Genomic DNA, 121,896 nt, shown 5'->3' with positions numbered 1-121,896 from the left:
GTTTATTTAGGAAGGAAATAGATATTCAGGGAAGGAAAACATCCTCTATTTATTCCGTAGTCAATGCTTAAGGGAGGACTGTGAGAGAAACCAGGTCCTGCAGTGCTTTCTAAAAGCAGGCAAAATTTCTCCTGTGGGAACCAAAAGATACACAGCAATCTCTCCTGTAAGTGCCTCCAGTTTCTTGGACTGGTGGCTTTCAACTTCTCTGATTAGAGATCTTCACATGATTTTCTCCCTTTGAAGATGCAGGCCCCATACAGTGAATTTAAACTGGTCTGCAAAAGGCTTGCTCTCCTTAATTACCTTTCAAAACAGGGGATCTGCAACCCACAGGTCAAAGGGCACTTTGCTGAAGAGAGTTCAGATTTAGTCTCTTCAAAACCAAGTGCAAGGGATCAGGCATCTGAACGTGATATTGCCTGAGGCTCTGCCTTGGATTATGCTCCCAGAGAATATTTTTTAATTTGAAGCTCTTCTTTGGGACAGACTAAAAAACAAGCAGTTTAGTGTCAAGGGGACAGGCAGAGGGGAAAAAAAATCTTTTTGATTAACCATGACAGACTGGTCTATAACCCCCCAGGGACTTGTCAGCAACCTCATCATCGCTGCCATGCCAGTTCTCACGCACTCAGAGCAGTAGCTGGCTGTTCCCTCAGATTCTGGACATGGTGTCTTCTTAGGCCATTTGCAACCCTCACAAAGTTCCCTGACGCACACGTCTCAGGACAGTGACGCTCCCCAGCTTTGGAGTCAGGGTAGGAGCCTCATGGAGGTTATTGGAGTTCCTCACTGCTGCATTTCCTGGGGGCTGTGAGGAGTTTCTGTTTCAGCTCATGCCCTGGAGAGCTGGAGCAGCCGTAGCGCAGCACGGAGCATTGTCAGCAGAGACTGAAATGGGCTGTGCTTGGCAAGCACAGTGGAAAGGAAAAAGAGGGTGACCTGGGAGCATTGCTGTTCTCACTTCATTTTTCCATTGCATCTGCTGCTTTTTTTTTTTTTCCTTTTTTTTTTTTCTATCTATCAAGCCCAAAGAGAGAAGCAGAACAGAAACAAAATATAAATTGGTTCTTTCACTGTAAGTGCTACAGGAGGGGAGTACTGTTGAAGAGATGAAAGCAAGAAGGTTTGGGTTATAGTCTCCATCCTTCCACTCACCTCCTTTTCTGTCTTTCATCCCTCCCTGTTTCACTTTCTCTCTAGCATCCCAGCACTGCTGTCACTGAGGGTGCTGAGCTGAGTGCTTTGACAGGGTACCAAGGAATTATATCACTCGCAGGCTAGCCCTGAAGAGACATTTTTGGAAGCACCTCAGCTCTCCCCACAGTGTATCATCAACAGATACAGTGGCTCAAATATGACAGCAGTTGAAGGCAACAGGAATTTTATTGTTATCTGAGCTGCTGGGAGCAGCTTCTGGCTGCTCAGAGGAGCCGAGTGTCTTGGTGAAGCATCCACAAGCCAATTGTTCAAAGCTCAAACCATATGGAAGGTGCCCATCTCCTGCAGCACCACTTCCAAACTGCCTCTAGCAGAAGCTAAATGTCATTGGCATCTGCCTCCCCTAGAGGAACCAAGCCATTGCCAACTGGTCCAACGTAGCCGCTCTTCTGGCTGGCTCAGCTGACTGTCCAAGGAGCGAGTGATCCAGACAGGTCCTGGCCTGCAAAGGAAGATGCATGGGGAAAGGTTGCTCTGACACTGTCTGAACTGTGCCCTACCTCCCCGAGGTCTACGTATGCAGCATTAGGCTCAGGGACACTATGTGTCCATCAGGCAACCTGCTTTACCCTTCCCTATTGGCATGACTCCCACACCACCTGCCTCCATCCATCCCCATGCAGCAGGAGAGCCAGAGGACAGAGGTTATCCATGCTCCATACCAACAGTCCAGCAACTTCAACTGCCCATTTCCATGACAGTGTCACGGTCTGCAGAGAAAGGTTTACAGAGGGCATGATGCCAGGAAAGTCCCTGGAGAAGGTCTACGTATAGAAGATGCCCTTCTGAGCCTGAATCTCACCCATGGGACCCATGATGACTGATCTGCCCTAGAACTGGACACAGGGAAAAGCTATTTATTTTTATGCATTCGACTGGCAACTTCCATCCTGGAAATGGGCACAAGGCAGACCCCTGAACTTGTCTCCCCCTTCACTGTCTGAGCTGCAGGGGCTGAGGCAATTGCAGCCCTCACAAGCCTCAGAGCAGTCGTGGTCTTGCTTGCAAGAAAAGTCTTGAAGCTGAAGGACCCTTTACTCAGACCTGGAAATAGAAAAACCGACATTTCTTCACTCCATAACATGGCTCTGAGAACCACAGTTACTATGAACTGCCTTGAAACCAGATTGCAGCCAAAAGCAGGCTCCAAAAGTTAGGACACTGTTCCTAATGCCAGGGAGGAGGCTGTGTATACACTCTGCTTCTGCGTGTAACCTCAGGTGAGTTGCTGCCTCGGTTGCCCGCACCTCAAGCCTGGTAACAGTAAACTTTCCTGATCTTGCTTTATCTCTCCAAGAACATGAATTTCTCTGCAAGCCTAGCACATACAGCACATTTAGCTGACCAAACAGATGCTCTGGAGCTGAGGCCTGGGCCCTTTAAATGCTGCTCCTTTATTTCAAATGGCTCTTGTAATCCTCCTGTAACCTGAGCATACGAAATTGGTGCTGGCACTGGAAAGCAGTTATGCAATATCCAGGAGGTAAAACACTTTTGGCAAGGGGGTGTGAAAGGAGATACAAGTGGGAGGCTGCAATTGCTGGGGTGAACACCATGTCCCATGAGAAGCCCAGAAGAGAGGAGATGAACCAGTCATAGAATCAAAGAATGGCTTGGGTTAGAAGGGACCCTAAAGATCATCTAGTTCTAACCTCCACTCCAGTGACTTTCTCCTTCCTCTCTGTTTTTCTCCCAAACCATCTCTGCCATGAAGCAGGTACAGATCTGGACAACAAGGTGAAGACACTGCTGGAAAAAGAGACAAGCCAGACTTGTCCAAATTTGAAAAGCCAGTAGAGGACACCTGTGCAGATGCTGTTCACTTGTGTGTTTCAAGCATCACCTTTTTGTGTCCAGAGCTGTCAAGTCAGCCACATGTTCACTGAACTGTATCATGTCTTCCCTCTTCCAATGCTACCCTGGAGTGTGCAAATGCAGGAAGCTCCCCAGGCAGAGTTGGGAAGGTGCAGGGCACCCCTGCAGGATGCACCCTGCCACCCCTTGCCCTGGCAAGTGTGCCATGCCATGCCATGCCACAAAATCAGCTCTTGCACCAGCCAGAGCCCCACAACTCCCCAGGGCAGGGTTGGGCTGAGGCAGGCCAGCTCTGGCACGTGTGAGCAGCACACGTTTCTATGCACTGGCATGTGCAGCACTGTGTGATGGGACTGTACGGGCTTGAGACGTCCTGTCTCCTCACAAGGGAAGTCTGAGGCTGGTCCCACCCCTGCTGCTGGGGTAGCTGCACCAACCTGTAAAGGCAGGATTTTGCCCACAGCATGATTTTCTTCAGCCATGCAAATTAATTTGCTGGTAACCAAGAAGTGTGATCTAACCAGTGCTCTGCACTACCTATTCGTGTTGGAGCTGCTGGCATTCCTGTCCTCCTTTTCTTCCTGCTGAAAGCCCTCGAGTTGCTGAGTTGCCAAGTTGCCAGCTCCATGTAAGTGCCCTCCCACCCTCAGCTGGAGAGACCTGCCTTCCAATGCTGACAGTTTGGCTTTGAATGAACATCCATGAGTTGCTTGCTGCTTTCTCCTGCATGAGCCATGCAAAATACTTGGATCTTGGCTGCAGAAGGCCCCGCATGCTGCTTCTTCCTAGCCCTTCCACAGAGGCTGCCTTGCTTTCCCTTGCCTGGTTAAGCACATTCCTTCCTTTCTCCCCTCTTTGCTCTGCCCTCCAGCAATTTCCAAAGCATTTTTGTGGCATCCAAGACCCAAAGACAAATTCATGAGCTGTGGAGATGTGGTTTCTGTCATGTGCTCTTAGCTTCAATTCCTGGCTAGTGCAGGGGGCAGTGGGTCCACAGGCATGAGGGTACTCACCATATGCTCCTTTCCCAAGGGTCAAGGTTGTGCTTACTGTTTCACATCTGGCTCATTCTAAGTAAACTTAAATTGCTCACCATGAGCTGATTGGGAAAATTCTGTCTGTGCATTCTCTCCCAGGTTCCTGACTCTCAATAATTATGTGGCTTGGAAAAAATTATTATTAACCATAAGCCTGGGAACTGCTTTTATTGTTCAGCTTTATGGGAATCCATACAACTCCCATGAAAGGGGATTATTTACCTAGGCCCTGAGAAAAAGTGGAGGAGACTGCGTGCTCCTTCTGGCTATTGTATTGCCAAATCCCACAGCAATGCATCCGGAGAGCTGCTTCCTCTAGCTGTCATTAATCCTTGTAGGCTTGACTACCTCAGCACTCGGCATCCTTTGGGTCACTGGCTGCTGGGAAGCCGGACCATTGTTTCAGGGCTTTTGTCCCAGACAGGGGGTTTGCTGGAGCTGAGGAACCAGGCTTTTCAGGTGTCGCGCCATCACAAAGTGACTGGCTTGCAGCCCGACAATTGCTCCGGCCTTTCCTAGCTCTGCTGCTGGGAAGCCAGCTGGATTTGGACCCATTTCCATGAGGCTGAGGACTGGCCCTAGAATGTTGCAGTATGAGCCATGTTCACACTGCATGAGGGAGCTTCACTGCATGCCTGCTCACCACAGGCCCCATGGATGGGATGGAACACCCGGGGCTCCCCACTCCCTCCTGGTCCCTAACTCCCAGTCTGATCTTCTAGTCCCTTCAGGGGAGAAGCAGGAAGACCCATTTTCAATTCAGTGGATGAATTGAAGGAGAGGAGATGTTCTCTTTCTCTAAGAGCTAAAAGAAAGCTTGCAGGGAAGGCTTTTTTGTAGGGATGATGCCCATGCCATGTATGTGCACAAATGTGCATGGAAGGAACCGGGGTATGCAGGGAAACCCAAACAGGGCCTTCATTCTTGCCATGAGCTTGAAGAGCCCTTTGTGGTTCTTTTTATGGTGAGAACCTTAGAGGAAGAAACAGAAGTCTGAGTGTTTTCCAAGCCAGGGTTCGAAGGGGGTTTTTAGCTCTGATAGGAAAATCTCTTTTCAAGTTTGCATCTGTTTCAGCACAAACTACACTTTAGAGACATCTCAGAAGGAAGCAAGTTGTGATTTCTTCCCTGCTGATGCTGGCAATGCACCAGCAAGCTTGGAAAGAGCTGCCTTTTCTTTCTCTAGGTGAGGCATATAGGTGGGAATATGTACATGTGGGCAAGCCCCCCATTCCTGTCCCTATAAGGGCTTCTGGAAGACCACAGACAAAGCAGCTGGCCCCTACTGCCTACCCAGCTCAGCCACCACACTGTGACTAGCAGCTCTCCTCCTGGGCTTGCAGGTGGAGCTCCCTTTTCCTGCTCTCTTCAGGGGTGCTGGGTGCCGCTACAGCTTTGCAAGTAGCAGCAATATTATTTTGATGCTGCAATTGCTACTTTTTGGTAACTCACTGCTTTGTGAGGTGCTAATGGATGAGGAGAGGGCTAAGAAAGCCACCTTTTACACCAGCTCAGCAGTGATGCCAGAAGTGCATCCCGGATCTGGAGAAGGTCTGTCTGATGGGCCCCATAAATGGACCTGTGATGCTGCCCCTTCCATTGCCACTCAGGCAAAGGACACAGGGAGAGCCTGTGAGTGTTCTCAACCCATACAGCATGGGGCTGCCTCAGAGACTCCTGAGCTGGTGCATCTCATGGTCCTGTGCACCATGCTGGTCTGGGGCTGGGGCACATCAGTGTGGCTCCATGCCTGGGGTCCCAGCCCACACCTTGAGTGCAGAGCTGCAGGGACCCAGCTGTGCAGCTGGCCTGGGCAGCTTCCATGCCTTGCAGGGATCACAAAGCACCATCATGGCCCAAAAGACCTGCCCAAGGTTCCCCTGAGAGTCTGTAGCAAAGCAAAGGTCCAAGCTCTGTCTGACTCAGCCAGTGCCTGGCGAATGCAGTCCCTGCAAAGTGGTACCAGCCTTCACAGCGCAGTGGGGAGGGGGGTGACGCTGGTCTCGGGCATCAGTCCCTCCATCTTCTCCCTGATTTTGTGCAGTGAGCAGAGTGCAGGGGAGCAGGACACCCTTCCTCTCCCACGTGCTCAGCGGATGCGGACTGTGGTGGCAGCCGGACAGAGCCGCTTTCTCCAGCACAGAGCCCCTATTGTCCAGCTGGGCTCTGGGGCCTCTCATCCCCACCAGGCAGGCACAGTCGGGACCTCTGTGGCCCAGCAGCACAGATGACAAGGTGAAGGGGAGGGAGGCAAGCCTCCGGAGTGGGCAGCCCACCTTTGGGTTTCCACGGTGCAGCAACACTTCTTTTTAGACTTTAGCACAAAAGACAGTATAAGGGAGGACAGTATGGTGATGGCTAAAAAAAGGAAAATCTGAATGAAGAAGAGGGGGAAAGGAGAGGAGATGATGTCAAGATGCGAAGGGCAAGACAGAGCCAGCGAGTCAGAGCTGGGCTGCGAACTGGAGAGGAAAAGCAGTGAGCCCTGTGGGAGCTGGGCTGTGGGAAGAGACAATGTGATGAAGGGGAAGGAGCCAGCTCCCACTCTGGGACATGCACAAGGCTGCAATTAGAGAGTGGAGACAGTGTGTCTGCCCAGCCTGGGAGGTCTCCTTCTGCCATGGACGCAGGGTCGTGCAGGGGCTGGTGCAGAAGCACACCGCCTGCTCTGTGCCCCTGTGCACAGCTCCTCTTCACCCCTGAGGGCAGCAAAAGCCCTGAGGACAGCCACTGACAATACCCGTGGAGATTTCCTCTGAGGTGTGGAAGGCTTTGCTCTCCAGTGCTGGGACAAGGTATCTGGGTTGCTTTGTGCTTGCCATTGTGGTGCACGGTCACGCCAGGGCCCCTTCCCTGGGTCAGCCCTTCTCCCCTGGCTGCCCTGGGCAGCCCCCTCCTGCCTTCTAAAATAGCTGCTCAAATACCAATGTCCTCATGGAAGCAGGTTAGTTGACTACCTGCCTCTTGCAGCTGGCAATGCACCATTTGATAGGCTTCTGCGATTTTCCTAGATGAAGGATGCTACAGACATATGGGACTCCAGAGCACAAGCACTGGTTTTAGTGTCCTCCTCTGCACTGCAATTATCCAGGCCCCAGTGGAAAATTCAAGTTTTTTGGAAACAAGGTCTCTGGGTTTGGTTTGGAAAGGCTCAGAAAATACCGTGCAAGGGTCACAAACTTTTAACACAAACTGTGTTTGGCTGTGGCTCTATAGGAGGAGGGAGATAGAGAAGGAATAAGAGCACAAGCCATTTTTGATACTGCAAAACTGGGCTGGGAAACTCTTTGTGCTTTGCTCACTGTAGACACAAATGCCCAAGCAAATAATCAAGTGCTCTAAAAAGAAAGTGAACAAGTCATGCAGCCAGAGAAACTGATTTCCAAATTTGCTTTTTACAGCTCATTTTCACCACTCAGCCAAGAGGCAGATGAAGCAGAGCTCCTGCAACCATCCGCTGGAGTGATAGCGAAAGGAAATACTTGAAAAAAGCCAGCAACTCATGGCAGGGACAGAAGAAAGAGGAGAGCCCTGGTGAGACCACAGTGGGTTTTTTTTAAAATATAAAATAATATACTTCAGACTCGCAGTGGTTTTTGCTTCCTGCTCAACAGTTTTAAACTGCTTTCCTCTTTTTCTGATCACTTTAAGATCTTTGCGCTGAGGTGAAATTAGTACAAGGCGCAGGAGGAGACCCGATGGCTTCCTTGCCATTCTCACCTGAGTGGGAGTGGCAGCAGCGTACTGACTGACCAGTAAGACACAGAGAAGTGTGGAAGATCACCACAGCGTATTTAGAGCTGTGCGGCAATAACAGCTAATTTGTTTTTGCCTAAAGAGCAGTTAGGGTAGGTTTTGTTTAATTTTAAATAAAGACATTTGGACTCCAAAGGTCATTTCCGTGAAATAACAATGCGCCTTTCAGAAAGGGGCACCGGCAGGGTCTCCGTTACTCCCAGTGCTCCCAGCCTGGTTTGAAAGCCCAGCTGCAGCTCAGCCATGTGAGCATCCCCAGGACTGCTCTCTACTCATTGCAGCAGCTGGCTGTCCTGGTACCCCCACCGTGGAAAGCGCAGGAGCTCAGGAAGGAGTTTCGCCTTCTCTGTTGGGGTGTTTGCAAGCACCCAGTGCCTATTTGACAGTAAAATGAGGATGATGCCCAGCTCCTCTCCCCCCTCACCTGTCAGCTGTACCCCTGTGCCTTCTGGAAGTGCTGGCAGAGGATGGTGTATCCCCAGCAGGCAACATACGGCAATACGTTTCCCCCATTCTCATCTGGTATGGCATGAGGATCAGATATTACCAAAAATTCTGATTTTAAAACAGTCTATTTGCAGTGGAGGAAGGTTTTCCATGTGCTGCTGGCTTTAAATGGCAGGTGAATGTGCCTCACTGACTTCAGTGAAATTGGTACCACGATCTGTATCCGTGCAAGTACATTGAAGCAAGGTGATGCAGGAAGCAGAGCCGGGCAAAAAAAGCAGGGATCTTGGTTCCCAGCTCCAGGTACATTGCATATTTATTTTCCTATATGCTTCCTAAATAGCTACTCTTTCACGCTTTCAGCAGGCAGAAAGTTATAGAGCTGTGAAAAAGAAAACTGGAGGCTCAGGCTATTCTCTGTCTTACAGACATGTATTTGCCACAAATTTACTCTCTGCTTCAGTGCAGCCCACAGCATCACTTTCTATCACTCAGACTTCAAGTATCAGGTCAGTTTGTTCTAGAAGTACATTATCTTTTATTCTGTGTGGGGAAAGAATCTTCAGAATGAAAAAGCCTTTGAGTTAAAAAAAGCTCCCCTCCTTAGCCAGCACTGCTGTTTGTCACCCTCTTGGAAATTTGTAAACTCTTTTCTCTGTATTTATCTAACCTTGCTATTTTTGGATTTGCCATAACTGTCTGCACCAATGAGGTGTGTACGGAGGAGGGAGCGTCTGTGCTGCTTGGCTGATATTTTTGGCCAATGTATTGGTCATACTGGGAGCTTAGGTACCGTGGGGAGATGCAGTCCCGATCCCCTCATCTCTCTGCCTCCTCTTCCTCCTCCAAAAGCATTGATGCCCTACCCACCCGCCCATAGCAGCTCAGCAGTCCCCAGCTGAGATGGCCAGTATAGATGCCTCTGTATGTGCCAAGGGCTGGATGAGAGGGGAGGAAGAGGCTGGGATGGATGGCACAACCAGCTGCAGTGGCAATGTCTGGACCTCTTCTCCCCACCCCAGCACTCTCATAGCTACAGGAAAACTCACTGTGGCACTGAAGGAGGTTTGAACATTTTCACCTTCCAGGGGCGTGGTGGGACTGTGATGTCCCATAGAAGGCGGCAGTTTACTGCCTCTGCGCTTCCCAAAGCTGCCCTGGCAACTCTCAGCCAGCCAGCTCCTGCATAGTAAAGAGCAGCATGGGACAAACGTGGCCACCATGAACAGAAAGGAAAGGACTTCATCAACCTACCATCCTTCACAAGGAGGTGTGGGTGGACACATATGTATACACATGTATGTATGTACCTTAATACCCTACAGCTTACAAGACACTCGTAATTTTAATTTTCTTGTCTTGCCAAGGGCCTTTCCAAACCAGCTACAGGCGTGGTTAAACCCATCTGCCCTATGCTGTGCCCAGAGGTGGGCTGTGTGGGGAGAAAGGAGCTGCACTGAGGGAATGTCTCCTCCATCTCTTCATTTATGACCAGGGTGCCTCAGCTTCACTCAGATTCCCCCTAAATCGTCAGCACACTAGATTGGGGGTGAATCCCGGTATGGGCAGTGATTCACTCCCATGCCCCCAGGCAGCAATACCACAGCGAAGAGAGGCCACTGCAGCTCTCCAGTGTTGACAACAGAGAGATCTCTCCTCCCCCAAAGTCCAGTTCAGAGCCATTGTGCATCTAATAATCATACAAAAAGATCTTCTCGATTTCTTGGAGGCTTGCGGGAACAATTTTTTTCAGCTCCAGAGTTTTGATTAGGGCTTGCCTTCCAGTAGCCAGGAGGTCACAGTGTCTGCACAGATCACAGCCTGAACATCTGCATCCTATTACACAGCATGGTAATTATTTTTCAACATTCCCCATGTCTTCTAGCAGTGATAGTGGTGATTAAAGCCTGGGGTGGATTCCTGAGTAGCATTTCTACTTCCTTTACTTTCGCATCCTGACCGTAAACAGGAGAAGAGGGCTTTCCTTGGGCACTAGGTCAGGAAGCCCATGTGCCTAACGGTGATACTGACGCACTGATGAAAGCCCGGAGATGTCAACTGGTACAAAGCAGCTGAACAAACCTGCCAAGGGGTGCCAACAATAGCAGGATGTCACTGCAGCTCACAGGGAGGATGTTTCCATTCACTGATTTGGCTCCTGTGCCAAAAGCTGTCCAGTGGTCCAAGGACTAAAACCATTGTCTCCAGGAAGTGACCAGGAGCAGACTCTGGTGGCTCAGAGAGTGTGACGGGGATTTGGTTTCCCATCCTCAATGCCAGATCAGCAAGAGGAGGAGGTGTGTGAGGCAGATTCTGGGCAGGGCACCTCTGGGCAGCCCCCTTCACACTTCTCACATGGTCTGGAGCCCCTCTTACAAGGGGGCTCCATTAACCTTCTTGTTGAAGACTGGGACTTTATCATTCTCCTTCCTGGGGGAGGGAGGGGAGATGGGTCAGGGAGACCAAAGAGCCCAGAGGAAAAGGATTAGTTGGGTCAAGTCTACAGCAAGAGGCTGGAGCTGCTGAGCAAGTATTCCAGCCAGGAGACAGTTTCAAAATTTCCTGACTGAGAAAGGATTTTACTTTCTCTCCTCATTATACACAGTGGCATTAATGAGCCCACATATCTGGGCTGTCGGGTTTGGACTTGTGCAGGTCAGCATTCAACATTCAAAAAACTTCCTTCACCATAATTTTTGCTGCAAGGTTTTGTAAGGCAGCCAAAGGCAGGAAACTGTCTATAAATGAGGGATATTGCTCTGGGTGGGTCCCAGTGCTGAAAGCAACTGCTGTCTACGATTTGTATCCAGCCAGATAGGAGGCAGGAGGCTGAACTCATCCTTCCCTTGGGAAAAGGGGCCATGGCACACACTAGTGCACACGCCCTGCACAGCAGCTCCTGCTGTTTCCTCTCACCACATCTCTGCAAGTCCTCCCGTCCTTGTCCCCCATTACCTGCCTAGTATTTCTCTGCTTGGCTACATCTGTCTGTCTCTTCCTCAGCACGTGTGGTGTCCTGTCCCCATGTGTGTGCCTGCAAGCGCGCTCACGTTTGCTGTCTCCCTTAGCCCCAGTGCGTGTCTTGCTCTTAATAATTGCTCAGGTTGCCTGGCGGCTACGTGCACATCTCCATCCCATCTGTATTTTTCTGCTCAGTTACGCTCGCGTGCCTCGCCCCACGTCTGCCTTCCAGTGCCTGCCTGCATCTCTGCTTGCAGTTGTATATCTCCTTCCACGGGCCCTTTTATCCGTGGTAAACAGGACAGGCACGTGCACCCAAGCCGCGTGCACCCAAGTTGGCTCGAATTGCACCGGCCAAGAGCCAAGACGAAAGGACAGGGAGGAGGGAGGAGGGGTGGAAGAAGTGAAGGGGAGCAAAAGGGCTGTTGGAAAAGGCCTAGGGGACAGCCCAGCTTCTTGTTGCCTTTGCAGTGCTCTCATGGAAAAGATCATCGGATAAGACTGCTCGTTAAGATAACGACCAAATGCCTGCAAGCCACCGAGCTGGACGTGAAGAGAAGCTCTCCTTCATCCTCCCAGACAAGAAAGGGCGAGGGTGTCCCAAGGCTACCGCCTCTTGGGCTCATGGGGGTCAAGGGGAGGGGCACAGATGTGCATCAGAGCTCAGGCAAAAGGGGAGGGCTGAAGGGGAGTGGAAAAGTCAGACGCATGGCAAAAATATTCCAATTTCAGAAAAATGCAGGGTGAGCAATTATGGCTGTTTAAAATAGGAGTAACATTACACCCCTCCCTCACAGAGAAAGGGCAGCCGATACTGCACGACAGAGCTTGTAAATACTTTCTCAGAACCTTGGTTACAAATTTGTCCCCTACACAGTGTTGCTGGCCACCACATCAGGAGCCAGATGAACTGCCATCCGCAGTGAGGGGCTTCCTTGCTGTGCCCACAAGTCCAGTGGGGAGGGGGGAGGATACTACACCAAAGGCATGTTGCAACTAAGCATCCAAAAGTGTTTGCAAAGGGCAGGGGAGCTGCCCAAAGGGCTGTGGCAGCTGTGGGCACCTTGTTGAGTGCAGAGGACCCTGATAGGCCAAATTAGAAGATGCAGAGAGGCCAGGTGAGAAACTCTGGGAGAGGAGGGACTGTCAAGGTTTCTGAAGATGGAGCTGGCACGGGGGATAGAGCAAGCTTCTGCATGGCCATGCCACACAAGTGGCCAGAGCCACTCTGGGGCACTGGCAATGCTGGCAGCATTCACATGTGCAGGGAGGCAAGGCAGCTGCTGTGCTGGCATGAGATGCAGGGGTGGGCAGAGAGGAAGAGGCACACAGGCAGGCACAGCCCACAAAACAAGATGAAAATGAGTCAGCTGTACCAGCTGATGACTAGGGGGGGTCCTGGAAGATGTCAATGTTTCTGCCTCACTTTCTGGAAAATACCCAACCTCGATGGAAAACTACTGCAGCAGAAGTCACCAGCACAGCCACAGTGGTGGCTGGCAGGAGGGCTGGTGAGACTGGCTGTGATTCTGCTTTGAATACCAGGCCAAAACCAACACAGCAGTGCTTGCTCTCCCAAATTTTAATACGACTGCTATAGAAGGGATGCCATTCAGATAGACCCAGGCAAACTTAAGAAGCGGGTTTAGAAATCCGAGTGCGAGGTGTTGCACGTGGACCACTGTCCTCATAAACTGTTAAGCTGATTTCGATGTCAGAGATGTCTGCTGGAAGATCAGGACAGCAGACTGTAAGGAACTGAGGAGACTCCTGAAACTTGCTTCGCCTGGCCAGACAGCAGACCACAGCAAGCAGGATCAGGGCTGCTGCAGCGATCCCAAACACCCACACATAAGGGATCGTGGCTTTCTCTGCACCATTGTGACTCTCAATCTCCTGCAGCAGATTAACCAGCTCCTGGTGCAGAAACATCTCATGCTCCAGCATCTGTTTGGCTGTGGCTCCATCGATCTGGTGCTGCTGCTTCAGGCCAGACTGGATGATGCTTCTGGCCAGCAGAGCTTGGATAAGAGTGGTTACTGCAGCCATGGCCTGGAGGAGGTGGGAGGAAAGGCGGCTCATCGGATCTGGATGGCAGAGAGGCACCTAGCACATCCCCAAAGCCTCTCTGGGTGTCTGCCATCACTGGGAGCCCTGAGCCCCCCTGCCACCAGACCCAAGGACAGTATTGTGTCCTGCCCTGAGGGGCTTGTCTCTCTCTCTGTGGGTCAGAAACCTTCCCGGCATCTGACCTTTCCTCCCTCTGTCCAGCCCAGCCTTCCCTCTGCACGTGCACTAGTCACCTGAGTCCAACTCTGGTGGGTCTGGGGCTGCCTGCTGATGCTCTTGGTGACAGCTCCCATTGTGACACATCCTCCATGATGTTACAGCCACCAGAGCTGCATCACTCAGCCAGTGTCCCAGGCTTTGTCGCCACCACCCAGCTCAGCGAGTCCTGGCCATTACAACAAGTGCAAACCCCACCTGCAGAAGTGAGCTCCCAGGGACTTGCTTGACAAAGAGACTCTCCCTTCAAAGCCATAACTTAAATGAAAATGGGAACTGCAGGTGGATGTCTCTGACCTAGGTAGAGAGGTGCAATGTCTTCTGGGCCAGGTGGTCTGACTCCAAGTAACCTTGCAAAGCCTTACCTTACAAGCCCTTGGGCAGAGACAACTCTCCTCCCTCTCATCCTCTTGGCTTCCTTCTGCTGGGGCCGGGCTTGGCCCTGCAAACCCTGGCAATCAAGCCAAATGCCACTTATGTCCCTGGTGCAAGTGGAGAAGATCCTGTGGCTCCTATCTCTAGCTAACTTGCCTGCAAGGGCAAGCAAGTGGGCTGGAGGGGCTATGCTGGGACTTGCATTTCTCCGCTCCCCTGAGGTTTCCCCAGTTCAGGAGAGCCACCTGTACACCCTGCTGTGGATCGTGCCTCTCAGAAATGTGGTCTGTACTGCATGAGTGCACACCCTGAGACACAGACAGCTCAAAAGCTTTCTCTAGCCTTGCTGCCTGTGCACCAAGACTAACGCGGGAGCCACATTTCTGTCAGTTCCGCATGTAGAGAACCGTATGCCCAATGCACCTCCTGTCCAAAGCCTTCTGGAGGTAAAAAGAGGGAGGGCTTGGTAAGTTCAAGCATGCCCTGAAGTCCCTTTCTGTGTCGAGTCTCTCTTGTCAAGGTGGTGGAAACTTGAAGTCCCAAGTGGAGGGAATATGGAATAAGAATCATTGTGGTTGGCAGAGACCTCTAAGATCATCCATTAATCCAGCACTGCCAAACCCACCACAAAACCATGTCCCTGCGCAACATATCTAAACATCTTTTAAATCCCTGAAGGGATGGTGACTCCACCGCTGCACTGGGCAGCTTGTTTGGATTCTTGACAACCCTTTCAAGAAAGAAATTTTTCCTAATATCCAACTTAAACTTCTCCTGGCACAACTTGAGGCTATGTCCTCTTGTCCTATTGTTTGTTACCTGGGAGAAGAGACTAACCCCTGGCTACAACCTCTTGGCTGGACTTACTAGCAAGGCTTTAAAGAAAAAGGGATGTACTTCTGACTGTCAGAGAGGAAACATCAAGCCTTTAGAAAGCAGACTGTAAGTAAATAGTCTCAAAGCAATTAGGGAGGGCTCTTCCCAAAAGGTAAGGAGGCCAGTAGGCTGAAGTGCCTCTACACCAATGCACACCGCATGGGAAACAAGCAAGAGGAGCTGGAAATGATGGTGCAATTGGAAAACTAGGAACTAATTGCTTTTACAGAAAGATGGTGGGATGAGTTGCACAACTGGAACACTGAAGTTGAGGGCTATGAACTTTCCAGAGGGGCTGTGCTGCTGGGTGCTGCTGGTGTTAGTGGACCCAGACCCACTGCACGCTGGCCACTCCCCTCACCACATGGCTTTCCAGGTGTCCCTTGTTCCCCACAGCTGGAGCCAGCTCACCTCGGAGCAGCAGGTTCCTAGAGATGTACATCTGTGTCCCTGGCTGCTGCATCCCATCATCTCCACAGGGGTGCCTGCCTGCAGACCAGCCTGTAAGGCACACCAGTGCAGAGAGCAACAGGGTTTGGCCTTTTTCCTTCACTTGGCTTGCTAATTTAAGGGTGATTGGTTTTTTCTACCCCTTCCTGCAGAACTGATGCTCATGAGAATTCAGTAAAAGCGGTGAAGCCACATGGAGGGCCTTGCAGTGGTGCCTGGCTCCCCTCCTGTCAGCAGAGGAGCCTTGTCCCAGGTTCCTGCTCACACTGGGCACATGAACTGGTGGGCAGTTTGGATTTTCAGCTTATTTCTGGATTTTACCACTAGTAGTTAATTTAAGAGAAATTTAAAAAAAATCAATGCAGCCAAGGCTAAAGTTCAAGAGAGGGATGCCTGCAGCTGCCAGTGCTCTCAGGTACAGCAGCAGGAGGGGACATCTTCACTGCTCACAGGGGAAGGCTAAAAAAAAAATAAATCTAATTACTTTTCTGTCCCTCAACCACCCAGTTAACTCCCCTTGCCTTCCGCTTGTTCCTTGCAGTCTAATTAAATTTCCTCGGATGGCCATGTTTCAGGACAGAAGGCTGATGTGGGGGGTGTGCAGATCTCCCAGGCCTTGGCTAGCTGCGGGGAAGGAGCATGCATTTGTGCACCCCCATGCTCCCAGCTTCCAGACTCTGTTCCTGGCTGCTTTGTACAGTGGGACAGAGACATAACCAAGGGCACATTGCAATCTCCACCGCAGGTTAGGAGATAAGCAGCCCTCTCTTAATGAGGACATGATATACCTGGCAAGACTTTACCCCTTGTGGGGAACAACAGGCTCTTTCACTCTGGGCCCTGGCACATCCAGGAGCGGTCGTGGGACACAGGGAACAGCAGCTGATAAATCAGCTCAGCACTACCAGCCATAGGAAGCCCAAGCTGATGGGGCAGCCCCACATCAGCTGTTATTAGGAAGCCCTGGAATGTCCCACGTTGGATTGCAACAACAGTTGCAGCAAGACCACAATTCTGGAGAGCTACGGCTTTGCTAAAATTGGCTTTTCCAGAAGGCAAATGGGGATGGCAGCTCTCCAGCACCAGAGGGAAAGCTGCATTTCTGCCTCCAGTATCTGCCGAGGGAGGCCCATCCCGGAGGGAAAGGGCAGCATTACCATACTGAGAGACCTCTATCTGCTGCTTGTGAGGTAAAATCCCCGCTGAAAGGAGCCAAATTGTTACTGTGCATATCTAAAGGCACTGAATTATTAAGGAGAAGTGATCTCTTAAGGCTGCAGGTGGAGCAGAGAGCTTTACAGACGGCTGATATTAAGTGTAATGGACCTCTAATGGAAAACCACCTTATTGCTGCAGGATGGTTTCTCAGCTGCGGAGCAAAACAAAGCAGCTGGAGTGAATGTGGTACAGACCATTATTGCCCTGGGAATTACTGGGTTTGATAGTCCTTTACAGCTTTTTGGAGTATTGCAGTAAGCATGTGGTGGAGAGATACTCCCTTCTACCCCATTCTCTGAGAATATCCACAATCCAGCATTTACTTTTTCTGGATGAGCCCAAAACAGCCTTTCTGGGCTTCCACGTGATTAAGGTCATATAAGAGCTAGCTGTTGTTTCCAAGCCTCCCGAATTTGCCAAAATTAGGCTGGATTTGTGGAAACTGGCTTCCTAAGACCTCGGGCACTTCCGGCTTTGAATACCAGGCCAAAACCAACACAGCAGTGCTTGCTCTCCCAAATTTTAATATGACTGCTTTAGTCCCAAATGGAGCCACAAATTACAAAGTTTGTTTATCTGAGTGTTAGAGAGGAACCAGGAAACACCAACACTTTACGAAGCAGCAGGGAAATATTGTAAACCGTCCCAAAAGAATTAGAGAGGGCTCCTCCCATAAGGTGAGGAGGTTGATAGCCCAGCGGAAGTGTCTCTACACCAGTGCACGCAGCATGGTAAACAAGCAAGAGGAGCTGGAGACCTTGGAAAAGTATGAGCAATTGCTGTCACAGAAACATGGTGGGACGATTCGCACAACTGCGACACTGCAATTGAGGGCTAAGAGCTTTCCAGAAGAGATGGGAAGGAGGGAGGGTTGTTGTGCTCTAGGTTAAGGAATGGATGGATTGTGGAAAGCTGCCTCTGAGAAACAGCCGTGAACAGGTTGGGAGCTTGTGGGTGAAAATCGAGGACTGGACCAACAAAGGATACCTTGTGGTCGGGGTCTGCTCCAGGTGCCTGACTGGGGGAGCCTGCTGATGAGGCCTCTTGCTTCATCTACAGAAGCATCACACTCACATGCTTTCATCCAGATGGAGAATTTCAACCATCCAGACATCTAGTGGAAAAGCAATACAGATGGCTGAGAGCAATCCAGGAGATTCCTGGAGTGCATAGAGGACAATTCCCTGGTCCAGGTAGTGGACAAACCACCCAGAGGAGAAGTATTGCTGGACCTGGTGCTCACATATGCAGGTGAGCTCATCAGAGAAGTTAAGTGGAGGCAGTCTGGGCTGTAGCAACCAAGGCCTGGGTTGAGTTCATGATCTCAAGGAACATGGGCTTGGTGAGGAGCAGAGTGAACTTCCAAAGAGTGAACTTCCAGCTCTTTAAAGAATTAGTGGACAAGATCCCCTGGGAAACTGTCCTTAGGGACAGAGGAGCTGCCCAGAGCTGATAAGTCTTTCGGGCCACTTTTCTTAGAGCACTAAAGCTCTCTATCCCAGTGTGTAAGGAATCAAGCACCCAGTAACTCTTTGAGTGACCTGAAAAGGCCATTACAGCTGACTACCCTGCTGTGCTGGGACAAGGAAGCCTTTACTTCAAGAACTCATAATCAAATATAAGACGAACAGGAAAGATGGAATAACTAGGGTGGAAAGGAAGTCAAGGGCTGGAGGAAAGTGTGATGTGTACCAGAGCTTCAGGGACCGAGGCTTTCTATTCCTAATTAACAGACTCACTTGTCTTATTTTCTCCTCTGACCACCGTATGAGCCTTTTAAATATAGAAGGCTCCACCCTGGCTATGTACACAGCCAGCCTGGCACCACCATCCATCTCAGCTACATGGCCACAGGTCGCGTTTTCAGAACCACTTGATGGGTGGATTAATGGCTGCCTTTTTATTGCCAGCTCCTTAGCTTTCAGTGGGGTGGAGTGGGGGGTGGAGAAAGGAGAAAAATAAGTAATAAGAAAACCCCATATGTGAAGCTTTCAAGTCTCATTGAAGGTGGATAAAAAAAGTCAAGATTTTATTTTTAAAATAATGTGTAGGGGTTTTATTTGCTGCTTAGCATGAGAAATGTGAGGCTTGTAGGTTCATTTTTCACACTTTCCCACACACACACCCCAGGCCTGGAAAGATATTTTATTATTTTTAAATGGAAATGTGGGGTTTTTCATAATTACATAGCTCCAAACTCTGGAGCTTTACTGGAATAACTACTCACTGTGGGTGCTTGTCAGTGATGCCCAGTGCAGCCACCTACGCAGAAATCTTGAGGTTTTCATCACATTTAAGATGAACAGCAGAGTCTCTTATCTTCTCTTTCAGGCTTTGAGAAGTACTATCTAATATGAAAACCCTAGAAGTGATTTACAAAAAACTATGATGGTTTATACAAGTTTGATGTACTAAACAGGTCAAATTGAAGAGGTTTGGTTTGGTTTGATTTTTCTAAAATTATTACTATCAAGAGGGAAACCACCCAGATTTAAAAGTTGCCTTGTATGTAACACAAAGAAAACCCCAGCAGGATGCAGAAGAAGGTTTGGGTGCAGACTAAGGGGAAGTCAACAAAAGGTATGCACAGACCTAGAGCTCAGAAGGGAGATGGAAAAGAAATCGTCATGAATAGCTCTCTCCCTTGCCTGCAGAACTGCAGCAAAGCAGCACTTCAGTCAGAAATCTTCCATTAGAGCTGATGTTTCTCACAGTGGAAATCCAACCCCCCCCGAAAGACAGGGAGGGATTGTTTTAACCTCTCGAGCAGAGCCAAGTCTCCAGCCGTGCTGCAACAGGCAGCATGCTGATCCGATGCTGTTACTGCTGCGGCACAGCTCCAGCCTCTGCTCCTGGTCCCACCCAGCCCACGGCCACAGGGATTTGACTGTGGCAGTGCTCCTGCTGTGAACAGATCTGAGATGGCCTGTTGCACTTTGTGTACAGCTGCTCTGGCCAGAATGATTCAGCTCAGCCTGCCTTGCCAATGCCGCCTGTTATTCTTCAGGGTGACATGAGTCATTTGGTCACACCAGCACAAGGCCAAACGCTTTGGGCTCCCTGCAGCTGGCTCAGCTGCACAGGCCATCCCCAGTGGGGCCATGCTCATCCTCATGCCTGCAGCTGAAAGCACCTGGCCATGACATGGGGACACAGAATCATAGAATGGTTTGGGTTGGAAGGGACCTTAAAGATCATTTAGTTCCAACCCTCCTGCCATGGGAAGGGACACCTTCCACTAGTCCGGGTCGCTCAAAGCTCCATCCAGCCTGGCCTCGAACATTTCCAGGAATGGGATATCCACAGCTTCTCTGGGCAACCTGTTCAGTGCCTCACCACTCTCATAGTGAGGGATTTCTTCCAAATATCTAATCTAAACCTGCCCTCTTAAAGTTTGAAGCTGTTCCCCCTTGTCCTATCACTACATGCCTTTGTAAGAAGTCCCTCTCCAGTTTTCCTGTAGGCCCCTTTTAGGTACTGGAAATCTACCTTGTGGCACAGAAGATGTGTATCAGGGCACACCATCATGCTTATAAGAGGTCCCATCTGCAGCATCCTATTTCCCACACCCCATACCCCTGGGCGGGGCTGGCTGTTGTGCTGCAAGGGTGGGCAGGAGGAGAGGTATCCTGCTGGCATCAACTCTTTCCAGCTGCACCCAGGTTTTGCAGAAGGTTTTGGGGCTGGCAGCAGGGACGAGTTTTGCTGATGGAGCACAGGACAGCAAAGCAGAAGCCCAGGTGCCATCCCCAGGGCTGAGCCAAGCTGCACTGAGTGCCAAGAGGGAGTTACACCAACAGCCCGCTGCTCTTTATGCCCTGGCTGCCTGTTCCAGGAAACGCTGCCCTCAAAAGTCACCCAGGGTAGGGCTGACTTGCTGACACAGGGTGGATGCAAACAGCATTTGCATAATTACTCTGCCTAAGTATCACCATGTGTGGAGTAAAGAGTGAGTGCTTTTCCTCTACTCTGAAATAACTCCATTTATAGACAAGGTTTTTGAGATGGATAAAGCTCAAAACAGATCCAAGGTGGATGCAGTTTCCACACAGCACCATCCTAACTTTGTTGGACTGATCCCTGTGATCAGGGGAGCCAAGGGGTGCCCCAAATCAGAGCAAGATGGTAGAAGCACTATGCTAGGTAATGCAAGAGACCCCCCTAGCCCCCCCCCCCTCCCCCCCACCCCAGCTACCCTCTTTCATGGACTTTCCTTCCTTCTGGCTGGCACAGCACCAGCTGCCTCCCTGGGCTGGTATCCGGGTGAGTGGGAAGGAATTTGGACCCAGTGGATCTGACTGCCAGTGCTGTTAAGGACGCACACGCAGCCATCACGTGCCGAAAGCGTGGCTTTAGGACTAGAGATTGTATTCAAATTGCCTGGCTGCATCTGGACTCCATGCTGGCTGAGGACACCTCGCTTCCAGCACGCTTCCTGCCGTGATCAGCAACCTGGTGTCTGCACTGTGGTCTGGGGAAGTGGGGGCATGGAGTGGTCCCTCCAGCTCATCTGTGGGTTTAAAAGCTCTTCCAGAGAGAAGGACCGTGAGGGAGCTGTGTAAAAGACTGCTGAGAAATATTTAAATGTTTCAGTTTCCAGTGTAACTCGAGTCATTTGGAATGGAAAGTTTCCATTGCCCAATAAATCTACTACACTCACTTAAAAGGGGGAAAAAAAAAGGAAATGGATAACTTTTGGCGTTGGCTTGAGGAACGTTAACAGTGCAGCGGAGTCGCTGATGTGCTCCGCCCACCAGCAGGTACATGATGTTCTTGGCCCGGGCTGGGGCCAAGGAGGGGCACGGGGCAGGCACAGGGCAATGGGCACATTTGCTACCCAAGGAGAGCCTTCTCGGTCATGCTGGCACAGCTAATGCAGAGAAAAATTTAGGCTTGGATCAGAGAAGGTGGAGAAAAAAAACACCCAAACCTGTGCACATTTGGATGAAATTAAAATGCGTGAGAAATTTTTTAGGAAGGTTTCTGTGGAGGTGCCCATGTCTGAAACAACACTCTGCATTACCTGACTGTGAAAGGAAACTCAGCCCAGGGGTGTAGAGATGATCACCTCTGCCTTCTGCCCAGGGAGGGCAAGTACCTACTGCCTTGGCAGGGATGGCTCTGGTGCTGGGGTGTCCCAAATCCAGGAGCCCCCTGCTTAAAGCGGGATGGAGGATCAGCTCTACCCAGCCCCAGCTCCTTCCGCTCCTTCCTACGATTGGGGATTTTTCCTAATTGCACACTTCACAGAGGACCACGCTCCCCCCAACAGGTTTTGGAGGGAAAGGAGGAGGCTTATGTGTGGCCGAACTGCTATTTTCAAGGAGCTCCCCGGCCACTCTGACTGCTCCAGAGGGGGAACACGGGGAGGGAAGGTGCCTCGCACCCACGCCCCTGCCCGCAGCCCGCCCGTGGGCGGAGGGCGGATGGCGGGGCTGCACTGCACCCCAGCGGCCGCCGCGCTCCGCAAACCCAGGATCCCCGTAGACTCTCAGGCTCCCTCCGCATCCCACGGAGCATCCTCAGCCTTTCCACTGCGAGAGCCCCTAGCCCTCCCCGGTGCCTCCCTGTCAGAAAAACCTCTTCAGTATTACAGCCACTTTAGTGCCCGAAAGTTTCTCCCGTTATCTCACTTCCCCTCTGTCCCAGTCTTCCTTCAGTAGCACTGCAGCCAGAGGAAGGGTTTGCTCAAGGACTCTAGTTGCAGGGTTTGGGGGGTGGGGGCTGTTTGCAGCAGACACAGGCACACACGTGTAAAGCAAGTTGACAGAGCGAGACCCTTGGCAGCACCTTCTTCCCCAACACCAAAGAGGCACAGGGTGCAAAGGAGAACACAACTAAGGAAAACTGGAGCTGCTCCCCCCATCTCCCCACTGCTTGTGAATCTTCCAGGGGAAGAAGTGGGGGGATGGCACTGTGGCGCTCTGAAGAGAATCAGGGGACACGTCTTGGATATAGGGCATGATCTACATGCCCCCTCCCCAGCTTGCAGACAACACACCCTACAAGCTCAGGGAGCAGAGCAGGACAGCCAGAAGGGCTCTCCCTGGAAGGCCTCGGGCAGAGCTTGAAGCTGCATACATGCTGTCACCCTGATGGACACCAGAGCACTCAGCTGCCAGCAGCAGGGCTGCTCTGCCCTCCATGAAGAAGAAATAAATACAGGGAGGTCCCCCTTCACTGCAGGTGCGGCTGCAGTGCAGAAACTGCCCCCAAATATAGCATTAGACCCTCGGTGTTTTCGTGAAGCTGAGACACAGGCAGGGCTCTCACCTGAGCTGGCTGGATCAGGAAGCAGAAAGAAGCACAGAGAAGTGTGGCCTCCCTGAGTGGGATAGCATCCATTCACACCCTGCCTCTGTGTTTCTGAGCAGATACTGACAGTAGTCCAGATACTTGTGTAGCTTCCTGCCCAGGCTAGAGGAACAGAATTACTGCAAATACTGCTATTTCTGGTCAGTCTGAGAAATACCACCTTTCCAGTCACTCCTGCCCTGTTGCTGGGACCACCTTTGAAACAGAGGCCAGGGCAGCAATATATAAAATGCTTTCCTCGTGTCAATCTTGCATTTACAGCCGGAAACTATTGAAAATAATTAATGCTATTTACATTCAAGGCACAAGAAATGTTGCAGACAGAGCACTGCAATTTGCCAAGAGATGGCTCTGTAATCACCAAGAAGGATTTAAACAAGCAAACAGGAAGGAAACCATACCATTAACAAAATCAAATAACAACAGAGAGAAAAAACAACACAGCATCACTAGCAGCAGCAGCAGCAATGATGCTGCCCAAGCAGCAATGATGATGCCCTTGCCCAAGCCAGGGAGAGGAGAGGGTCTGAAGATGCTTTGGGGATGTTGTGGTGATAAACTAAAGGAAGAAAAAGAGAGAGTCCTGTTGATTTTAATGGTCATCTTTCAAAGCACTACCATATGTCTTACAAATGTTTCAAATAAGACCCCTGCACCACATTTGACCAGGGCTTGATAGGGCTTTTACAGCTTATAAGAGGAGACCACTGGAAAAAAATCAATAAAAGCTAAGTTTGAATTGCAGCCTTTTATAGAATGAGGTTTAGACAGAGCTGTTGTCCAACATTTGTAGGTAAGAACCATTACATTGTTCTCACATAGCTCTGCTGTCAGCATTACAAGACTCTTGCTGGGCTGACATTAGCGCTTCTGTCTGTTAAGCCCTAGACTTTGGCACATATTGTGGTTTTCCTTTATTGTTGATCACAGATCAGATCAGTTTCTCTGTGAACTGAGAAAGGGATGCATCTGTTCATACCTCCAAGTTTGGTGTGAAATTTCAGTGTCGCTTAGCACAGCAAGTTTATGGATACCTGACCAGCCTCTCAAAGAGCTATGCCTGCAGTACCTTGGTGAAGCAGAAATGTATTGGGGCTCTCCTAGACTGCTTTATGCTGTATTTCAACAACTACTGAGTATTGCCAAAATTTCTATTTGTTTTATGAGATGTTTCCTGTTTAGAAAAACACCCCCAGTGCCCTCCTGTTCACTAATCACGTGTTACACAGAGTTCAGTGAGCAGACACTGGTTTGGATGCTAGCATGTTTTTCATAAATTACATATATTTTGGATGTAAACAGTGACTATTTGTTGAAGCGTTGTTTTCTGTTTCCTTGTTTTGATTGTAGGCTGAAGATTCAAAGAGATTAAACTTTAAAACACCAACGTAGTCTTCGCTGTGGTTTCCTAAGCAAAACAGGAATGTTTAGTACTGGAATACAAACAGGGATGTTGTTCTTCACTTACTGTGGAAAAACTCTGCTCTGCCCAGTCTGCCTGATGAGCCTGCTGCCACCTCCACATCCTAGCCATGCTCACTCCTGACCCCTGTCACATCCCAACCTCCATCAGTCCAGCTTGCCCCATGGCTGTTGCACGCACAGCAGGAAGAGCAGGGGTCACCTTAGGTCTTTGCTCATATTTTTGGGAGGTTCTTTTAACAGCTCTTGAAGTATTTTAATTGACTGAAGGGTTGGTACCCGTGGTTTTAGGTGTTACCTTGTCATAGGTCCCATGTGTGTCATGCAGTTTGACTTTATTAGGTCTGATGTCTCATCACTGTGCCTCAGATCCCCCTCCCTCAGTTCCTACAGGAACCTAATTGAAGACATTTCCAAATAAGTTCTTGTGTTGCAGCAGCTCCAAGAGGCATAATAAAGACTGGGCTTCTCTGTGTGGGGCTTGAGTAGGATCACTGCCTTTAGGAGCCTTTAACACAAGGACAGCACCTGAGCACAGGCTACCTTAGCTGACAAAGTCACAGAGTGGTGACTCAACAGCAGGATGACATTTGATGGGGTCAGTCTCCTTCTCTCAGCAGTTCTTTTTGCTCTGTGCTTGCAGGGGCAGCCACCTTCTGTTCCAGCTGGGTGCACAGGCAGAGAAAGTTTGGGCTGTGCCCCAAATTCATTCTGCCCATGTACCTAGAGAGAGTGATGAAGGCAAATGCAGCCTAGGACTGGCTAGATTGGTGCATATTTTATATAATGTGCATCACATTCATGTTGCACGTGATCATCACCACTTATTCAAACTTTCATCAAGACCTGAGGTGCTGTTGCTGAAAGCAGCCTCTTTCATCATCAGGGATGCTTTTGGTGGCATGTGGTGCCAGAGAGTGAGCAGCTCCTGAGGCCACACCGTTGCTGTCATCCTGTACAGCACTGTCTCAGGGCACCACTACACCCAAGGTGAGCTTGGCCAGACAGAGCAGGATTTCTGCCACTGCTCCACTTCCACCACAGCTGTGGGCTGAGCAGAAAAGTCTCCAAGCACTGTCAAAAGGCTCTGTCTCCAATGCAGCTCCCCTGGCTCCTCATGGGTCCTTGAGCTTGCCCAAAGTCAACATGCTGTGCAGAGGTCCTGAGAGCAGCCCCGGACTATGTCTGGCCCGGGAGAAGCAGCAAGAATCACTCCATCCTGCTGCAAACTTGGAGTATCACAGCTAAATATGTGCCTTCCCACTGTGTGAGTGGCTGCTTGCAGTTTCTGTCAGGCACCAGGAGGGGCAGTCAGTCTGTTGCCGTCTTTTTTTGGTTGTTAATGTTGGATGTGAGTCCCCCGAAGCCATATATCGAGCATCTGGCACCGCCATCCCCTGTGTGCTGGCACTTCATCATCCTAAACCAGGGAATGTCATTAGTGATCTGTATGGCTATAGCACTCGAAAGGAGTGGGGTACAAGTTTCTCATCCATCTACTCCCTGCCAAGTACCTCCTCATCACCCCAGAAGTTGTCTGGGGTGGCTGGAAAGGCTCTGACATCTTTTCAGCTGTTCAGATCAGGATCTCCTTCATTAGTCTGAGGTTTTGATAAGGGTTTGCATTGTGTTAAGTTTCAGGAAGCACAATGAAACTGAAGATCTTTCTATGTCAGGCTCCTGCCATAAAGTACTTAGTCTCTAGGGAGTGGAGAGCAGACAAAGGAGAAGGAAGAGACTACAGTATCTGAGCAAAAGATCAAGCCAATGAGAGAATATATTATTCATTAAGTGTATCTCCAGGACAAGGAACAGAGGGAGTGTGGGAACAGAACTTACAATGGTCTTAGGTACAGTTTTAAAAAATTTATATAGCCATTTTTATCTCCACGTTTTTTGACAGCTGTTTACTTCATTTGGGATAGCCACCATTTTTGAAAACAGGTATATTTATATGTTCATACTGTTTTGATTGGTTATGATGGGATGTGCACGTGATTATGTGAGTACATAATGCCCATGGAGAGAGCTGCAGGGGTCTGAGTTTGATTCTGAAATTGGTGGTAGCTGGGGTCTTTCCATGAGACCTGCCTGTTAAATGGGCTCAGGACAGAGACTGAAGCTGCTCTGACCTATAATCACATTTCTCTCTGATGGCACAGATGCCAGAAACCCATCTGCATGCTGCCTTTCCCAACCTGCTAACTTTTATTGTTACTTCTAATACCAGAGAAATCAGCTCAGAGGAGCTCACAGCAAAACCTCCTAGAGGTATATTCCCACCGTGGGGCTCCTGCTGACTTTTGCAGAGTGTCTCCTGATACCAGACTGCTAAAGGACTCATAGGATGCTGTGCTAAATGCACCAGTACAGGAAGGAACTGGGAAACAGCAGTTCAGGTCAAAGACCTGGGCCTCCAGCACAAAGATAATGATAATTAAGTGACTAGTGCCAAGGCCATCCTGCTCCCAGAAGTACTGTGCTTCGGCACACATGCAGCTTTGGCTTCTGGCATCATTTACATCCCCTGGGCTTTCCTCCCTCATGCAAGCCCTCTATTCAAGCCCTCATTTAGGAAGCAAAGCAGAGTGAACCGACCCCGTGAGGGGCTGGTGGCTGCAGAGTTACTCCCTATTTCAAAGTGGGTGCTAAAACCCTTCTGCTCCAAACTGAGCAGGGAGACATTGAAACAAATCCCCCCCAGCTTGAGTCTCCACTACGAGTTTCTACCCCTGTCACCACCTCAAGTGGAGGCAACTCTTCAGTGTCACACAAAATTAAACTTTCTCTTTATTCTCCAGTCTAATCTCTCCCTCCACAACACAATCCTGAGGTTTAATCTGATTACGATCCTTCATATGACACTATAACAAATGCCCCCAGCTGTCAAGCTAAGCAGTTTAATGAGATACTGAGGAAAGGCAGAGGAGACACTGCAAACAAAGGCATTTCTTGCTCAGTCCCACCCCAGGATGTGGGGCACAGGCTACAAGGAAACACTCATGCAACTAAAGTCATGTCTCTTCTCTAAGAGAAGAAAACCTGCCTTTCTGCAAGAGTTTTAATGGAGGAGTGTGCTTTACTAGGCAGGGTGGCAGATGCTCTGCTACTGGCAGCTGTGAGATATGACCACAATGTTGGCTGGCCATGGGGATCTGAACACAAGATAGAGAAAATGCAGCTTGTCTTTGTTCGGATGCTATTACATCTGATCTAAACATAAAAGGCCAAGACGTATCACATGGCAAATTAATATAGCTGTTTGTTAATCCAAATGCAATCAGACACTTTTTTTTCTTCCTGCCTAGATAAGACCCACCCTTCCCCCTCAGAACTGCAGCCATAATGTAATTCCCTCTTGGTGGCTAATGGCATTCATAAATTACACTCAAGATCTATTGTTCATTTAATCCTTTTTGCTGCTATTAGCTCTGGTCACTGATCTGTTACCTCTCCAGTCTATGGCATTTTAATGACACAGCTAGAAAACAGCCAAAGTCTTCAAGTTAGTGGTAAAAAGCTGCATTTGTGTTATAAGGAGGGACTGTGTCTACCGTTAACTCAAAGGGAAGAAATGGTGGAGAAATATAAGCCAAAGCTCGCTGTTGACTGGGGAAGTCAGAGAGGAACAGGCTGAAGCAGACTCATTGATTTTGGCCTGGCCTCAAGTCTCATGGAGATGATGAATCTGTTGGCCCACAGCTTTGGGAACAGAGTTCACTTCCAAGACAATCCAACCACGGCAAGCCTTCAACCAGCCTAACCTGGCTTGCCAAAGGAAATCATTGATGACAGTCGCTCCTCCTTTGAAGTTGCAGTTGTTTTTTGAGGGAACTTGACCTTTAGGTGTTTTTTCCTCTTCAGCACAGGGGATATACTGCATGGATTAGTACTATCAATGTGGCATGCCATTATAGGAGATACTGATGAGACCCCATCTGGAATGCTGCAAACCACCCTGGCTATCTGTGCTGAGTTACACTCAGTGCAGAGCAGGACTGGAACAGAGGTTTATCAGAGAAGAAGAGATCACAGAGTTTGGCATATCTAGTCATGCTCAGTTAAAGCCAAGAGAGTGTATGATTATCCTTGTGATGGTTGCACAGACACCAAACCCTAGTGGAGGGAGAGCAGCAGCTTGATCTGTATTGGTACAAACCAGACAGCACTGGCTGTCAACACAGGCTGAAAGTTCAAAGAAAGCTCCTAATGATCTGTGTGGGTCCAAAACAGTCTGCCTGCCTGAGGAGCCAGGGGCAAAGAATCTACCTACCTTTGAAATAGCTCTTTGTTGATTTAGGGGAAAGGAAAGAAAGAGCAGCAGACAGATTTGGTGGTTGATGACATTCCTCCCAGCTACATGTCCACATCCTTTTAAAAGAGAATCACAGGAATTCAACATTGATGTTCACTTCCTTAACATTTTTTTACAAGGGATTTTTTAAATTTCCCCTGAGCTATGTTTTTGTTTTGGTTCATTACTAGCTTGGAACTGGACTTTCTTAAGCTCTCCTGAATTAACCAAACTTCTTCCCTGGAAGGCATTACCTAGACTTCTTGAGTTACAGTGCATGCTGCCTTGACCCTCAGGCCACCCAGCCGTGCTGGTAACAACACTGGCACCAGAAGGGGCTATGACCTGCCCTTTGCAGCAGAAGCAGATGGGTGTAAGGCTGCCTGCAGTTGTGGCAGAAGAGGCTTGTTTGGCTGTTTGAGTAGCTAGATAACAAATAGTACCCACCTCCAACAAGGCAACAAGAAAAATGCATTGGGCCAGATGCCACTAAGCCATGGCTTGGGATCAGGTTCTGGACCACCCTGCATGTAAAGTGGTGCCCTGCCAGGCTGAAGGAGGCTCAGTTCTGGCTTCTCGGAGCTGTTGGCCTGTGTTGCTGCCTGTTTCCAAGAGTGGCTTCTCTGAGAACAGAAACAAGGAGGTATTTAGCTTTTTACTCCAGAAATCTTTAAGTTGCACAGTTGTGCAGCTGGTAATCACCATCACCCAGGAGAGCCTGAGAAGATGCCAATCTTTTTTCTAATTATTATAAAGCCTTTCAATCTGATTATTTCTTTCCTTGATGCATTTCCTCGTAATTTCTATTTATGAGGATGCTAAGGGTAAATTAGAGAATCTTTCCTGTGAAAAATACATTCTGCACTCTCCACAGGCCTGGTCTCTGGTGGCATCTCTGCATTCCTCATCACCCACCCAGGAGATGCTTTCAAAGCCAGGCTCTGATCCTGTCCTTTCTTTCAGACTGAAGATGTTGCTTGGAGCTGAACTGACAAATAAATACCTGTAACATGATGAAAGCATTGTCCATTTCTTTGTGCTGCAATGGCTTGGGTCAGAACAGGCTAAAACACATTTGCTACCTGGAGCTGTTTTACTTCCTTTGCAACTATGCATATTACTCCAGCCAGAGAAGTCAGACCCCAAAGAGGTCAAGGACACCACACAACTCCTTATGGCCATGGCACAGGTTGGCCTGATAGGGTGGCTGGGATCTCTTACCATGATTTGAGCACTGGGTGCTGTGTCACTGTCTCATATGACATTGCAAGGACTTCAGATGAGAGTCCTTGGGGGTGAGGCATAAGAATAAAAAGTAGCTTTCTCCTGAAAACAGAAATTCTAGCATTGGTAAGGAGAAAAATACTTAGTGTGAAGGGAGAATTAGCTTGCTATCTATTACTGTCCATACCACTGTTTTGCTCAGAGAGGCCAGGCTGCTCCCACTGGGAACACAGTATGCAAGGTACTCTAACTTCATTGCTTGGCACCATTTCAAACTAAAAATGAAGGTGAGGAGATGGTCTGTAATGGCCTCCGTGTACACTTGGGTCCCATGAACTAAAAGAGAGATGATTTGCACTCAGAAATGACCATTCCCACCAGAGCATCAGAAAACTTCTTCAGAAAAAATATCTCTTTTTTTCCTTTTTTTTTCTTTTTTTTTTTTGAGGGGGAGGGGGAGGGGAGAGGGACGGAGAAAAAGAGAAAAAGAGTGAGACAGAGGAGCCTGAGGGGTAGGCATATATGGGAGTCATGGCCCAGCTCCCCATTAAGAGAGGGCAGGATCCTGATGGAGTCGGGGAGTGGCTATTCCTGCAAGTTTCCTCCTTCCCAGAACCCTGCCTGCACTTTGCTTGTTGGTGCTCTCCCCAACCCAAGGCAGCTGGGAGTTACTGCAAGCTCATCTTCTGCTGCAGAAAGAAATAAATCCATATTCTGGCTCTTGGAGCGGTTCCCAGAGTTTAGAGACTTTTTACCCAAGTCTTGCTATTTATTAGAAAGCTCTTTCATGGTCTATTTTCTTCTCTCCTTTTTAGCATTAAATTAATCATGCTCATTTGTCTCAGCTCGATGATAAACTAACAAGATGATAAACTACAAGATGGTTATTTTAAGAGCAAGTGAGGTGTGTGTGCTTCAGAGAGACATTGCCCTCTAGTGATTTGAAGGCAGACAATGTAAAGGGACTAAAACATCACGAGGGTGATGTTGTAGGGTTTTATATGGCAGAGCAACACATTAAAATTGAAGTTTCAGATAGATGAAGGGATGCTGTCTGTGGTAAGGGCCGTGAACGCCCTGCAGCTGTAAGGATGCCCTTAGCACCCACCATGAGCCTTCTCAGCATCTCTCATCTCAGCTAAGGCTCCCGCACATGGCATAATAGTGAGGATCCCACATACCTCTCCTGCCCAGTCAACAGCTAGCAACAAGCTACTTGAACAAGCTACCTTTCATATACCTTGAAAAACACCCTCAGTTAGCAGTCAGGCTGAGTACCATCATCTTGTGCAAAGGCAGCGGTGGCCACGAGCTCAGCCATGAGTCAGCCGAAATTCTCTCAGAGGTGCAGTTTCATGTCTCGTGAACAGAGGGTTTCTGGAAACACTCATTGCACCCCAGTCTCATCACAAATATGCATTTTAATTCCTCCCTCTTTTGCTTAAGTGAGTGTTTTGGGAATGCCTGTTGTTCTCGAGTGCTGTGCTTCACATGGAAGCAAGAAGTTCCCTTTTGGCCACTGTTTGCCTCTTCTTGTTTTAAAGATATTAAGACGAGTTAAGAAGAAGTTAAGAAGAGAAAGCAAAACTGAGAAGTAAGCAAAAAGTCACTGTCAAACATAAAGAAATTATGAAGGTCAAGATTTCTCCTTCTGTCCCTGACAGTGCCTTTGGGAGTCAGCAAACACTCATGAAAGTAATGAAAAGGAGAGGGCGAACAAATGGTTGTCACAGTCCTTCCAGATGCTCTGAACAAAGATAGAACTTTTGATTAAACCTACTTCAAGAAAGTCTGTATTTGTCAACATGATCACTTTTTGAAAAAAGAAAAATAAAACTTATTCTGTAGCCAAAACACAATGTGATATCCTTTTTTTTGGAAGAAAACCTTGGGATGAGGGCATGATTTTGCAATCAGACTGGGTGTATAAGTGAAAAGCTATTTGCAGAGAGTTTACTGTAATAAGAAATGTGACAAGTATATTTGGCAAGTTTTTTTGAGGTTGGGTTTTTTGGGGGGGGTTGTTGTTTTTTGGGGGGTTGTTTGGGTTTTTTGTTTGTTTTTTTGTTTGGTTGTTTTTTTATCAGAGACCTCCTACACAACTCTCCCACAACCACAGAAAACTGCCTCACAAAATCCCCACACAGACCCAACCAGACCTGCACTAAATGATGTAAGATAGCATGTAGTATACCTCAAAGCTATGTCTGAGATGGAATTATTTCTTGTATTCTTCTACTTCAATGGATACACTAGTTCCTTTTGCAAAGAACTTCAAAGAACTCTTTTCCCTCACCCTTTGCTAGTGGCCAGCTGTGTTGTGTCCAGCTGTTCTGGAGAAAAAGCTGAGGGATTGTTCCCGTGTCTTTGTGGTCAGTAGCAACGTACTTTCCAGGGCAGATCTTTAGTTTTATATGGTGATGAAGATATTTTCTGCAGCAGCATATGCTAGATGATGCACTTGCCTGTGTACCAACAAGAAAATGGAGCAAAAAAATGATCAGACTTGGCTCAGAGCAGGGGTCCATCATTCTGTGCTTACTTGCTGGCTTTGCTGATTCACTCCTGGCTGTAAGAGGCTGCCACTCTGGCAGAACAGCGGAACGTCCCACGTCATGGCTCTGCAGCACACGGTGCATGCCCATGATTTTGCTTCATAGCAGGCTGTGAACCACAGCAACTGAGGACTCCGATACGCAGCTGCATCCAAGTTGTCACCACTGAAACATTTTTTTCACCCAGCTACAAAGGGAGATAAATTTAAGAGCCAGAACTAAATCCCAAAAGGTTCTTACATCAGAGCAGTAAAATATCAAACTTGGGATTAATAACTCCGAACATTTTTCACTGTCCTTTCAAACTGCTTTTGTCCTCCTCTAACTTCAGAAGCCAGCCCTTCAACCACAATACAAACCCATTCGAAACAGGAGACATTACTTCATTGCCACAGCTGCCTGACTCTGCTCGGCAGATTGGTATCTCCTTGGTCTTTGCTGAAACAGCTCAGGAAACAGGAAAGCCACAGTTTAACAGGAGGTGTCATCACCAAACTGACACTTGTGTCCCATTTAGAAAGGAGCCTGGAGAACAGAGGTTTCGCAAGAGAAGTTAACTGTTCAAAACAGTTCCACACAATGTGGTTACCCATGTGGAAAGGTGACTTGGAGAGTTTTCCCAGGTTCTGAGCAAGGAGGGTCCTGGTTTACATGGTAGGGTCAGGTCTGCACATGGTGGGATCTGATGCGAGAGACCAGTACAAGAATGATCACATAGTTGGAATCCTGCCTGGCCCATATCTACTCTGCTAAAGAACTATAGAAGAAAGCCTCCTCCTATACTTAGGTGAAGGAAAGGCTAGAATAGAATAGATTAGAACAGAACTGAGTATATCAGTTGGAAGGGACCTATAACAATCACCCAGTCCAACTACCCTTCCAGGCTGACAAAAAGTTAAAGCATGTTGTCCAAATGCCTCTCAAACATGCTTGGGGCATCGACCACCCCTCTAGGAAGCTTTGAGCCATTTCCACGTGTCCTACCGCTGGATTCCAGGGAGAAGGGATCAGCACCTCCCTCTCCCCTTCCCCTCCCCAGGGAGCTGGAGAGAGCCATCTCTCCATCTCTCTAAACTTGACAAGCCCAAAGTTCTCAGCCCGCTCCTCACAGGACATGCCTGCCAGCCTTCCACCAGGTTTGTTACGCTCTGGACGCATTCCAGGACGTTCCTGTCCCTCTGAAGTGGCGGCAGCAGGGGCCAGGCCAGAGTGCAGAGGCGGCGCTGAAGACGTGTGGTCACACCACAATCTGGCACAAGGGGGAGACGCTGCGCCACGGATGCTGCTCGAGCAGCAAATCCTCTCTGCCACCCGCCTTGGCAAAGGGGAGACTGACATACTTTCCTACACAGGTGTAACAAGGAAAAAAAAAAGAAAAAAAGCCAACTTTGGTTTAGTTTCACTGATTTAATAACATTAAAACCAGCAGTCTTTACACTCATTCTACAACTCTGTTCTTTTGAAAGATTTAAATTGATTTTCTTTCTAAACATCCATAATATTAAAAGCACTGGGGGGGGGGGGGTGGGGGGGGAGTTGGAGCTAGCAGCCTTTGAAAAATATTCTCCTTCTGTATGGCACCCAAAAAATACATGGATGCTAAAAACTAGGGAAAGACCTGCTCCTCCTCCAGCCTGCTGGATAGAGTCAGGAATGGGAGTGAAATCTGCTCTGGCAAAGCCTCGTGGTTGTATGGCACTAACACAACTGGCAAAGGCAAACAAGAAGAAAACATATTTGAAGCAATTGGAAGAAAAATGTAAGTGCAGGAGAGAAAAATGAAGAGGAGGCAAAACCCCACTGTTCCTCCTCTTGCTTTTGTTGAGCTATTCAACACTAGCAGCATGGTTGTCTTCTTACTGGAGCAGGGTCCCATCGAATTGGAGATGGAGACTTCAAAGTGCCTCCAAGAAAGCTTCCAGCTTTGGACACCTCAGAAATGTTCCTGTGTTCTTCTGCAGTGCTGGCCTGTGAGGCAAGCAGGCAATTAAACCCGCTGTCCTTGTGAGGAAGGCAATTGCAGCAACAATACACGTGCTAAATTACAGAGGCGATAGGCAGCAGAGCGAGACTCCTTTGCACTGCTTTCTGCTTAAGTGCCACAAGACTAGAGTCAGAGAACAAGGCAGTTGCCTGTTCTGACTGACACGAAGTTGGGTTTCACTGGTTGTAGCTTCCAGGCAGGCTGTCACAGTTGAAAGCAAATTAGATCAGCTGGGCATCAAGCGATACCTTCCATCAGTTTTCACCGCCCACTGCTGCCAGCTTGACACTTCTCTTTCATGCTGCATGTGCCAACTGTCTTACAAAGCCAGCTGCAACATCTACTGGAAGGACATGAAGAAGAACTGCTGGTGGGGAGAGGAGGTGGGGGATTGGCTCAGGGTTGGGGTGAGGAGACCTTTGCCTGCCTCAGTCCAGGCAGAAGACTGGGTTCTCCAAGAAGACTGCAAGCTTGCTGGCCACCAGGTCCAGGTCACTGGTGTTGGCATATTTGAGCAGATTGGTGTTCTTGAGAAAGTAATGCTTGAGGAAGTGCTGGCTTACACACTTGTGCAACTTCTGTACCAGCCTCAGAAAGGCTTCAGGGAAGCAGCGCCAATCCTTGGTGCGTGGGTATTTTTCACACGTCCAGAATAGCACTGTCTGCAAGAAGCAGATGGGAGAGAAGATGTGTTAGAGGTTCTGTCGAGGGCTCACACAGCTTACTAAGGCAGTTTTAGTGCTGGTAAATGGCTGACAGCCTTGGAAGTCAGAGAGACTCGTGCTGCTATCTCTCTGTGTTAACATTTCTGCAATGGAGGGGATCACAGTTAAAGCCTCTTCTAGGGACCAGGCAGAGCAACTCTGACATGCCTGGTTAGGATCTCTCCCCAGAGGAGCCCCACTGACTGAGCCAGGAGCCCATGGAAAATGATCTTGCTAAAATAATCTTAACCTATTTACCATCCTCCAGCAGGAGCCTCTGTAGAAATGCCAGGCATTTTAGGCTGTAGAAAATGGCCCATTATGCAAGTGTAGAAGCCAGTAGGTGCAAGGAGGGAGGAAAGCTTAATGAGATTAACATAATTATTTGTTAGCTTCAGCTGTATTTGTGCTGAAGATGCACACAGATCTGCATCCTAAACAGACAGGCATTCCAAGTAGCTCCTGCAGGTGCAATGCTTGCTATCTGGTCAAGTGCTGCCTCTTTTTTTCTGACATGTGATACTTACAGCATGTCTTATGTTCTATTCCCCCAAGTTTATTTTACGCAATTTTACATTTGAGAAATATGTAGTTAAAATAACAAAATGTCTGTGATTATTGTTCTTACAGTATTATTTTTACACTGCCTTTGTTGCATTTTTTCAGACTTTCCCATGACTGAGAAGAATTTTCTTGAGGTACTTACACTACTGTACTGAAAAAGCCATACTGACTGCCTCAGTCAACCTGAAATCACTTTTTAAAGTACTAAGTCACCTATCCTGGATCCAATAATTCTGCTAAGTCCCTTATCTGTCCTCTGAATCCCAATTTTATTTTGCAGATTCAGCAACCCAAAAAGAGAACTACACATACTGTGAGAAGTGGTTGAACTACAGTATTCAACTCTTCTGTTTCTACAGAGGTAGAATTTCATCTATAGTTGTATTGCTGACAAATTTCTTCCCAGACAGCTTTTCAAATGTGAACAATTTCTTTGTTCACAGCTGCAATAACCACAAAGCCTTTTTTTAATGTAACCAGGGAAGAAAGATACAGTGAGGAATTCAAGCTATAACTCCGTGAGAGCTACTCATCGAAGACTTGCAGAGCAGTTACCTTCTGTCACACTAAATCTACTTCAGCAAGACCCATGGGCAGCAGTTGCAATGAAGTTTCTGGAAGCAAGGGAAATAGTGCTGCTTTTCCAGTCAGGTGCCAAACAGGTGATTTATCCCCAGAATTTATGGAAGTGTCCCTCACTGCCAGCTGTCTACCAGCAGCATAGAGTTGGTTTTCCAAATGTACCTAGGTCTTTTTGAACTACCACATCTTGAACTTCATTCCTATGGAGGTAAGCATAATGAGTGCTCTTACTTGGTCCTCTAAGCCTTTCTAAGTTTCTGGGGGAAGGATTTCCTCTGTCATAGAGGGTCTTTCTCATATAGAGTCTTGTTTAATCCTAGTTGTTGGATACCTCTGTTGGGGGAAACCTGAGAATGGGAAGAAACCTAACACTAAGCCTCTGCTCAACTGCTGGTTTATCCAGTGACTGTTTCTCTCATTTTACTTTCTTTTTTCTTTTCTTTTTTTTCTGTTTAATGTAAGTAATTTTGAAAAATTGTAAACCAATCCTCTCTTGCAGTAAAAGCCTCAAGTACAGTAACAGTAAAGAGCTGAAGAGCTTCTAAATAGCTTTTTATTTTGATCATGAATCTGTGCAACAGCACTTCCTGCACATCTGCTTCACCAGCCAGAGAAAAAAAATGTTGCTGATGGTTAAATGGTTTTCCACTTTCTCCTATCTATGACAGTTTTTCCAGGAGGTTGTTCTTACAGGCACTGAGAAGTTTTACATTCTGCTAAGCTATAATCAGCCTTGTCATCTCTTTTTTGACTCCATCTTGACTTGGAGTAGTGCCCTGCGTATTAACAGCATTTGATGGTCACAAGCTTTTTATTTAGGAGAAATCTTGGCATTGCATCTGGTTTTGGACACCAAAATATCAGTAAGTACTGTGGAAAGCTGATAGCTTGAGGCTTCAAGGTGTGAAAAGTACAGCTGCTCCCTGGCAACTCCAGGAGGGTGGAGACCCAGAAAACAAGATTGCTCTACAGTCTGGTGCTGCCCTTGGCCCATCGGTATCTGTAGCTGTCAGATGTGGGGACACGGTCGTAGCAGAGTCTTCCATCTCTTCTTCACAAATCTTGTTTGAAGCTATCTTGAACCCTGAAGTAGGTGCAGGGAGGATGCTACCACCCCTTTCTTTCTTCCCTTCCTACCCCAGGTGAAACACCACCAGAACTGCAGTTTGCACCTAATTCATTAATAATGCTCACCTAAGACAGTTTTGTTGGTGCACATCCACAGATAGGTGGATATAGATGGCTATAAAACTATCACACTGAGATAGTCAAGAAGCAGGAGGTAAGTATGCAATTACAGACAACAGTACAATGCCTATGTGAAGTCAAAACAGAGCAGGGGCCTCAACTCTAACATTATTTATATTGCTGCAATCATAATGTTCCTACAGGCTTTAGTTTCTTGTTGAAGTTTGGAAAACATATATTTCCTGAACTTCTTGCCACTGTAAAGCAATTAAAAGGTACTGCAGTTTTGACAGCTACCTTAGAAGTTACACAGGTGCTACAGTGATTTACACCACAATATTTTGACATTACTGGATGGAAGGCACTGCAACTGCTACTGCAACTGTATGTCGATATCACAGTGATGCCTACCTGAAGGTGATAAGCTGTGATGACAGGCTTATTTCCAGCACACCAGACATCCTCCTTCATCTGCCTCATGACCCTGAAGCACTTCATGCGACAACCACCATCTTCATCAAGTCCTTCCATGAGTATGCGCTCAGCACGGGAGAAGCACAGCTGCCAGTGATAATTGGAGCGGGCCAAAAGGTCGAAACCCAGTGACTGTGAACAAAAGGGGAAGTGTGACAGCAGATCAGAGGCAAACTTCTCTGAGCAATGCAGAGAGATGTTACAAAAAGGATGTGTGACATCTCTCAAAGTGTATTCTAAACAGGGTTAGCAGAGGCAGCAAATGAGGTGTGCTCACACCCTAATTCTGAGTCGAATAAACATGCATTTTGTATTGTTTCCTCATGTGCTGGTATCAGTTACTCCCAAGACATCCTGCTCTAGAGCCATCAGGTACAGTACCAGCAGTGCCACTAAAGCAGAGGTGCAGCTCTGCAGGCACTTTGCTGTGGAACAGCAGGTTGTCCATGAGTGTGGAGCAGTCCTGGAAAGCGGAATGGGACCTGCAGAAACATGGCAACTGGGGCTGAGCCAGAGTGCCAGAATCCAGCGATGACTGTTGTAGGGAAAGGTGGGATTAGGCTGGAGTTGCAGTTGCTGAAGGCTTTTATGAGGCAGAGCAGAACAGCAAAAATGATGCATGTCAGCAATGGCAGAGCTGTGTGCAAGAGACTCATGCAATAAATAGTTAATTCAGGTTTTCTTCTATAGAATTCGCCACTGTAAGGGGGATAAAAATCCAAATAAAATCTGACATAATATTCTGAAACACTTCACTAGAGAATACATCTTCCAGCCCTGCTGTTGCCTGCTATCACCATGCAGTTCTTCCTTTGGGAAGTGACTGTCACCTGAGAGGTAAATTCCAGCACAGAGTTAATAGTTCTTTATACACTGTTTACCTTGATGCACCGCACTTTTTCCTGAGAAGGCCAACGCTTGAGGCAACGAGGCCACCGGGCCTTCTCGGGCCAGCAAGTTGGAATCTCCACAGCAGGGACCAGCTCCACCTCAACCTGGGATTCTGATGTCTCCACAGCCACCCGGACCACTGAGCTGAAGCTCTCCAGCACCGTCACTTTACCTGTGAAGGAACAACAAGAGAAGATAATATAAATGAAAAGGTCCTTTTCTACAAGCCAACCTTGTACATCTTGCAGTTCTATTGGTCTGTCTTAACACTTCCTCTTCAATGCCATAAGCAGAATCTAAGAAGAACTTAAATCTATCTAAATCTATCCTGGTGAACAAGAATAGGAAGAAGATGAAAGACCAACTAAGTTCTCAATTTTACATTCAATTACCATGCTTTTGTTTTCCTTTGTGGGTCCTCTTAAATCCTAGGATCAGCTTCTTAAAAATACAGCTAGATGACTGGTGCAACCTAACATTTCTAATGGTACAGTACAAGGAGATCACTGCAGTTTAGAGAGGACCAGATGAATGCTTCATATCTAAAGATGTTCTTATTCCTTCAGAGAACCTGAGATCAAACCCTCGCCATATCACACTTACCATTGCCAGTCATTCAGAATGTTTTGTGGAGTATCTGTAAGTTTTGTTTCTGGAGATGCACTTACACAGAATTTATGGGCTGTTGTGCAGAGTAGTCATATAAAAAAGGCTAACTGATAGATCGTGGGGATGTAGAGTGTCAAAAAGAGCTACTTCTGAGGTGATTTGGAGGAAGGAAGTTTCTTCAGTGTGAAAGAAGAGTGGCTCAACTCCAAGAACAACATGCTCTAAGAGTGCAGAAAGGAAAGAAAGCTGCAACTAATGGACTTTGAGATTGTTTCCCGTTGGTTCAGCTGTATTCATAGAAGAAGTTGCTGTCCCCAGCTTTCCCAGTCACTCTGGTAGGATCACTGTCCCTTCAGCTCTGCTCCTAAACCACTGCAGTAGAAGACTGAGCAGATTAACAAAAGCAGTTTAAATAGCAGTGTGTTAGTGCCTCATTTTGATTGGCATGGATTAAGGAGCTATTCCACAAGGAGCCCACATACCAGACTTGAAGGGACAGTGATGAACATTTGGGAGGGCAACCTTTTCTGCCCTTACAGGGGAAATATCTGCCTAACCCCAGTTTAGCATCTCCTCCAGAAAGCACTGGGTGAATTACCTTGCAAATAGCAGAGTCCATCCCAACCAGAACTTCATAACCCTCAGTAAAATTTGCATGTTACTTTCCTGCTGAGGCAAGCCTGGCACAAAACCAGGAACTATACTGCTCCCAAGCTCTCAGCAAGGATCCCCGGTAGCTGAAAAGTGTTAAAGCAACTGCTGTGTCAGCATGTAAATATGTTCACGGCATTTCCAAAAGCCAATTTCCAAAAGCCAATATCACAATTCCAATTGTGATACCTATTTTTCCACCAATGAAAAGTGAGACACCTCAAAAACTGGCTTTGCTGATGCTCAAAGAATTAAAAACCAGGAAAGCAATGAAACCAGGGACATTTTTCTGTAACTTTAGCCGTACTATGTGATGAAGGAAATTCATTCTTCACAGAAACAAACAAAAATGGTAATTGCTTCTCCTGAGTTCATCTTAGCTCATTCCTCCCAGTGTGTCTTACAAAAAAAGCACCACAATCATCAGCCCAAACATTATGCTTTGGGTTCCTTGAAGTAATTCTCCTGTCACAACAAGTTGATGTATTGCTGCTAGACACAGTGGCAGGTTTTCACTTCAATACAGTAACTTTCACATAAGTAAAGCTTCAGAGACAAGCCCATTCCCATTGGTCTTTTCCATGAGCCTTGATGGTGAAATTTCATTCCCATCCACCTTTCCATTTCTATAATAACAAATATTTCTTGAAAAAATGCCATTATCTAGTTGAGCTTGTCTTTAGCATGTTCTCTCACAATTCAGAGTGCAATCAGATAGTGGATATGGCTCCTATTGCTCTGAAATACAGAAGATCCCTATTAGGCTGCTGATGAGTAAGGAGTCATCCTGGAAACATGCCATGAAAAGAGGCACCACAGTCTGGATTTAATCATGCCCCAGTATCTTAATGTGAAAAGATGGACATAGACTATGTAGCTTGGACCAAGCCAAACTGTCAGTAGCTGAATTCTATAACATGCCTCTAGGATGCTAAGAATTAAATCCGAGGATCACTGTTCAGCAGCATCTTGATACAGATGTTGCAGTTGTCAAGGCATGTTCTGTGCACCACTGACCACGTTATGTTAGTGAACAGCACTTCCAGTATAAACAGTCACAGGAAATAAACAGGCACTTTGGATTGCTCACAGAGGTTGCAGCTCCACTACTGAAAGTAAACTTCCTGAGTCCACTTCCAGAACAGGACTGGAGTAGCCTGGACACTGGGAAAGGAGCATTTGTCTAACACACTTTGCCTAAAGTAGAAGTCCTACTTAGTTCCCACCAGTCCATGCTGGAAAGCTATGGGCAGCTAAGGTTTTCCCAGAAAACTATCTGCTCGTAAGTATCTTCAAACACGTTCTCCTCAGACTTATGCACCCTCCCTGTATCAAATTTTCCTATACTACCTTCCTTGATAGTATAAATATATTGCAGGTGCTGTAGTAGAAAAAGACTTTTTTTCCCAAACAAATTCCTAAATATTCTAAAAATTTGGGCTGCCTCTTGGTTGAACTGTGAGAGTGATGTTTCTGGAGACCCTACTCAAATTTCTAAGAAAGCAGTAACACCTTGGGTATGAAGAGCCCGAGAATTACTTAATTCTATCTTTAATGCAGGTCTACATGCATCACCTAAAGGCTTCCTGATTTTGGAGGGATTTGCTGTTTCTTGGCTTCTGATCATGTGAGCCAAACAAACACTTTGTGTGTATGATGGTTTCCCTTATACCTGTCCCCACTAAACTCACTGGAGAGGTTACAGGAGATAATCGACTTCTCCACCAGCTCCCGGAAGACGATAAGGACTTTGGCTGGAACCAGATCACCTTCGATGTTCACATCCTCTTCATGCCACTGCTGAAGGCTTTTTGAGAACTGCTCCACCTCTAGCCATTGATGCAATTCCTCAGGGTCCCGCACGGAGGAGAGGAGCTTGGCTCCATTTACGGTGTAATAACGCCAGTGCCGTACCTGGCATTCCCTGTACCCAGTCAGGCCACGCAGAGGGACTGTGATGAGGAACTGGCTGGGTGCTAAGACCTGGGAGAGTTCAGAGAGATTGAGAGAGGAGACAAGGGCAGATCCATGAGCCTGAAGTAAGGAAAAGGGGGTTAAGGAAGTAATAGGTAAAACTGGGGGTTTTGGAGAAAAGGAAAAGCCAAGGTATGATGGGAACAATTGAACATAGCCAGGACCTGTTCCGTACCTGTCTCTGAGAGTTACTTTGTGGGTACACAGACTAAAAGGAAATTGTCTTAGAAGGAGTCTGATGTGACAGACATGGCCCTTAGAACGCAAGAGCTCACTGACTGATTTGCCACCACATGGTTTCCCCCTTTATGTGTTATTTCTAGTCTGCAATTGCATGAGATATAATAACTGGCAGCTTCCAAGGAGCAGGAAAGCATCAGAGTATGTTTTGAGATACAGCAAAGGGAAACAAAATAGTGCAATTTATTTCCTCAGAATTGTCAAAATCCACTACAGACATTAGTAAAATAAGACTATGGGCCATTAATTTTACAAGTGTTTCACTCTGTATGATTGTCCTTTAAAAAGACAGAGACATAAGGCAAGTGATATGCCTGAGCCTACAGAGGCAATGGCATTTGCAGAAATAAGCTCAGGTCTTGGCCAGTTCTACTGTATGGAACTGCATCTCCTGCTGAGCATAGGATAAAAACAGTGTAAGGATGGAGGCAGCAACCAATGGGAAAGGAACCCTCAATAGGCTTGTTTTCAAGACATCTAATTTGCCTCATTTTGGGAATGACCATTTTCCAATAAAACCAGTGCTGAGCCAATATTTGCAAAGAAAGAATAAGATGACACAAATACTTTGAAACTTCATACTGGCCCAGGGCATAGCCAGACATCTCAAAATGCTAGTTTGGAAGCATCTGGCAGTTGTGGCTCCAGAAAGGGTATTCAAACTCCTTCAGATTTTACTGTGTTGGCTCAGGAGCCTTTCAAGTCCACTTGCTACCAAGCCTAACTTACATTGGCATAAATAAGGTAAAACTGCTGCACAAGCAGAATGTGAAGTGACAGCTGTTGCTGTGAGTGGGTACACCCAAGGTGAACGAAATACGCTTGTCACTCTCCTGTAATAACCCAAAACACTCTGGTAGCCTTCCTGGTAGGTCAGCTGATTTAAAATATTACCACAGAGGTGCCAAGGCCCTGAGGGCACTAACAGGCTTTAATGGCCCTAAACAGCCTCTCCAGGACTTCTACCCACAGCATCTGCCCGTGGGTCTGGGACCCCCATTTCAGCTGAACCCTGGGCTATATCACAGGAATGCTGGTCTCCAACTGTGTGACAGCTATGCCTGTGCTGGCCATAGACCTTGTTGTCCTATCTGCAGACTGCCTTCCCAGCCTGGCCTCAGACTTACCTGGCCACTCTGGGCTTGCCTGGCAATCAGTAGACTGCATCTGACCCTGGTTAATATCGTTGGAGCTGATCCTGACCCTGGTGAGTGCTCCTGGCTTGACTTCAGCAGACTTACCTGATGACCTGCCTTATCAGCAGACTTACCTGATGACCCAGACTCTTGGTTGACCCAGCTGCCCTCCCTAGGTCTGCCTCACTCGAGCACCACAAGGCAGAAGCTGCCTTGTTATGCTCACCTCCCACCTCCCTCCCCCATAGGGAGCAGCTGGTCTTCTCTGCTCCCTGGCAAGAGATTTGAAGTACAAAAGATGGCCAGCAAGAAGCACAGAAATGGCAAAGGAAACACCAGAAAGCTGCTCTTTTGTCAAGTAAAAACTGTAAAGGCAGGAGGATACTGGAAAGATGACATTTCACATCAGGCTGACCTGTACCTGTCAGGTTTGGTGGGGTTGAGTAATCCTGCGAGCAGCTCAGAAACAGAGTGCAAGGCTCCATAAGGAAAAAATACAATGGCTGTCATGCAGTTACTGCTTATCTCACTGCCTCAGCCACATCTGCAGATAAACCCCCATTCCTTCCCATACCAGGATGCTGTGTTGTACACACTGGCACCCAACAGATCGTAAAGTGAAGAGCTGAAGGTGTTATGTGAGTGCCTGCAAATGCAAGTCACAGGGTCCTCCACCTGGGGCTTACCAGGAAACAACAGAAGACAAAAGGCTGGGGATGGCACTGTAAAGCTGGGCAGCTGGTGTCCTCTTGGCCTAAACAAATCCTAGTCCTACACCTATGCTCTGTCACACGATGGTCTTATGCGCTATATGCAGATCATGGACCCCAGCAAGTCACAGGCTTGATCAAGAGCCTCAGATTCTGGGGTGTGTAAATTATAGCCAATTGTGCTGCATTAAAAACCTGTCTGAAGTTTGCTGGGCAAACTAAATACAACCTCATTCTTGCAGTCCTGGCCAGGATGTTCCAGGGAGGCAGAAGCTTTAGGTTAGAAAGAAAATAGTTATGCTTTGAGAAAAAAAACAAACAAGGGAAGTCTCTTGTGGAGAGGATGAAATAGTTGTGGGAGGATCAGTTAGGGGGGTGAAGTTGTCCAGAGAAGAGGGTCGGTGAGGAGGAAGCAGGCATATGGACTGTCAGGCACCAGGTGGCAGGAAGGCTTTGTACCTGGATAGATGGGTGGAATGGGCGCTTCCTCCGAAGCATAGCTGACCACTTGGCCAGTAAAGCTGGCTGATCCTGAGAGAAGCAGAAAGGAAAGCAAGAAGTACACAAGAAGAACAGAGAGAAAGCATGTGCCAGGTCATTCATTCACAGAGCAAAGCTGCAAGCTTCCTTGGAGCCTGTTTTTTAAAGGAAAATCCCCCCCCCTGGCCCCCATTGTGATTACAGAGTTAAACATTTGGCAATGCCATTGGGCAGTGCTGCACGAGTGATTAGTCTGGACCCTAACCTGTTCATTACGCCTTATTGAAGCCTCCACAGCTTTTGCACCAGCCTTGCACCATTGACAGCTGCAAAAATGGTGGGCCACAACTAAAACAAATACTTAAAATAATGTGGGTTTGTCCACGTGAATTTTAATTCAAGTTGTTTACTAAAGACTGACTTTTTGTTGTGTGGGTTACAGAGAAACACTGAATATCTAAAGACTTTTCTTATGTATTCTCCTCTTAGCCATGCATATTTAGAAGGAAGTTTGTGGCTTCTCAATAAATCCAGACCTCTCACCATGTTAAATTGATTCCTTTTAACCAGAAGCTGAAAGTTCAGAAAAGTCACTGCAACCAGAAGCTGAAAGTTCTGAAAAGTTCTTCAAATTTAACTGACAGAAAGAAAAATGTTGCAAATTTAAACACAGAATAATGAATACACTGACTTTCCCTTGACACAAGTCTCCTCTAGGTTGAATTATGTCAGCAAGAATATCAAGGTTTCCAATTTTTGAAAGCAGACAGCCCAAGCCAAAATAATTTCTCATCAACCCATTCTTTGTTGCCCTATATATACAGGACAAAAGTTAGTCAGGCCCTCCTAGTGTTACTTCCACAGATTTATAACACTGGGTTCAGTTAAGTATGAATAACAAATCTGCCACTTTTTAAGAAAATATATTTTGAGGATTTCTTCCAAGCAGAAATTGTTCAGATCAGCCTACTGTAACTCCAAATTACTGCTCAGAATAGATTGCCTTGGTGGTTTTGTTCTGCTTTGTTTTCCAGAACAACAATTTTTCCCTGACCCTGGTCCTGTCAGACCTCATTAGCTAAGCAGGTTTGTTCCAGCACAAGAGGTGGTTGGCAGACTCTGGCACTAAGGAACACGTGGACCAGGATGTGGTTTTACGTCACTGTGGTCATACCTATTGACAGGGCCACGTGCCCTGGGATACACGAAATTCCAGAAAAGCTATAAATCTGAATGTCTTTGTTCCCAGGACAATAGCCATATTGCCAACTGGGTGATTATATTTCGCCTCCACCTCCATAACCTTCCAGCAGCTTGGTACACACAGACTTCTTCCCTTTCAATCCTAGAGAGCTGCAAAATGCTTTTACATGTTTGCTGTGTTTTGATCTGCAACTGGCTGCATTTTAGTATAAGGTTGACACAGCTAGAGTATGTAAAAACTAATTTAGATGAAAAAGATAATTTTCATCAGAAGTTGCCATTGCTGTGATTGTTTCTTATATCTTTTATCTTATCTTTCTTAATTACTCTTGTATTACATAGCCATAGGAAATAACTAAAACAACCAGTCTTCATCTGTCGCATTATTATTTTCATATTTGAAGGTCTAAAATGGGGAGGCATTTAATTTCTCCCACTAATAAGCATATTTGTTCCAAGTTAAAAAAAAATTCCAATCTATGACAAAAACTTCCCATTTTTCTGAAGGAGCTTTCTAATGCTCATAGCAGAAGGACTTTTGATTTTCCTTTTTTTTTTTTTTTAGTGAGTTGACAGGTTTTCCACCTGTGAAAAATATGAGTCATAGCTCATGGAGGCATGAGGATTTTTCTTATGTTACTGCTGTACAAGTTTTTCTTTCTGTCTCCCAAAGAACTTTGCCTTCTGCTGCAGACTGACAGCTCTAGCAACAGATGCTCTTTGTAAACACAGCAGCTGTAAAAAGAGGCTCTGCCTGATTTACCCATCCCTCTCTGATACTCTTCTAATTGTAAGATGTCCACGAGAGTAAGCCTCTATAACCCAGTCACTAGAACTCCCACAGTGAAGCATCAGCACATTGTCTGTGGTGTTTTGGGTGAGGTACCTGCCCATACAATGGAGAAATCATTTACTGATTGCCTGCAGGCTGCCAGAGTATATCAGGGCTCTTGTTCATACCTTAATGTTCTCATTGTGAATGCCAGAGTTGGAGATAGCCTGGAATCGTATGGCCTTATGGCTGATTTCTGTGGTCAGCTGCTGGATGATTTTCTGCACCTCCTCCACTGCTTTGGAAACCAGGTGATGTCGCCGTTCCACCTGTCAGTTCCAGGAAAGACACTTCATGTTACAGGTAGCTCCAGTGTTTGTCTCCAGTAGGGAACAGTCAACTAGCTTAAAGCACCCTGAAACATTTGTGTCTGTGCTGCACTGGGAAAAAAACTTGCTGTTTCCTGTGTGTTGCAACTGATTTACCATAAGACAGAGCTGGTAAACATCACAGGGCCAATATTCAAGACTACCAACCATTAATTGATATTTCCATGCCAATACCATTAGATAGAAGGAAAAGGGTTCATTACATGGATAAATTTGTTATCAACCAGTTACAGTCTCATTCTTTATCCATTTGATGCCAGTTATTCCCATGCATATACTAGCCATTGTCGGAGCCAGGATATGTTTCGTTCTAAGAGCTGAGAACACTTCAAGAGTTACAGATACTCTGTGCATTAGTCAGGTGTCAGGTGTATGCAGCATCATTTAGATGCCTACATTATACATTGGAAGTATCCATACTCTCTTCATAGCTGAAGTGCAGATGAGAGTCTACTCCTAGATGGTGAACAAGCATCTTTCCAAAGCTGGTCCCATTGGGAACTAGGTGTTTGTGTGACTCAATGGATAATTCTTTAATTCAAGCAGGAGTAGCAAAATTATTTACTGAAAATTATTTCAGTGGAAAGTCTGAGTCCTGAAAGGACTGAGGTGAGGGATGAACAACTCAGAAAAATATCAAGATGAACCTTCACCTTCATACATGACTAAAGATGAACGGAGCACAAGGGGATGGTCACAATCTGAACAAGGAGATTCAACAGGAGGAACATGAGAGAAACCATGTTAGTAAAGGATATTTAATATTTCTCAAATATCCTTACACATTTAACAAAGTGAGGAGATTGTTAATGAAATTCATGAACATATTCATCATTACTTATTCACCCAGAATTACCTACACAGAGTGAGATATTAAGACTGTTTACTGTCCTTTTTTGCATCCTATGCTTTATCTCATTTGATTGTAACTTTTGCTTTCTTCTTGATTTTTCTTTTTCCTCACCATACTCTACTAAATCTTATTGTTTGCAAGCAAGAAAATAAAATCAGAAACAGATGGGACGTTTGAAAGACTACAAAATTAACCCACCTGCCCCTGAGCAAGAACTAAAACCTCAACTGGGCTGTTTGCAGGTATGAAACAGGAGTGTTAGATCATTAACAGTTTGGCTTAAGTGAATCATCAAGCATAACTGCCACAGTCAAACATAATTGCTACAGTCTTTTGTTATTATCTAAGACCAAAAGGAAGCAAAAGCAAAAGGAAAAAATTCTTTACTGTGAGGGTGGTGAGGCACTGGAACAGGTTGCCCAGAGAAGCTGTGGATGCCCCATCCCTGGAAGTGCTCAAAGCCAGGCTGGATGACAATTTGAGCCAAGTGGTGTGGTGAAAGATGTCACTGTCCACAGCAGAGAATTGGCACTTAGATGATCTTTAAAAGGTCCCTTCCAACCCAAACCAGTCTGTGACTGTTCTAAAACTCCTGTGTCCTACTTTCTCAGCATCTGCAGCACCTAAACAACACTCTTTTTTTTTCCCTTTTAGAAAATACTGTTGACAAGCACTTCATTTAAGGTCCTTTAGGACATCTTTATGTCAAATGCTGAACTATCAGACAAAAACACTCAAGTGTGTTGAAATGTGTCCCCAGGCCTTCAAAAGGAACAAATAGATTCACTTTTTCAAAATAAGGGACCATTCAATGGACTAAAATGGACTAGTGCTTGCATAAGATCAATTAACCAATGAATAGCAATTGACTAACACTGAATTTGAGGGCGAGCAGAATTTGAATACCTTCCCCCATAGCCAAAGTTAACAGTATTTTTACTAAGCCTAAATAGCTTTTGCAAGTGGGAAATGGATTGGATAGCAGTATCATATTCCCTTCACTGGGTCCTCATCTACCCTTGACAGAGTTTCTTTGCTATGTTAACACCATATAGTCCCTTTTGTTTATATAATATCCTTTAATTTCCCTAGTGATTCACCCTCCTCCTCATTCCAATTCATCCTTGTTCTATAAGACCAGTTTTAGCTAGGTTATATGTATCTTTTTTTTCTTAATTTATACTGAAAAATTTTAGCCCATATTCATTTTCACTTCCTCATCTCAGCTTTCATTCATGACACTTCTCCATCTGTAGCTATAGCTATTTTCTCCACCTTATTTTTGTTCATCCAGAACAACTTAGGACAATCCAATAAGCTTGTCTTGCTCAACATGATACCTAATGGTTTCTCCAGCTAGTGAATGGTGAGTGGTAGAGAAAATTGTCCACCTCTAAGAGCTTTTAGACAAAAAAGCAGACTTTTTCTATTGAAAAATACTGAGAGTATACAATCTCTCTATGGGTCAGTTCAAATGGAGACCTGGAGTGCCTCTGTATGCATTGCTCATGCTATGTTCTAAGAGGCATCTGCTAGAAACACCTTCTGCCACCTCCAATATCCTGGGAGAATCCATCCAACCCAGCCTGGCCGCATTTATTTCTGCCTTCGTCACCTACTGGCTAGGCTATAGCAGTTGTCATGAACTCTTTACAAGAGTATAGACTCTCAAAAAACCTATTGAGGAAGGTACAACTAAACACCTCTTTTCGCGTGTGCTCCTCATCACTTGGGCAGGGATAAAAGAACGAGAGACATGTGACAGAGGGTGCTTACTGTTCCTAACCATAATTAGCTCCCTAATCATACTATTGGAAAATATAACCTTCCTACAGAAGAGAGGGCATAAAAATCAGAAGACAGAACCTGTGCGAGTGAATGCAGCTTCTGAAGAGCCAAGGCATTTATCTCAGATGCCTTTAGCACCAGGACAGACATGCTGAGAGAAGAGACAGCATAAGGTCTCTGTTTCTACCACCTCTTGGCATTCCCCTTACCAGGTCTTAACCAGGGGAATTATGCCAAAAGAAATGCACAAAACTAGAACAACAAGGTTAATTAAGGACTTATTAAGGAGGAGTGAAGCAAGACTGGGATTTATTAGGAACTGTTAACAACATTTGGGTTTTCTCTCATTTACCCAGTCACATCCTCTCCAGGTGCACTTGAGTTTTTCTTTTGCTGAGTGGCTTAAGGAAGAAATCTCTGCTATTATAGAGATTCATTGCACCAGGTGGTTGACCTATTTTCAAAAACAGGCAGCATTTGACAAGCTGAACTGGGATTGCCTGAAGGTTAGGCAGCCAATGGACAGGAGACTCATGAGCAGACAGAAACTAGGAATCCATCAGATCTGGAGGGCTGCTAGAAAACAGACTTTCAGTAGAACTTCAAGTATTAGCAACTATGAGCCTCACTTAACTACACTCTGCTTCTGTTCCCTGTACTTATAGCTGTCATATGAGCATCTTCCTGTGCATGGCTTCCCTCAGTTCCCTCTTTTGTAGCTCTGCTTTTTAAATCTTCAGAGAAGTGTTCGCTATTATAGCTCACTGAACAGATTCTGATGGAATGATTTTCCTGTGCACAACACTGCATGGCTGAAAAATGAAAAGTTCTCACAGAAATATATCTACTTGTCACCAAAACATTTCCATAGAGAAAACAAACATTTCTTATCAGTCCCTTCATTGTACTAGAATATGTAATCCTTTACAGAATGTAAAATCATACATTTTCCCATTTTGAAATTAGTTTTCATCTTGGTATCTTGCATTTTGTTGAGAAAGCAGACTATAAAACAGGATCTAGCTAAGTATTGAGATGAAATATGTCAGCTTTAAAAATTGTTATGGCTCACTTAGAGGTACTTTTATTAAACAGTATTGTTTTGCAGATGATTTTATTCTGTTTTACTTTATTTCATAATGGGGGAAAAATTGAGTGCTGGAGTATCTCATAAAATAGAAAATGTGGTTCCAATCTGCATGTGCTAATGAGACATGTTATTTTTATCATGGTATATAGGAAAGTATCCTTAGCTGAGGTGACAGACTGATGAGTGAATTCTAACAAATAGTTGTCTGTCTCTCTAGTTCCTACATGAATCTTTCATACAGGCAATGCCTGGTGTGGTTTTGGTCTTGTTTCTGTCAAACCAAGACCACGAGAAAGGGAGAGAGGCAAGGACCTTTCCTTAGATTTAAATGCTGGCAATTACAGCTAGTCTCACATCTGGAATTCCAGACCAGGAGCAAAAATTAAGGACATTTGAAGAAGAGGACAAGAACCTTGAAAAAATTAGGCTACCAGCTGAGATCCCTGATAACATACTGCAATGGGAACCTAGAAATCTCATTAAAAATACAGTTCTCATGAAACTTCACCCAGTCTTGTCTCAGAAATGAAGACAGCAGGCAAGCAAGTAACTGTCAAGTTTGGCACCCTTCAGAATCAACACCTAGTGTGGGAGACAGAAAATCTGGACAGATAAAGCCTTACCTTGCTCTGGATGTAGTTTTCTACATCTTCATCTGTGAATGGTTTCATGGCAAGATGGTCTTCGCTGCTCTTTAAAGTGTGAATTCACTCTTCATTCGTTCGCCTGCCTCTGGAAGCAGAGAAACACTCAGATGGAGTGCTCAGAGACTTCTTGCCCTGTGAAACTCAGGTCACCTTATTCCTCTGTGGATGAAGAAGAGGAGAGAGAAGCAAGGAAGTATGCATATTTTTATTTTTTTTTTCCTGGTCTGAATTACAATGGTGACTTCCAGGTGCTTTGGAAAAGTAGCTCCAAATATAATTTTCAAGTTCAATTATTATTTTTTATCTTATTACTTTTAAATGGTGGGTTTTGCATGTAGGGACACACAAAAATATCCCAGCTACTGCACTGTCTCAGGGCAGATCTGGAAGTGCTTTTCAGATTCCAGTGCAGATTCAATATACTCGTGCACAACATTATTACTATGCGTCCTATTTAGTACGTCCCTGTCTCACTAGCCCTTAACTAAACAATTTCTTAAATGCTCTCAGTTATCCCTTGTTGACTTCAATCCACCCACTTTTCATCTGAAACTGCATGGGTATTTTTACATTCAGATCATTCACTGGGTCTGCAGTTTGCAGCCCCTGCTGCCCTCTCTTTATATCTCCTTTCTCTCCGGCTGTATTGACAGTAAATACCGTGCAGCCTGTCCCCTCCTGCAGTTTGCTTCGCCTTCTTTACAGTAAATAGACAGAAAGCTGCCTCTCGTTTTCTGCCAGCAGCTCAGCTAACAACCCCATATGGACAGTTCAGAGGGAAAAACAATTGATTAGGCCTTATTGATCCAGTGCAGCTTGGTGGCTTTTAGAAAGAAGGGTACATCAGCACATGCAAGGGAGTGACAGAGTATAGAGATGCTAAGGGTCCCTTACTAAGAAAAGCACACTCCACATTTGACTAAAATCATTATTATCCCCTGGAAACTGAATTTTGACATCCCTTGACTGATTTATTACTTCTGCAGCAGCTGGCAAAAGGCAGCACTGGGTGCTCCCTCAGGACAGGCACTGTTTTTGCTAGTTATACTTTATGATGTTCCTTATTAACAGTCAAATACTAAGTGCATTAAAGGAGCACCAATACCTGCAGGACATCTGCTTCCCCAGAACCTACAAAGCAAACCTTTCTCTGTGCCTGCCAGGCATCTGCCTTCGTCTTTTTGCTGAGGGACTTGAGGACTCCCTCACAAAGACACGTAGGCATTTACCTTCCATGAGAGTTGGGCACTGAAAAAGATTTTCTTAGTTCCCCATACCACAACCTTACTCACTTCAAGACTTAGTAGCTAACTTTCACCTGAGGGGCTAACAGTGTATGTGAGCTCTGCTAGGGCAGCCAGACAAAAGGCATGGTCTGAAGGAAGGGAGGTGGAACAATAGCTTGGGAAGGACTTGTAGGGCAGGTTGGATGGGATTAAGTCCAAGTGGAGTGTGCAAGGGAGGAGAATTAGCCTTTTAAATGGTCAGATTCCATTAAAAGCGTGCCCCTGAGATAGCCAGTGCGCATACAGCAGACAACTTCCTTAATGCTCCCAATACCAGACATTACTTTAATACCCAGAACCTCAGGCATGTATTTTGAATCAAGGAGAGAGATTAAGGATCTCTCTTTCTTGCACCTCTAAGGTCTTTCCTCGTGACAGCTGTCCAGAGTCTTGGGTGCTGGCAGAGAGATAAAGTAGTTTTGGTAATTTTTCTTTTAGACGATAACATGCCTTATGCTTATTACCCTTTTCTGTTGGCAAGCACTTCTCCAAGAGGGTCTGGATGTCCCCAGTTTCCCCTCCTCAGACTGACACATGGTGATAAAGTCTTGGGCAAAGACTGTGCTTTTGTTTGAAGTTCAAGCATATTTAAGTTCAAGTTTATGCTGAAGTCCAAGGAGCTGAGCAACAGTTCCTATCTGTTCCTTCTGTCTGAAAAGAATAAATAACTCTCATCATCACCGTTGAGGTGCAAGGGGAGCTGGGAGAGAAAAAAGCAACAAGAAACCCAATATCAAATGTAACATTAAATACAGCCTTTTCTTAACTCTGAGAACTCCTTGCTCCAGAGCTGTAAGAATTTGCTGCTTTGTAATTTCCTCGGACTTCAATGAATCCAAAGAAAGAAATAAAGAAGGAGAAGAACATTTTCAAGAACTGGATGCACGAGATCATAGGAAATGGACAACTTGCACCGAGTGCCTGTGGAAATCCACACATTATTTCCACCCTATTATTATTATAATCCATCCATTATTTCCATTCCATAAGTAGCACATATGCTACTTACAGAATTGGAAGAGTGCCATTTGGCTGACAGAAAATATACAACAGAAAAAGGCCCTTACACCACCAGCAAAATACAAGTTAGAGTGCTATGGGAGACACTGGCAAGTCTTGACCTCACTTAGGAAAACAGTCATCACAAGAACTCACATTTGTTACATGAGGACCAAATAGCACAGAACACAGCAGAAAAAGTAGAGGCAGATGGCCATGTGAGAGGAGGGAATATTACTGTGGGAAAAACCTGCATCAGAAGGAAAGAGCACAGAGAAAAGAGAGTGCAGAAATAGGAACATCTGCATAGATAAAAGAGGATGTAGACACAAAGTAGGAATGATCCAGGCTCCTCCAGTGACATTTGCTGAGCTGATGCAGTGTTGTTACAGAGAAACCTTTAACAGATTGGTCCTTCTCAAGCAGGAAGCATCTATCAAGACAGTGCTTGTATATGAAAGTAAGACTAAAATAGAGAAAATCTGAGAAGGACCAAAGCTCCAAAGGCTGATAAATACAGTCTCCAGAGAAAAACCTTTCCTCTGAGCCTACAATAACTTAATTTCTCAGGTGCACCAGCAAGAGGGAGTGAAAAAAGGCTATTTCTTCTTTCTTACTCTTTGAGAAGTACAGAAGGAAATAGGGAAGTGTCAAGAGGCTGGATCCAGGCTCTTCTCGGTGGTGCCAAGCAATAGGACAAGAGACAATGGTTAGAAACTGACACACAGAAAGTTCTACTTGAATATGAACAACTTCTTTACTGTGCAGGCAACCATGTACTGGAACAGACTGACCAGAGAGGCTGTGGAGTTCTCCTCACTGGAGATGAATTCAAGAACCATCTGGATACAGTCCTGTGCCATGTGATCTAGGATGATGCTGGAGCAAGGAGGTTGGACCAGATGACCCACTGTGGGCCCTTCCAACCTTACCCATTTTGTGGTTCTGTGAAAAGCTCGTAACAGCTTCATGGAGATACAGAACACCCCACTGAAGCCAGGCAACCACCTGAAGACAAAACCAGAAAAGGTCTCTTCAGTTGTAGTTAGTTCACAATCCATCAATTTTCATGGATATGAGCCCTGTCAAGAGCTTTTGAGCTTTGTTGATCTGGCAAATTAAACTTCTCAAGTATATTTGTTTCTAAGGAGATTCCCATCCAGACTGAAAATGGCTACCTTTCTGACACCTCTGAACCCTTTATTTTCTCTTGATTATTGAAATAGCCTTAAACCCTCATTGGGGTCTGAGCATATTTCTCAGAGACAGTTCTTGGTGAAGCACTGCAACCTTCCTTCTCTCTTTGGTGTCCCTCAGGAGATTATCAGCATCACTTACATAGCTAGCTGATCACAGACAGTTCCCCCAAATGCTGCTTGATGAGCATCCATTGATTTATCCAGCTTCTCTGAAGCATTTTCAAGCCACATTTCAATACTTTGATCTTCTCAAGTCTGCATAAGATCTGAAATTATTCAGCTATATTACATCCCCCCATCTGTATTATTTCAGTTCCCACTTTACAGTACCTTGTAATGGAGTTCAGATTGTGGGTAATTTCTTTTGTACCTGCTTCTTCATTTACTTATCAGTATTCTTCTAAGAGGATTTAGAGATTTCCTAGTATCTGCAAAAACACTGAATCTATGATATATAATTTTCATTCACGCTGTTGGCAATAACCAGAACTGAATATGACTGTGGATCTGTGAAACCCATGTAAAAGTATTCTGTGAATATATGCCTTGAATGGTATCAGACTGGCTCTTGTATCTTCTGAAGCTGCCAATTACTGATGCTTTCCATGCTTGCTTGGCTTTCTTTTTTTCACTCTTCAGTTTCACAGATATGACAAATACATTTCAAACCTACAATCAAAAGTAATCTGAACTGTGAACTGCACCACAACAAAAAAAATCACCAACATCTTGTAAATAAGAGCAGTAGGATTTACTGCATGGGGAAGTCTAGTATTGTGCCTTTTTCTGTTTGGCAACTATTTAGAAGAACTATTCATACGGAACAGTGAGCATGTTTTAAAAAGCCTCTACTAAATCACACAAATGAGTCAGTCCAATGTACCACTTGTGACTCACAGATGATCTGCAGTGGCAACAAATAAGCCCTGTTGAAGATGCTGCCTTCCAGATGAAATACAACTCTGAATTTGTAGTTGCTAATGACGACCCATCTCTTCTTGCTCTAATTACCAGAGGCATTAAGTCTGTTGCATTAGCTGAAGCATGTACTTGGGTCAAGACAGACTATCCAACCAAATGATCCCAACAGATTTAATAATCTCTGACAGTTCTCTTGCCTTCTTAAACTGTTGTCCCATTTCTCCCTATTAGTGGATTAAGTGACTGTACAAAATGAGTAATTGTAGCTTGAATCCCCAATAACATTTATGCTGTGACAGTCATTAGTACTGTTCAGAGTCTCCATTCAGAGGATACTAGCATAACATAACCAGGCTTTTTTGGGGCAGAAGTTCTGGGAATTAATTTCAGGTTTTTTTCCACTTTGTCTTTTAACAAGTTGATATGGGCAAAGGGGATACTTCAATGACAAAAGCCTGGGATGGACTAAAGGGAAAAGAAAGTGCTGCTAATTCACTGTGACAGCATCAGAATCACATATGGGTGCCAAATTGAAATGCTTCTCTACTCATTCCCTCCCCTTACCAATCAATACTTGGCAGGCTCAAAAATGCTCCGAATGCCTATGCTGCTTGTTCTCACTGCCACACGTTCTCGCATTAGCCTTGGGCCTGCTTGGTATGAAGTGCAATTTAAAGGCTTATATCCTTTCCAGACTAAGCACAGCATTGGTTTAAGTCCAGTGGTTCATAAAGCCTGATATCTTTTTTCCATCCGTGGCCACACTGGACACGTCAGAAGGCGGCAGACACCTTTTGCTAGAAATGACTTCTCTTAACCTGGGAAGAGGTTTGGAACCCAAAATTTTTACAACCTGAATGTTCTCCAGCTGCAGTGTAGCATTTCCAAAGAAAGTGATCATTCCCAGCTCACCGGCTGAAGATGCAGGAAATCCTGAAAAATGCTGAGATTATAATGCTGCTACTCACCACTGACCAGCCTCAACTAGGAAATTCCTAAGAATCCAGTTGGCTTTGCAGCTGCTTTTAAGCAGCAAGCCCATGGGTAGCAAACATAAATCACATAGCAGTATTGCCAAGATCACTGGGACCCAGTGTAGTGATGTGTTCAGGGTCTGGAAATTTCCAAGTTCAAAATGGTCAGCTCAGAGGATGGCAGGAGAGGCAGGAAGCTGTGAGCCCTGGCTGCATCAGCTTTGAGGTTCCCAGGAGACTTTATGGAGATGTTGGGCCAGAAAACTGGCATTTTGAGATCTAAATGCATGTACTGTCCTCTGAAAGTTCACTGAAATAGTGCAGTGCATCCTGATTTAAACATAAAATATTCCACTAGACTATTTCCAAGCATTTACGAAGGACATTTTTCTCTCTCACTATGTTTTATCCATTACTAAACTACAACTACTGTTCTATTGTTTCAATCAGGATGTCCCACCATTTTGAAAAACTACCTGTGGCCAACATTCACAAAAACAGGAGCCTTCCAGCACTTCTATTTATAAGCCTAGGTAAACAGCCTGCATGCCAAAAAGGAAATAGTCAATACCAAGGAAGCTCTCACTGATTTTAACACATGGTTAGAAAAACAGCGTCTGGAAAAAACACGTCTGGCAGAGCACAGTGCAACTGGGAAAACTTTTTCTCACCTGAAAAGACTTCCAGTGCTAAAAGCTGCTTCATTTTTTAAGTCAGCATAGATTTGCTGATTATTTTCATCTGTCAAGAAAAGGATTTTAAATCTAGAGGCACAATAACTCTGGGACAGACTGACCACATCCAAGATTTACAAGAGTCAAAACAAGAAGCATGCTTGCAATGATGCTGTGTCGACATGAGGGGCTGAATCAGACTGGATCACAGCATTTCCAGGAGCTGGTATTTTTTTCCAAGACTGCCCTCCAGAGTACAATGTTAGCTTGTATTATTTTTACACTTTGCTGCTGTGTCTAAATTGACCCGATTCAGAACTTATGGCTTGAGTCTATGGCAGTTTGAAGCAAATTGAATAAATCACCAGTGCTAAGTGAGAATAGTCACTTCAACACAAACTCACTTGGGAAAGAGAATACTCAGACTGGCATCCCTGTTTATGTGCTTCATCCAGTCACTGACTAATAAAAAAATGTACACGAGTTCACTGGAGCCAGAGCTAGAAACCAGGTCTCATATATCACAGGCCAATGACAGCTACATACCCATCAGATCTATTGCTTACTCTTGATGAAAATACAATTACTGCAGAACAAATGGGTCAGCTTCAGCAAGCAAACTGAGAAGGGTCTCCAGGCCCAAAAAAGCCTGGTCCTCAGGAGCTATTTCAGAGTGCTGGGAGAAATATTTGTTTGGGAGGAGAGTGAGATTAAAAAAAGGCCAAACCAACCAAACAAAACAAAAAAGAAAAAAATTACCCCCCCCAAAAAAAACCAAACAAAAAAAGCACAAAACTCCCCCAACAACCCCCCACAGAATTAAGACAGCTCAACGACCACTTTCTGTGAGTGATGAACCATATTAAAGCAAGATGTGGTTTTGTATAATCTTGGTTAGCAGCATGGCCAATCTGCTGCATAAAAGCTTTCTTATCAAACGCCTCAGCTTGTGTCATCTTACATGCAAAGGTAAAAAAAAAAAGAATCAAACTTCCAAATCTCTAGGATACGTCCACCTGGACACTATGTTGTGTTCTGGCCCTGACATGGCATTGTGGAGAAGATGGGAAGGAGAAGCTGAAGAAGCAATCAGAATAAAGGAAGATTTTGCCATTATACGTGCAGAAATGTCTCAGGAAAAGCACAGGGAAAGGCCCAGACAACTGCATGCTTTGTGTGGGAAGAAAGGAGCAGAGGAGAGAGTTATTGGGACTTTACAATGCATGGGCCCTGAGGGAAAAAATTGCCACGAGGAACAATTGCTATACAGATGAGAATGAGAACACCAGCAGAAGTGAGAAAAAAGATGCTTTTTATTAGAAGTATGATATATGTACCACAAAGCATAACAAGAGATTCAGCAAACTAGTGAGAACAAGCCTTGAATCTCAACATAGGCTTCAGTCAAGTCTTTTCATAGTATTTCTAGACAGATCAGATCATGACCTGCATAGCTACACAGTCCAGCATCAGTCACTGGAAAATGAGTTAACGGCCTCCAGTCCAAGCTATGTCTGGCAAATACACATGCTACTCTTTTAGTCTGAAAATTTGTCATCCTCAAGAGCAGGCAGCAGGAGAAAGAAAGAGGAATGCAATTGCATTCTTCAAGCAAACACTTCCTCCTCTATCTCAGATCATAAAACTATACAGCTTCAAGCTAATCCCCATAATCAGCTGCCCAGCCCTTTCCACTTTATTGGCTGTTTTGTGCAGTCAAAGCCAAATTGCCAAAGGGAGAGGGTCAATCGTTTGTGCTGCATCTGCTCCAGGCAGTGATAGGACACAGGATAGATATTTAGGGCTAGAACTAGTTAAATGCAGATTCAGGGCACTGAAAACAGGAGTGGGGGAGAAGAAACAATCCCGGAATAAAATCCCTGGGAATATGCAGAACAAGTTGCTTGGCCAGGCTAGTGCATGGAGGAGCAAGCCATCTCTCTGCTCCTTGGGCTTTTATGGATGAAGGGAAATTGAAACAGATGTGTTTCAGGCAGATGTGTTTCAAATGGAAAACGAGGTGAATAACACCACAAGTAGTAGAGGAGCAGTCTGGGTCAGGAGGGAACAGCATTCATAAGAGCACAAGGTCATTCAGTCCAGTTCCAGCTATCAAGGACACCAAAGATCTCATCTGAATGCACTTATACTCCATGAACTGCTCTCTAACAAACCCAAGACTAGCAGAGAAAACGATCAAATGGCCACAGCAGTAATTCAAAATCTTAGAGAGGATAATGGACCCTCAATTCAAACAACCCAATATACCTGAAAAAAGGCCACTGTGCAAGCACTGCTTTCTCCTGCCCTTGTGTATACTGTTGCTGGAAGCCACGCCATCCCAAATGCCCAACACCCTCCCTACGTACCATGCAAGGATCAAAGCATTATAAATTAATTTTTAAGGAATTTTCATTTTCTCTGTTTTTATTTCATGCACCTTGCCCAGCAGTACGATTATAAAACAGTTACCATCCCCTCTTGTCCTATTACTGCATAACTGTAAAAAGTTCCTCTCCAGCTCTCTTGTAGCCCCCTTAGGTACTGGAAGGTGCTATGAAGTCTTCCTGCAGCCTTCACTTCTCCAGGCTGAACAACTCCAACTCTCTCAGCCTTTATTGACCAAGACAGAGAGCAATTCTTTTTCTGACCACAAGTATTCACCGAGTCCATGTAGCCAACAAGATGCAAGGTGATAACACTGGAAAGTGCAGAGTTGAGTCTCTCTCAGAAGCAAGGCAGCTTTAGTTAAATTTGAGCCTGGTGCATGAAGAACTGAGTAATTTTGCCCAATAGCTGCTTGGAGCCGGTAGGCAATGCTCACTGCTGCCATCTGAGCACCAGTACTGCCTGTTATCAGCAAAGAACAAGCACATTCTCCAACCGTCCCTGCTTTCAAGGGATGGCACCTTAGTCCCACACCTCCCATTTGATGACTTCTGGAGGTCTTTCTACTGCTAGTGTGAAAAATTGCCTACAGCAGAAGCATCAGAACAAAGAAAACGTTAAAGCTACACTGACAAAACAAAAAAAAAAATCTCACAGTCATATGAAACATTCTCCTTCCCATATGTAATTTATGGTTCCTTTCCTCATTCTTGGTCTCTCACTCTCTTTTTCCTTATCTGGGCCCAACAAACAGTACAACGCAATGGCTTGGTAGTCAAACAGGCTCCAGTCACAGCAAGATACAGCCGGTTCCCAGTCAAAGCACAGGCAAACAAAGCTGCATTTAAGAGCAGCCCAAGCTAACAAAGAGATGTGTCAATGTAAATCATGCTGTCTTACCCAGTGGCTGCTCACAGAAACACTCCTCATCCTCACGTAGATGACAACCAATAAATGAAGTGTTTTCAAGCCAGTAGTTTCCTACAGCATGTAGTTGAAACATATTAGAGAGAACGAAAAAATCTGAATGGCTATGGATGGAATTCTGCCGAGCACATAACAAGACACATCTGAAAACTGGGCCTTCAATCATCACCTCCATGGTGAAACAGCAAAAGTGAAAACTATGGTAAAAATCTAAGTGTCTCAAGTACCAGAAAGAGTATGAACTCACAAGAACTGCAAATAACAAGAACAAAAGATAGCCTTTGTCTGGTAAATTCAGAAGGGATGAACAATACAAGTGATTTTGGATGCCAGTGCATACTTCATATATTCCAATTACTCATTCTAGAAAGGCTGCTGATGAAAACACTTTGAGTTCAAAAGACTTCCAAATGCCTTGTTTAAAGCTCCATGAGATTCTAGAAGGCATATGACAGATTAAGCAGAAAAGATACTTAACTTGGTTGCATTTTTCTTTTGCATTAAGGAATAGAAGATCAAACAATGACTCTTGCATTGCCCAGTGCCCAGGAAGCATGAACAGGGAGTCTGGCTAAACTATTGTTCTTAGCTCCATGTTGAGGAAGAGTAAAATGCAACATGACACAAGGTTTAGTAGTATTACTCATCATGTAGACCATCTATCTTCTTTAGCAAATGTACTTCAGAATACTGACAGATAAAGTGCTTTTGCTATTCAAGGAGAATCTTTAAATTATCTTTTTTTTTTTTTTTAGGATATACAGAGGTATGAAATATCGGGTACCCACCAGTTTCAAACAGATCCCTACACCCCAGCCACTTTTTCCACATTCAGACATTTTCTTTGCCACTAGACAGGGGACAGGAAATGCAGTCAAGCTATTTATCATCTCATTTCCAGGTAATGAAGACAAATGTTCAAATTCTGCCATTCCCTGACAAGATGTTTTGGCAGAAGCCCTGAGGGCAGAGACTATGGTCTTGTGCAATTGTATCACACCTTAGAGAAGGGGTGCCAACCAGATAAGTGCCAACTAGTGCTCGTGAGAACCCCCCCGTACACATTAGTAACATCACTGCAGACATTTTGCTATGCTAAAGCCCCCAAAGTGTTTCCAGTCTTTCAACATCAATCAGCACAACTGAAGCCAGTAGTAAGTTGATTCTCACATTCCACTGGTGCCGGTTTTTGTTAGAAATGATTTGTGATAGATATGGTGGAATATATTGATTAGTACTGACAGTCCCAGTTTCCCAGGCGCTTTGTAGCACTGCCATTCCAAAATGACCTGCTTTCCACCTTGTCAATTTTCTTCTGCAGAGTCCATTATAAATATCTATTCTATTCTGAGAGCTTCATCCCCCTCCAGAAAACAAAACAAAAGGGTCAGGCAAGTAAAAAATCAGTACGATAAAATAGGTTTGTGGTGTTGCAAAAGAACTTGTTTTTATTGAGAGATTTTTGTGTCAGGGGAAGAAAAAGGCACAAAATAAGTTACAAAGACATTAGATGAACTGTATGAATCAGAGGCAGTATCAGAGCTGTTACAAATCACCTAAGTTGGCTTACTAACATAGGTTAGCCTCTACAAAATTCTTAAAAGAAAAAATATTTCAAATTATCAAAATAATTCAGAAATTAAGAGAGAATGTAAAAACCACCAATATTAACTTTTTACTAAATTCACACTTGGGCTTACCACCATCACCCTCTCTTAATAGACAGAGATCACTGGAAAATATGTAGTATTACAGAATTATTTAAAAAACTCATTTACATATTATAAATTAAGAATTTATATATTTACCTTTCATACCTCCAGTGAAGTACAGTAGATACAGGTAAAGGCAATGTGCATAGGAAATACATTAAGAAAACAGAATAGGTAAGTGCAATTATTCTGAATATTTCAACATTTGTCATGGCCCCTCACCTATGGCAAAGAACATCTTAAAAAGATGGATCCAACAGCTGTTCACAGAACATATGAATATACCACCATAAAAGGTCTACTGTGGAAAAGCTTATGCTGTCTTCAGTTGTGACTTCTCAGATGAAGTATTCTACAAACAGACTTTTCAGCAGTACAACTCTGAGTTAACAACAGCACACTAACACAGTTAAAGAAGAGAAAGTACTTCTAAAATATATCAGTCCTGATTTTAACATGGGAAGGCTCGTAACACTCAGTATTCGAGTAATCCAAATTAAATATTTAACAACACACACACCAACTATATACAACTTCATTTTTTACTGAATCTATTCTCCCCATTTCCAATTTCCTGTTATTCGGTTCCCAACTGCCAAGGACTTTCGATTGATAGTTCAAATTATATGGGCATGAGGAAACAATGCAAAGTCTACAGGATAAAGAGACTACACAAAGATTTGGTTTTGTGATGATGAAAGGTGGAGCAGCAACAAAGTAGTTTACCCCTCTGGCTGCTCCTCTGGTCAAGTGGAGGTCTAAGTCCTGTCTTCTGAAATCAGCAAGGATGTAAATGCAAACAGACACAGAGCTTGGCTATAAATGCCTGATTATATCCTTAGGAGTTTCACTTTCTTGACCTAAGACAACAGCAACACAGAAAGGGAATACAGTACCAACTACCACTCACACACTGTCAGCCCAAACTAAGGACTTGATTTACAAAAAAACCCCAGCCCTGTAAAGTCATGTACTGAGCATAACTGTGAGGGTTGCAGCAGTGAGGGGGCTGCAGGGTGCCTTGGGAGGGAAGAGGCCAGGCACTGCCCCGTGCAGGTCCCAGCCAGCTCAGCAACAGGCAACACGGAAATCACAGAATGGATGAGGTTGGAAGGGACCTCTGGAGGTCATCTGGTCCAACCTCCCTGCTTAAGCAGAGCCACCTAGTAAAGCAGGCTGCCTTGGACCATGTCCAGATGACTTCTGAATATCTGCACACAACCTCTCCAGGCAACCTGTGCCAGTGCTCGATCTCCCTCACAGTAAAAAAAGTGCTTCCCTATGATCACATGGATCCTCCTGTGTTTCAGATAGTGTCCACTGCCTCTCGGGCACAGTGCTGCACTCCAGCACTGTCAGAGGAGTTGTTGGCACTTCCACAAAACCATGTTTAAGAAGGGCAGCAAATGGCAAGAAAGAGATTACAGTGCTACAGCAGTAGGAGGAAAAAAGGGTAAGTCCATGTCTGCACAAGAGGAGCTGAAAGGAGAGACAGCTGAGCAGGAGAAAAGCCAAAAGAAAAATCACAGCCTGAGGAGAGGCTGAGAGTAGACTCAAAAGGAGCTACAACTCTAAAGGGACTGTGTCTGGTGATGAAACCCACACAAGAGCAGTTGAATAACAAACAAAGAGCAGTGAGAAAAACCAAGCACAACAGATTGATCTCAGTCTCCTGTGCTGCCTGTTGCCTTGCTGAAGGGACTGAGCATGACATGCAGTCATGGAACTGGAAACCACCGTGGGGTAGGGGAGAGAGAGGGACAAGCAGTGTTTGGAAAAAAGCAGCAGTGTTTTCTCTAAGTGTTTTATTTATTTTTTCTTTCAATACCAAAGCAGTAACTAAAATCTCAATTGGCAATAAATTAATTTGATTAAAACTCAACTCGAAACTTATTGCCCCCTAAAACTGTCCTCAACTGATACTAATATAAAATGAAGAGCTTTCTGGCCCTTCTAAAAGCAAACAGTATACACAGGAAAAACCATGTTCTAACCATGTAATTCTGCTCCTTCAAAGTCTTAAGCCTTTTAACTAAATTTAAAAGGCCTTTAAGAAAAACTTTAAAGATAAGGATGACTTTAAGTCATGGATTCCCACAGAAATAAAAAAGGAAAGACTTTGTAGTTTCCTAAAAATCAATTAAATAAAGTGACAAACAAGCTCAACATAAAGAGGTAGCTTTAAAAAAATCAAGGTATCATTAGATTCAGGAGGCAAAGGTAGTGCAATAAAACTATAGATACGAAAAATCTACTTCCTATTTCTACATTACTTACTCAGATTTTAACAGGAACAAAATAAAATTTTGTTCTGATTTTGAAGAGTGAAAAGGATCAAATAGTAGAAACCAGTCCTTTAGAGGCATACTTGAAATCACAGCATCCACAACTCTTTCATCACAAATCACCTGTAGTTGTTTGCTCCATAACAATTTTTATCAGTGTCTGCAACACTGATTTTTTTCTATAAGCTAGCATTAGAAATGCCTGTCTCCCAATCATGTTTCCATAATTTAAAAACATTTTGTTTGAAAACAGATGTGCCAGATACCTCTCATGGGAGATTTTAAATTAAATATAGCCTTCGATATTGGCCAAGTTTTCTTACTGCCATATTTTTTGCCATAAAAAGTATGAGATGAGCAACTCAGATGTGTTGGTGAGAAGCAGCAACATGCACACTAAAGACCAATTTCCCCTACAAACCTTTAGTAAATGAGGGTGGGCAAGTATTTAAACACACTCCATTCTACAATCTTGCTGTATACGACAAGACCCTGAAACCCCATGGTCCTACTTCCTTCTCCATAAACAGTGGAGAATGATTTAAAAGAAATAATCTTTCTTCTGGGGGTAGTCAGCTCAAGCTTTATCCATCTGCCTTTTTACTGACAAACACACAGCCATGTTAGGGTTGACTTGCAGTGAACATTAGTTGTAACAGGGATTTAAACTCTCGACATTATTACTTAGCAATGCCTCTAACAGACCAGGCATTTTATAAAAATCTTATAGATCCTGTGAAGCTCCAGGCAAGCTGTTATTAACAATGCTAATTTGTAAAGTTGATGAATGAACTAACAAATTCCAATCAGTTTTAGAGTAAACTTTGACATTTGCAACTCAGAAGGAAACAGGGTCTGCAGATTCCTCTGTAATGGCTACATGGTATAAATTCTGCATGTTCTACAAAGCCTACACTTTAATCCTTCATTCAGTTTCTTTGGTTTCTCAGAAGCAAAAGCTACTTAAGTGAACTGAGCAATGAAAGACAAGCAAACAAAGGTAACTCTCTGTCCACCATAGTTTCAGAGATGCTTGTTAAATACCAGTTTTGGCAGGCTGCATGGAAGAATTCTAAATGAAGGCAGCTAGAACTAGTTTTGGACTATTGCTTTACAGCAAAAACTGTCTTTGGCACTTATATAATCCAATTCTATGATGCTACTTTACACATAGTCCCATATAAAGTTGACTGAGGAAATTAAAGATGACTTTCATAAAACAGGCACTTCAAATTAGAACAAAAAAATCTGTTCCCCATTAAGCAATGCAGGAGCTTTTTTCAGAATGACAGGAACAGGAAGTAGTACCAAAATTCAGATGAGAAAGTTCAGTAAATTCAGACTGTTGGGGTAAAAGTTTTACCCAGCTCTATTAGATTTAATAACAGTAGCACCTGGAAAATCTGAAGGCTACAACAGACTGGACAAGGCATTAAAAATACATAGCATGGAAAAATTATGTATAAATTTGCTCACCCTCCAATTCTACACTGAGATCTGCCACAGAGGTTTTCTTACATAGGTGCCTTTCCTTCACATAACACATCTTGCAGAAAGATACAATCAATGAGACTCAAAATACAGCTATACCCTAAGTCTCCTGTTTGGTAAACAGCTGAATATAGGCATTTCTGACACAGACATTGTGTCAGGCCAGACTAACTTCCACCATCAAATGACAGCATTGCTCCTGGGCTTTTCTGACATATTTACTGCAAGGCTCACAGTTTGCATGCACAGACTCAGCTGTGTCAAAGAGCACGATCAAAGAAGCGCTAACAGGGTGGGGAAAGGGATACACAGGGCACCAGCCTTCAGCTAAAACAAAATAATGCCAACCAAACCTGCATGTGGTGATCAGGCAGAAGACTCATGAACAAGGGGTTTAGCCCAAATGTTTCCATTAACACACTCCAGGAAAAGTACGTTTGTTCCTCACTTTCCCCTTTTCCTCAGTACAACAAAAACACTCTTGCAAACTGCTTTTACATGCTTCGGTGAAATAGGCTGGAAAATGTATGGCTCAACTGCATTTCCCATGGTTCTGTAAATGATATTCTACTAACCTCAGTACATCCATCCACAGTCTGGAGACCCTGGCATGGATTGTACACTGTGAGCAGATGAGCATGTGGCTGCAATCCTTAAAACCTTGACTGTAACAAAGGTGGAAACAAGCTACAACACGCTCTGTGTTAATTATGTATCTCTGGAGAGGTGTGGGCATGTTCTTCACTCAGCATCCTGATCTGAACATAGAGTCACCTGTGGCCCTCCTTTAACACAGAGCTTCTAAGTTTCTGGTGTGTCAGGGAGTCTCTGAACAGCACTTTCCCAATCCCTAAATAGAGAGCACTAGCTTTGTTTTCGGGGAAGTTTAAAAAAAATAAACTTCTCACTTCTGGATTTTATTCTCTCCAGCCTATCAAAAGCAGCCAGGTAGTAAAATCCCTTTAGAAGGCTTTAGTATCACTTCACAAGTTGTGTGACAAAAACTCATCAAATAATTCTAATATTCCTATCTTTCTAAAGGGAAGCTGGTAAACTAAGCAATGACCAGTTATACAGCATTCACCAAAAGAAGGCTGTCTAAATTTTAATTATTTTGGTGCCATGCCATTTCATAGAAGAGCCAAGTCCGAATTAAAACTGAGGCAGGCCACATTTTGTATTGATTCAAATAAATGTTTCATCACAAAAGCAGCAGTGCTGAACAAAGCTGACACTAAAAAGGAAATTATGAAACTCATACCCCCAATAGGACATCCTGGAACCAATGCTAGCTCTGTAAGCAGAACCTTCAAGTTGAGACAAGGAGCAAGAAGGGTATTTCTACCAAATAGCTGCTACCTTATGTTTTCACTTACCCTTGCCCTGAAGTATTTCAGTCGAATCCTCTTTTTTTTCTTTTTTTTTTTTTACTCCTACCAGCTAATTCTCCTCCGTGCTTCATGACCTGTCATTCTCCTTCATTCCAAGCTGTATTCACATATCACTTGTGAGATCCTGAGATAGCAGAATCCCAAACATACCTCATCTGAGACAGTATTAATAAGATCTGACTAATCAACACCATGGGAAAGCCCCTCTGCTCTCTAGCATAATCCCATTAAGTGAGCTGGACAAAAAAAACCCAGAACTGACAGCCAGAGGAATCGAGGGAAGAAATTCCTTATTGGGGATAGGTATCTTAATGTCTACACAACACCAAAAAAAAGTTAACAGTGCCAGCTGCTTAGTATACAAAGCTACGCTAGCAAAAAACATCGAATACTTCACTCAGCTGTAACAAGGATGTCAGCTCTCAGATCCTAGCATTACAATACACAACAAACTGATGTATCTAGTGCTGTATCGACCTCCCCTTTCCAGTAGCTTCTCAGGGCAAACTTACTGCTCAGACACTGAGATTCATTGATTGGGCCTACTCAGACTTCTTACACAACTTCAAAAACACCCAGTGGATTCGAACTTCAGACCACAAAGGGGGAGAGCAAAGCCTGATGCTACATTGCTGAGCTTCTCCTGCAGGGATTTTCTCTTATAAACCTTCTGATATAACTCACCAGGGACAGTAACAACACAGAGTTCCTATGGTTGACAGAAAGAAGATTTAAAATTCCTTCTAAAAAAGTCCCTTTAAAATTTGAAAGGTGCAAACATGGGAGAGATTTCGGGTTAAAAGAAGAGCAGCAATATCTATGGAAAACAATTGCTAATTTTGTCTTCACTCTTGTTTTTTCAATTTTACATATGTATACTGATGATACAAAAGTGCATGAGTGGAGAGGTAAATTTAATTATAAGTTGAAGACTGTCACAAAATCTAGCTCAGAGTGATATTCTCCACCTGAACCATGACAGCATCCTACAGTTGTAATGAAAATTATGTTGAGGTGTCTTGTAGCATTACCAGGGTTACCAGTAGGGGATAATGACAGCAAAAACATGGAGGGAGGAAGGCTAACTGTTCCCGTCTGCTTCTTGGATGACTTACTCCACCTAACACCCGAAGAGGGACAGAGACAGAAAACACCTAAAAACAACTGTTGGGTCTTGGCAGCATGTTAATACCACTGGGCTTACTGCTGTTTGCTTCTAACTAAGCAGGTTTTATTTATTTAGAAGCAACCAGCAACAAAAAGTCATTTTTCCACCTCTCCATAAATTAAAATGTGAATACAAAATTAAAAAATATTTTAATAGGTTCAACCTTTTCAAGTATTTCTGAGTACCTTATTTGAGAAATTTTCTTACGTACAAAAGGGCCAAATAAGGCAGAAAGACTACACAGCTGGGTTTAAAAGTGCCTTGCCACATCTACAACAACTATCCAACAGTCTGGAAAAAAAAAAGAAGGCTGGAATTCTCCTAGTGAAGCTCATAATACAGGCAAACCCCACAACCATACTGATACTCTGTCCATATGGACTGAAGTTTCTAACTTTGCTCACAGTCAATGCCTGGATCATGTTCAGTCCAAGTGGGAATGCTGCATGTGTGAAACTGCAGTCCCTGGGCTGCCTCTGCACCAACCAGGGGAGCTGCTCTTTGCTCAGTGCTACAGTTCCCAGTGAACAAAGTTCAAACACCTTGCTGCAAGCTTCAGATTCTGTTTACTTTCACTTCCTGGAAGAGTAAAGGAACTCCCAGTTTAACCAGGAAATATTCAGCAGTCAGCTGTTTGATGTTTTTAAACCCAGCTTTTTCAAGCCTAAGATCTACAAAAACGGCTCGTGAGCCTGAAAATATACCTTCTGCCATTGTATGGCACTTTGCTAGGAACTCAAAGTAGGAAGACTAAGAAACATTTTATGGAAACCCATCTTAACAAAGAGAAAGCCACAGGTTAGAGCATAAAGACAACAATGTAATCAAGAAAACAATCTCTGTAAGGCCTCATTTTTGTAGTTGGAACTTTTCATATGTTCATGTTTCATATTACAGGACTCCACATCCTGCTAATGAAGCATCTACCAAAAGTTCAGTCTAAACAGGAGAATGAAGTTATCATGCTCAACAAGGTCAAGTAATGAAATGCTTGAGCAAGCACCTGCTTAAGAAACAACATCAAGCAACCAAATGCTGCCTCGAAGAGGTTTGCCTGGTTTTTAAGTGAGAATGCTATCTACACACAAGACTTTAAAATAAACACTAGCAGCTTCCTGGCAATGAAGCTCAAAATGTAAGAGCAACTCATAGTTCCTCTTACCTCTTCAAAGTTAAGTCTCTTCCAGAAATAAAGACACAGATATTTCTGCAAAAATGAGCTATATATTCTAACACACCTCGCACACAGTATGTGATAAGTACCTTACCTATGTCACACCCATGAAACTATATCCGTCACAGAATTATTTCACTCCACAGAGAAGTTCCTTAGCTTCAATATTTATGGCAAAGTGAGGACAAGGTAGAAGTAGGCAAGTCTATACAGCAGTGCTGAGATGTGGGGAAAACATGGCAAGAATATGTGTAAGTCAGCCCAAGAAAAACCTTGGTGCATGAAAAGAAGGAAAAAAAAAAGTCAGGAATGTCCCTTATGTCTGCAGCCTCTTTTGTGTAGTCCTTCCTCCCAGCATTCCATTATCACTAAGTAAATGCCCAGCGCACGATTAACCAGCTGCACCCAGTAACTCTACACAGGTGTGCAGAGAGAGAAACCTTACGTTCACAGTTGCCTCTCCTGTACTGAATATGCAGAGGCCATTTCAACACACAATTTCAGGAATTTGTTCCCACTGAAGTAGCACACAGCACATTCTGTGACTACTTCCACCCCATGGAATAAAACAGTGGTTGTTTTCAAGTTTATCAGTTTATACTGAATCAAAATCCACCACCTTGAAAATAAAATGCCAACATGTGCATTGATGATCTGTCCAAATCCATCTGAACCTAGATAATTTCCTAGGCTTCAGAAATACACTATCCCAGCCTTGCTGTCTCACCTTGCTTCAAATGTAGTCCATGCACTGTCACTCTGAACCACAAGACTTTGAATGGCTGTCCCATAAGAGCATCAGTGGTGTAATTAGTCTGAACAGGACTCAACCCCCTCTCCTAGTCAGGAATAACACAGGCACTTGCCCAATTACATTCCCTGACAAGTGAGGTCCCCAGTACTTGTCATACAGCTGGACTGACTGCACAAGTAAGAAAAGGCATAAAATGGGCCAGTGTTTCTTCTTTTCATTACTTGATCATGTGAGTCTCTTCATCAGCATCATAAAACTCCTGATCTTCGCTTCCACTCTCTGTAGAACTGTCTTTGTCTCCAGACTAGAAACAAAAATTAAGTCATTAGTTAGCACAGAAGTCACTAAATCAATCTCAAAATACATAAGCATGAGCCATTACACCTCTGTGGAATGCTGCTAGAGAAAAAGCAAGAAAAGACAGGTCAAATCACTATATTAAAACTTTGTCAAAGACATAACGTGAATTAAGATTTCTTTACGTCCTTGGTTCTTAAAAATATCTTTAAAAGAGATAGGGTTTAGTGGATGGACTTTCTCTGCTTCACTAGTACACTGGAGAACACATGCAGGAACTAGACTGGCTAGAATGGTTCTGAAGTGATAATGTACTCTACTTTCTTAATTTAAGTCAAAGGTTCCGACTCTGTGTAGAGCTACTAGTACACAGTAGCTCACCACAGCTCAGAAACACAAATGACTTGATCAGGTAAAAGCTTCTCCATCCAGAATTAATACTTCTCCATGTGTAGAACAGACATTTTACTATGCAAGTTTAGTTAAAAAGATCCCTCTGCAATACTAACTAAAAGTGTTACAGAAAAGGGAAAAACCATATGTTCAGAAGGTGAAGTTCCTGTTATATGCATACTTACTTCAGCCTGAGTCCTTTTGACAGCATAATTTATATTACATACCCAAACTAAAGTCAGCTGTTACAACTGGTAGATTTTTATTCGGCCAGTATTGCATTTTTGCATGGAACTGACGCAAATTATTCCAGTTAAAAAGATTCTCCTGATAATATAAACTTTATCTAGTTTGGTTATTTAGGATTTTTCCCCCAGTATGCTTGCATCCATCCTAAGACGTCTGCCTGCCTAGTCATATGCTAAGAAGGGTGAGAGAGAGGGTGAAAAATAGAGAAATGGAAATCATGTTCCTGACTGACAGTGCCATGCAAGCAAAATCTGTAGCTTTAGATCTGTCTTCAGAGGAGTTTTGCTACAGCACTGTGAGTTGACTGCAAAGGAATTTCAGATAGTTTGAGCACTAAGACCTGTCAGAAGATATAAAGGGAATCATGTTAGGCTTTTTTCTAGATTTCTAAAATTATTTGAGGAAAGTCAGGCTATCACTGGATGCTGTCCAACTTGAATATCACATTCACGTATGTTAACAGGGACAAACCCTCCATTCTGGGCAATCACAACACATGTTAACTTGAAAGTGGTACAAAAGGACAATGGATTCCACAGGGGGAATTCAGGGTATGCCAAATAAATTCTAAATCTTTCTCACAGCAGCTTCACAAGACCTCTCTATGGCCTTATCAAATAGGGTTAATGTTTAACCGTTTTCCATTTTATCAACACTTTCTTTGTGAGCTTTACAATAAATCCCTAATGTCTCACAGACATTCCAGATATAACTTCCCTGAAGTTACAGGATTAGTTCAGGCCTGAACCAAGGACTTTTCCATTTGGATTCAATAATTTTTATCCATCTGGCCAAAGGGTTCCTGAAGAATGTTCTCAATTTTACTTTTTTTCCTTCTGTGGGTCCTGTTCAGGGTGGGATTTTAAAGAAGCATACAGAAGAATAAGCAAGGAAAAGTTAAACCTGAGAAAACTGATTGACATAAGTGAACCAAGTTGTGAGAATCCTGATAGACAAAACTTGGCACCTCAAAGGGCAATACTGACCCTGGTTGGTTAAAAAAGGAAATAAAAATATGACTTCCCTCCCCCTAAGTTATAACATCTGCACTGCTTGCTAGATTTGCTTTCATTGGTAAACCATCTGCACAATAAGATGTAATAATGATGTAATTACCAAAATAACAGTTGATGTAAACATATATGATGGATTTGTGTAGTCAGCAAGAATGTGGTGCCATAACACGTTATCCAGTATGACCGAAAATGTTTATAAAATATGCATGTGAAGTAGCTAAGGTATAAAATGAATTGTTAGAGGACTGTCTCTTTCAAGCTTTCTTAAAGGGTGCTTTTGTCACTAAAACTGTGCTGTCCTGTCAAGAACTATTACAGCTAAAATTGGTAAACAAGGCAATATGTTGAAGTCTCTGATAGGAAGCAACTCTTCTCATTCTAGAAACACATGCTACTCAGCCTCCTGATTTCTGTGAAAATAAGTATGACTGCCTGTGAATCTCAGAGTGCTTGACCCAAAACTAAGCAAATGAAAGAAAAAGGTGCTAAAGAATCCTATCTCATCTCAGCCTAATGGGGTAACTAACATTTTTTGTCACGAGTTTCCCTTCAAGTCTTCTGACCACTTAATCTATCGTCCATGAACCACTAGTCCATCGATACTTAAAATTCTGAGACCATTAAAACTTTACCCAAGTTCGAACACCCACTTCCAGCTTCTCCAGCTACTTCTTTCTAATCCCATTTCAGTCACAGAGGAGCAGCCATGTTAAAAAGTCTCCACATGACTGGAGGATGCAGATGCGAAGGAGTTTAAAAAAATGAAGTATAAAGTGATATGAAAAACAACATTCAAGGAAACCCGACTGCAAAACATGCTGCTGCCACATTTATTTATGCTTATGCCTGGGAGTTCTGTACTTCCAATGTTTTCAACAAATCTCATTTCCCAGAGTCAACGGTGGGACACGTATCGGAGGTTAGTCTAGCTTTAACCCATTTAAAGCCTCTCTAGGACAGACCTAACAACTGGCACTGCAGAACAGTCCAGGCAGGTCAGGAGTACAGGGTGCTGCCTTTGAGGACAGCTCTTCACAAACAGGCTTTTGTTTTTGTTACCATCTAAGGCTTCTCAGGCTTCAGTGGCCAGCTTTGGATGAAGCATGCTGCAGCAATCCTTCTCAGAGACTAGAAAGGCACAAACATCACTTTATCCCAAAGGGAAATACTGTAAGCTTCTGGCCTTGAAGGGATGAATTAACCCAGCTATGTTTCAGCCTGCATTTCCAGACGTGATGGTAGGGTTACTAAACTATCTTCTCTATCTCCTTGGGGCCTATCCTCCACAGGCCACGAATCACTATCCTAATTTATTTAGAGTGGCATATTCAAGCTGACAGCTGAAATAAACACAGCAGAAAAAGTACTAGGAAAAAAAATTAATATACCTGTGAGCCATCTAGGGCTTGCAATGTCATGGCTTCATCTCCCAGCCTCCAGTACGAGCATACCTGCAGGTCTGAAATAGTTTCTAGCAAAGGGCTGTTTAAGGTCTCTGGTAACAATAAGCTTAAGAGCCCAGACAACAGACCAGTCGCTCCAAACACAATGTAAGGCAGAGACCACTGTACAGATTTCTGGAAAAAATAACAGAGAGTTACATTGAGATTGGTTCCCTGTAGTTCATACTGCCTATTAAAGCACTTAGCCTTTACAACCAATCCCCATGCCATGTGTCAGTGTTCCTATTTAGTATAAAGTTACCGATCCTTCTGTTGTTTTTTATTTGCTTGTTTGTTCTTTAACCAATATTGTCAGTTGTATCATATTAATACTATTAGATCCACACAGATTTTGGGATGAACTTTAAAAGAAACGCCTGCTGAATTTGAACTCAATTCTTTCCCATAACACATGTATTTTTTAACAAATGCAACATTCTTTTGTAGTAGGGAACAGAAACCACAGAAACACAGACATGCTGCTTGGAGATCTCTTGGGTCATCTAGGCCAACCACCTACTTCAAGCACAACTACAGCCACCACTAGACCAAGTCAATCATAGCTTTGTGTAGCCAAGTATTGAAAAAACTGCAAGGATGGATATTCCCCAAAAAGAAGACTGTTCCAATGCTGCCTAAAGCCTCTCAAAAAGATTATTTTCCAAATTTCCTACCTAGCCCCCAAAACTTCCTATCTAACTACAAAACTCATGTCCATTGACCCCTTCTGAACTGTTCCACATAGCTGGGAAGAACCAAGGTGTAAGACCCAGTGTTCACCTGAAGCCATGTGCCCTAGGCTCCTGATCATTTTGGTTACTCTCCACTAGACACTCCCCAGATTTTTCAACATCCCTCTCAAACTAGAAAGGTAATTAATCTGTGAGCCACATACTGAATTGGGCCTGATGTAGCTCGGCGTGAAGTCTATCTGTCTGTGACGAGAGGGCTGACTTCCACTTAACCTGTCTCTTCCAGCAAGGCTGCTACTCACCCAGTTGGTTCCCAGACTGTAATGACCATGCAGTAAGTCCACACTACGAACAGAATTTTATTCTTCTTGTTAGCCTTCATGGGATTTCTGTTGGCCCAGAAAGTCCCACTGGACTCTTGCTACTCCTCCTTATTTTGCATTCTCTAAAAAGGAGGATGCATTCAGTCTTATCTTTCACTTTTCACTAGCCACCAAATATTGACCCCACCACTATCCCTTTGACCCTGGTGGTCCATACAACATTCAAATTTAATATTCCTTCCATCCAGGACACACTTCCTCAGCTTCCAAATGTTAATAATGTAGGATAGTCTCACAAGCCTTACAAAAGCCTTCCCTGCTCTCCTCCCTTTCCTCATCCGTATTACCTTCTGTGATTAAATGACTATCAAATCCAACTGGCTGAAATGAATTATTCTTAGTAAACCCATGTTCACTGATCCTGATTACCTTCCTTGCCTTCACATGCTTAGAAATAGATTCTGAGATATCATGTCTCAACCTTCCCAGAGACTGAGTTCAAGCTGCTCAGGCTGTAACACCCTGGTTCCACTTCCTGATATTTAAGATGCACACAGCATTAGCCATTTTACTCCCACAGCTATCAGTGATCCTTCACTACGATGATGGCTTATCACACATGATGGACAATTGCCTCACTATCACAATCAGCTCTTTCATCAACTCCTAGGGAATCCTATCCCATGGAATGGAAAGCTTTCAGCTTTAAGTGTTCTTGAACCTACTGCTCCTCCTACTGTTTGCTGGTCTTCCACTTCCTCAACTGTGCTGATAGGCAGACTGTCATGGGGTCAGGCTTTGCCTGTCAAGACTAAAGCTTAAGTATTTCATCTTATTCCATGTCATCCACAGGATGCCCATCCCATTTCACAGCAGGCTGAACATTTTCACTGAATTTCCTTTAGCTGATGGAATCCCTATTTATGTTTCTTGCTAGTCTTAGCTTCAACTGAGCTTTGGTCTTCCTGTCACCACTTGTGATTGTGACAGCCTAAGCAATGTTTATAGTTCTCTTCTGATGCCTGTCCCTGTTCTCACATGGCTTATTACAAGCCAAACTACACAGAGGAAAGGTGGATACAAAAAATTCAAGTTATCTACAACATAGCTCCATAATGTGTACATTCAGATAACCAGTAAAGCAGGCTCATTTTAGAAAAGGGCAAGAGTTTAGCTATTTGTTTCATCTTGTATAGGAAAGAGCAATTCTAAATTGAGGAAAATAACAGGCTGTGATCAAATGGAAGACCAACACGCCACCTCTTACCTCAGCAATTAACTTTTCCTATTCTTACTATTATAAGATCCCCAGACTAAAGACACTGAAACCGCATTAAAATAGTCAAAGACATTCCAAATCACAAAAATACTTAATTCTTTTCTCAAATCAATGTTAATTTGTTACTTAAACAGAGCTATTTTCATTTTCATGGAACCCCTTCAAGCATGATGATTCAAGATTTATGTCTCAGGCAGTATCAAACCTCTGCTAGACACAATATAATCGATGACAAAACCGCTACATAAAAGCTGCCTATTAAATCTACCTGGCAGACCAGCACCAGTCTTGGCTTTGCCTGTTGTAGCCCAGGGCTTTTCACACTGTCACCTACCCAGCGTTTCATTCTGCAGATTAAAGAGCTCCCTATGCTCACCTGCCTTTTTGTGAGCCTTCTGCCTCACATATAAGAGAGCAAATGGCAGAGCACAAAGTTACCTCAGATAAAATCTGTCACATTAAAGGAATTGCAAGCAGCTGATGTGAAAAACTGGCACACTCTTTCACCTGCATATACATAAAACTATAAGCAGAGGAAAGTAACAATATCTTCCCACGTTTTGTTCTTCCGAATTTTAATTTGCCTTGACAGATTGCTGTGAAGTTTGTGCTCAAAAGCCTTGCCAGTGTATCAGATCTCCACATCATCATCTTCATTCACAGAAAGATAAACTAATTTGCTGATGTTTATACACCACAAAGTGCACTGGCAGTAAAACTAATTTATTCTCAGAAATACAAGTTATTGAGCCCATATGCTTTATTTTGACACAGCAGATCCTTTAACTATATGGGTTTTCTGCTATTGCTTGCTTAGGGTTTAAAACTGGGTATCACCATCTTGGTAATTTGAAATTACTATATTGCTAGGGTCCACTAGATAAATCCCAAAATTTTTACTAGAGATAAAAATACCTTCTAAATTAAATAATGCTGAGGTTTTGTCTAATCACACAGATGACACTGCAATGCCTTTGGCCTACCATGATACTGTTAAGGTATGCAACTTACATATCTTAGTTTACATACATAATCCATCAAAAATATTCCCATCTCTGTAAGGCTATGATACATCAGAGCCACAAAACAAAAATATACATAACAGAAGTTCAGACTAACCAAGGAAGGGACAAAAGGTGCAATGATTCCACCAACACGAGAAAACATGGAGCAGGCACCCATTCCAACATTCCTAAGAAAAAAACCCAAAAATAATTAATCTTTTGAAAAGTGCCACTAAGCAAGAAAAAAACTCATCAGTCATCACCCTCAGCACATTAACTGGCAAAGAAAAGTCAAATAGAACTGAAAGCATCCCAAGACAGGAATGAAACTTTTTGTAATTAAAATGAAGCAAAAGTTCCCTTTATGTTCAGAATTCTAACATAGAGACACATGTAGAGAGACAAAACTTGTGTGATTTCAGTTCATGCATCTCGTCTCCGTGTGAAACTCTGGCTGAATTAATTTATCCAAATCCTATTAATCAGCAGAATTGCCCACCCATGACAAACAGCACTGTATAGTTTCACTGGTGGCTGATCATCATAGGCACCTGTATGGTAGATGCTTTTGTCTGCTCTGTCAGCCCAAGCACAGGGTATTTTTGCCTCTAGTGAGTGAAACCTTACTGTTGCTTATATAGGGCCTATGAAGCATCAAGTTACTTTTACAAAGCTTATTGATCAGTCATCTTCAATGTTCCTGGTTAAGCAAGTATGATAATAGAGTTGTGTGCTTCACAAAGTACTGAAAAAGTAAGATATCACTCATTAAAAGAAATATCAGCAGTTACTATTGCTATCCTCATTGGTGGAAGGAGAGTCGTGACCACGCCAAGCAGCCAGAGGACTATTTTACTGTTATATAGAAACACAGTTAGTCTGAAGAGAACACTGCAAATTTGAGGGAAGACAAAGTGAGAAGAGGATAAGGGAAGAAATTTAACATGTAAAACTACAGATAACCATTATACGTAACTGAAAAATTCAAATGAAAAGGTATAGTTAATAGAAAAAAAACTAACAGAGAAGTAAAAGATGGTCAGCTAAGAGAACCACAGAAATGAAGACTTAAAAATTAACTTGTGTTACCTGATCACTGTGGGATAAAGTTCTGATGTGTAGATGTAGACAATGTTAAACGCAGCACTGATTGTCAGTTTCCCCAGCAAAGATAGAGAGTGACTATTCACCACTGCAAACACTCCAGTATCTGATGGAGAAAATGAGACCCTTTTAAGGCTTTTGAGAACTCAAATACATCTCTAATGATTTCAATTACACAGTAATATGGAGTGAACAGGAATCTAGTGAAGAGTCTAAGAGCTGAAACTATAACTCAGTATTTTCAGAGTCTACCACTAATTAAATACTAAACTAGTTCCATTGGTAAGTTGAAGAAAAGAGTGATACATTTTTCACAAGTGAGTAGGCTTTTTCAGTAACAACAGATTCAGTGTCAATTCTATAGTATCATTACCTGCTTCTAACATTATTACTCTGGAAGGAAGATGCTGTAAAGGACCATACCAAACATCCCATCCAGCTTACTTTTGTCAGAACAGCTAGTTCTTACTCGCTTCAATCAGGCACATCAGAGCTCATGCCCAGCTGAAACAGGTGCTTCCTTCTGGCCAGTGAGCCATTTCACTTCCTAAGGCACTTTGCCCCTGTCTGACTTTGGCAGTTCAGTATACAGCTGATTTCCTGGAGTCTTGCAATTCTATGCCCTCTTTTCATACGTTTTATTTGGACTGATATGCAAAAACTACTTGATGACTGATACCAGTTGAACCAGAATATCTCTGAGTGTCCAGGCTCTAGCATCTGGAATAATTCTGGAAACTTGAGTTGCATCCCTTTAAAAAAAATGCTTCACCTATTAGATTCATTGCCATCTAGAGCAACTTATGTGCTCTATCCTAAATGTTTAATTTTTTTAATCACTCTTCAAAGGTGTTATACATCCACAAATCTTACAAGTGAGGTGAGTTTACACCTCTGGTTTTCAAAAGAAAAATTACTCTGTAATTTTGTTTCTATCCTTTTGATAAACATCTGAAAATTAACACTAGTGTGTCTCAACAAAAAAGACATTTAATTTCACATTTCTTAAAGACCCCTTGCTTCAAAAGATTATCAGAATGCTCTCTGAATTGAAAGTTATGTGGCCACACTACTACCACAATCACACTAGTCTTGAACATTACAGAGTCATGAGGAAAAGATGGAAACTTGTTCCAAGATTCAATTCTTTGGATCTTTTGACACTGGTCTTTCACCTTGACAGATACATACAAGTCGCATGGGTACTACTTAGACGGACATATCATTTGGCTAATGGAGATACCACAAGAAACATCACCCTTTGGGATTACATCAGAAAATTTGGAAAGGAGTAACTGATGTGATCAGAAGTAAAGGGCAGAATCCAAAGGTAAAAGTTCAAATCCAAACCTTCTTAACAAGTTTTCCTTAAGGTCTTAGGAAGATTGCAGTTTATTCTTTTTGTGAGTTAGCTTCTCTGATTTCAAAAATTGAGACTCACACGTGGTATGAGCCTGATCTACGAGCAACCATCAAATTCTTAGGCTGTAGGATGCTGCCTTTACCTATTTTTATCCCATACTCCAGAAACAAAAGGAAATACTCACCTTTCCTTTTAGGAAGAAACATGACAATAAGACAAGCCAATCCTCCCAGGAACAGAAATGCACTCAGTGTTCGCTTACGACCAAACCTGAGATGCAAGGATAACAAAGCTTTATTCTGCATTAGGTCTGTAGTTTGCAGAGCAATGCAACCTCTAAGTTCACACTGACTCTTTAATTGCAGCTGGGAATTCTGAATGCCATCTTCCACCAACACTTCCTCTCACACCGTTTTTAAACTAGCTTCTATTGCAAAATGAGCACCAACTTTCTGCACTGGTTGACAGCTTCTAGGATTTTGATTTGCTTCCCTCTGTGTGTGCACATTTATGAACCTCCTTGGGGGACACACAGAGAAGAGATCAGGAGGCGAATTCTACAAAAAGTGAGCGACATTGTCCAGAGTATCGTGGTTCAGGAAAAGACTAAATAAATACCTGCTCTCCTCACATACTAGCACACACAGGTAGTGCTGCACGAGACTACACAACAGCTCCAGCTGAGACAGCTCCAGCTGAGTCTCGATAGCTTTGTCCCAGCAGTGAGGATGGGGATCACATCCCACAGCGGTGGGAAGAACGCTATCTAGTGTTAGCATGGAGTCAGCACAGCCAGGCTCGGCTGAGCTAGATCAGCCTCATCTGAGCCAAACCGAGATGGCTCACTACTATCTTGAAAACAAGTTAAACTGCTGTTTGAAATAAAGATATATCATGGCACTTTCAAATTGAAGCGGGAAGCCCCACACAACAGGCACAAGACAGGAGATGCAATATATGGGAAACGTTATCTCTGAGAAAAGTTATAAAAAAACCCTGAATGGGTTAATAAGTTCCATACTTACCATTTTTGGTTAATCAAGTAAATACAGATTGGGTACGCTGGGATTTCTATCAAGCCTGAAAGGGCTAAATTGGCATAAATACTTCCACCTAAGTCACCCACATTAAGGGTAAGACCATAGTAAACCAAGCTGCACACAAACCTGCAAAAGACAGAATTAAAAGAAAAGTAAAATCAGAGCTGACACTTTGACTGCCAAATCAAAGCACTGGTCTGGCACAATACACTATAAACTGTATTTAGCATTTCAGAAGATAGGTCTAAAATGTTTCTCTACAAGTGTATGATGCCTTCTAGGCAAAGAAACCATTCTGTCCCTTCACAGACCCAATTCTTGACTTATTACTGAGTTAAACTTAAGACTACTCTTAAAAAGAACATGCATAAACCAGAATCAAGTTAAATATCATCATGATTATATCAGTTGACTTCAAAAATGTCTTTGGCCTTTTTGTTTTTATCAGGTCTCATGTTCATCTATAAGTTTCCAACTGTGCGTAAACTAAATATCTCCAGCAGTTCAAGCGACACTTTGACCCCCTTTTATATTCTGCTGGTCCACTTTATTCATTCTCCATCTCTGTTTAACTTTTCTTTTGTAACTCTGTCATCTTGTACATCCCTGTAAAGACCATCATCTTTACAGAAAGTAAAGAAACTGGTTACTAACTCATTCCGCAGGAAATCATCAATTCTCATTTACGGAACAAAACAATGAATTATTTATTCTGCAGTAAGCATTTGGAAAAGCAACAGGAAAACAGCTCTGTGTTGTCTGCTGACAAAATCATTTGGTTTATTCTTAATCAATACATCTCTCCCAAATATACGCATTATAAAAGCAACCTTATGAGCAGTAATGCCAGGGGACTCACACACTATGCCATACATAAGGTTTATTTCAAAGTAGCAGCAGAAGATCTCAGGGCTAGCAGAGCTCTCTCAAACAAAACAGGCACTTTTGGAGTTAAATTTCTGCTAGTGACCAGAGGGAGCATGGTGGGCTCCTGTTCCTCCCTACAACAACTGCAAGCAGTGGCAGCGCTTTCTCTGAAGAAAAGAAACATGCTCATTCGACAAGGTAGGCCACCCACCTGCTCATGGGCTCCTTACACACAAAACAAACAATAACCCACGTGACAAAATACTGACAGCACTGGGCCTAAGAGGAGGACAGCGTGACTAATCTCAAAAGGGGTCAGAAGAGAATAGGTAGTTCTCAACTATTTCGAGACTCAAAAAGCAAGACAGAAATGCGAAGATAAAACACCTCAGAACTAGACTGTTTCATGTTAAAAATGGCTTAATGTTAGAAATGCACTAAGAAAATACTGTTAATACATACTGAAATACTATAAGGGATCCTTTTTAGGTACAGTGTCCCTAACAATACAGGCTGAGACTAAGTACAATCTGCAGGATGAGCCAATTCCCAGCAACATATTCTCTCAAAGGCTTAAAGAGGCCACAGTAGCAAAGCTGGGCCTACAGAGTATTTCAAGTACCAGGTAAACATCATGATCAAGGTGCGTCCCAAGAGAATCCTGTATCGGAACAGATCCAAAAAGCTGCCAGCCTCTCTGGAGCCCCTCTCTGCTGGGAGTTTCAATGAAAAAGTGCACTTCTGCTTGCGGTTCCTCTTGGCAATGAGGTAGAGAGCATCTTCTGCCTCATTCAGACGGCCTTGAGAATAGAGCCAGCGGGGGGACTCGGGAATGAATCTGAAACACACATACACAGACACCCTTAGGGTTTTTCTTTTCCATTAGGCTTGACCTGCCTATGGCAACAAGGCTGAAATACAGCCCTTTAGGTATAAAATTGACTTAATTGAAAGAGAGACAAATCACAGTGAAAGGAAACGTAAGATATATGTAATTTAGATACCAAGAAATTACACTGAGTGTATACACAGACACACACATAGAAAGGACAATATCACAAGTTACAGTATGATTAGAACCCTGTCTTTGGAGGATCCAGAATTAAGAAGGTACACATTACTACAAGTAACACAGGATGTTTTAGTAAGATCAACTAGTTCCACTTCTCATTTTCCATAAGACCAATTCCATTTCTCATTTTCCAACTTTTTACCAAATTCTCTCCTCTAGACAGGAAGGCAGATGCTGCATGAAAGTCATGCTCCTCACGTGCACTGTTCACTCGACAGGTCTATAACTTCAACATGGCCTACAAAACAAATCTTCTTCTATTACTTTTGGATTTTCAGAACTAATTTAAACTTTAGTATTTTGCCAGAAGCTTTTTAGGACTTTTGCCTCTGACCAGAAATGACATTTTACCACTAAATTTAGAAGAAAGTAATTCTGTGCTTTTATAAAAGGAAAGAGATTAGAAGAGAATGTATTTTCTTCCCCATGATAAAAATCTGATTGTATTTTCTGCACAGAGTAATTTTTAAGCCATGTGGGAGGAAGGCAGTGTGAAATTTGGAATAAAATCCCCTTTCTTATAGCAAGATAGGCCTCTGAGCACAGCTCTGAAGTCCCAAGCATAACTCATTTAAAAAAATTGTACATAGCAACCTGAAAGTTAAATTTTTTTTGCCAAAAGCCCCAAGCACCACTAAGTTTTGAAATATCCAAAGTGTCAGCTCTCCCTTTCACCTCATGAACAGCCTCTGAGACCTTTTCCTGGGTTCTGATGCTTCCTTTGAAAGGGCATGTGGATTCTTTAGCAAAGGCTTTATCCAAAAAGTTACTGAAGTTAAATAGATGTTGGAAAGGAAAATAAAAAACACTTTAGTTTAAACAGCACCTAAAGTTATTTTCTTCTTTCAGTTACTGAGATTTAGATGTGAGGAAGTAGGTAAGAAAAGAAAAGCACAGTGCATCACATAGCTTTGAATGCTAAAATCCACAAACACAAACCCCCTACTATCTCCAAAAAGATCGCATTTGAAAAAATAAAAGGAAGCTGCCCATTTCTTTTGCATGTCACCTTTAAGACTGTATGTGCAAGCAATTTTGATGCTGTTCCTTCTGTGCAAGCACAATTGTAAGAGAAACTTATAGGAGAAATTGTGTTATCACATAAGAGATGGAGAAATGGTTTTGTGGTTAACATATATGTGTAGTGCCTTGTAGCATACCAGAGAACAGTTTAGATCATCCACATATACCAGCTAAAGAATAGGATGTGCTTCTATACTACTCTGAGACTGTTCCCATCTACAGTAATTATGCATATACCATACAACATAGACTAACGTTGTCAAACATTGCAGCATTACTGTTTGAACAAACCACAGAACATGGGGTGGTAAAAGCTGAGAGAAATACGTTAATTACACCATTTCATGCTACTCTAGAAAGGCATCTTGACTTAGTTGTTTGGTTTTGTTACTTGGTTTTGTTTGTTTATTTTTTAAATTTCTTTCTTTATGAAACTCAGTTTGAAAAATAACTTACAGAGAGAGAATAAAGACGATTGTTCCTTCCAGGTTAACCACAACAGCCAGAGTCCTCCAGGAACGAATGAAGTACCCTAATAAAGCATACTGGGCAATTCCCACAGCAAAGAACAAGCCACCAATAGAACCTAACATACAATTAAAAACAAAACATTATCACTCCTTTAAGAAACACTAGTAAATCTCAACACACAGGATCAGACAAAAACTAACTCTTCATTAACAAAAATTCGTTCAGCAATACAGACAAACCCACACACCTCTTTGACCAAAGAATATTCTGTTCTTCACTCAAGGAGGGCAGGTGAATTACATCTAATTGCAGTGATCAATAAGAGCCCCAAAAGGACTCTTCTACATCCTGTGCACCCAAAGCCCCATAAAGAGTTGTCTTCTAATTCCAAATATGTTTCAGCTTCCTATGTGTAAAAATAAATACTACAAACCATTGAAAATTAGGTATGTTAGGAACATATAGTATTTATTTGTAGCTTTCACCTTTTGTAAGATACCCTACTTTAAAACAGTCTCAGCATAGCACTTCTTTGGCACTTGGCACAGACTGGGTAAGTCCAGCCCTCTAGCTATAACAGTACAGGTTATACACATCATGTCTGAAGGACAGGTCCGGCACCAGCAACCAAGACAGCTAAGGAAAATCTTTTGTTCTAAATTCTAAGGTTAATTACCACATGGGACAACTTGTTTTTTTAACATATAAACAACAGTTGTCTCATCTTCCCACTATATAAGAAGCACTTTTGATTTCTTTTTGAGAACTGCCAGGAAGGAAAGAATTGATAGTCAGTACACAAACACTAAGCTCTGTTTAGCAGAGTCCAAAATTCTGATGGACAGTGCTCGGCTGTGACAACCCTTGGATGAGTATTTAGCTGGGTAACATTCACAGGAGATGTTTCAACTGGACCTCTGCCAACTTGAGTGATGTAGAAACCTGAACGGCCCCAAGTAATCTACTCTGCTTGCCCAAGGCTCATATCAAACAAAGCAGAGTTCAAAGACTGGTTACAGAAATGCTCAAGTAGAGCTAAATTTGCAACTGCTATGGTGTTAGCTTTGGTGTGTCTCAAGTGGTGTGAGAGGCTGAAATCTATAAATTCTGACAATAAAGGCACATTACCTGCTAATGCCCAGTAGGCAGTACCCACACACTCATTCAGTAGAACAAAGGCTACCAGTGACATCCCACCATTCATCATTCCTACCAAGAATCGAGAGATGGCAAAGAATTCATAGGAGGGTGAGAATCCATTTGCAATGGCAAACAAGATGTCAAGAGCAAAACCTGAAAAACACAGTAAAGTTTCACTTCAGAAGAGTACCTAAAGAAACAAAGCATTTACTAGTATCTTTACTTGATGTTCACTGGCGTCTGTCCTGAGCAATCAGTCAACTATACCACCACAGGTTTGGGCAGAAACTTAAATACCTGGAGTCATATCATAGAGGGAGGACACAAAAGGAGTGGGTGTTGATACACAGTTCGCAGCATTAAATCTTCAAATTCAGTTCATGATGGACAATTCTTTTTATATACTCAGAACCACTATCTGACTCCACTTAAGATGGCTTGACATTTATCCCCAATACAGATTAAATACACGACCAAATATCTCCACTCATTCTTAGAAAGCAGTGTATAGAAACTAGAGAAAAGAAACATTGAAAGGGGACAAAACATGGTGGCTTTGCACTGCATAGCAGGTCCCCCCTTTATCTGCTTTGAATGAGGTTGCTCCTTTAAAAAAAAAAATCCATTTTTTAAATTCTATGTGCTCATCCACTGACACAAAACTTCATACGTACTCAAAACATGCAGTTTAAAATACGCGATCCAAGCATAGTAAAAAAGCTTATGAGCTTTAAAACACTATGAGGATCACAAATATATAAAAATTAAATCATGCAGAGAGAAGATAAAAGGTGCAACAAATTCCTAACAGGTTATACATGTAAGAACACTATTAAAAATTCCTAGAAATATTAATTGCAACCTGCAGGGATCCCATGACCACAATATGCATGGATGTAAGCCCTTATGGCATGACTCTCAAATCCAGAATACCTCGCAGATATTCATATGGTGATTGAAGAAATATTAATTTCTTTTCATGACTTATATTCCTGAAGTATATTGGAAGGATAAAACAAACAAACAAAATCACAACAGCTGCATATCAAGCTCTAGCAGAAAGTGGGCTCCTGCCACTGATCTTCAGAGACATGACACCACTTCATTCATTAGGTGGCAGTGGTTACCTGTGAGGTAGACTTTCTTCCTCCCGAAGCGATCTGAGAGCTGACCAAAGGAGATTGCTCCAACAAACACACCACTGAAGTAGAAAGAACTGGCAGCACTGACTTTGTATGATGCATTGCCAATCAAGAACCACTGGATGGAGGGAAAAAACAAAACAAACACCAACAAAAAGGCAAATTAACCAGAATCCAAGCAGTTCAGCAGATCACCAGAAGCTAGTAGGTGGAGGGGATGACATATTTTAGAGGAAATCAAACTCTCTGTAAATCTTCTAAGCATCATATTCAGTAGAGCACCAGTCATCAAAACACAACTGCTGTATCCCAGACTCACTTGGGGTACTAACCAATTGCACAGTTCCCCCAAATCACATGCAGTCTTTGATTCTGAAATCAAAAACAGATCCCTCAGAATACTCTAATTTTTGCAGCTTTCTCCCACTCTCCCTTTTTCTGCCTTTTCTCACATAAATCTATCAACCTAAATAGACTCAGTTCTACCTACTGATGTATGTCCTGCAGCGTGTAGGCACACAATGAAAAAAGATAATTGTGGTTTATGTCTGAAGATAATCCTGCACATGCTCTTCCTTATGAACTGTCTTGTCACTGAGAAATACTCTGGTAGCTTTAGACATGTTAGTCGAATTTTCTGCACATACTCATTTTTTTTTACAGAATACTTTGTCATTTCCAATTCTTCTCAATTCCAAATACAAACCTAATCTTCAAATGTTTGATTCTTACAGACTCAATGTCTCCAGTTGAACCTGACAGAAAATTTTTCCCCACAAAAGTGCAGAATGAAAATATGCCATGCTGTCATTGTTTAAAAGTTATTTCCTTTTGTATTCTAAACACTCCACATCTTCTTTTCTATTTCTCTTGCACCTTGAGATAATGTTTCCTTTTAGTGACAACCAACTTTTCTGCCTGTGCTGGTAAGCTGGTGATTATGTCATTATCCCTGCAGTAACACTCTAATCTCCTCATAATCTTCTCTTCCTCTACTACAATCCCATTAAATATCCTTTCTAGCAAAGCTTATATTATTTCGAAGCTCACTTATAAACTACCTCACCATGAGAACAGAGCCATGCAATTCAACCTCACCAAGATTAGGAAGTTAACAAAACATCATTCATAAGCTCCAAGAAAATAACTTGCAGTATATGACTCATTTTGAATTGTCACTTTAATGGTGAGGTGTTTACTGATACAGTAGGTAATGTGCCAACAAAGCGTCAAGACTGACAAAATTCAATTCTAAAACTAAACACATGACCACAAATCAGCTTTTGAAGGTTCTGCAGACTTTAAAAACAATTTCCAGAAAAATACATTTGTATAATTGCATAAGAGATTAATTTTATCCTGAAATAACATGGTCAATTTGTTTTATAAGAGCTACAAGAATCATGCCTTAACTTTTAGTATAAACATGAAAGAAGCTGCCAACATGAAATTTGTTGAGATTAGATGATTTTTGAATCATTCAGGGATTAGGGGATAATATGGTTGCATAGCAAAATTTGTTCTGAAAATTAAGCTCAACATCTAAGTCCTTTAAACAGCTGAAGGCTTTTCTACATAAAAGCACATTACATATATGCTTGTTATTCACAAATTAAGCTTTTCATATTTGAATATTTTTCAGTGTAAATTTGCAATGGTCACATTATCAGTAAGTGATGTGACAAGACAAGCATTAAAAAATCCGCCTCAAATGCAGAAAATATCTTTTTACATATCAGTAATGAAATTACATACTGGTGAACTATCCCCCAATTAAGTGTGATCTCACCAAAACCTTTGCATTGAGCACATAACTTCCAAATATACTACACATTCAGCTAAAAATTGTTTTAAAACTGTGTTTTAATAGGGGGAAACAGGAGAGGTAACAAGATTTTATTCACATGGGACTTGTAAAAAATGTATGTTAAAGAACAATGGAGCAGAATCTACACAAGTTGCCTTGGGATTTTTTTGTTTTGTTTTGTTTTAGTTTTTTAGTTTTCAAGTAAACTTTGTTCTTTACCTGCATTTCTTATTTATGCAACCAAAATGATAAAAATCTTTATAAAATTTATGTCATATGCTAGCCTGTACAAGTGTGTTTGACCATTAAGTTTTAGAGAATTAAAGATTCTTGGATAAGTTAAAAAAACCCCAACCAACCAATCAACAAAAAAGAAGAAGCCCAGGGAAAGTTTGCAAACCTTACTGGGGTGTAAATAATGCTTAAAAAATTCACTGTCCATTAGAATTTTAATTTACATAGTGTCATAAGTACTCATATCCTCTTTGTTACCAGAGTAAGAAGCAATGCCTTTTGTACACAAAGCTTCATACTATTCCAAAGCCGGCCACTTTTATTAATGTGCTGATAACCAATAAAGTGCTTTAGACGAGTAATTCAGATAGCATTAATACCTCTGGACAATAGCCATGAACTATCTAGTGGTACTACACAGCTCCAGAGTTCAGCTCTAAATTCAGGTCTTGTAACCAATGCATTCAGGGCTCTTGTACAGAACAATTTGACATTAACAGATACTGACAGCCCCAGGAAGGGCAGGTGTTGCACTCATCAATGCAGAGTCTGGAATCATTCCAGTAGGGACTGTGACTAGACCATGAAAGAAAACACTTACAAAACACAGAGGCCACACCAATAAAGCAGAAGCTTGTTCTGGAATAGAATGAGAGTTGCTTTGTCCACTTAGCTCCCCACTGCCCATGTCCTCTCCCATATCTGGAGTTGCAAATACTGCAGAAGCCACTTCCTCTCCAGTTCCTCCACTGCTTGCCAGCTGCACAATGGATGTACTACGTGCAGTGGAGCTTAGCAAGGGAATCACCAAAGGTGGCCAGAAAGACCTCAGGGTCCATAAAGGATTTTGAGTACATTAGTAAAATGAATGTTGTGATTCCAGCTCAAATGTGGAACCAGAACAATATATAACTTCCATATGGAAAAGGTGGGAAGTTTTGGAGCAGAACATTGGATCTGCATAGCAAAATAAAGCTAGCTTTTGTTGTCAGTAAAGATGTGCTTACCTGTTCTCTACCTGAAGGTAGCACCTGTTTCGTTTCCTAATCAAATCATGCATTAGTATGCAAGAAAGCAGCAGTACAGCCAGTCCCCCAAAAACAACTCAGTAAGATTTACTACTCACACGAGGCAGCAAAAGCCATTTCAGACTTACCTCAGAGACTATTGACGTGAAGCTGCTGCCGAAGTGCACGTGCTTATGCATCTCACTGCCATTGGCAGTCAGAAGCCATTCCCCAAAAGCTCTCTGCTCACTCACTGAATGGTTGCCATGGCTCTGATTAGCTGAGAGCCCTGGGAGATCCCAGTCATAGGGAGGAGTTGCACCCACCAATGCGATGAGGATGGCTTCAGTGGCCACGTAGAGCTGGCATGAAAGACAAAAAACAGCAAAGATGCTAAACTTACATGCAGGCAATGTTTCCTGCACAGCTGGATCAATTCAGCATTAAAAATGTTCCTATCTTATATTTGCCTTCTACCACTATGAGATGTCAGGTATAGCCCCCATCTACCAAGTATCACACACTGAAGAACCATAACTTCAACAAAGTGGTTCTTGCACTTTTTATCTGTCGATTATTTGATAGAAAATAAGTTCCCCTCCTGACCCCTTTCCCTCAGTCAGAGGCCCTCAAACTCCCACACGTAGCAAATACACCTTCTGGAAGCACGAAGATTTGTTAGTAGCACTAGGGAGACAAAATAAAGCTATTCTTTAATGCAAGTATATTACTGGATTATATCCTCTCCTTCCACCTGTGTTGTTCACTTCTCTAATTTGATATTTGGAATAGATCTCCTCCTCATGGTTTCATATCTAATCTTTTCCAGTTTTAATAACATTTATTCCTTCTTATCTTTTAATCTTCTATGAACCTGTTTCACTCTTTAAAAAAGGACAGAGAGAAAAGTGTGAACATATATATTTTTATATATATATATACACATTTTTTATGTATCTACACATTTATACATACATGTCTAAATGATCAAGGTCTAAGTGATCAAGGTCTAAGTGATCCAGCTTTTGCTTAGGAAAGAACAAATAAAACTGCTGGAAATCCAGATATTTCAAGCCTGATCTAGAGTTGGATTACTGCTGCTTGCTCAGAAAAACACAGAGGCCACATTACGGCTCCAACTTAAAACCCAATAGTTTGAGACCTGTTTGAACACGGAAGTGCCATGAATTTTGCAACAGAAGACAGATGATAAAGTCTTCTGAGAGACAAAAGTTGTCGGTAATAACAAAAAGACCCCCAGACACTCTTCAAAGAAAACTGCCTTTTGTCTTAAGCCCTCACTGGGGATCTGTAACTCAGCATAGTAGTTCCTGGAAAAAAACCAAACCAAAACAAACCATACAAAATGAACAAAACAAGCAAACAAATAAAACCCCCAAAACCCTCCAAAAAAACTCAAACGAAGAAAAAATTCCTGTTGCTTCTCAAAAAACCCCTCATGCCTGCCTCTACATTCCTCAAACCCCACTTCAGGCACCTCCCTAACACAGTCCTTGCTCTGCTCCCAGCACCTCCTGTATATGTTCTTGGGAAGAATGTACCCATAGGAAGTGTGTTCTCTCAGAAGGCTGCTACACAAATAATCTGCAAAACTGGGAAGACCACAGGCACAAAAAAAGCAGCCTGAAGACCTCTGAATTCTGATGCAAGCAACACCAGGCAATACTATTCTGCTCTGTACAACAGCATAACAGCTGAAGTTACAACCTAGATCTAAATGAGAATTACTACTAAACTTAAAAGAAAGACCCTGAAAGCATTTTTTCCCAACAGCTCCTTTTTGCAATCTATGGGATAAACTGCTACTGTAGTGGCAGAAGGTAGATATTTAAAAAAAAAAAGTTTCTTTCCATTTTCCATACTAAAATTATTGAATATCAGAAGGAATTTGAAAAACCCCACTATCTGTTAACTATGTTATTATTTAAGCTAAAGGACAACTAGATCGACAACAATGAAAAGTAAAAGAATTCATTTGGGAAAGAAGGCAATGACTAAGATTACATGGGGAAAGCAGTGTTAAAAAGCTGAGTGGCCATGTTGCTAGGGATGTGTAGATACAGTACTCTCAAGAACAGTTTGAAATTACTCAGAAACGAGAATTACAGGTCATGATATGCAGTGCACCCCTATACTCTGACTCACTCAGCCAATTCCACATCAGGACTAAGCAATAACATCCTTCCTTTTGTCTTGTGAAATAATAAACATATTTTTGAAGTAGGTCAGGAAATGAAATCCTCAAGGCATTTGGTTTAAAGAAAGAAAGCATAACGCTTTTCATTTTTGCTCTAGGTCAACCCCACCCCAGCTACAGAAAACAAAATAGAAAAATAAGCGATTGCAGGCACATAGACAAACACTACAGATATTTCTTCAATAAAGAAAAATCAGCCTTAAGTATCCGAGTGGCTGCAGCAACCAAGGATAGAACAAAGATAGAAATACTTTGCATTGATCTGTGGAATCAGAAAAACATATGAAGACGGAGATTTTTTTGATGCTATCATATAATATAGTTCTATACTCAAGTTCATTGGAGTCACTTGACACAAGACTCTGCCTCCTACTGAACACCTGCCTTGTAGTTTGGGCAAGAGGCACAGTAAACCCTCTTCATTCCATTGAGAAAACAAGGCCCACAAAACATCCCCCAAAATTCATTTACAATTCTGAAGATCAGAAAGATTTTCTAAAAGTGGTCATAAAAACATGATAAAGCAAACTCTAGACTTAAAAGAATTTCAAAAAAAGAGTTTTCATGATTTAAGTAAGAGGCAGGAGTTTGTGTTAATGAATCTGGAGATTCCTCCCTTAAGAATTCTCAGTGCTTGCACTTAACAGTAACACAGTTGTGCAGACTGGTAAAGAACGTAAAACACTATCAAATCAAACAGAAATATTATATAACAACTCTATAAGGTATAAAATGGCTGCATTATATGCACTGTGGCAAACAAAGCCCTTCATTTTTCATTTGTTCTATAACCCAAGTCAAGTCAAACTTATGTCATTAGTATACAGGTTCTAGTCAAACATTTTTAATTGGCTATATATGGATGTTAACGGTTCCCTACCAAATTTCCTACACTGATCTGTATTAATCAAGATGAATACCAAGCACAGGGGGACAAGGCACCAGCTCATAGTCACTGATGATGAAACGATGAGAGTTTTGTTAGTTTTAGTTTCTCCTGTTTGTCGATATTCTCCTTAGGTCAAAACTTTATAGTCTGTCTCGATGAGAAGGCTACGGTGTAAGGAAATTTATTAAAAGGCCTTAATAACCTGTAAACTTCCATTTTCTCTGCTAAGTAGAAGCGATTTTAGTTAGCCAGTTATAGCTATTTCATTGACAGGTTTTGAAATTAACTTAAAATTATTATTAATAGAAGTGCCTGCAATGCCTTGACCAGCTTTCCTGGTGCTCATTTTCATAATGAATTACTTGCAAAAAAGACGCAGAATCTCTAATAAGACTAGCAAGGGAGGGGGAGGAAGAATTTAAATAGTTTCAATTGTGTATAATGAAAGCACACATAAAAATAATGTAAGAAATACCCATTACAAAGCACAAAAGAAAACCAAAAGCAAGACTTCAGTGCTACCAAGAGGAGTTCATGAGCAGTTCAGAACTAGCCTGGTCATTCTAGACAAGTATCAGCTGAAGCATTCACTGATGAACAAAATAATGAGTAAGACACCAACTTCTGTCCTTCAAATATAGAAACATTAAAACCTCACCCTGAGGAAAGAGAAGAACAGTGAATGATCTTGCTCTGGTAGAAGCCTTTGATGAAGAGATGGTTACAGTTCAGGATTATAGTCATTTCTTCTGAACCCATGACAAGCAGCTGAAAAGCTGGAGGGCAACCTTATTTTTGAAAATCTGATGATCTCATCTGCTCTGAGTTATTTCCAAAGGGTGATTTGTCTTTAAATTCACATGATTTTTTCTCCTCAATAACTCTGATGTAGAAAAGCTCCAAAATGTCTTCTTGGTGCAAAATTATTATCTGCTGCTGAAAACACACACTTCTACCAAAGTATCCTTCCTTCTTTGTGGCACAATAACAGGGAGAACACCATATGGAAGAAGGAAAGGCTGTTGTAGTTAAAGCAGAGAATCACCATGTGCAGAAGAACATAAGGTCATCTCTCCCAGCCCCACTCTGAAAGGAAATATTCCCCATGCAGAATGTAACCATTGCTGATTATCACCTATGACTTAGCAATGACAGAGCAGACACATATTAGGGCTTCTGAAGAGAAACAGAGAAAACCTACCAAAATAGTTTTTCAGCCTGAAATTGCAGGCCTCCAGAATCCACAGAAGAAAGTCCAAACCATAACTTTATTCTAGAAATTAATATCTACATTGGAAACTAACACTGCACAGCAAACCATCACTCCTTGAGCCTCGCTTCCTATAGGTTTGTAGAAAATGATCCTTTAGCTTTCCCTTTTTCTCTGTTCCAAACATCCAAACACACACCTCTCAACTCCATGTCATGCTCAGCATTATTTTGGTGGGCAGTGTCAGGGGTTTGTTACTCCTGCTCAGCCTGGCCAGCCAGCACAGGTGCCCATTAGTCAGGTGAGTGCTGTCGTGCACAGACAAGGGCTGCTTTACTTTCCACGGACAAACTCTGGCATCTCAAGAGCGAACAGCTTCACTGTACAAGCTTTCTGCAACATCAGCCCAAGTTGCAGCCGGCCCCTGTGTACACACCTTTGCCTGAGAGGGCCGTGGAAACACTGCACCCTCACATCATGGGCTGACAGGTCTCTGAACATGAATAAAGAAGTTGGAAGTATTATTTTTCTGCCTCTAAAAACACAAAACAAAAAGAAACCTCACACCCTGGTAAGTTAGAAAACCAAGACAATAAACACGAAACAAAATTGCAAAAAAGCTTTATAAATACTACCCCTGCTTCAATGGGAATATTCAAGAAAGCTAAAATACTTTTATGTGCAATCATGTGGCAAGACTCCTCAGTCAAACACCAGCTATACAGTTTCACCAATATCACGTCAGAAGTGCTGCTCCACTCCTCCTATGTAAAGAAGAACTTATAAGAGAACAAAGCAAAGAAGTGCCAGAAGTTCCTATTTCAGTTCATGAATATATTGCAAAGCAGCCCAAGACTGGACCTCCTCAGTGGCATTATAGGATAACATAAAGAAAAAGGCAGCAATGGCTGGCAGAAAGAGTGGAACTGTGGGCTAACAAGTATCAGGCAGGATTTAGTCCTGCTTCCAAAAGCATGATTATTCTTTTGTCTGGATTTCACCTTTGTCCCTCTTTCCCTCCATACTTTCCAGCCTGTGCTGGCTATGAACATACCTGAGTCACAGACAGGATTACAAGAGGTCAAAGTCCTCACCTTAGCACGCTGGTCTGGGACACTGCCAAAGAATATTGGGTGAACACCTTGGTTTCACAGAGGCAGTTCTGCTACGACTATGAGAAGAGCACATTCTTGGCTAAAGCATTTAACTTGGTAAATTACCCATTACTTCAGACATTTTGGCCTAAATATCCAGACTAAAAGACAATTATGACATTTGCATAAGTTACTTTCATTTATTTATTAATTTTAAGAACCTGTCTGAGGGTAAGCAATTAGCTGTACTTCTGTTTTGCTGTTTGTGGGTTTTTTAAATTAAAAAAAAAGTCTTGGGTTTACTGCTATTTCAGAGCAATGTAATGCTTCAGAACTGAAGAACATTTTTCTTCAGTTTTGTGGTGGAACTTGCTAAACCAGTGATTTTTAGCTTACAGCCTTCAGGCCTCAGAATTCCTTGAATTACTTCTTAAAAGTGCTTGGAAAAATAATTAAGAAACAAAGCTGTCAGCAGTCTTAAATTTACTGTGCAAGGACTTAACCTCTTCAGTGGGAAGTCCGTAAGGGATCTGCAAACTGAAAGAGATTAGAGACCTCTGGTCTTTATATATTTTTAAGACAACAATAACTGAGCATCATATCACAAACAGAAAGCCTGATAAGCTGTACATACAACTCTCTCCAGCTTTCCTGACGTGAGGATCTCAAAAGTTTCATTGTGCCTTCTGAGGCAAATTCTTAACACCCTTTCAGCCTAAACCCATCAGGATTAGGAAAATGACCAGGTGGACACAAATACAATGTTTAACAAGGCTAAGTCATAAACTTAGTCAGAGATCATACTGTAAACAGACAAGACCTAGAAAACAGATGTTGCTGCTCCAGAGGGACTCCAGTCACGCTCGGCTGACACTTGGAAAAACCAAACAGAGGTTTTACTTAATGCAAACAATGCACACAAAGCACAAGTATAGCTACATAGCATAGCTACAGAAGTAGTTTTATTAACTACTCCAGTTAAAATAAAGACTTTTGAGAGCACAAAACTTTATCTGTGTCAGAAATAAAGAGCAACTATCATATGCAGGTTGGAAACAACTATTCTGAGTTCAATTACACACCTACTAATTCTATCACCCAAGAGAAAAGGAAATTAGAACATCTACAATGGAGGAAGTGCCACTGAGGAGAGCCTTGATGGTGTGCCTTGCTAGTGGAAAAACACAGCAATTTATTGCTTACAAAACATGGGCAGTTAGAGACTGTGTGTACACACGGGCAGGGAAGAAGGAAAGGGAGATAATGTGTCATAACAGAAATACGTTTAATGCTTTCTTTGCTATCCAGCAGAACTCCCTGTTAACTCCCAGGCTCATCTCCCAAGGGTGCTCAGAGGACAGACTGCCTAGATGGATTTTTTTCAACAGTTTGCCAGGCTGAAAGACATCTTGATGAATAGCAAAAGATGGGATTTCTTCAGCTCCCACTGAATCTAAATACCATTCCACTGCACAAAACATTCTACATAACAGTAACTTTATTATTAAAAATCTGAAAGCATCTCCCTATGCATTTTACCCACACTCCATATAAAGATGACAATCCCTCTTGACACAGTGCCTCCCAGACACCTTCCACTCCCAGTTGTTAAAAAAGACTTTGCAAAAAGCAAGACATTTATCCACAGCTCGAGTGAAGAACCCCAGAGCGAGTTCCTTATGACAACTTCACTCTTTACACAGCATGTAAACTCCTTTTTAAAAAAAAAACAGTTGGGTTACTTTTTTAAATAGGCAGAACAACCTGCTTCCTTCCCTCTGTTGCTAGGCCTTCAGAATGCCTACTTCTTTGTGCCTCTCTCAAAACTCCTCCTTCTTGCTATGCCCATCAGCAATAATTCTGTCAAGGTCTTTACAACAGCACAGTGAACAGGCACCTTCTAGGACTGAACTGCACAAAAACTGAAGCCAGGCTTGTAAGTTAAATTGCAAAAGCTGACTAGAGGGGTTGATATGGATACATACACACCGAAAATGTGGTTTCAGTGTCAAGTGAAGGTAGTGATCCTTAGAAGAGCAAGAACATCCAGCAATTGTCAGTGGCACTTAAAACCACCTAAATATGAGCTCAATTACACATGCTTTGCAGTTCAGATGGAGCTGAAGAAGGGAAGGTCTTGAAGTTACAGCTCACTTTTCTTCTAAACCTTCAGCTTGCTCTGATCGTACTTATGCATAAAAATATAAAGCTTAGTTACATGAGAGAATCAAACTAGTGTAAGACAACACAAATTTTGAGGGAAGATGGAGATGTAGGCAGTTGATAAGGAATTCATGCCTTCCCTCCACTAAGGATTATTTTTGGAAAAAAAACAATAGCAAATTAGCTATTTAAAATTAATCAGTAAGGAAGCAGTTGTTACAATCCAGACTTCCACATTACATCTGAGAGTTAAAGACCCCACTGCTAAAGAATCATGTCACAACTCAGCATCGTTATTTCAGGTTTTCTGCAGAATATAGCACAATGTCTGCATCAGCTGCATTCATGTTTTTACGGTTATAAGTATAACATAATTAAAGATAAGTGATTGCTTCTTTTAAGGAACAGTTATGGATATGAAAGAAGTAAGGGACTAAAGGATCAAGGAGTCTTGGTTAGCATGTAAATTGCTGAAATGAAATGTCATGTGACCAAGCAACTACCTTTTTTTCTTTTTAAATCCTTAGAAGATTCCCCCCACCTAATTGAAGTAAATTGTAGGATTGGTCTTCACTTAAAAATTCTACCAACTTTCAGGTAGAAATATTCTTAGCTAAATGAGTAGCAGCACATCTTTCTGGATTAATAGTTTATACACTTCTGCATTATTTATGCCCATCTAGTTTATTTTTCTTCCTAAGCAGGAATACACTATACCAGAACAAGGATTTGTATTCAGTGATGCAACCACTCTAAAAGCCTTCATCACATCCACAAGAAAAGCAAGAACATCCTTTATCATAAGCATGTTCTGAGTAATGCACAAAAAGATGGGAGAATATGAAGATCTCCTCAAGAAAAAATACTTGAGTCCCTACTTTTTATGTTTGTATTCATGTCACATTTGAAACCACCCCTCCACATAAGTGACTCCACATTCTGCAACTGTTTTCCTGAGAATCAGAGGGACTTAGAACTCTTACTTCTTCTGCAGACATAAAGAAAAAAAGCCAAACAGTGAGGTAATCAAAGTGAAAGAAGGTTACATGGCAATTCTGTAAATCCTTTTTATATCTGCCACTTTGCTTACTTACCCTAGAGATACTTATAGTTGAACTGTGTCTTAAGTTATGGCGCAAGTAACTCTGGGTAAACATAATACCTGTAATGAAGCCTCTGGAACAACTGCAGCACACTACACTGGCAATTGTAATGCAACTTGTGTAATATCCCTCTCTTTCCTTAATTTTAAACTGTTCATTAAATTTCAGATTTGTTTTGCACTTCCAATTCAAATAAAGACCTAATAGTGTGCATCACCAAGGACTGGGAGTAAGGTGTTCAATTTATGATCAATTCTGGCAAGTTCAAAGAATAGCTTAATATACTCAAGCAAACATAAGTATTAAAAGAAGATTCACTGACAAAGTATTTCATTACCGTCATTGCAACTACAGAGTTATGTCTCATGCCACTAAAAGAGGTAGAATATGTAGAGGATGTAAATAAGAAGTGTCAAGAAACAGAGTTAAACAAGGCTACATATGGGATCACATCTGTATCCTGTCAGAAAACAGACACTATTTCTTCTGAATTATTTCTAAATATTCGGGATGAACCTGCCTTACTTAAGTCACATGTCCTAGAATTTACTTTCCCTCATAACATTTGTGCCGATGGGCTGATTAAGGAGCATCTTTCTGCATTGGGATATTGTAATGATAGAAGTCATACATGATATTGCTGTCAACAGTGAAGAGATGTTAGTAACACTGCTCATTATAGCTGCACTGCATCAAGAATGCCTTTGCCTTAAAGCAAATTACCATTCAAGCAACTTGATGTAACTATCTTAACTGTTTTTCCATCTTCCCTTTAGTTAGTAATGAGTTCCTAAGACAGATGGAAAAACTACCCTTGGTAATTCTCCATACTGCTGTGCAATGCACATTACTCAACTTGAGGAAAAGCCTTTTTCAGTTGTGCAAACAAGAACTCCCTTTTAAACTCTAACATGTTTTTGAAAGCCTTTCAATAGAGATATAGTAGGAACACACCTCCATTCTCACATTTCTCCAGGTTCAATTTGGACTTGGGCAATCCTGTAGCTCAGATTCACTGGCAAAGGCAAACTTCTTTCAACTGCCTATATTGAATCATTAGAGACCAAGAAACTTATTTTTAAATATGCTTGTACGCTCTCAAGCATCTGATCAAGGTGTAAGATTTTGTCTCATGTTGCCACACGCACTAAACGAACATCAAAAGACCATTCTTTAATAATGCTTCAATATAATTTCTTCAAAAGATTGCGAGCACCCTTCAGGTAATCAACAGGTGTCAAGCAGTTACTTTGAGCTCAAGATAAATTCTGAAGTTTTTAACAGTTACAAGTTCCCTTTATTTCTCCCTCACTCAAAGATATACTGGAAATGCAAGACTAGTCCAACCTCAAATTCACATCATTAGTCTATCTTCACATTCTTCGGGTAAGTTCAGTCTTTGTGTAACTCCATATAATTAGCTGTCATCAATCCATTATGAAGCTAGCAACCACTGCTACAGAACATTCCTAAAAATCTTCCAAGTTCCAATTAAGTCAGCGAATAAGCCAGGCATATCTTAATACAGGAACAGCTCAACAGGTTAATGAATAACAGCAGCAGGTAGCAGAGGAATAATACAAATCAGGGAAAATGAAAGAAACAGCCCACAAGACTTACACTTAATCTGGTTTTCCACTGATAACACACAAAAACATTTTTCTGACTACAAGCAACCTGAAGGGTTTTGCCAGAATGTCAGTAAGCTCATTCCACAGGTCAAGCCCCAGTTCATGCAAGCCCACACGAAAACTGACTCATGTGGAAAGTCTCGCCCATACAAACAGAAGTGTTTGGTGCCTTAAAGAAGTTCTGTGACCTAAACTATGTTTGTAATTAGAATTCAGAGACCAGATATCTCGGCATGTCAATAAGACTATGTGGTGGAAGTAGTTTACTGTAGAAATTTATATAAGAAAAACAGTAAAATGAGGGAAAGCTCTTATAGAGTATGAAAGAAAAAAATCAGTAACATGCAGAGAAGAAAAAGCACAAAAGTCTACAAGGAAAGTTAGAGCATCTGCTGGGAATCTTAGTGGGAAGGAAAAGCACAGAGTTTAAGCTCAGGATATAGGCATCAGAGATTAAGGGACTTCACACAGCAAAGATAAAAATATTTTTCACACATGGGATATTCTTATCTTTAAGAATGCAGAAATATTTTTTATACCAACAGGCCAACGTGAAAATATAGGCCAACTGAGGGAGGACATGGAAAGGGACAGGCAAACAAGCAATAAAATGGAACAATAAGCCCATGGCAGAGCCAGTGACATAGACTACCAGGAGTTCTCATTCTGATGACAGATGCTGCATCAAGTCCACTAAAGGAGCCCAGGATTACCTAAATCTACATCACACACACCAGACATTACTTACCTTTGGGTCCATCCTCCAAATGTTGATGATAAACCAGACAAAAGACTAATACCGGTCGTGGAACCTGCCTTCAGTCTTGCTCTTGCACATCCCAGTGACACATTATGTAACTTGGCACCAATAAAGGAACATAAAAAGCAATCAACCACCCAAGCAGTAACCAGTTGTATAAGTCCAAATCTATTCATGGACTGAAAGACAACAAACTTCACATCTAAATCCCTTACAGACTCCTGTGCCTGAATGACCTGAAGCAAAGAAAATATACCAATCAAAGGATTATCCTCTTTGGTAAAGTTCAAGAATTAAAAATAACACGAGAAGAAAAAAAACCAGACCTGCTACCATTTTTTCTTTAGTTATTCTGAATTAGTTCTAGGATTTGCAGTGATCCTTCTGTTTACTCCTTGCATGAGAAATGCAAGTTAATCCATTAAAAACAAAACAGACAAACACAAACATTACAGAACAGCTGACCTATACTACTTAAAATTCTGGAAATACAGAGCACTTGTCATGGCTGCAGTTCATTCCAGAACACAACCAGCACTGGAAGAAAAAGTAACTACTACTTCCTTAATTCCTAATCTTCAGTGAGCATATAAATTTTCTAGCCACTCAGCCAGCAGAACAAGCTTTAAGCAAAGTCTAACTTTAAAGGATTAACCACCTAAATCAGTTAAAAAAAGTAGGGAGGAAACAGAAACCTACAAAGCTTTTGCTGTTCATCACTGTAGCTTTGCAACCAAGTAGGAGTTCCCCTCCAACAAGACTGGGCATCTGCATTTTCTTTGGTCATCTCATAAAGCTTCTCAGTATTTCAGTCAGTCCCCTAGCTGCCAGGACAAGGCATCTTGTGTCACAGCTCGGGACTGGAAGTTCTTGATTACTACAAAATACTGACCAGCAGAGGTGGGAAGATACTAAAATTCCCCTCTTCCCTCCTGCAGCTATTAAATTTCCACAGTGGCAGTAACCCAGCATTTGTCAGCCTAGCTGAATTTACAATTAAGCTTTTCACGCCAACCAGGAGTGAACCAGACTTCTGTCAGATTCAAACTTACTTCAGTCCTAGGCCTGACTGTGAAGGTACACATAACATTCTCATCTTCCACCCCTACCCTCATAGGAATATGCACAAAGATGAAGCAAAGTTGAAAGATGACAAACGTGGCTGAAGAGCACATCACTCGGTCATGCAGTCTCTGAAAGATAATCTAGCACTCCACTGTTACTTTGGAATCCACTTTTACCACAAAATTTAAGACAGCTCCAGTTTTGTATCTCACAGAATACAAACCTGACTACCCAAAATGTAGAGCCTCGTCCAAATACCTTATGGAGAGACACTCCCCCTGCACTCCAAAAGTTAAGTCAAGGCAAGTCAAAGTACCATAAGCAGTCCTTACCTACCAGCTGATTAGATGAGATGATCTGCACACAAAGCTATCACTGACCACCTGCCACTTTATTGGTGACAATCAAGCCACACACAACCTAGAAATCCCTAGCCTAGGCCATTAACTTTAGGTTGGGGGAAGCCACCTTCTTCCAGTCTAGCTCATGGAAACCTCAGCTTAACTCCAACCAGCCCTTCACCTGACAAACTCCAAACTCCTAATGGGCTCAGTGAGTGACACAAGGCACAACTGCTCAGGCAACGTGGCACAAAGAGCATCAGCTGCCCCAAATTCACTCTGTAGAACTTCACCCTGCCTTTGGATAGACACCACCCGTGTCCCAGGAGCACAGCACACTGATGCTGGATAGATCCAGAGCAGGAGACCAGCTATTGCCACAGCACAAGCCCTCCCATACCAGCCTTCCAACCAGGCAGCACTCACCGCAGGGACATCCACCCACCTCCGACAGGGACATACACCCGCCCAACACTCTGGAGAACGGCTGCCCACAGCACCCAGACCATCCCCCTCCCGGCACTGCCGCTCCCGCGGGCCCTCGGGACAGGGGCGGGAGGGGAGGAGGTGGGCTCTCACCTGGAGGAGCACGGCCAGCAGGACGCACAGATACACCTGGTAGGGCCCCATCTGCCCCACCAGCGGGAACGCCTCCTCCACCTCCATCCCGCTCCGCGACCGCCGGGCAGCGCATCCCCGGGGCGGGGCGGGGAGCAGCGGCCGGGCCCTCGCGGGGCAGCAGCAGCAGCGGGAGGAGGAGGAGGAGGAGAAGGAGGAGGAAAGGGCGGGAGGCGCGATGCGGCGCTCATGCGCAGGCGCCGGGAAGAGCAGCCTGGATGCGGCCGCCTCCCTTCCTCCCTCCTTCTGTCCTTCTTTCCCGGGCGCCCGCCGGGGAAGCGGAAGCGCGCGCGGCGTTAGCGCACGCGCACGGCCCGGGATTAAATAATTTGGGGTGGGAGTGCGGGAGGTGGGGTGCGAGGGTTTGTGTGAGAGATTTGAGAGGGTTTGTGTGAGAGAGTTGAGAGGGTTTGCGGGGGCTGTGTGAGGGGTGTCAGGGCGGCAGCGCGGAGCTGCCTCGGGCGGGGCTGTGAGCGGGTGCGGGACTGGGGAGGTGGGTGCAGGTGCAGGTGGAGGGAGATGTTGTGCCTCCTGAGATGCAGCACCTCTGGTCCCAGCCGTTTGGAAGGGGAAGGGGCAGGGGCAGAGGGGTGTTACCCCTGGAGCCTTGGTTAGACCAAGGCACACGCTGGCCCTGCGGGTCGGGGGAAGAGGGTGCGCTGGGTCCGCGCTGGCCAGGTGGTTCTGGGGTTTATGGCATCCTCTGTGCAGCAGCTTAGCTCTTGTCGTCCATTGAAGAGCACATCCTAAGAGCACAGTGAAGTTACAGTCTCTGTCCAACGGGTTTGCACCTGTTAGGTTAGACATTAGGAAGAAATTCTTCACAGAAAAGGTGGAATCTCCACAGATAGTGGAATGGGCTGTCCAAGAGAGGTGGTGGAGTCACTGTCCCTGGAGGTATTTAAGGAAAGGCTGCACGTTGCACTCAGCGCCGTGGTTTAGTTGACGTGGTGGTGTTTGGTCATAGGTTGGACTCGCAGATCTCAGAGGTCTTTTCTAACCTAATTGATTCTGAACGGTGATTCTGAACAGTGTTAGCCCTGCGTCTGGGAAGCTGTACCCACATAGTGCACGCTGCTTGAGTTCTATAAGTTCATGCAGGACCCTAAAATGCTGACAACTGTGGAATATTCTGTAATGATACATCATAGCATACCTGCTAGTAGTTAGGGGGGAAAAAAAAGCCAAATGTGGCATAAGACTCTTGCGTAGGTGACACTGGAGGCCGTTTCTGGACCTACACAAATCTTGCTGTTCTTGATTTAATGCCTGGTGAGGACATGCCTCTCTCCGTTACAACAGTCTTTACAAAACTGTAATTGTAATGTATTTTATGAAAAGCATTTGGAGAGCCTGCATCGTGAACATGTGGTAGAATTTCTCACTTAAAAGTAGTGGGTCTGGTTTGTGAAGGAACACAAATTCTACTGCACAGGGAATGGAAGTGAGATAAATATATGTGAAATAGCAATATTCATGCAAAATGGCAATGAGCTTTTCATAGTCCATTTCCATTGTATCCTTACAATAAAACTCTAGGAACATGAAACAAATGATTATTGAGACTTTTTTACCTCGTGGTACCAAGAAACAGCAGCAACATCTTTACGCTTGTGGCTATTATTGTATGAGCAACAGCTGGAGAGAAAGGAAGAGAGTTGTGTCGTGAGATATGACCTTTAGGATCATGCCAGGAGCCAGGAAATAATACGATTTCCTTGCTGTAAAAATCTTGGCAAATTGACAAGCATCAAAGCAATTTGCTCTTAATATGAAATTCACCTTTGCCCTAAGTACTTCTTTTCATATTTGAGGCTTAGTAGAGATTGATTAAAGGCAAAGCAGCAAAGGATTTCTGAAATGTCAGGACCTTTCTGCTGCTCACCCAACTGCAGTTGTCTCATTTTATTGCTCAGCTAAGATGTGGAGATGTCCTGGTGCTTGGGACGCTCTGTGTTCATCTCCCCTGCACCCTTCTGCTCTCCCAGTCAGTTCAGTCATACTCTATGGCAATCACAGCTTTATTCCAGCTTGCCCAGCAACAGGGAGAGCTACTGCCTTTGCCATCAAGCCCCCAGCCCCTCCTCAACTCTTGAGCAAAAGTGAACAGAGCCAGGGAAGGAGATGGTACTTGGCTCCCTATCAGGAAGGTACTGCCTCCTGCATTGCTGTGCTCCCTGCAGTCCCCAGGCATTTCTCATCTCATCCCTCTCACTTGGGACCTCCAGACCCCTGCCTGGGAGTTTTCCTTCCCAAGTTGCCTGCTTCCCTACAGCCACCCAAGCTACAGGCTCTGCCCGCTGCACAGGCAGCAATTAGAACTGGCAGCTCTCTGCTGTATTCACCTCCACGCAAGCTGCCTTTCAGATGGTGCTCTTGCTCTGCTCCTGCCATGGCTCTGCTAACGCCTCTGACTCTGCAGCCCCCAGTCCTGACTGTACCAAAGTTTACATGTTGGCTTTAGGCACATCAACATAGTGCAACAATGCTCTACACCTGCAGAGAACAGCTGTTAGGGAGCTGTCTCCTCTTGTGCTGCTGCTTCCCAAACACAGTCCACTGGAGAATCGTGAAGATTAAGGGACTGGAGCATCTGTCATATGAGGAAAGGCTGAGAGCTGGGACTGTCTAGCCTAAAGCAGAGAAGGCTCAGGGAAGAACTTCCCAATGTGTGTAAATACCTGATGGGAAGTATTGAAGAGGAGGAGCCCGGGCTCTTCTCAGTGCTGCCCCCAAACAGGATAAGAGGCAATGAAAATAAATTAAGAAATAGCCATGAAACTCAATCTGAATACAATAATTTTTATGCATTTATTTATCTATATGTATTACTGTAAGAGTAGTCAAACACTGGAACAGGTTGCCTTAAACAGGTTATGTAGTGTCCATCTGTGGAGATACTGAACACCCAGCTGGACATGGTTATGGACAACCTGCTCTAGCTGACCCTGCTTGAGCAGAGAAGGTGGACTAGATGATCTCCAGAAGTGACTTCCAATCTCAACTATTTTATGATTCTGTAGTTTGTGTGTCACAACTATGACAGAGCCTCTCATATTCCCACTTCATTCTAAACCTTACAGATTTTGGTCACACCATCAAAATGCCTGATTTTAGTAGGGATTTGGCTTTTCATTTTTTGCAGTGTAATCTGAATTGTTGGAAGAAAGGGTAGTGTTTTGGGGTCAGCCTGAAGGTGGGACTTGGCAGGAGTGGATCTGTGGCGGACTGACCAGAGGTATGAAGCAAGGAAGCCAGGCAGAGAATAGGGGGAGGAGAGGAAGAACTGACCAGGTGAAGTAAAATACCCATTAACCATCATCCTAAACGCCAAACATGCAGGTCACCTCATGTCACATTCTGCAATGTCCATATGATGAATTTAGTGGAAAAAGAGCTTTTTCATCTTCCTGATTTTCACTGACAATTAAAGGTATCTGCCCAGCGAGGCCACTGGCTTTGGAAAGGATTAGATGCAATGTTTAGAGGTTTCAGCATTTTATTGACATAATGATAGCACTGCACTGCACTTGGCCAATGATCTGTCCTTGCTGGAGCCCTCAGATCTTCCCAGAGCATTATTGTCTGTGAAGTTCATTAATGTGCAATTTGCTTCCTCCTCGTCCTCATTAATAACCATGTCAAACAAGAATACTCTTAACAATCCTGTCTGTGGGGAATTTTTCTTTTAATGAGAGAGATTCAGGCTTCTTACTCAGCCATAAATATGGTATCCCCTAGACTTTTCCACATTGCTCCCAACCCCCCTCTACTACTGCTTCATGGGTTTGTTGCTCTGTAGAGGCTTACACATCAAATTCATCTGGGCACCCCAAAACTGAGTGCATGGCTTCTTTTTCAGATGCATTCAGCCCTTTTCTATTCGTACGTAATGATGACCCAGAGCACTCAAAGCACTAGATACACGTGAATGCAAAGGGATAACTCAAAGCTACCTTCCTCTCTATAAAAAACAAACAAACAAACCAAACAACAGTTAAATCAGATATCTTAGAGCTAAAAACTCGTTCTGCTTCATTGGCATTGTGTTTCCAGATTTGTTATATTCATTTGTAGTAGATTCTGACAATGGCTGTTAATTTTGCCTTAGAAACACAACCAATAATACAACACAACACAACCTTCGAGCTGAGGATTTCTTACTTGTTCAAAGGGTGATCACACAAATTGTGGATTCAGCATTTAGCACAGCTAAAGATCTAAAAAAGATCTGTTCCTGATGGAGGAAGCTTCAGCTTGTCCAGGAGTGGACTTCGCGAGTACGCTATGAAATTCCATAGCCCAGGCTGCTGTGGATGACTGAAGATGAGTTCAAGTGAAGAATCAACAGGTACAAATTCATCTCAAGTTTATCAACTACAAAGAGGAAACACCTCTGTCTCTGGAAAGTCCCTGAGAGGCAAATTGTTCAAAGCTGGTATCTGAAGGAAATACTTACCCTCTCTTCTGATGTTCCTGCCTAAGCATCAGCTTTTGGCCACAGCAAGAGATGGGATTTGGGTCAAAAAGATGGGATTTTGCTGTCCTGTTGCACAGCCAGTTTTGTTATTTTGCACTTCATCAGGTTTCCATCCCCTCCTGACCTCCATTCCCTTAACTCACAGGAGGTTTCCAACACATCATCTGAGCTGAATGCTGAATTGCAAATAACTGAGCTCTAACTGAGGCAGTGAGAATGGCACCGGTGGGAAGAGGTAGTGGAAACCTCTTCCATAATAATATAAAAGGGTTATAGTTCATAAAAACAGTTACTATTAAACAAGCCTGGGGCTAAAAGAGTGTTCTTTCTTTAGGATGAAAATAAAGCAGAGGTTCCTTGATCTCTTAACTTCATCTGATCCACAGCAAGATGACAGGAGCAATCAGAGGGTTGATGGTATCTGACAGAATGCTTGCCTTTGCTGGCCTCCTGTTATGGAAAATGAAGATTTTTCCAACCAGACTAATCAGCTGCACATTGCAGCTGGCTTACCGCATAAGACTGTGCAAAGCTAGCATATGGCTCATTACAATATACCCTGACTAAGTGTTCAGCCAAACAATCCACCAAGGCATTTTTGCTTCTCTGATGTGCTGTTTGCACTTTTTGCAAACAAAGCAACAAACAATTCCTTTGGAGGCAGTTTTCAATTTTAGATGAGGCTTGGGCATGCTGAATTTCTGTCTGAACTGTGAATGATGTTAGAAGCTGATTCCCTCTCCCTTCCTAGATGGACAGTTGTCTGTTGCAAAACAGCTCCAGTTCAGGTTCCCAGGAAATCTGAGCTTGCTCACGTATCATCAGTCTGTGGCAGTGGATAGTTGCTCTCAAGATGTCTCCCCTGGTCATGTCCCAAACTGCACATCTGTGACCAACACCCTTCTTGGCCAACAGCCTCTGTAACTCCTGATCCTGCTCAGTTTCCCATCACTTAGACATTACCCGCAGTGTCCATCCTGGGGTGGCAGCTCTGGTTTCACCACAAACACCCTCAGAAGTTTCAGGCTGAGCAAAGGAGTTTATGAAGCACACTTTTGTGCTTAAACATAATAAAATCTTAGACTTAAAAACAAAAAGAAAAAACAATGTAGTCCTAAGAGACAGGATTGGCCACTATGGTGTCTCGGCAGTGACTGAGACAGAGATAACAATGTTGAACATTAAGGTGAATGCTTGTACCTCAAAATGGTTCTCTTCAACAGTTATGCCTCACTGCCTTTGAGAGAACCCATGTGTTCTTTGTAGGCTCTTTTCTTTCCAAGCAGCCATCATCTGGCTGGAGCAGTGTTCGTAATCTTGACATTTATACTGTTCATTCTCTGCCGTGTCATCACCAGCATGCAGAAGATTCATTTGGACCATGTCTCTTGCTCTGGAGACTAATGACGATCCCACAGAAGTAAGCAGAAGCACTTACAGATGGTTTGTCTGGCAGAGACATCACCACTCTGGATTTGGAGGCAGAGAGGGCACTTGGCGAGCGATAGCTTCCTCACAATTTCCTCACAATGCAAAAAGCCCATAACAAGGACAACCTCCTGGATTTCAGCAGCTATTCCTGCCCCAGGTGTGCCATGTAGTGCAGTACTGGTATTCTGCTCGGTATGTCTGGCCCCCCATCAAATTTGTTAACCACTGCTGCTGCAGGTTATCACAGGAGCAATCTATCCTTCAACAGAAACTCCAATCTGCAAAATAAGCCTTCTGTTCCTGTCCTGCCCTTGCAAATGAAGTGCAATAACTTAGGAAAACCCCTCAGAAATGAAGGTGTAAAGACAGCCAGGTGCCAGACAGGTGCTTGTAGTCAAAATTAGCAGAAGTTTGGAGACCTAAGAGCACTGTGGAAGCAACATAGAAAATCTCATGAGACCCTTCTTGTCTGACCAGATGCGTTGTCACAGACTGTGCTATGTGGTTCTGGCTGGCAAAAGCTCAGGGCTATGCAAAGTGCGATCTACGGAACTGTGTAGAGATACCTGAGGCTTCTGCACAAAAAAGAGGAAGCATCCATGGGTGACAGGATTCTGTATTTTTAGCTCTAGACATGGGAGGTAGGGGATGCTCATTATGTGAATAACCAGGATGCCACAGAGAGGTTTTTCTATAGGTAATAGTAGGGCATTTCTCCAGTAAGCAGGTTTGCACCCTGGGGGAGTTCCCAAGACGCAAAGGTTTTGTGGACTTTGTTTCTCCAAAGAACTGTACTTCTTAAAGTGATCTTGGAATCCTGTGGAGCATCTAGAAAAGATGTCTGCAAGGAAAGACCCTCACTTGATAATGCCAGGAAGGGACAGTGCCACAATCAGGGTTTCACAGCAAAGAACACTTTTGAAGCTTGGGCACCTAGGCCGTGGAAAAAGAGAATTTCATGTGCTTCCCATTACCCAAGGAAAGAGGACATTTCAAGTCATGCTTTTGTTCAGACATCCCAGTTCATATATGGGGAAAAGACACAAACCCCTTACCCAGCACAGCATCCCAGAGAAACTGCTGGCTTTGCCCTGCAGTTCCTGGACACCTACATTCAGAAGGATTTCTCAGCTATCCACAATACTAGTTTTTATTTTTCCTTCAGAAACTTACAGTCTAGTGGAGGATATGAGTCAATGAGAGCAATAAAGTGAAACAGGAAGGCAGTAATGTGAATCCCCATTAGTGAACAAGTGTGTCCCTGCCCATGTCAGGGGGATGGAACTAGATGATCTTTAAGGTTCCTTCCAATCCAAACTGTTCTATGATTCTATGAAGTTAGCTGGATGCAGAAAACATGGAGACAACAGGGTTTTGCCACTGAGGTTAACAGTACAATACAAATGAGATAAATACAATGGCACTGAACTGCCCTTACATCTAAGGTGCTGAGAGATTTCCACAGGCACTCAGGTAGAAAAAGGTCCCAGAGCAGGCTTTCAAATGGAGTGGATTTGGACTATACGGGGTCTCTGCAGCAGAGGTGATGGGAGGGGATGTTATGTACCCTGGATGTGAAAGTGCAGATGCTGTGATAGCTGATATTACACTGCCTTGACAGCAGGAAAGATGCATCACTGCCTATATGCTCAGGACCTCAGGAAGCCTGGAGACCTCAGCTGGGACCTTCTTGTACATTTGGTTTAGGATAACCTGGGAACCAATGCAACAGGATAGAAATCCATCTGGGGTCAAAACAGCTTTGTATAGCTGTCTGTGCAAAGAAACAACAAGTCTACATCTGAATTTTGAGGACATCAGAGCAGTACCAAGGCTGGCTGTACCACTGCTCATAGTCTGAACATTAGTAGCTCTTTCGTGAGTGAGAGAAGGAACTGCTGGATAAAAATCACTTCAGCCTCACCTCTTTTTTATTATGGAGTTACAACCAGATTTAACATAAGCTGAAATCACCCAAACACAACAGCTGAGCATAACCATTGAAGTAATTCCTAAAATAAGCCCAAGAACAGGGCTTCGCAACCCAGTTGGGCAGGATTAGGGTAATTTATTTTTTGTACAGGGCACAGTTTCATTGAATCATAGAATTCTTACAGTTGGAAAAGACCTCTAAGATCACTGAGCCAACTGTTAACCCAGCATTGCCATCTTCACCACAAGACCATATCCCTAAGTGCCACATCTAGAGGTTTTTGAACACTTCCAGGTCCCTGGGAAGCCTGTTCCAATGCCTGACCACCCCTTCAGTGAAGAAATTTTTCCTAATATCCAATCTAAACCTCCCCTGGTGTCGTGGTTCTCATGTTTTTGCTCAGCAGCTGACACTTCTGGCAAAAGAGCAGTGTGGGAGGAAGGCAAAAACGAGCCCCTCTGAGGTCGGGGTAGGGGAGAGGCTCCCTGCCAGCCCCAGCGCTGCGCTGACGCGGGTGAAACAAACGTGAGGGCGGAACCCTTCCACCAGCAGAAGGAAGGCACCGAGGAAGATGCCTTAATCACTTTTCAGGACAGGGGGGAAAAAAAACATAAAAAACGGACAGCTGGCCGTGTTTCCCTCCGCGCCGCGAACAAAGAGCGGGTGCGGCGCCGGCGGGGCCCGGGAGGGGGCGGCCGAGCGCCGCCGGGCCGGGCCGAGCCCGCGCGGGGCCGCGATCCGCTCCGAGGCTTGTTTAATCGCCGCTAATTAGTGCCGCGGTCGGTGCTGACTGCTTATCCAGGGCGGCATTCGAGCCTCAGCCTTCCTGGCTTGCCTCCCGCAGCATAGGGCGTGACAGCAACTTGCGCATCTCGCTGCTTGAATGTGCTGTTTAAGTAAGGCACGTCTGAGATGCTGGGGGTGGATGGCATGGCCTGGATTGATCTTTGTCGGAATATGAATATCAGCCTCGTCGGATGTTTCTGGCGAAAGATATGCAAATTTGCCATTCAGGCTTGTAAAGATCTAGTTCTTAATTGCCATTACTATCAGTCACTGTGCCCATCACTATATCATGCTATACAGGCACAGAGCTGTCATATACAGCAAAAGCCAAAGAACATTTTTCTACCGGAGATGAGAGCAGCAACTGCTCTACAGACGATTCACTTACTCGACATGGCAGTGCTAAATATCAGTCTTACCAGCATATTGTCACCTGGCCACGATGGTCACATTATCCAGGGAGTATGGAGAGTATTAAATTGACGTAACAGGTACAGAATAGTTGTGTATTTTGTTTATGTTGGCAAAACCTGGGAGAGGGGCAGAGAGAGAATGTGACCCTTCCTAAGTCTAAATCACATAGGTAAATTCCTGGTGGTAAATGCATGTGGTGTTTTTATACTTTTTTAAGTCTCTGGACTACAGCACAGAAGCAAATTTGTCTTGAGTTAGGCTGAATGGGAGAAATCCTGTTAGGAAATTGAAATGGTAGAATCTAAGTCTTGTGCAGCAAATTAGTACACTCTTTAGAAAGTCTGGGCGATACTAAAATCTGAGAGACTCGTTCTCCAAAAGAAGAAGGATTTCTCTTCATTACAAATACATGATCTTCTGAATCAATGCATTCTAGAGGAATTTAAGATACATCCAGCAAGAGGCAAACACATTTCTGGTCGTTCTGCATAAGTATGATAAAGGAAAAGGAGAGCTTATTTCCACTAATATTTTTATCCTGGAAAATTGTGGGTGATTCCCTGGACAAACTTGGTGACTCTGCTGCACTCATTCCAGGGCAGATTCTGTACTCTGTAGATCTGATGAAAACGTGGATGCCTCTCCAAATCTTAATGTTGCTGTTTTGGGGGGATTTCAGTTCTTCCACAGCTCCATGGAAGTGGGTTTGGATGTCCTCCTCAATCCAGAGTCAAAGGCCATGAATACCTGCACTTCTGTTCCCATGAGTGCCTTATGGCCACAGAGAAGGCCAATTCCTCTCATGCTGGTCAGGGTGGGATATCTGACTTTGAAATTAACTCATACTAGGATCTAACTAGTCCCGTTAACCCTTACCAGTATCATTAGTGTGCACCGCATATAGAAGTAGCTGTAGTGATTCTCAACAGAGATCAGTATTGTCTTCACCACTGACCAGTTGCAGATATCAAGGGAAGACTATAGGGAAGATGGAAAGCATACCCCAAGATTTCCCAGTCTTCTTACAATGTGTGGCTGGTTCAACCACAGCTGATGCCTTTATGCTTAGTAGGTCTAGACAGGTTTTCTTCCATTGTCCAATGCCCTTTGGAAATTCTGCCCACTTTTTTGTCCACTGTGTCCTGTAGCAAGGGTTTCCACTGTTTAACTACATGTTCTGTGAAAAGAGGACCTTCTGTTGTTATTCTGCCACCTGCCACTGCCTTGTTCTTAATTTGGTAAAATGGAGGAAAGTTTACATCTTCCATGCCACTTGTAGTTCTATAAACTTACACAGAATCATAGAATTGTAGAACGGTTTGCATTGGAAGGGAAAAGATCATCGAGTTCCAACCCTCCTACCATGGTCTTCCACTGGGCCAGGTTGCTCAGAGCTCCATCCAACCTGATGTTGAACACTTCCAGGGATGGGGCAACAGCAGCTCCTCTGGGCAGCCTGTTCCAGTGCCTCAGAACTCTCACAGTAAAGAATTTCTTCCTAATATCCAATCTGAATCTCTCGTTTTTTCAGTTTAAAGCCATTTCCCCTTGTTCTATCACTACATGCATGTGTGAAAAGTCTGTCTCCAGCTGTCTTGTAGGCCCTCTTCGTCAGGTACTAGAAGGTGCTATAACGTCTCCCTGAAGCCTTTTCTTCTCCAGGCTGAACAGCCCGAACTCTCTCAGACTGCCAACTTTGTTAAATCTCCTGCTGTTCTTTTGGGACTGTGCACAGAGGAAGAACTACCTGGAGAGAGCTCCTTGGCTGGAAACACGGGGAGAAAGTGTGTAAAAGGTTCTCAGATGTGTGATTTTCTGTGACCAGCTCCCAAAGCACTTTGCTCAGTCCAGAGCTGGCTGTTTGGAGCAATCTGATTTAGGACCGTTGCTGTAAATGAAATAAAAGCTGGAGAGCACTTTTGCTGCCAAAGGTGGCAGTGGTGCTGAATTCAAGCTACACATAGCGCTCATATCTACGGACTTCTTAGCAAAGGTTGGAGGCAACACTCCTGCTCCTTTTCCTCCTTCAGCGGGAGCTCTGGACTATGAGAAGAGTCCATCCAACTGAGTTTGGTGTCCCAGTCTAATTCCTTCTGATAGTAACAAGCAAGCAGAGAAGGTAGGATACGCATTCCTTCCTCCCAAAATCTGGACATCCACAGGGTGTACTTGTCAGTTGGCCCCAGACCCTGCATTTCTTCTTGGGATTGCTCTGCCCACTGACCCACAGATATATCTCCAGGAGACGTGTGGAGGCAAGGGAAGAAGTTTTCTGAACAGGAGACCGTTCACACAAGCAGCTCTGTTACATTCTGGTGACAAACAACATTAGTAGGAACCAACATCAATTCCAAGCCCCAGTAGGGAGCAGCAATAGAGAACTTCCCTACTGCTGTTCCTGCTACTGGCATTCAGGGCCTGAGGCCTCCTCTTGGAGGCTGGGTTCATTCTCCATCACTTAGCTCCTCATTGACTTGAACTGCCAAAGAGGACATCTGGTAGGAAAGGGAGCTGGTGCTTTTTCTGAGGTGGAAATGCAGTGTCTTTATTAGCAGCTGCGTTTAGACTTCTAACTAATTTCATCTAGGCCACTGAACAGTTAGAGGATGACAGCAACTCCACTGAGTTTTGAGGGTACAAGTGCACCTAAAGGCTTGAGCTGTATTAACATGTTGGGCTACTGTGTGACAGATCTGCCGTTGGGTATGAATTCAGGGATGGCATTCTAAGAGGAGCTGGCATTTTTGATCGGTTCGTTGGTCATGACACCTGAGGCAGCAGTTTGCATAAGTCTCAGACCCTATTTCCAACGCCTTTAATGATTGCAGTCACTGAAGTGAGTTGTGTCAAGGGGGCAGAGGCTCCATTAGGAGGGATAAAGGAAGCACAAGTGTGAACAGCTGCGTTACTCTTTGCTGGAGCTGGGATATCCATCCTAACCCCAGGGTGGGCAAGAGAAAGGGCTCCGAGCTTCTCAGCAGAGATTAACTTCCTCACTGCCTCACAGTTTATTTTGAAAATCCTCATGTGTGGGTATTGGGAACTGAATCCCACCCCATATTCAGAAGAATTTAGAAGAATTCAGAAGTTGGTTATAGGAGACTTAGAGAAAGGAAGGCCATGAGCAAAGCTGAATTTTGTAAGCTCTGTGAGATGCACAGAGAGTCAGCAACAGTGCCAGAAGATGATACGAGGTTTTTTCCACATGCAGCTGTGAAATGGACTGCCACTATCCCAGGTCTTGTTGCAAAGTCTGGGCTGGCAACCTTCCTGCAAGGAGGGAACCAGTGGTAGAAAAGTCCCAATAAAAGTAGACACAGTAGGACAACAGAGATCTAGGAGGATAAAATAAGGTCCCTACAGGGATTTGGATTTTAAATAATTGTGAGATGCACAGGATGCCAGATGAGTTTTAAACAGAGATTGTAGGGACAAGCTCATTGCTCAAGCAAAGAGAATCCTGATCCAGTTGATGCTTCAGATATGTGCCACATATTTTATACTGAGTGGAAAAAGAAACCTGACTTCCTGGACTTGACTTGCTTTACTTCCTGTGTGATGTGTTTCTAAGGATCAGTTTGTGGAGCTGAAAGAGGTGCATGGAACATGAATGGAACATGGTACAATGAAGCTAACACTTCCATTTCATTTCCATAGCATTTCCAATATTCTGAATCAAGTATCTCTGCATGGCGTAGTGTGGATCTACCAGTTCATTCAAAACCAACTTACAACTCTTAACCTCGATATACAGTTGCAAAACAGACTCAACCATTCTTGGCTTGCTAAGAGGGACTTTGCTTCTTGTTACTTCGCTGGACATTTTTTCATAGTCAAAAACTCCATGTCAGTTCAGCCCCGTTCCATTCAAGATACAGTGCTGGGAGAGGGAAAGCTACCAATGTTTGCTTTCTGTACGAAGAACAATAATGTTGGAAGCACTAATGAAGAGTAGGAAGGGTGTTTTCATAGAAAACATGTTGCCTACGTTTCATCTGAGAATGAGAAAAAACTGTGGTTGACAGCTCTAAACTTGACAGGTTGCTGCCAAAACAGAAGCATTGCCAATAAAAGCAAGGAAAGATTTGCTAAGAATACAGGCAGAGCTGCTTTTGCTCTTCATGAGTGGAGAACAGTTGGGAAGTGATTAGTCCACAGTGTCACTTAGAAAAACTTTATCATATGTGCCATATAGGCTGCAACCCAAACTTCTCTATAGTTTAATATTTGATAATAAAGAAATCAACAGAAATAAGTTAAGTGAGAAAAATTACATATATGTCTATGTAGCCTGAAAGGGAAAAAGGGAAAATGGAAACACAGGGTCTTTTTCTTGGCAAAGATGCACTGCTAGACTTACAAGCAAATAGTCAAGAGATGAGAGCCACAGATTTGCCCATGGGGAGGAGAAAAGAATTATCAATCAGCCAACATGGATGATATATCTCCTGGGAAAGGGAATGCAATGCTTGAGGTAGAATTTGAATAGCCCCTTTTTGCCCCTTTTTCAAAACTTGTTACGTCTTCAGTAATCTGAGCGAAGTCCTATGTTCTCCTCTGTCGTGTTCTAGCCCATTATGACCACTAGTTAAGTTATGTTCCTAGTACAACAAAAAAGGAACCACACTCCATAATTCAGACAGGGATCTACTTTTCCAGCTATTTGAAAGTCAATAAAGACTTTTCAGTTGAGTCAGTTGAAAGCTGTGATCAGAGGCAGGTCGGTGTTATGCAGGAACCACAACACTTGAGGAACTCAGTTCCTAGGTTTTAGCTCTGGGGATTGAGGTTTTTCCCTAAGCCAGGAAAATTGGGGCCAGATCTGGATAGTCTAAAATATTTTCACTGCACTTGTCAGAATGTACCTGCTGCAACCCCATCCATCCATCCATCCATCCATCCATCCATCCATCCATCCATCCATCCATCCATCCTTCTTGTCTCTAAGCAAGACTGTTTTAAATACACTCAATTGCTGAATTCTTTGTAGTTCCAGTTGGGCTCATTTATGTTCCATTTCCAATTATCTGTAAATAAAACATAACAGCTACAGAGACACCAAAGGAGGGAGAAGGCAGAAATGGAAGAGAGAATAGTCAAGAGAGCTTTTTGGATTCAATTATAAGAAGTTTGTCCTTAATTCATGCTATTCCAAATCCATATGAGACTTTGGGATTTTTTTAGACAGAGAAGTTTCTTGAAGCTATTTGAATTTGCACTTTGAAGTTTATCCCATTTCACATCAAGTGAACATCCTCACACCATGGTCAGTACTTCCTAAAACATATGTATTTACCTAGCGTCAATCTCAGATTATCCAAGCAGCACCAGACAAGCTGTTTCACCTCTGTGCCTCCAACAGGAAATAAACCATTCTTCTTGCCTACATGCCAAGATTTTCCAGAACCTGCATATTTCCTTATTTTGCCACTGATCCAAAAGCTGCTTAAGGTCAATGCAAAGATTTCAAGGGCTTTACCTCAGTTAATAAATATACTCTGAAGCCTTTGGACAAATAGCACTGTAAAAATGCGCTGTTAGTACTGCTGCATCTTACACTGCCTTCAGTCAGTTCTTTGGCTGGCAGGAGTCCCACAGGATACAGACTGAGTGAAAGCCAAGTGTCAAGCTCCAGATTTCACCCATTGTCTTCTAAAACAACTGACTTGTAAAGCAAATTGTTCTGCTTTGTTAGGAATGAAGTGCAGCAACGCACCAGAAGTGCTTATTCTCAGGGTTATTTCTTGATAGGCAAGATGCATTGCACCCCAGCAGGGAGATCTAGCTTTTTGTTACATCCTAGGTGGTGCAAGCCCAAAGAGAGCTACCCTCTGAAGCATCCATATTTCCTAAGCAGGGAGGAAGAGGCAATGATGGTTTAAAGCCAAGCTCCTGTCACACAAAGGGAAACCTTCTGTTAGCCTCAGAAGTGCCCAGATTTATCTAATGAATCGGTAGCACATGCAGGGAACTGACCCAAACCTCACAAGAGCAAGAATAGCTCTGCAGATTGGCTGCATGACTCTGCTCCTTCTTTTAGCATTGTCCAAACTCCTTGCATTCATTTGTTGATGAATGGTTGCCGGCTTTCGCCATTCATCAGTGCTGATGCTGGGAAACAGTGTGGGGGTGCTTCTGGCCTTTTCGGTCCTGTTTGGTTTAATACTGGTCTGCTGAGGTCTCTGTTTAGTGCTTAAGACCCTGACAGGAACCCTTCTGTGGTGAAGATCCAGCACTAGTTAATACTGGAAAGGAATCCTGCCAGACAGAGAAATCCTGCAATGTTTCCTCAATGTCTCCCATGCTATAAGGGTTTACCTCTTAACAAGATTGCCGAGATGAACAGATGCGCCCTGACCTGAAAATTCTCAGCATTTTGATCAGTGTATTAACACACAACACTTGAATTGTCAAAATTGTTTACACCTCCAAACACATTCCTTTTGCCAGGCTTTTGGAAGAAGTGCGTTGAATGTTTAATCAAAGGCACTGACCTGTATACAAGACTCAGATAGCTCTTTGGATCATACACCCCGTAATGTTGCTTGTCAAAGCAAGACAGGGGTAGCAGTTCCCAAGTCTGAATTGTGACTCTGGAGTCACACTATCCACAACAAATGTTTCTTTCTGGCCTAGAAGAGGTGCCACATGCAGAGAATCCCCTGTAAGCTAACAGAAGTGCACTGTGTCAGGTGGGTAAGCAGGGAAAGTCAATCACGAAGCTTCTCAGGCTGTTTCCCAGGGCTGGGCAAGAGGGGCAGCATTTATGGTCAGATAAAAGTCAGGAATCACATGGGGTTAAGGCACTTTTCTGTGATCTGTTAATAACAAAGTTCGTCTTCAGATCCTATTACAAAAGCGTGCTGCAGCATTCATCCTCAGTGTTGACTTTGAGGGGCAGAGGTTGAAGATTTAAGTTTCTGTAGCCTGGGATGTCTCTGAGAAGCTGCCAATGTCTTATTTCTGTCTGTCAAGTAATCTACCAAAACCATCAGTTCGTCTCGGAGAGGATCCAGGGAACAAGGAAGCAATGGGTAACAATAAGTCATTATTAAACCTGGGCTGTTGGCTTGTTCTACCAGTGAGTGGTTTAGATATCAGGAATCAAAGGCATTGCTTCCAGCAGGAGGGATTTGCACACACATCTGTTTGGCACTAATAAAGTAGCTACTAGACAAAGTGGAGACTCCAGCCTTTGAAACCTCTCCATCTGTTGTTTGGGGCTCAGGGCTCACAGTTCCTTGGGCAGCATTTGCAGTGATTTTGAGGATCCAGCAAAGGACTGATGTAGCAGTGTGTGTTGAAGTCAGGAAGAAGTATTAGAGGAACTGGTAAGTCAGTGTACACGTATATTTTAATGCTATTTGTAAAAAGATATCTTCATCCCTAAGTAGATTTCTTCTCTTTTATAGATGGAGCCTTTCTAGTTCTTACTCAGGGAGCATGTGGCAATATGAAAGAGGATGACTGCAGTCCTGTGAGATCTACAGCAAGAATGAGACTACATGGAAAGAAAGTAACTTGCAGAAATGGTGCAGGGAGTCTATTTCAAGTCTCAAAATTATGTGCCCCAGCCTGCAAGGCAATGCTCCTGCTTTGATGCAAACACTGTTGGTCAAGGAGCACATGGACAGAGAAGTTAAATCTACCCCTTTCCCATCTCACTGGAGAAAAAGGTTAAGTAGTGAGTGAGATACACTTGTTGTGGGTACATGCCTATGATATGGGGAAGTCTGCAATGTATTTGGTGAGTACAGTGACCCCAGGGAAATTAGAACTGAGACAGCTGCTTTTGGGGAAGTGACAATAAACATACAATGCAGAAAAAAATATACGCAGAGGAAGAAACATTCTTCAGCAACAACAACAAAACTGTCACTGAGCCTTGCTAAAGATCCCTGCAAGTCATCCTACATCTGAACTGAGAGGACTCCAGTTTGCCCAGAGACACAAACCCAAGCTTAGGGAAAGAGTAGGAAGGGCTGCTGAACCCAGCCAAAGGCAGCGTTAAAACAATGGCTGCTGCAGAAGAACAAATGTATTTGCCAGAGGTAACACTTTTCATGAAGCAGGAAAGCCGACTAATAAATCATAATCCGGGACACATCCCGCAGAAACAATTCAAGAGACAAGGTAGATAATATACAGGTCATGAACAGGTGTGGAAGATGCTGGAGAAACAGCACCATTTCACCTCCCAGTGGGACATCTTCTGCAGAGGGAAAGCACAGCTGTGTAATGGATGGTAGAGTACATGACACAGGCTTCCAGTGCAGAGGATTTCTGTAGTGTGATAACAGAGCCAGGAAGATTCACACATGCTAGGCACATCTCTGAAGACTGCCACTCAACTACCATTGTAGTAAGTCTGCTCTAAAACCAATGACCAGTTTGATTTCTGCTGGACTGCTGACCCAGCTGCTGTGCAATACTAGCAAAAATGATAAGTGAAAATGAGCTGGGAGAAATACATCCTGTACTGATGATATGCATTGGCCAGTGGAAGGCAAATACAATTTGTTTTTCTGTACAATAAACTGCAATCTTGAAACAGTTAAACATATCCTGATTTCAGGCAGGATTCAAAAGAAGCCACAGACATGCTTCAGAAAAGTCAGGAGCAAATCCACAACAGAGGGAAGAATTTTAGTATTGATGTGTGCAGTGTACTAAAGCAAGGTTATCTGGGTGCCAACATCTCCTTGAAGGTTATAGGCATGATGAATTAATTGTCTCTCTAGATCTACCACAACACTGGGCCATTTCTCCTGATAACGCTGGGAAGCTGACTGCTTTTTATTGCTATGGAGTTGACCAGAAAGGACATGCCTGACAGCACCAACACAATACTTGTCCAGGATCAGCTTGATAAGGACTATTCTGCAAAGGAGAGCAGGCAGGGGGCTAAGGGTGACCTCAGCATAGGCAGAGCAGCACCTTCACTAACACAGTCTCACAATATCTGAGCAGGGCAGAGTAGTGACAGACCACTGACAGTCCAGACAAGGTGAAGTGATGTGTCTGGTCAGAAGCAGTAGGAGATGGGGTCAGAGCTAGGATTTGGAACAAAGCTGGTTATAGCATAGGTCTGATGTCCAGCCTTGAAAACAGACCAGTAAGGCAGGATGAGGCAAAGGACGCAGCTCAGGCTGGATCTGGGCACCTGTGTCTTGAGCTTACCTGGTGTCCTTCAGCTTATGGTCAGAAGGTGTATTGGTGGAGAGCCTAAAAAAGGCTGGGCAGGTCAGTTAAAGTCAATCTTTTCCCTCAGGTACTAATAGCACTCAGAAACACGCCTTTTGAGTAGTGAGTGTTTGAAACTTTCAGTTTGAAAACCTCAGGAAGCAAGAGATACTCTTGCTTAATTTATTGTATAGGATCATGGCGGAATGCCAGAACATCCTCACCATGCATAAGAATGAAGAGGTTATTGTAAATCTTATCCAGCACTGTAGCAAAATATTTCAAGAAGGTGAAAGCCCTTCGAGACTAAGATAAAGTTAGATATTAACCCCTTTGTGTGATCTGCAAGACTAATGGAGAGTTCTACCAGCCTTGACTGTCAAGCCAGCAAACCATGAAGAACATCTATAGACTCTTTATGACAACATGAAGAGAAAAAGCCAGTGGCAGGAAGACCCCAGGTTGTATAGCAAAAATGAATCATGCAGTCTGCTACAGTCATACCTAGAGATCATGATCATACACAGCATTAAAATGATAACTTCTGAAAATGACAGGACCCTTAGAAACTGAGATGCACTAAGGATGTGATGGAAAACAAGGACCTTATGAGGCAATGCAAGTGGATTCTGCCTACACCACTGAGAAGTGTACAAGCCCTTGAATTAGGCCACACGCTTTGTTTCAAGTGCAAATCTGGATATACACTTAAAATCAAATGTGCCTCATGTCATCAGCGCACACATAAGCAGAGTCTGCCTTCACTGTAGGCAATGGGAGACACAGAGTTTCCAGCCTGAGGCTGCCACCATGAACCATATGTACCATCACAGTGATACCACATGGACAGTGTTGAGCAGATAAGACCTCTGTTTGGTCCTTATGGTGCCACACACCTTGCAATCATAGGCAGTTCAGTGTTGGAGCATCCTCATAGCAGCGTGATCTGAGAAGTCACAGGCTGGTGGTGTACATGCATGGAGCAGGGTGAAAGGAATGCTCCACAGTGTTTGCTCATTTCCCCAAAGGGAAAACACCACCAAAGGCAATGCAAGAGAACCAGCGGACGGCACACCTAAATTAAAAAG

General features: G+C 43.5%; 2 protein-coding genes and 2 long non-coding RNA genes across 7 annotated transcripts; 1 reads left to right on the top strand and 3 right to left on the bottom strand.

Annotated features, from left to right (window-relative positions):
* Window positions 1-12,801: 12,801 nt before the first annotated feature.
* On the bottom strand, window positions 12,802-13,564 carry LOC135409219 (uncharacterized). Its single transcript, XR_010428098.1, has 2 exons — window positions 13,490-13,564; window positions 12,802-13,289 (listed from the first exon to the last, which is right to left on the bottom strand). It is a non-coding gene; the product is annotated as an uncharacterized LOC135409219 (long non-coding RNA).
* LOC135409220 (uncharacterized) lies at window positions 13,221-18,872 on the top strand. Its single transcript, XR_010428099.1, has 2 exons — window positions 13,221-17,693; window positions 18,774-18,872. It is a non-coding gene; the product is annotated as an uncharacterized LOC135409220 (long non-coding RNA).
* A 14,767-nt stretch (window positions 18,873-33,639) lies between these two features.
* On the bottom strand, window positions 33,640-70,825 carry MAB21L3 (mab-21 like 3). Of its 4 annotated transcripts, none has more exons than XM_064644451.1 (8): window positions 70,746-70,825; window positions 51,158-51,266; window positions 46,603-46,743; window positions 44,419-44,490; window positions 41,591-41,882; window positions 38,630-38,811; window positions 37,686-37,880; window positions 33,640-34,898 (listed from the first exon to the last, which is right to left on the bottom strand). In XM_064644451.1, the coding sequence occupies exons 2-8, from the start codon at window positions 51,203-51,205 to the stop codon at window positions 34,665-34,667; spliced, it is 1,164 nt and encodes a 387-aa protein (XP_064500521.1). In that variant the 5' UTR covers window positions 51,206-51,266; window positions 70,746-70,825; the 3' UTR covers window positions 33,640-34,664. The 4 variants fall into 4 exon arrangements, with proteins under 4 accessions (XP_064500521.1, XP_064500520.1, XP_064500522.1 ...); XM_064644450.1 differs by lacking the exon at window positions 70,746-70,825 and adding an exon at window positions 60,523-61,823 and having other exon boundaries at window positions 51,158-51,340; XM_064644452.1 differs by lacking the exons at window positions 44,419-44,490; window positions 70,746-70,825 and adding an exon at window positions 60,523-61,823 and having other exon boundaries at window positions 51,158-51,340.
* SLC22A15 (solute carrier family 22 member 15) lies at window positions 61,971-102,852 on the bottom strand. Its single transcript, XM_064644449.1, has 12 exons — window positions 102,543-102,852; window positions 89,639-89,851; window positions 86,427-86,559; window positions 85,288-85,452; window positions 84,145-84,274; window positions 82,216-82,431; window positions 80,712-80,852; window positions 79,871-79,956; window positions 78,309-78,429; window positions 77,335-77,407; window positions 73,868-74,056; window positions 61,971-70,828 (listed from the first exon to the last, which is right to left on the bottom strand). The coding sequence occupies exons 1-12, from the start codon at window positions 102,627-102,629 to the stop codon at window positions 70,742-70,744; spliced, it is 1,641 nt and encodes a 546-aa protein (XP_064500519.1). The 5' UTR covers window positions 102,630-102,852; the 3' UTR covers window positions 61,971-70,741.
* Window positions 102,853-121,896: the final 19,044 nt, after the last annotated feature.

This window comes from Pseudopipra pipra, chromosome 2 (genome assembly GCF_036250125.1).
Source record: "Pseudopipra pipra isolate bDixPip1 chromosome 2, bDixPip1.hap1, whole genome shotgun sequence".
In the NCBI taxonomy this organism is placed as follows: Eukaryota; Metazoa; Chordata; class Aves; order Passeriformes; family Pipridae; genus Pseudopipra; species Pseudopipra pipra.
Note: the sequence above shows the minus strand (reverse complement) of the source record. Positions and strands in the feature narration are given on the sequence as shown.

Coding starts and splice junctions, on each gene's coding strand:
- MAB21L3 (XM_064644451.1), bottom strand. CDS start 51,205: ATGAAACCATTCACAGATGAAGATGTAGAAAACTACATCCAGAGCAAG. Junction 41,883..44,418: donor CATTCCACCCATCTATCCAG/GTACAAAGCCTT, acceptor GAACTCTCCCAG/GTCTTAGCACCCAGCCAGTT. Junction 37,881..38,629: donor AAAAAGTGCGGTGCATCAAG/GTAAACAGTGTA, acceptor TTTTGTTCACAG/TCACTGGGTTTCGACCTTTT.
- SLC22A15 (XM_064644449.1), bottom strand. CDS start 102,629: ATGGAGGTGGAGGAGGCGTTCCCGCTGGTGGGGCAGATGGGGCCCTAC. Junction 89,852..102,542: donor TGCTGGCCGTGCTCCTCCAG/GTGAGAGCCCAC, acceptor CTTTCATGCCAG/CTCTACGTGGCCACTGAAGC. Junction 78,430..79,870: donor GTTTCTTCCTAAAAGGAAAG/GTGAGTATTTCC, acceptor TTTCTCCATCAG/ATACTGGAGTGTTTGCAGTG.